At 32.2% G+C, this 127,942-nt stretch overlaps 6 protein-coding genes and 2 pseudogenes across 11 annotated transcripts; 4 read left to right on the top strand and 4 right to left on the bottom strand.

Annotated features, from left to right (window-relative positions):
• Window positions 1-8,328: 8,328 nt before the first annotated feature.
• SEC22 (Synaptobrevin family protein) lies at window positions 8,329-13,476 on the top strand. 2 transcript variants are annotated; one of them, XM_020376606.3, is made up of 6 exons: window positions 8,329-8,482; window positions 9,133-9,370; window positions 11,177-11,337; window positions 11,426-11,572; window positions 12,063-12,139; window positions 13,047-13,476. In XM_020376606.3, exons 2-6 carry the CDS (start codon window positions 9,183-9,185, stop codon window positions 13,128-13,130), a joined length of 657 nt encoding a protein of 218 aa, XP_020232195.1. In that variant the 5' UTR covers window positions 8,329-8,482; window positions 9,133-9,182; the 3' UTR covers window positions 13,131-13,476. The 2 variants fall into 2 exon arrangements, with proteins under 2 accessions (XP_020232195.1, XP_020232196.1); XM_020376607.3 differs by having other exon boundaries at window positions 8,335-8,482; window positions 9,138-9,370.
• Window positions 13,477-28,454: 14,978 nt separating this feature from the next.
• On the top strand, window positions 28,455-31,748 carry LOC109812625 (uncharacterized). Its single transcript, XM_020376616.3, has 9 exons — window positions 28,455-28,685; window positions 28,766-28,863; window positions 29,178-29,292; window positions 29,376-29,434; window positions 29,833-29,884; window positions 30,211-30,322; window positions 30,637-30,735; window positions 30,826-30,953; window positions 31,067-31,748. Exons 1-9 carry the CDS (start codon window positions 28,510-28,512, stop codon window positions 31,644-31,646), a joined length of 1,419 nt encoding a protein of 472 aa, XP_020232205.1. The 5' UTR covers window positions 28,455-28,509; the 3' UTR covers window positions 31,647-31,748.
• Window positions 31,749-36,231: 4,483 nt separating this feature from the next.
• Window positions 36,232-44,484, bottom strand: LOC109812599 (nuclear receptor coactivator). 2 transcript variants are annotated; one of them, XM_020376592.3, is made up of 12 exons: window positions 44,205-44,484; window positions 43,307-43,385; window positions 43,160-43,224; window positions 42,952-43,035; window positions 41,726-41,806; window positions 41,179-41,340; window positions 40,985-41,083; window positions 39,533-40,893; window positions 39,057-39,277; window positions 38,832-38,977; window positions 38,150-38,188; window positions 36,232-38,063 (listed from the first exon to the last, which is right to left on the bottom strand). In XM_020376592.3, exons 1-12 carry the CDS (start codon window positions 44,304-44,306, stop codon window positions 36,594-36,596), a joined length of 3,909 nt encoding a protein of 1,302 aa, XP_020232181.1. In that variant the 5' UTR covers window positions 44,307-44,484; the 3' UTR covers window positions 36,232-36,593. The 2 variants fall into 2 exon arrangements, with proteins under 2 accessions (XP_020232181.1, XP_020232182.1); XM_020376593.3 differs by having other exon boundaries at window positions 38,832-38,959.
• Window positions 44,485-46,876: 2,392 nt separating this feature from the next.
• Window positions 46,877-49,405, top strand: LOC109812622 (protein FLUORESCENT IN BLUE LIGHT, chloroplastic). 2 transcript variants are annotated; one of them, XM_083074825.1, is made up of 5 exons: window positions 46,877-47,041; window positions 47,170-47,279; window positions 47,606-47,768; window positions 48,488-48,811; window positions 48,912-49,049. In XM_083074825.1, the coding sequence occupies exons 1-5, from the start codon at window positions 46,948-46,950 to the stop codon at window positions 48,917-48,919; spliced, it is 699 nt and encodes a 232-aa protein (XP_082930951.1). In that variant the 5' UTR covers window positions 46,877-46,947; the 3' UTR covers window positions 48,920-49,049. The 2 variants fall into 2 exon arrangements, with proteins under 2 accessions (XP_082930951.1, XP_020232201.1); XM_020376612.3 differs by having other exon boundaries at window positions 46,878-47,041; window positions 48,959-49,405.
• Window positions 49,406-50,107: 702 nt separating this feature from the next.
• On the bottom strand, window positions 50,108-54,651 carry LOC109812614 (oligouridylate-binding protein 1B-like; annotated as a pseudogene). Its single transcript, XR_014433840.1, has 12 exons — window positions 54,492-54,651; window positions 53,275-54,288; window positions 53,059-53,136; window positions 52,875-52,951; window positions 52,740-52,801; window positions 52,522-52,616; window positions 52,241-52,316; window positions 52,122-52,152; window positions 51,699-51,818; window positions 51,374-51,460; window positions 50,833-51,007; window positions 50,108-50,708 (listed from the first exon to the last, which is right to left on the bottom strand). The product of XR_014433840.1 is annotated as an oligouridylate-binding protein 1B-like (transcript).
• Window positions 54,652-55,971: 1,320 nt separating this feature from the next.
• Window positions 55,972-58,939, top strand: LOC109812605 (protein FLUORESCENT IN BLUE LIGHT, chloroplastic-like; annotated as a pseudogene). The gene is made up of 6 exons (XR_014433783.1): window positions 55,972-56,042; window positions 56,465-56,559; window positions 56,690-56,799; window positions 57,127-57,278; window positions 57,913-58,246; window positions 58,392-58,939. The product of XR_014433783.1 is annotated as a protein FLUORESCENT IN BLUE LIGHT, chloroplastic-like (transcript).
• Window positions 58,940-59,531: 592 nt separating this feature from the next.
• LOC109812613 (oligouridylate-binding protein 1C) lies at window positions 59,532-64,160 on the bottom strand. The gene is made up of 12 exons (XM_020376603.3): window positions 63,910-64,160; window positions 62,925-62,986; window positions 62,483-62,585; window positions 62,302-62,378; window positions 62,167-62,228; window positions 61,956-62,043; window positions 61,672-61,747; window positions 61,551-61,581; window positions 61,154-61,273; window positions 60,828-60,913; window positions 60,272-60,448; window positions 59,532-60,147 (listed from the first exon to the last, which is right to left on the bottom strand). Exons 1-12 carry the CDS (start codon window positions 64,024-64,026, stop codon window positions 59,878-59,880), a joined length of 1,269 nt encoding a protein of 422 aa, XP_020232192.2. The 5' UTR covers window positions 64,027-64,160; the 3' UTR covers window positions 59,532-59,877.
• A 42,603-nt stretch (window positions 64,161-106,763) lies between these two features.
• Window positions 106,764-109,290, bottom strand: LOC109812615 (jasmonate ZIM domain-containing protein 1). The gene is made up of 5 exons (XM_020376605.2): window positions 108,944-109,290; window positions 108,523-108,640; window positions 107,832-108,082; window positions 107,678-107,735; window positions 106,764-107,160 (listed from the first exon to the last, which is right to left on the bottom strand). Exons 1-5 carry the CDS (start codon window positions 109,104-109,106, stop codon window positions 107,052-107,054), a joined length of 699 nt encoding a protein of 232 aa, XP_020232194.1. The 5' UTR covers window positions 109,107-109,290; the 3' UTR covers window positions 106,764-107,051.
• Window positions 109,291-127,942: the final 18,652 nt, after the last annotated feature.

Raw genomic sequence — 127,942 nt, 5'->3', positions numbered from 1 at the left:
TAATAATTATATTATTTTGTTTTATTTTTATAATTAATAATAATTATTTTCTATTTATTATTTTTATAATATTTTAATAAAATTTAGTATTTAGTGTAATTAATAATATATAAAAACTAATTAAATATAATTTCCAATTATCATATATTTAATACTAATTTGCTATAAAAAAATATTTGAAATAAAAAAATTATATACCATTTATATAAAAGAATATAAGAATTAAGTTAATAATAAAAATACATATCTTAACCTTTTAAGAGGAAAAAGAATTAAAAAAAATAGAGATGTGAGAAGAGAATAGGAAAAGAAAAAAAAAAAAAAAGAGTAAACATTACATTTGGGTCCCTAAAAGATAGCAGAGTGGTCGATAGGTCCCTAAAAGATTTTTTATGATATTTGGATCCCTAAATTTTAACTTTGTTATGAAATTTAATCATTCTATTACATTTATTTACTAACTCTTTGGTTTCATAATCAATCAATAGTTAATTGTCATGTTGGCACATATTATTCTCCTAGTTAACAAAGAAGACCATTACCACTAAGCTCTTCCTCAGTTATATCAGAGGGGTTAAGCAATTCATTAAACACAATAGAAGCACCCATATATATTCAATTAACTCATCCGTACTTGAAATCTTTCAAACGAACCACTCATTTTGCTAAATCTCAAATTTAAGGTTTACAATCCTAAACCTATAGTCATAACAAATGAAAAAATTAAGGATGATTGAGATAAAAAAAAAATCCAATTACAGAAAGTCCTACAAAACCCAACAACAATCATCCATTTTAACTAAAACACCAATGGGCAGAATATTTCAATATGACAAAGTGTTTATTGCTGATTGGAAAATATCAAAATCTTGTATTATGGTTCATATTATGATCCATATTAAGTGATTAGGAGATAGAAGAACCAACTCTAAGAGAGAGAAAAAAAAAATAAATGTCAACCTCACATTTAACTATCAACTGTTCAAAAAAACTAACAAAGTTAATAATTGAGTATAATCGAAAGACTAACTTACATAATAAGTTTAAAATTTAGGGACCTAAATGTCACAAAAAAATCTTTCAGAAACCTATCGGTCACCTCTACTATCTTGTAGGAACCAAATTGGGTGTTTACTCATAATAAAAATGAAAAATAAAATAAAAGAGTATGGAACATACATGTTCTAACAAAGGAGATGAAAAAAATAAAAAATTTTAAGAACTTTAAGAATATCTTGGCTTGCAATCATATTTGGTTTTTACTTAGCATTGCCTTTATCAAATTAAAAGTTATGTGTGGGAAAAAAGTTAAAAATAATGAAAAAAAAAAAGTAGAAAGAATACCATGTTTAGCTAACTCTCAAATCCACAATTTTACTAAACTTTGTGACGTCAAAAACTACAAATAAAAATAAATGATTAGTTCAGATTCATAAAATAACGAGTGATGTGATATAGAGTGGCAAAAAATAATGTTATAGAAAATGTCACTTTCAATTTCTATGAAAAAAATAAAATAAAGAAACCATATAAATAATGAACATATAAATAAGAGATTGTGGAACCTAGATGTTTTGACAAAAAAGAGATGATGACATAAACTTTATACGAATTTTAAGAATTCATTAACTTGAGTCACATTTGATTTTCATCTAACATTAACTCCAATAAGTTATCAAATTTCAAATTATGTATGAAAAAAATTAAACACAATGAAAAGAAAAGAAATTAGAAAGAATATCATGTTAACCATCTTAACTTCTTACTCTTCATAACAATCAAAACAAAACGTCAAAAATTGATTTCACAATAGAAAAACATTATTTCTCTCACTTGCTAAATGGGTTTTCAAATCCCAAATTATATGAGAAAACAAAATTAGGAATATAGTGAGAGAAAAAAAAAAGTAGACTACCTCGTAGTACTCATATGTCAATTCTTTCAATTTCTTGATTCTGTTTATGTTTGTTATTGAAAATCACAATCATAGAGTCTTAGATGCTCATGTAGAGGTGGGTTGGATAAAATATTTAATATTGGAGAGTTGTAAATAGAAGACAAAATTATAGTGAAATTGAAATGTTTGTGACATTGAAAATTGTGATTGCATAACTTCTCTGGAATTCTCATATAAAGGTGGCTTTTACATACTATAAATAGGCACATAGTAATTTTAGCTTTGATAGAGAAATTGTAACTAGTGAAAATTTAGAGTAATAGAAAGAGAATTTAGGTTTAACTCAATTCTATAAAATCGACTTATAAAATAATGATTACTCCTTACTTATATACATTATTATGTCATTTTTTTATGATTGATATGATATCTTCAACATGAAGGATTTGGGGGATGGATATGAAAGGATGGGTAAATGGTGAGGGAAGGGACAATGGAGGTGATGAAAGGAGCTGTCATTGTAATGATGATAAAAAGGCTATGAATCTGTTTGTTGGGCACGCGAGAGGAACAACATGAAAAAAAAAAAGTTAATTTAGATATTTAAGATTTATGACTATGAAAATATATATATATATATATATATATATATATATATATATATATATATATATAAAAGAATAAAAAAGATATTATAGAATGACACATAATATTTTTAGTTATATAATAATATTTAAAATTGATGTGTTTATGTAATATAAAGTAACTTGAATTTTTTATTATAAATTATAAATAAAATATAGATAGATTTATTTTAAACCGTAGTGAATGCATTCTCACAAAACCAATCAAGAAAAATGAACTCACAAAAAATTGACACAAATTAATATGCTAAAGATTAAAAGGACACGTATAGTCCTATATTGATTAGTTTTTAAAACTAATAATTAGTTATCACAAATAGAAATTCATTGAGACATTCAATCAAACATCTGAATTACATTTGTTAACAAAGCAATGTAATCGCTGTCAATCATGGTCTGCATCAATTTAGAGCACGTCAACCTAAAGAGGGATAAAAAAAAATGGAGCACGGTTGAGACAAAAGTTTAACATTTTTACTTCTCAAATTGTCTTGCTTTTCAAACCAAACATCAGATTCGGTGTGCCTTCATTGCCCACCACCATTTCTCCAAACCAAATTTGATTAATGATTTTAAGATCTGTAGCTATTTTTATTAAAAAAAAAATGTTTAAACACAACATCTAACACACAAGATAAACAAGGAACTAACGAGTCTCGTAGGTTGTGAAACTATGACAAGATTCAAGTAACAAAGGGCAAAAACAGATAGGAGTTGTTGATTCAAATTTGATTAATGACTTTAAGATTTATAGCTATTTTTTATTGACAAGATAGAAGTTGTTTTTTTAGAAGGAAAAAAGTTTAATAAATACATAAAAAAATAGAAAATTACTTATTTTATAAAAATTATATTATATATTATATATTTTTTCATCAAAAACACATCACTATCTTGGAAGGAGGACGATTGGAAACAACTATTACTATCACCATGAACCAAGGCACCTTGCTCCACTTTCCATGTTGTCAAAGTTTTTCTCCTCATCGAGAGAAGGAGTGATTATAATGTGAGATGTATACGATGTGAACGACATGAGAAAACAAATGGTTGGTTTTGATTTTTTATTTTTTATTTTTATAAGTATATATCATGTATATCTTTCATGAAATTTTTTTTTTATAAGAAAAATAGAATTAACAAGAGTACAAAGGGTACTCTAACTTATATACACATAGTATTTTACAAAAATAAATTAAGAAAGTTAATTCAATCAACGTCAACCCAAAAGCTCACAAAAAGAACGACTTACTTAACTAATATCCAACAAACTTCTCGTATCCCAGAAAGCTAACCGTCAATGTGCAATGTTAAGAAAGGCAAACACCAGGAGAATTAGACCAAGAAAAGAAATTATACTTGAAAGAAGGGAATCTGGTCCTTAACCATCTCCATGAGCGTAATTGTACCATATTTAGCATTTCAGAAACAGGAATTATTTTAGAGCTGAATATGAGATCATTTCTTGCCAGCTAGATGGTCCAAATAATAGATAATCAGATAAGAATCCAACAATTTTGATACTTCGCAGAACTAATGAGCCCATAAAATTGTTCCAAGTTTTGCACACAACAATTATGCATAACAAAATTTAATCCTAACCAATTGAAGCACACCATCCAGAGCTAAAAAGAGACCTCACACTCAAAAAATAAGTGAGAAGTAGTTTCTTCCTTATTCCTACACAAACCACATTCCAACTGTGTTGCTTGCAGAATACCTCTTCTAAACAAATTATCTTTAGTTGTGATTCTATTCAAAATAACCCTTAAAGCTAAAGCTGAAACTTTTGTTGGAGCAATGCTAGTCCATATCCACCGAAATATGACATTAGATGCAAATATTAAGTCATTCCTCAAGACCTTATAAGCCGAGCTAACTGTATACACCCTTTCTGGTGCAGCTATCCAGGACCATTTATCTTCATCAGAAATAATGAATTTCGTACCATTGATAAAATTAACAAGAGTATTCAGGAGTTGCTGCTCCTATACTAATAATCTTCTTCTCCAGCTCCACTTCCATTTAGCCACACCCCCCTCCCATTCAGACATTTCAACAATAGAAGCATTTTTATTAATTGTTATTTGATATAATCAACTAAACCTATGAGCTAGAATTCCATGACCCACCCATTTATCCAACCAAAATTTAGTGTCTATCCCGTTTCCAATGACTTTACAACAATTACTGGACATCCACTCATTACTCACCAAATCCTCTTCTTCAATTCTATTTAAATCCATCCACCACCTTGAACCTTTGCACCACTCCCATTTGTCAAATGTGAAGCGATGCCGTATAATGATCTAATAACTCTCACCCAAAGACTATTTTTCTCCACTAACATTCTCCAATGCCATTTTCCCAAAAGTGCTAAATTAAAGGCCGACAAATCTTTAATCCCTAACCCACCATGGATTTTGTCTCTACACACAACATCCTAAGCTACCCAATTTATTTTTCTGTTATCTTGATCCACACCCCATAAAAAGGATTTAAACAAAGACTCAATGGAAGAGATGATACCTTTGGGAGCCTTGAAGAAGGAAAGAAAATATATCGGGATGGAGTGTAAGACGAACTTTAGGAGAGCAATTCTACCACCAAAGGATAGAGTTGTACACTTCCATCGAGAGAGACGTTTTTTAACCTTTTCAATGACTAGATGCCAAGTAGAAATCATCCTATAATTTACCCCAATAGGTAACCCAAGGTAGGAGAAAGGAATGGAACCTACCCAACAATGTAAAATAGAAGCCATTATTTGCAACCATTGTGACTCTACGTTATACCCCATGAGTGGGCTTTTGGAAAAGTTAACCTTCAGCCCTGATGCAAGTTCAAACAACCTTAAAATTGATTTGATGGTCCATATATTTGAATAAGAAGCATGCCCCATAATGAGAGTATCATTAGCATATTGCAAAATATCAACCGGTACTTTATCCTTACCCACTAAACACCCTTTGAACCTTTCTAACTGGCTGGCTTTATTGAACAACATGAATAGGCCTTCTGCTACAATCAAAAACAAGAAAGGAGCCAATGGATCTCCTTGACGCAACCCCTTTGATACACTGAATTCTTCTGTTGGGCTACCATTTACTAATACAGACATTCTAGATGTTTTTAGGCATTCCGCAATCCAGGTACACCATATAGTAGGAAATCCCATTTTACACATCACAAATTGTAGACAGGACCAACTCACAGAGTCGTAGGCCTTTTCGAAATCAACCTTGAACATTATACATTTACTCTTCTTCCTTTTGACTTCCTCCACCGCCTCATTAGCCACCAGAACGCTATCCAAAATTTGTCTTCCTTTAATAAATGTTGATTGACAATCATATATAACACTGGAAATTACCATCCGCAGTCTATTAGCAAGAATTTTGGACAAAACTTTATAAAGGCAACCAATAAGAGAGATTGGTCTAAACTCCTCAATACGTTCAGGACAATCTTTCTTCGGAACCAGGATAATGAATGAACTATTTAATCCTCTTACTAACTTGCCATTGGAATGGAAATCATTACTAAACAACATAAAATCATCCTGTAGCATATCCCAAAAGTCCTTAATAAAGTGGAAGTTAATGCCATCTGGCCCTGGACTCTTATTACTTTCACAATCCCAGACTGCCCCTTTAACTTCTTGCAATGTGAAAGGCTTAATTAACACATCAACCTGATCTGAATTTAATCTTTTAAACACCAACCCATTTAACACTGGGCGATGCCACTGAGATTCTAAAAACTATTTATCAAAATGTTCTTTTACATATTGTTTAATAAGGGCAGGTTCTGAAATTCTGCAACCCCTAAAATTTAAGCATCTGATTTCATTTAACTTCAATCTTTTGTTAATGCACCGGTGAAAGTACTTGGTGTTTGCATCCCGTTCTTGAAGCCACTTCAGCCTTGACTTTTGGAACAAGAGAGTATCCTTCTTTTGCATTAGCATTTGCCACTATGCCATATATTCCTTCCTTTGTACCACTTTAGAGGGTGATAAGCCAGACTCTTCATCTTTAATATCACATTGTTTTATCCCATCTTTAACTTTCAAAATCTTTAGATTTAGATCACCGAACACTTTCTTATTCCAGATTTTAAGCTTACTCCTTATTGTCTTCAACTTTTCCTTTAGAATAAAGCCCCCCAACCTGCAACTTTTATATTCACTCACTCTTTTCTAACAAAATCTGCATAACTAGGCTCATGACGCCAGCTGTTCAGGAATCTAAAAGGCTTAGGGCCCCAATTAACATCCTCCGATTTTAACACTATTGCACAATGGTCTGAGACTACTTTGTTTAATGCCCATAAACATGCATTGCTCCACTGATCAAGCCAACCAGTTGTTACCAAGCACCGGTCTAACCGACTTTTACATAAACCATCAGGCCTATACCATGTAAACTTTCTCCCAAGCAAAGGCATATCTATTAGAGACAAATTATCAATAAAATCGACAAAGCATTCAATCTCCTCTCTTAGAATAACCGATGTTCCTTTTCTCTCATCTGCATGCTTGATAGAGTTAAAGTCACCAATAAAAAATCACTTCCCATCTCCTCTAGATTGCTTAAAGTTTTGCAACTTACCCCAAAGATGTTTCTTCAGCTCATAAGAGCATGAAGCGTAAACATTTACAACCCAACAATCTACATTTTCCTCACCCCACTGTCCAAACACAACAATAAAGTTAGAATCAACAATAGTTATCTGAACTTTGAACATAGAAGATCTCCACATTGTTAAGAGTCCACCAGACCTCCCCACAGAATAGTTGAATGCTCAATCAAAATTATTATCATCCCACAGAGAGCCACACAATTTTTTGTCAATCTCCTACATTTTAGTTTCCTGGACACACAACACCTCTGGCTTCTCTGATTTGATTAGATTAGCCAATTCCACCTTTTTCAATCTCCCCCCAATCCCCCATATTTATAGATAGTATTCGCATAAAAATAGACCACACTAACACCTCCACCTACTAGACACGCCTCTGATAATTACCCCCTAATCTCCCCCTCCACACCCCCTCCTTGGTTAAAAAATGCTCCCTGTCACGCTCTTCCATAACAGCTAGTTTTTGCACTATTTCTGTTTCATTATCAAAATGCTCCATCCTCAACTCCCTACCCAAACCCCAAATTTTATGTGCAACCTCTTGTGAGCTAAAGACAATCAAATGCGAAGACAAACAATTAGATACAGGTTGAGAAATTGCCAACCTTGCAGATCGTTGAAATATAATATGTTCAGGTCAGAAAAAAAAATACTGTAAAGGATAAAATTTTCTATTTAAAATTTAAAAATATAGTTGAACTCGAGATTTTTAATTAAGTTAAGACCAAATATGTCAATTAATTTTCATGCTGAAGATAATGAACTAAAAAGGAGTGGCACATTTAGAAAGACACATTACTTAAATTATATATAAAATATAAAAAATGCATTTGTAAAAGTTTCTGTGTAGCAAAAAGACATAAAATAATAATAATAAAAAGGAGAATTGAGTAATAAGTTAATAGACATGATAACAAAAAGGTAAAATAGCATCGTAAAAGCTATTGTAAAATATATTATATGAATAATAAAATAAAAAAATTCTTTAAAAAATAATTATAAAAAAAAATAGTACAAATAACTCATCATATTTGGAGAAATAAATAGTAATTAACTTGTATTTAAAAAATAAATAGTGATTGTAAAAAAGATTTCTAAAATATAGTTAAGACAATTTTATTGATTTATATTGAAAGTTAGAAGTGAATGCATTTATATTGTGTTTTCCTTTTGATTTAAAACGACGTGGCACTTGCCCAAATTTCTAAATTCTAACACCCCATTCTCCTTCATTTCAATTCTCTGTTCGGCTGGACTTTGCTGCGGCAGCTCCGGCCACCCTCTCATCGCCATTCAGGTTTCCTCCCTTCGCCCAAATTTCGTTATTCTTTTCTTTTTCGGAAATTGAAAAGCAAAAGAAACCTAATGCTTTTGTTCCTTGCTTTGTGCCTTGGACCAAATTAGATGATTTAAGCGCGCAAGATCTGCTTCACGTATAATTAGGTTTTCTTGCCGTTGATTTCTCAGATCTAGTTTGTAAATCCTAATTGCAATAACGATGTATTGGCTAGCTAAATTGGCGTTGTGAGCTGCTACATCGCTACCAATTTCGTTTAGTTTAGGTAGCGGTCACCTCTCATTGTTGCGTCAAATGCGTTTCTTCAATTTTTTGAGACGGTTGCTTTATGTTATTTTTTGTTTAATTTTTGCAATTCCAAGGATATCTCTAGAACTGTGAATTTCTATCCCCCCCAAAATTGAATTGTTTAAATTTGGGCGGATTTGATTGCTTATGTTGACGGATCAAACTGGGTTAAAAGCTGTGGTATCATGATTTTGTGGATTTTAGGTGCTAGTGTATGAATGAGGGTTTTATTCGTTGATTATTAATTATAATTAGTGGCGTATTTAGTATTAAATTGTTGAATGAAGGGAAGGAAAATAATGTTTGTATTTTATCCTGCTCGAATCTGACTAACTTTGATTTGTTCCTGTCTCTTGGTTTAGTTTAGTTGAAAAGTTTTATAGTTCGAGTGGAAGATTGTGAACTAAGAAAGATGGTAAAGTTGACTATGATTGCTCGTGTTACTGATGGTCTTCCACTAGCTGAAGGACTGGATGATGGTCGTGATCTTAAAGATGCGGAATTTTACAAACAGCAAGTCAAGGCTTTGTTTAAGAATCTCTCGAGAGGACATTATGAAGCATCAAGGATGTCTGTTGAAACTGGCCCTTATGTTTTTCAGTATCCTTGGACTTGTAATTATTGCATAATATATTTGTGGTAGTTGAATAAGAATTGCTTGATTATCCCACTTATTGTGCTATTACATTGTACTATGCATGAAATATGTGATTGTTATCTAGGTACTCAATCGCATGCTATAGCACCACTATTGTAACATTGCGGCTATGGGCTCTCCACTGAACCCTGTTGGGTTGCAGTGTACTTTTGTGCCTGGAAAGGTGAACCATGGCTGTTATCTCAGCCATTGAAACCACTAATATGGCTCAGAGATGAACACCGCCCCCCTCCAACTATTTCCCCCTCCTTTTGATCCTCAAACAATGAAGTTTGGTGCTGGCCCTATTTATTTCACTTGACCCTATTTTCCCACTGACTACTTTCAAAGGCTAAATGATGCCAGTCCCACACACTGGAATCCTACATTGTTTTCTAGTCTCTCGCTGTTCACATCCTTTGGAGTGTGTTTTGTTCATGTCAAAGAGGGGTCTATCTTTTGCTTTTTATATTGATGTATTCTTTCTTTCACTGTTGCATTTAGATAGGTAAGTAACCTCTCCTTATATCTCTTATTATTTTATATTACTTGATTCTTGCTGTTACTAACTACTATGTTTGCCTTAAAATTATGAATTTAAATTATTAATTATGAATATGTCTTTAATATTTGCTTTTGTTAAAGCATTTGTATACATGTAGTATAAATCATTTATTTATATATGGAAATTTCATAATAGTGATCATTCCACTGCCAGCTACTCTGCTATAGCAGTTCTGAGGTCAGGGCTCTACGCTGCTATCCGGAGTTGATAACTATGAGTGTAATAATCTATGTTATTAAAATTGCGAGTTAAATTGTAAGATTGTTATGATCCTATGAGTTGAGGGGTCCCTGGCGTGCTGAATGCCTGAATCATTCAGGGGATTGTCGACAAGCCTGATCAAGGTGGGATTGCAATCTTCATTGTGAACTTGTGGGATCATCAATCCCCAGCAAGGCAAAGCGGACCCAGATTTATTTGTTGGATCCCTTTGGCACAGTTTTAAAACTTCCTAATTCCTTTTTGACCCACTCTTGTACTCTCCCATTCTCACACAGCTGGTTCTGCCCTCTGTCTCTTCTCTGCCTTCTCTCATTCTCAAGTCTCTTCTGTGTTGGATTTTTATATATTCAATATTCTGCCTTCTCTCACTCTCGGTCTCTGCTCTCTTCCTTCTTGTCTTTATAATTATAGACCAATATATTGTATTTGGGTCTTATGACTTATTATGATTATGAATTTAATATTGGTAATAATAGTCATGAACAATAATAATTATGAGTATTGATATAATATCAAACAGTACGTGATTGATGGTTAACTATTAACATTGTGGATATGTCCACAGTTTGATGTTATTTTATGTGGTGCTATCTTCCAGTTAATAGGTGTCTCATCATCAGACTCAAGATGCTCAACTGCATATTACTTGGTTATTCACATGCTTACTTTTATTGTTATCTTTGGGATTTGGACATTAGAAGAAACTAAGGTCTGTTTTATTGGGTACAAATCTCCCTTCTTTTGTTGAATTACAATTTGGATGCTGCTTTTATATATTGTATGCCTCTTGCATGTGAAAATTGGGACACTATCTTGTTGATCTACAACCTTGCTTCCTTAGCAAGTTCATTAGTTACTTGTCTTCAACTGTTTTTGGGATCTATTATATTTAATGTTAGTTACATATATTTCAAAAAAGAAAATTGCATTATCTTTATTTGGAAGAGTTTCATAGCCTAAAGTGACCTTGACAGAGCCTTAGTTATATTATAGAAGGACGGGTCTGTTACTTGACAATGTGTGATCGAGCTTATCCTAAGAAATTAGCCTTTCAATATCTTGAAGAGCTTAGGAACGAGTTTGAGCGTGTTAATGGATCTCAGATTGAAACTGCTGCTAGACCCTATGCCTTCATTAAGTTTGGTAGATATCACTTCCTATACTGTCATATACCTTTTATAGCATTATTTTCTTTTTCCACTGGCACTAATCTAGTTTTTTCTTTTAAAAGATACATTTATACAGAAGACAAAGAAACTTTACCAGGATACCCATACTCAGCGCAATATTGCCAAATTGAATGATGAACTCTATGAAGTTCACCAGATAATGACTCGAAATGTGCAGGAAGTTCTTGGTGTCGGTGAACAGTTGGACCGTAAGATATTTCTTGTATTCTCTGAATTTTAGTTTTATCACTTTGTCTGCTGATTGCTTGGAATACAACACCTAATTTTGTTGTAAAATTAAAGGCTAGAGATGTATTTTCCCTCTTTATAATTCGGGAAAAGCTGTTGTAATAGAAAAGCAATCAAAGTGTGCTCAGTTAATGTTCAATAGAAGGAACATAAGATGATTTCAAATAAGGTATTAGTTTTTTCTTGGCAACATTAACTTCAAATGCTTGTGATCTCCCGCATCTAGTTTCTTAACCTGGACATGAGGTTCTTTCAAAGATTTTTCTCAGAAACTTACGCTCAACTTTCATAGTTACACACTTCCACCTCCATTATTCTGATAGATGATCTTTTTTTATTTCCACTTCTAATGCAGCTCCATTTTTGTTTGTATGTTTTGGCATATTTGATGGTTTTACTTGTGAAGTATAAATTTATGTTCTACATTTGATTTCAAATTCTAATTTGCAGAGGTCAGCCAAATGTCCAGTCGCTTATCATCAGAATCTCGCATATATGCTGATAAGGCTAGAGATTTAAATCGGCAGGTTAGTCATTTGCAGTTTTCCTACATCATGCACATGATATCTAATTTTTTTTTTTCCATTTGTGCAATATATCCTTTTTTCTATTTGGATGATGACACGTTAATTTGGTTGACAACGGAAATATCATGCTGCAATTGTAAATTGCTTTGTGCTAGGAATTGCTTCTATAATTTAGATAGAAGAAGCATGCAATGTGTGGATTTTGTCTTAGAGCTATTAGAATTGATGTGTTTTCATTGACTTTTACCTGTATATAGTGACAGATTTGAAACATGACACTTTACTTTTTGGTTATAAATCTTTCCATTGACTGAAATATAAAGATGAAACACTGTTCTATGTACTGGGGCTTCTTCTTCTTTTTTTCTTTTTTCTTTTTTTAATGTTCTACACTTGTATTAAACTTTGAAATCTAAGTTTTATGTTAATTTGTAGCATTTGGTTGTCAAATAGAATTATAACGAGATGGTTTATCACTAAATGACATATAATGGATCAGTTGCTGGTCTTTTTATTTGTAAACTTCATGAACAGGTGCAGACTGCCAATGCCTGCATAAATTGTGTAGGTTAATATAACGATTAACGAATTTCTCTGGGGTTTCCAAATGCAAGTTAGAGATATTCTTATATCACTATTACTCTGGTTAAGTTTTTTTATCATGTACTAATTTAATAAATGTAGACGAAACCCTATAATATGTTTAGCATTTCTCTGAAATTCTGATGATATTTTGCAGTGTGTGCGTATTCTTTAATGCAAAATGTTAGCCTTATAGTATCGTTAAATGATAAATTGATGCTAATGTTAGGAACTGTTGATTTTCTTTGAAGCTTCTGGCATATATTTGGATTCTGGTTATATTCAGCATTGGATAAATAATTTGAAAATCAAATATTTGCTGTAGGCTCTGATTCGGAAGTGGGCCCCTGTTGCTATTGTTTTTGGAGTTGTCTTCGTACTTTTCTGGATCAAAAATAAACTATGGTGATCTAGCTCATTGTCTGACATTTAAAACCTGGATTACGTTTGCTGTGGCTTCTTGCTTTCCTCACATGATTATCCAGATTTTCACAGATTGGTGGAAACCCTATATGCATGAGATGATACCGACCTTTTTCTGGACAACTTTGGTTTAGAAAAAAAGACTATCCTCTGTTACATCTAAGCATGGCTGGATCAGCCTTTCTGGAACAGGAACCTTTAACATTTGTAGTAAGGAGCCGAAATATGAGAATACTTGATCCCCATGGGGATGCGTATAGCATTTCTTATTTCTAGTTCTCAATTATTTTCAGGATTATTGCGTTAATGAATTAAATATATTACCTCTTCAATTTTATTGTTTCCATTTGAGCCGCTGAATTAGAATTGCGTTATATATCGCTGGTATAATGATAATTAGTAGTGTGGAATACTTGTTGTAAAACTGGGAAACCTTATCTCATTTTGTTTTTACATTTCCCTGATACTTATCAGTATAATAGAATATTCAGATCTGGATTCTTAGTGTTTTGTTGCATTTAGAATAAGGTAAGTTTATCAATATTTTTTTAACTTTGTCGATGCAGCACTGTGGTTTTAATGATGTATTGGGAGATTATTGCTGAATCAAAGCAATCATCATTACAGATATACTTAGAAGGTGGGGTAAAAGGAAACGGAAAAAACATTCGGTCTTTAAGGATGTATGTTTCTGTACCGATATTGGTAATGGTAATGAACAGTTGCACTATCCTGGTTACGTGGCAGACATGTCAATTGCATACATTCCGTCGATGGGTAGTGCCAATCGAAGGAACAAAACAAGAATGCTTTCCACTAGTTTTCATTCTTTAGAAGGGGCATTACGGCATTTAAATATCGAAGGGTTCATGCTCCTGGAGTTTTAGTTCTAGTCACAGCAATCTTTTTTTAGATAGATTATATCTACTTTGGTATCAAAATTCACAATGTCAAGGGATAAATGGTGATAAGAATACAAAACATTGTCACGTCATGCTGAAGGAAGAAAGTTCTCATGCTAAGAAATTCTAAAGGTGATTGAGTCGAACACAAAAACCTCCTTCAGAACATGTTAGATGAAGATGAACAAGGCCGGTATCAAACTTCCTTCTCCTTTCCTTCAATTGACGGTTCAGTGCTTTATGACTCGGCGACATGTAAGTGTATAACGCAAAGCATATTTGGGTTAAGCTTCAGTTCGTGATGATTAAATCCTAGCAGCAGTCCTCTGAACGAAAGCATATTTGGGTTCTAAAGGGAACTAATTCGAGAGGATCCAAAATGACTTGGGAACTTAAATTAGTCAAATAACTTTGTTTTGCATCTTAATTGTGATTCTGATTACGCCAAACACATGACAAGGGACATGGTCTGTCACTTGTTTACGGTATGTTGTAGTCAAACAATGTACTTCAATTTCATAACCTCAATGTCATTAAAAAATCATCTTCCTTCACGCCTTTACGACACATTTGGTATTTATTTATGCTGAGGATATCCTCCACCGACCGATGGAAACTAATTACTTCAAGGTTAAATTACTGAATAATTACGAATTTTATTATTGTATATAATATTTGCTCAGGTATCTGTTAAATGAATGTTCTCGAATTTTTTATTATTCGTGAGTATCCTTGAGTACTCATATACATATTTGATAATATAAATTAAAAATAAGGTATAACAAAACTAAAACAAATTATTTTAAAAACATTTATTATACTAAAATTAAATTAGAGTAGCTTACATTATATGTAATTAAAAGTATTTAGGTAATAATATGAGTACCTTATCGTTATCATCGCCTTGTTAATAAGCACGTAAAAAATAAATCTACTTTACATATGAATAATATGAATATTTGTTAAACTATTTGAATATGAATATGAATATGGTAGCGAGGAGATTAGTCACTGCTATCGGCGGTGGATACTCCAGGGACGAACAAAAAAAAACTATTTGAATATGTTGGAAAGAGTTACAAGAGAAAAATAAGAGTTAATGGGTTAAAAAATACCTTTTCTCATGGTAATATATATATATATATATATATATATATATATATATATATATATATAGGGGAATGCTAATGTACTCCCACCTATTTTTTAGTGGGAGTATGTTAGCAACCTACACCAATTTTTTAGGACAAAAAACCACTCATTTATTTTGATTTGGTTAATTCGTACAAAGGATATTATAGTAATTTAATTTAATTTTAAATAAAAATAAAATATTTTCTCTTTCTTATTAATTTCATTCTCTAAATCATTTATTTTTTCTATTAATTAATTTTTACTTGTTCAGAGAGAGAGGAGTGAGACATCATGAGAAATGAGAGAGAAATGAGTTAAAGAAAGAATTTAATAGGAGAGAGATAAATAAGTTAGAGAAAGAATTTATAGGAGAGAGATAAATAAGTTAGAGAAAGAATTTAATAAGAAAGAGAAATGAGTTGGAGAAGAAATTTAATAAGAGAGATAAATGAATTGGAGAATGAAATTAATAAGAGAAAGAAAATATTTTTATTTTCATTTAAAATTAAATTAAATTACTATAATATCATTTATACGAATTAACCAAATTAAAATAAATGAGTGGTTTGTTTGTCCTAAAAAATTGGTGTAGGTTGCTAACATACTCCCACTAAAAAATAGGTGGGAGTACGTTAGCATTCCCCATATATATATATATATATATATATATATATATATATATATAGAGAGAGAGAGAGAGAGAGAGAGAGAGAGGAGGGATCATTTTACTCAAGTAAGTTTGTAGACTTGTTCCGTTTAATAACTCATGTTCTACATCAAATTTCAACAATCCAACCTTCCAATTTAAAGTTCTTAATGGATCAAATCTGTAAATTTTTAGAAAATTTAAAAATCATTCGTCAATTTAAATTAATGAAATGAAGTATTAAATGATTTTTAAATTTTCTAAAAATTTGCAGCATTAAGAACTTTAAATTGAACGGTTGGATCGTTGAAATTTGATATAGAACATGAGTTATTGAACGGAGTAAGTTTAGGTAGACTTACTCCTGGAGTAAAATGATCCCTCCTCATATATATATATATATATATATATATATATATATATATATATATATATATATATATATATATATATATATATATATATATATATGGTTGTATGTGTGTGTCTGTGTGTCTATGTGTATGTGTGAGAGAGAGAGAGAGAATGGATCCGTTTACTCCAGGAGTAAGTCTACCTAGATTTGTTCCGTTCAATAACTCATATTCTACATCAAATTTCAACGATCCAACCGTTGAATTTAAAGTTCTTAATGCATAGATTAAGTCTCCAAATTTTTAAAAAATTTCAAAATTATTTAATACTTCACTTCATTAATTCAAATTGACGGATAATCATAAATTCATTTTATACATTGATTTGAATTAATGAAACAAAGTATCAAATGATTTTCAAATTTTTTTAAAATTTACAGCTTTGATCTGTACATTAAGAACTTTAAATTCAACGGTTGGATCGTTAAAATTTGATGTAGAACATGAGTTATTGAACGGAGTAAGTCTAGCATTCATACCATATGTACTCCCTCTTGAAAATTGGTTGTGTCTTTTGAGGTGATTCTAAAGAATTTGTAGATAAAGTATTTAGCTCCTTGAGTGTTTAGAAGGTCTTAGTTTCTCTAATGAAGGTTCAAGATTAGGTTTTGGTCTGTAAGTTGTGTGGGTAAGGTCTATGAGGACTTTGGTTGCGGGAAAAAGTAAGTAAGTGATTTTTGAAAAGGAAAATGGAATGTAGGACGAGGAGAAGACAATAAAGAGTATGGATCTCTCAAGGCCTAGAAGAATGATTTAGTTGATCACTACTACTCATAGTTTCCCTTTGATATTCATGGTGAAGCCTTTTCCAACCAAAGTCAAAGTAACTAAAGATTTTCCACCAAGATTAACACCTATTTCACCTATTGATATCTCACAGTATACTAAATCTCATTATTATTACCTCATACATGTAGGTATTGATGGTGCTCTATTTCTCCTTGCCAACAACTAAGAGGAGACTCCTTCGATCATTCAGATCCCTAGGAACATCTCTAGGCAATAATTACAAGGACGTAATCTTAACATAATGACTATGGCTTCTCGAAAGGACTTCTCAACCATGACTATGGGCCAAATTAATCAAATGACTCTAGAGGCTAGATAAGCTTTGCAAACAACATCAATATGTTTCTAATATCATGAATTAGAAATCTAAAAACAACAAAGCCTATAAAAAGTTCTATTTAGAGATCAAATTCAAGGATAAAACTTGTTCTTGCTCAACACAAAAAAAAAAAGTTATACAAGTTTTCTAAAGGAAAAATAAGAAAGGCTTTCAGGTCTCTTGAATATGGTTTTTACAATCCTATCTACAGGCCTTTTGAAAGTCACTTTTGACAACTATATTGGCTTTTTATGTTCATGCAACTTTGCCTGATTAGTCACCCATTCTAAATGAATGAATTCTTATAATTGTTGCTTAAAGATATTCTTAGGAATTTGAATGATCAAATGAGTCTCCTCTTGGTTGTTGGATAGGAAAAATAGAGCACCATCATTATTGGTAGGTAATGAGAGATTGAGTAAACCAAGGTCCATAATTAGGTTTTGAACTATTAGATTTGTGAGGAGAAGAATTGGCTTCATCATTAGAAGAATCATAGAATGATTCATTCCCCACCTCTAAACCATCTAGGATCATCGAGACCATTTAGGAGATAAAATCTTTGACTCATTCTTTAAAAATTCTTGTCAAATTCTTTTCTTTTTTATAGAACAACATCTCAATTCAAAGAATTATTACGTTAATTTTTTTTGTCAATAAAGCCACTGCTTACATGAATACAGGGGCACAAAAAACCATGATGAGTCCAAATATTCTCCCAAAAATATTTTGGAAAAAAGAAGTAGCTTATTTTGTTGTAGTTGATGGGAAATGTTCCAGATAGATCTGATTACAAAAGCCCCTGTTGGAATTATATTCTTTCTAAAATGCATTGTTTGGTCAAAAGTAATTGGGAGAAAATTGCCAACTAAGGATATCTTGATTGGCATGGATGTTTACATTGTTGCAAACAAACTTCAACTACATCCCATTAAGATAAAAATCAAAAGAGAATTCAAACCCTTCATTAAAGTAATGAGATTGTTCTCCTTAATTGAGTCTCCTTCTGAGTTTGTTGAAATAAAAAGTAATATAGTCTTTATGTGTGTTAATAGTCATGAAGAATTCTCTCATGTAAATACTTTATGGAAGAATGAAGATTTCTTCATTCAACTCATTTTCAAACTTAATGAAGATGTCAATCCTATGAAGGTCGCTTATCTAGGAATGACTCCTTTAGATATTCAATTAGCCAAACAAGAATGTAGTGAATTGCTTAGACAAGGTCTCATTAAACCCACAAAATCAATTTGGGCTTGTTAAGCTTTCTATGTTGAAAAGAGATCAAAATAGCTTTGGGGAAAAAAAGGTGGTTATTGATTATAAACCTCTTAATCATTTTCTAAAAGATGATAAGTTCCGTATTTGTAAGGATTCATCTTTGTCTGTCTTCCTCAAAAAGGCAAATATTTTCACAAATTTTGATCTCAAGTCTAGATTTTGGTAATTGGGTATTGATCCAGCTGATAGACATAAAATTTCCTTATACATTCCCAATGCATAGTATCAATGGAAGGTATTACCTTTTGGCCTCAAGGTAGCTCCTTCATTGTTTCTAAAGGTGATGACCAAAATCTTTAAACCTATATCCTAGAAAATGTTCTCATCTATATAGATGATATTTTGTTATTCTCTAAGGATATGGATTCTCACGAGTACCTTTTGAATCAATTCTTTGAAATAGCATATCAATATGGTATCATGTTGTGCGTGAAGAAATTTCATCTAGCACAATTTGTGATTTATTTTCTTGGAATGCATTTTTCCTAAGGAACTTACCTCATCCTTACATAGTTGAAGAACTTCTCAATTTCTCGAATCAATCCTTAACAATAAAGAAGATTAAAATTTTTTGGGGGATTCTCAATTATATTCAAGACTTCACTCCTCAAGAAACCAAATATATCAATCAATTATCAAAGCTCTTGAAAAATAATCCTCCACCATAGGGATCAGAACAAACTCGAGTTGTCTAAGAGTTAAAAAAGATTGCACAAACTTCTCCAGCACTAAAAATTCTAGGAATGGGAACAGGAATCCTTCAAACTAATGCAAGTGATCATTTATGGGAAGTTGTTCTTATTGAAGAAATCAACAATAAAATTTTTTATTGTAGACATGCCAGTGGACAATTCAGAGAAGCTAAAAAGCATTCCCACACTACCTTCAAGGAGGCTTTGGTTGTTAAAAATGAAATTAAAAAGTTCAATTTTCATTTAAGAGGATACAATTTAAGCTTCAAATGGATAATTTATCTTTTTCAAAGATCTTCGAATTCAAAAAAAGTGCCTCTTGATCTTCAAATTATCTGATTAAAAGATTGGTTCTCCATGTATGTCTTCTCTATTAAACATATTAAAGGAAATTAAAATGTCACTCCTGATTTTCTCTCAAAGCCTTGAAGAATGATTTACTTGATCACTAATACTTATAGTTTCCTTTTGATATTCATGGTGAAGTCTTTATCAACCAAAGCCAAAGTAACTAAAAATTTCCCACTAGGATTAACACCTAGTTCACCTACTAATATCCTACATGAAGTTAGACGGAAAACACATAGAAAGGGGGGTTGAATATGTGTTTTTTGTGAACAATGGAATTTCAAAAACTTTTTGCAAGAAGACTTTCTTTCGTCCTATAAAATGATGTTGGTGAATATTAGATACGGACTACCTAGGATAGGTTTAACATGTCTGGAAATTTCATCGTCTGCTCAGAGAAAACATTTCTGAAGAGAAAAACCATTCTATTGAATGATGTTAAACACATGTGGTTTTCGTCTAAATATAGTTTTAATACACGATAGACATTGGATGAAGTTTTCAATATTTAAAACCAACCGAATAAAGTGCGTCTAAATCATTTAAAATTTCAGAGCGCGTTTTTATACTGGTTCACTCAAATTGAGCTACTTCTAGTCTCCTTCAATTGAAGGGTTCCACTAAATATTCAATAAAGTACAAAAGTATTTTCGACCACTTCTGACCCGTTGACTTCACTCATCAACGCTAGTATCTTCTTATCAGCCTCTTCAGGCTAGTATTGAGTATTATGGACCATCCAGGTCAGAATCACTCCTGGTCCAAGTATTCTTGACCTCCCCAAGCCTTGAGTATTCTAGACCATCCCGATCACGGCCACTCCTGGTCACGAGTATTCTCAACCACTCCTGGTTGGCTAGCTTCACTCACCAGCTCTAGTATTCTTAAATCACTTCTGATTCTTCAAGTATTCTCGACTACTCCTGGCCCGCCAGCTTCACTCACCATCGCTAGTATATTTTTATCAGCCACTTCTGGCTAGCAGTGAGTATTATGGACCACCCAGGTTAGAACCACTCCTGGTCCAAGTATTCTCAACCACTCCAAGCCCACCAGCTTCACTCGCCAGCGCTAGTATATTCTTATCAGCCACTTCTGGCTCGCAGTGAGTATTCTTTGACTAGCCTCTCTAGGCTTTACAAGTATTATTTTCCTAGCCTCTTCAGGCTTTACAAGTGATAGACGTATAATCAGGTTTGAGTGTTTGGGTTACTCTCACAGAGAGGATACATATATGATCTACACTCTCTAAGGTTTCACTATCTTAGTCCTATAGAGATTATGAGTGTGTGGGTTACTCTTTGCAAAGAGGATACATAAGATTACAACACTCACTAAGGGCATTTCCAATGGAAGCAACTCATTTGAGTTGCTTCATGCATTAAAAAATGAAAAAAGTGGTCCCTAGTATGCCATGTCAACATTAAGCAACTCAAACACAAATTTACTCCAATGATAAGAAACTTTAAGAAATTCAATTTTTAGAATTTTTTTTCTAATCATTTATGAACTAAATTTAAATTTTTATTAAAAAGGATAATTGCACTACAATGAAAGAAAATAAATTACGAAAAAAATACACAATAAGTAGATATTAAAAATAAAATAAAGCAATAGTAAATACATAAACATTATACGAAATTAATTTTCATGATTATTATTTTTGAAACGTTCCCAAATATGTTCAATAAAATATGCTTAAAATCTAGTAAGGAACGGTTGCTTGAGGAAGTATCTCTCTCTCTTCTTCAAGCAACTCAATGTTGCCACGTCAAAGTTCTCCAATGGCAAGAAACCGAGGCCTGAGTTGCTTCATAGGACAAGAGTATTCTCGACCTCTCTAGGCTCACCAGCTTTACTCATCAGCACTAGTATATTCTTATCAACCACTTCTGGCTCATAGTGAGTATTCTTTGACTAGCCTCTCCAGGCTTTACAAGTATTCTTTTCCTAGCCTCTTCAGGCTTTACAAGTGATAGACGTATAATCAGGTTTGAGTATTTGGGTTACTCTCACAGAGAGGATACATATATGATCTACACTCTCTAAGGTTTCACTACCTTAGTCCTATAGAGATTTTGAGTGTGTGGGTTACTCTTTACAAAGAGGATACATAAGATTACAACACTCACTAAGGTCTCCTTCCTAAGATACGCTTGGAACACCTTAGACTGCAGAGATGAATACAATGATACATTATAGATTTGACTATGAAGAATCGATCTCTGATTTCTCTATTTTTCTTTTGGGCTTGATATTACTTTTGGTGCTTAATGTTAAAAGCTCAAGGCAATGCCTATAGTCATTCTTTCGTTGCTTCTTACCAACCTCTTTCGGTTTGAGGTTATTGCATACTTATAGGCTTATAAAATTTGTTCGTTGCATTTGTCTGTTGAAGTTGATATAGTCGTTCATGATTAGTTTGATCTTTTCATTTAATGCACTTGATCTTGCATTAAATGTTGCTTCCTATTTATGAACAATGTGTATATTGTTCTGAATCTGCAGATTCTGACTTTCACAAAAACCTAGGGATTAGCTGTAGAGACGTTATCTTTATCAGAAAAGTAGGTGTCTTTTTTCTGACACACTCAGGATTTGACGTTTTGTAATTACTTTTCTTCTTCTTTTTCATCGTTTGATAGTCTTGTAAGTCCTTTTATGGGTATAGACGATGTTTTGATTTGTCCTTTGAGACTTGATTCTTCATATGTTTTTATGGAAATCTTTGTCTACGTCTAGTAGTCCACGTGCGTCTCAAGCCTTGACTTCCTTATGAGCATTAGTCATTAATGCTTTGACTTCCTTTGGTTTGGTTAATTTGGATATGAACAGACTTTCATTTTCATCCGAAATGCTTATCAGTCTGTACTGTTCTTCGTCTGATTATTCAGTTGACTTTCTTTTTAATCTTTGACCAACCTTCGTTTGAGTATTTATGTTTCGCTTTAGGTTGTGCTTGACGCGCTTTTGTCTTGTTCTTGATTTGGCTTGTTGGATGCTTATGTTGGCCTTTCGTCTATCGTCTTGTATCGTCTGATGCATATGCTTGTTCTTCTTTCTTCTGAGTCTTTTTGAAACACTAACACACTTGTTAGAGATAACATGTATTATATTTGTCTCACTCAAAACTTTGTTGGGAGTTTCTTCTTCTGACTTAACACTACAATATGCTAAATCTCATTGTTATCACTTCACACATGAAGCTATGAGGTACAAGCATACTCCAGCTGCAATATTTAATCTTGAAACTCCTTTTGGGGCAATCTTTGAGCTATTTTGTTAACCAATTATGGTCCAAAAATGAAACCTATTTTTGGGGGAAACTTTGAAAATTATCCTCTACATAAGAATTATAAACTTCAACTTGTCGTATATCTCTATGAAATTAACAACTATCATCCTGAACTACCAAATGTTAATCAAGCAAGTTCATCTCAAAGACCCAATGATTGTTATCCCAACAACAGGATAATTCCTTCTAGCTTTTCTCAAAAGGCCAGGTTTTTTAAGCCTACATTAGAATTCTATGTTCCAAATGAAGAATTCCAAAATGTTGAAGATCTGAAAAATGATTACAATGCAGAGTTAATGGAAGAGATAATACATAAAACTAGATATCTTTATCATCATCTTATGTATGAAAGTTTGACTTGGTCAAAAGTAAGACAATACATCAATTCACTTTCTGCTAGATTAGACTAAAATGACAGATGTAGCATGTGGGAATCTCAAGAATTAAAGATGTCACTATGGTGTATAGATAAGGTTAGGTAGAAGTTTTCTTCATATCACCATTATCACGTGTTATAAATAAGGTGCCATAGAAAGTTATGTATCATGTAAAGATAAGACAATATAAGGACAAAGTTAGACAATGTAATGTCAAAGTTAGCTAATGTGATGTGATATCAAAGTTAGGAAAAGTTAGACAGTGTGATGTAACATATTTTGACTATAGTGGATTTCTTCTTCTAGAAATGGAGGATTATATGAAGGATGAAAGTAGACTTTGTTGAATGAAAAAATGTTTCCTTCACAAATGAATTTCTTTTAATCTTCTTATTCTTTCTAAAAACATAAAGTATATTGTTGATATTATTAGTCCCACACATAAATGCAAGTATGTTATACACTTGTCTTTTATAGGGATCTTGTGTTTTATAAAACTTTTGATCTATGATCCAATTTAACGATTCTCTTATTTTATGAAAAATATGCATATAATGCTCGTAGTAAGACATAGTAATGCCATGGAGGGCTCAAATTTGTCTCTAGATGGTGTTGAGTATGGAGGAGTAGTAAGAGAGGTTCTTAAAAAAACATGAAAGACTCTAACTCTAAAAACCAACCTTCTCAGCCTATCCTTTTAAACTCATCCCTTTCTTTTCCCAAAATCATTTCTAAAATACTTTCATCAAAAATCGAAAACCTCATAGAAAACTCATATGTTCTTGAGGATGCTCAAATCTCAAAAACATTTACTCTTTTGCTTAGTCCTTATAATATTTTCAGAAGACAAATATCTACTCTCAGATCTATCTTTAGAATCATCTTTACTAGAAGACCTAATGTTAAAGAATATGTCTAGTCTTTTAAAATGGATCAATATTCTTTGGTTGTCACCTCTAAAGAACAATATGTTAATATTGAGATTCGTCGAGAACTTATTACAATTTGACAACATGAAGGCTACACTCACCTTCATTATGAAGCAATTAGACTGATTATTTTCTCTTCCTGGAAGAGGACTACCTACCTCAGCTCGAGTCTCTCTTTTAAACTCTAGCTACCTCCACTATGAGAACGTCGTTATTGGGACTATCTTAACTACACTACATGCTGGAAGTGTAGTCCTAACCTTCTTTTCTAACTATAATGTTTGTCTAAAAAATCTCACTGTTCCACAAAGACTAAAATTTCGAGTCCAAGTCATTGGAGTGGACCAAATAGTTGATTCCTTGTTAGTCATTTTTCATCACTAGATAATTTAGAGACTACAAGACCATACCATAAATAATCATTGACTAGAAAATTGAGGATGAATCGTTACTAGAGGCTTCATCAAGTCTCTTGAAGATGGTTTTTGCACTTCCATCTACAAACCTTCTAAAATCCTTTTTTGAAGATTGTATTGACTTTTTGTGTTCATGTAGTTTTTCATAATTAGTCACCCATTCTAAATGAATAATTTTTTATAATTGTTGCCTAAATATGTTCCTAGGGATCTGAATGATTGAAGAAGTCTCCTCTTGGATGTTGGCTAGGACAAATAGAAGACCATCATTGCTAGTAGGTAATGAGATTGACGGCATGGTCCTATAGTCTATAGATTATCTAGTGATAAAGAATGACTAACAAGGTATCAATTATTTGGTCCACTATAGTGATTTATACTTGAACCTTCAGTCTCTTGGAATAGTGGGATCTTTGAAACTAACATTATAGTTAGGAAAGATACTTAGGGCTACACTTCCAACATGTAATGTAGTTAGGATAGTCCCAATAACAATGTTCTCATAGTCGAGGTAGCTAGAGTCTAAAAGAGAGACTCGGGTCGAGGTAGGTAGACCTTTTCTTCCATGAAGAGAAATAATCAATCTAATTGCTCCACAATGAAGGTGAATCTAGCCTTCATGTTGTCATTGTCTGATATGTTCTCGAGGAATCTCTATATTTACATATTGTTTTTTAGAGGTGGCAAGCAAAGAACATTGATCCATTCTAGAAGATCGGATACCAAACTTATGAAGGATGATTCCTACAATTTTATTGAAGAATTTTTCTATAGAATGACTAGTACATTGAAATAATGGTACCATAATTTAGGAGTTATGCAATAAGATCAACATCATAGCATGAATACAATAGCAGTTGTTATTGGAGCTCTTGTTCTTTAAAGGTGGCAACCAGAGAACATTTACCTATTCTAGAAGATTGGACATATTCTTTAACATAAGATATTCTGGTACATATGAGTTTGGAGATAAATTTGAGAGTAAATCTTTGTCTTCTAAAAATATTATAGGGACTCAGCAAAGGAGTAAATGTTTCTAGGATTTGAGTATCTTCCAAATCATAGTATTTTATAACATTTTTTATTTTTGATGAAAGTGTTTTGAAAATATTTTTGGGAAGAGAAAATGGTGAGTTTAAAAGGATAGGTTGAGAAGGTTATATGCCAAACTTATGAAGGATGTTGGTTCCTACAAAGTTATTAAATAATTTTGTTGTAGAATTACTGGTACTTTGAAAGAATGGTACCATAATTTAGGAATTGCGTGACAAGATCAATTTCATAGCTTGAATACAAGAGTATCCCCATATATTGTTGAATTTGCTTTATTGTTAGAGATTGATTCAAGAAATCAAGAATTTATTCTGCTATGTAAAGTTGAAGTTTTGTGAGAATCCATATCCTTGGAGATTAACAAAATATCATTTATGTATATGAGAACATTTTCTAGGATAGGTGGTGACATGACAAAAAGTTTTACCTAACCTTATCTATACACCATAATGACATCTTTAACATGTTAAACTATCATTTTAGTCTGATTTGGTTGAAAGTGAAAAGATGTATTGTCGTACTTTTGATTAAGTCAAACTTCTATACACAAGATGATGATAAGGATATATAGTCTTATGCATTATCGCTTCCATTAACTCTACATTGTAATCATCTGTCAGATCTCTAACTTTCTGGAATTTTCATTTGGAACATAAATTTTTTATGTGGACTTAAAAAATTTGTCTCTTGAGAAAAGTTGGAAGGAACTATCCTATTGTTGGGATAATAGTCATTGGGTCTTTGAGACAAACTTTCCTGATTAGAATCAGGTGATTTAGGATGATAGTTGTTAATTTCATAGAGATGTCTGGCAAGTTGAAGTTTACAACTCTTATATAGAGAATAATTTCCAAAGTTTCCCTAAAAATACACTTCATTTATGTAAAGGCCATCTTTGAGAGACCTAATGAAGCCTCTAACAACAATTCATTCTAAATTTTCCAATCAATGATGATTCTTCCATTTATAGAGGAAGGAATGATTCCTATTTATGTTGTTCACCCTAGTGGAAGAATTATTTACTTTGATAAGGTGAATGGTCACTTCATATAGGATGTAGATCCTAATATGTGCGATCCTGGTTATGAGTACTGACAACATTCATGAGGTACCAGCAACAAAGAGGATGATTAATGGAAAGGAAGATCATGTAAGCCACCTCCTCCTCCCAGAAATATTCTCAAAACACTTTCATCAAAAATTAAAAACCTTATAGAATACTCGTATGTGGTGATCTTGGTAATTGGATCAATCTTTCTATCAAGAGAAGGAAACTCTTGATCATATGATATTCCAGTAATCATCATGCAAGGAATTGTTTGACTAATTGGTGAATTTATTATCGCATTACACCTATTATACTTTAAAAACTCTTTAGGACATTTATTTCTTTGAAACATTATATTTAACAAATATTATTCTTTAGAACATTTAGACATTTGTTTGATTACATTTCAATATTTTTACAAATATTTTTAAAATTTAAAATAATTGAAATAAAAAAAATGAGTTGAAACTAAAGTTATAAATAAAATAAAATTTTAATTACATCTAATTTAATTACTTTTTTATTTTAAATTATTTAAAATATTGTTTATAAATTTTCAATATTATAAGATTAGTAAAATTTATTTTTATTTATAATATAATCATAAAATAATTGAATTCTTTTATAATTTTAAATATCCAACTTAAAATTTTAAATAATTCTAATATGATTTAAATTTTTAAATAAGAAATATTAATATGTGCATGTGGACATGCGCAACGAGAATTAATCACCAATATTGAATACAAAATAAATAAATTATGAATTTCAATAGGCCTTTTAAAAGAAAAAATTAAAATTTAAATATGTTTTTAGTTCCTATAAAATTAACAAGTTTTGATTTTAGTACTTGTAAAATTTTTCTTTTTCTTCATCCTTATAAAATTAAAATTATTATTTTTAATCCCTATTTTTATGTGATCATTTTCTAACTACTTTATTTATTAAAAATCATTACTAATATTATATCGATATTTAACATTTTTAAAAAAATTTATAGATCCATAAAATAAATATTATTTATCTATCTTAAAATGAACATTAAGGATTAAAAATAATTTGTTTAGATTTTAGAGAGATAAAAATCAAAGAAAAATATTTTACAAGGATCAAAATCAAAATTTAATTATTTTACAAAGAGCAAAAAAAAAGTATTTATAAATTTTAAAAGGATGAAAAATAAAATAAAATAAAAATAAAAAGACCAAATAAAATCATCAATTTTATAAGAACTTAAAAACATATTTAAGTCAAAAAATTAATTATATTTTAACTTAATTATTATTCTTTTGGCAGTAATAAAAACTTAATTATTCTTTACTAGCAGAAAAAAAGTATTCCGTACTTACATTATATTAAAAAATATATATAAAATAAATAAATAAATAAAATAAAAAATAGAAACTAAAAGTAGTTATTAAAAGTAATATCTTTTATATATTAATATAAAAATATAGATTCATTAATTTTAAATTCTTAAATTTAAATAAAAAATATTTTTTTCTAATTTTTTTAAATAAAAAATATAATAATAAAAAAAGTAAAAATCAATGTAATTACCAAAAAGTATCTCATATATTAGTATAGATAAATATAAATTATATTATTATTAATCTTAATCTGACTACAATATATTTATTTCACCAAATTTTAAAACCCTATTTTGCAACGGTTACTCGCTCCATTTTTATATTGCCGAAACTCTGCAGAGTTCCATTCATCAATGGCGACCAAAGATTCGGCTCTGGAGTTGCACGAAATCACCACTGATTCTGAAGGATCCGACGCGGATCCCGAATGGGGCGATTCCGATTATGAAGACCCCGATTTCGACGTGCACGAAGAAACCCAAATCAACTTCTCTAACTTTTCACTTAAGCACAACCCAAAAACAGCGCGGTAATCTCCTTATTCTATTCCACCCCATTATTTAAAATCCCATTTTTAAGCCTTACTTTGTCGAAATTTGGTTCTTGCAGCGTTGTCGAAGATAAGGGTCTTGGTGAGGAGGTGTTGGAAGCGACTTCATCTGTTCGTGATGGAGAGAATTTTGATAAAGTTCAAAAACTAATCGAAGGTGAATCTTCTTTTTCTCTTTGGGTTTTAGTGACTGATGGAATCTTTAGCTACTCTTTGCTTCAATTAGATACAATAACACCCTTTTTTTAACAAGCTTTTTCTTAGACCAATTTTTGTGTTGTTCGCTCGTATTGGTCTTATCAGGTTCGAACAGAAACGCTTCTAGTGGAAGATACCTATGGTTCTTAAGAAAAACACTTTGTGATGTTACTTAAATGTGATGACAGAACATGATGTGTGATTTTGGTTGTGTTATGTGTGTTTAAGCTTTTCTATTAAACATGTTTATCTTTCATTTGTTTTGGTTGGCAGCGGGACTGGTGGAGAAATTGAAAGTGGATGAATGCAAGTTGTATTTGAGGAAGAATGGTCTGAGGCTAACTGGGAACAAGGAAACGCTAATACAACGCATAAAGGAGCATTTAGAGTAATTGATATTTTGCGTGCAAGTGCAACTGGTAGCTTTTCAAAGAAAATTGTATGGTTTTTCTGATTCTTTGTGATTTTCAGGATTTTACATGGAGGGGAGAAAAAGTATCCACCTTCTAGTTTTGTGCTTAATTGTAAAGGTTAGTACTAGTGATTTTTCAAAATATGTTGATTTAAATGTAGCATTTCTAAAAATTATAAAATTACTTGTTCAGGTTAACATAACATGTAAACTGCCCCCTTGAGTTCCTCACTTCCTCTTAAGTTTGAGAGAAATGTCTTGATAATTCTAACCACGGGAATATTGAGGGTCCGATATCACTCTCCCATTAGTTTTTTCTAAACAATTTTATTTTAGTTAAATTTTTAATTGAGTACTTTTTCTTTGAAATCTATTAAGCATTCACCAGTATCCCCACTAGTAAAAATATCAAATAAATATTTGTTTTTACAATTCCTGCAGTTTGCTCAAACTCTGTTGGTCTTTAATTTTTATCATCTAAGGCTTGAGAACTTGAACATTATTTGCCCTATGCAGGTGATGCATGCACCGGTGATGTTGTTTTGTTTGAGCAAAATGTCTATGAAATGTAAGCTGCTCTTTTTACCTTTTTCTATCTCAATGCATCATAAGTGGAAGACATCTGTGATTTTTTAAACTGATTTTTTTTAAAGCAAATATATATATATATATATATATATATATATATATATATATATATATATATATATTGTGTTTGTGTATATGTGAAGCTTGACATACACAGCATTGTTATGCTTACTGGTGTATATGCCACTGGATATATTATCTAGTGGATGACTAACTTCCAAAGGAGAGATTAATGATGTTGGTGAAGTTCATTGCTAAATTACACCCATCTTCTTCCAGTTTCCTCATCAGTATTTTTTTTCTCAGGTTCAACATCGCATCCAGGAGTGCCAGTGGTCCACCTTGTGGCAAAAGGATTGTTGCAGGCCGCATAGTGAAAGAAAGCTATGGTGCTGCTAAGCAACAGCATACGTTTACGGTGAGAATTTTTTTTAGATAATTCTCTTAGATGGATATTGGATACTGACCTTATGGTATTGTATAAGAAATTAATTAATGCCTTAAATACATTTGCAAAGTAAAAGTAGGCTACTATTGTACAAGAAGGGTACCGGTCACTTGTCTCCATTTCTTGAAAGAAATTTTGTTATATGATATATCCCAATAAAGATGCACATTTTCTCTCTTGGATAAGAGTATACTTTATTAAGCCACTAGCAAATAGATTATCTTTGAATCATTATTTAGTTCTTCCGCCAACAAAACGCTTCTACGTATCCTGTTCTTATACAGATTGAAGTACTCTGGAGCAAAGGAGAAAAGCCTCTCCCTCCCCTTCACCCCTTACTGATTAAAGGTCGAAACCTTTACAGGTTGAAGACAATGAGACAGGTTCCTCATTTGGAAGCATTTCTCCTTCTGATGTCAATGAGTTATTCCATATTATTTAATGAATATTATGCACCGTGTCTTTAATTTTAGAAATGGGAGGATGAAGTAAAAAGGCAGAAAATATTGATGGAAAAACACTCAAGGGGATCTTTTGCAAGGGCAGATAGAGAAGCGAGGATACAAGAAAAGGAGAAGAGGAAAAAAGTTAGAGAAAATAGGTACTTGATTTCATATCATATTTAAAGTATCCTGTCTTCTTAACACTGCAAGTAGTAGTAACTATTTATATATACAAAATAATTTCATGTACTTATGCATTCTTCATGTTCAGGGTCTCCAAAAAGGATTCAGCAAGGAACCAATGTCAAGAAACAAATGTACCCACTAATCTAGAAAAGTCAGAATTTCCATCTCGAAATTCTGGTTTATCTGCCCACATTGGGAAAGAAACATTGGCTAATAAACCTCTAGTTATACCCGGACAATGTGTTGATTCTAAAACTATGGCTATGGGAATGGGATCTGACCAATTGGAAACTAGATCATTTCCTGTTCACCACATACATAATCAGCAACCTTGGAATCCCACAACTGGTTGTAGGAGTACTTTTAATACTGATCATATGAGGGGAGCTTCACTTGGTGCAAACTACAACTATGCTAACCTCCATTTCAGAGAAATACCTATTAATATCGAGAAAAACTACCCTTTCATTGCTGGGGCAACTGGATTTACAGGGTGGAATCATCAAAGGGTGCCTTTGGCAAATGCAAACTACTCTCACCCGATGATGCCCAACAGAGAAAGCCATAAGCAAACCCAGCTGTGTAGACATTATTCCCGTGGGAGGTGCTATTTTGGGGACACCTGCAAATTCTTGCATGATTTGAGAGACACGGGGAATGTGTGACAAATTTGTTGTGGCATGATTCCATTTATGTTGAGGAATTAAAAAATGCTTTACTTTTTTAATTGAAAAATAGATCGATTTGTCTGCTATACAAGATTAAAAGATTTTGTGGCGTTTTCTCTAAGTCCCTTCTTTGTAATTGCCAATGTGTTGCAAATTCTTACGTGTTTCCCTCTAAGATCAAATGGTTGTGTAGAATCTACAACCTTGCAATCATATCAATTCAACATCCTGAGTTTTGTTAGGATATAAATAGGGTCCTAAATAGTTATAATAACAAGAGAAATCAGTTTATAAAATACACATATTATATTGGTTAAAAGTTTTATAGGTAATGATTAAAAACAAAATCATGAGAGTTTAGGTTCAAAATATCAATGTTGATATTTGTGTAAATAATCAACAAAAATAACAAAATATATAATTATTCTATTGATAAATATATTTCTCTTAGACAAATATCATTATATAACCTTAATAGTGGTATAAGAGATAGATTTTGTTGAATGAGAAATTAATTTTTTTTGAGGAAAGGATTGTTAGATCATAAATAAGATGTTACATTATTAGAATAAGATGATAAATAAAAGTTTATAAAACACACACTTCACTAGTTAGAGACCTTTCGAGTGATAAATAAAAATAAAATTATAAGATTTAGTTTCAAAGTGGACAATATCTAACTAATGTTGAGTTGTGTGTGTAAATAATCGTAGAAACAAGATATAATAATTCTTCTCTTGGTAAATATATCTCTCTTAAACAAATACTTTAACATAATTGTAGCAACCTCCTCGCTTGAGAATTTAAAGGCATTTATCTCTTGATAGTAATTTTTTTTTTCACTTCAATCTTGTTACTATTCAGTACTAGTATTAGAAGAAAAAATATATAAATGAAGTGTTGTCTATTGTTCTAATCTTCAAGTACATCAGAACATATAGATGGTGATGATTTTGTAGTAAGGAAATATCAAAGAAAAAGGTTTTTTCTTTTAATCCGTAGAAATTATTATGATGACAACACATTTAATTTTTAGATTTGTATATATTATTCCGATTTCCACCACTAGATCAACCCTAGTTGTTAGAGATGAGTATTTAATTGTGATAATCTTGGAACAAAGAAGAAATGACAAAGAAAATGTGTTAGTCTTCAAAGTGTATGTAAAGTATCGACTTTTAAGTTCAATTTGGGTCAATCAAATTCTATAGAAATTATATGTAATAGAATGTCCTAATGAACCTCTTTTAGGATAAATATATTCTTCTCAAACAAATATTATAATATAACTCTAACAACTTCCGCATCTGAGACTTTAAAGGCATTTATCTCTTGATGGTATTTTTTTTCACTTCAATCTTGTTACTATTCACTAGTAGTATTAGAATATATATATATATATATATATATAGTTAATCACCTATACACTAGCAGTGTAAAGTTTTTTTACACTGGCAACTAATTATATCTTTTAATTATGCCATGTCACTATAAACACATTTACTTTTAACAGTGACATGGCACAATTAAAAGATATAATTGGTTGTCAGTGTAAAAAAACTTTACACTAGCAGTGTATAGGTGAACTCATATATATATATATATATATATATATATATATATATATATATATATATATATATATATATATATATATATATATATATATATATATATATATATATATAGTGTTATCTATTGTTCTAATTTTCACATATATCATGACATTTAGATGGTAATGGTTTTGTAGTTATGAAATATCAAAGAGAAAATTTTTTTCTTTTAATCTGTAGATATTATTATGACAACATGTTCAAATTTAAGACCTTGTATATACTATTTCGATATTCACCATTAGATCAACCTTAGTAATTAGAGATGAGTATTTAATAGTGATGGTCTTGCAACAAAGAAGAAATGACGAAGAAAATATGCAAGTCTTCAAAGTGCATGCAAAACATCAACCTTTAAGTTCAAATTGGCTCAATCAAATTCTATAGAAATTAGAGGTAATAGAATGTGCTAATAAACCTCTTTTAGGATGTATTGGTGTTCATTTGGATAGGTTGCACACCCGCAATTTGTTAAAGGTAGTTTATAAAATAATGATTTTCTTAGTTTTCTTTGCATATGGGTGTTAGGATACAAACAAGTCTTGCATCAATAAAAATAAGAGAAAAAATAATAACTTATAAAACACAAACATACTTCAATAATTAAGAGACCTTTCGAGTGATGACCAAAAGTAAAATCATGAGAGTTTAAACACAAAGTGAATAATATCTCATCATTTTGGAGTTGCATATGTGTGAGAGTTTAAACTCAAAGCAGACAATATCTCATCATTGTGGAGTATGATTGTGAAATAACATTATAAAAATAACACTTATAAAATATTCTCTCAAACAAATAACATAAAATAACCCATCAACGGAAAGGATGAAAGTGGTTTTTTGATGCAACAAAATAACATTGTTTTGCTTTTCCTTATATTTTTATGTATTTGTTTGTTATTTTCATGTTCCACTTATCGATCTTTTTATGTTTTTGACAATGAAGATACAATCCTTCAAATAGACATATTTCATGATTTTTTTTGAGAAAATTTATATTTCATGTATTTTTGGTGAAGAGACATCTTTTTGTAGGTAGCAAATAGATAGATCAAATAATTTTTTAAGCAAATCATAATGAATCAGATAAATTAATCCATTAATCAATTTAAATCCACTAAAAATACACATAAAAATTCAACTAATCTAATCTATTTAAAGAAAAAAAATCCATTTAATTCATCCATTAACAATCTTTTCATTAATAGATATTCAATTCATCCATAAAAGCAATGTAATAAAATTAAATAATTTTTTTTATTTTTGAAGTATTTTATTTTTGTCTCATATCTTTATAAGTCATTACATTCTTATATAATCTTTTAAAATTTACAAAAAACAATTATGCCAAAATAGTCTTTAAAATTCTCAATCCAATAAACATATCATATTGTAATTCAATGGATTTTGAAAAAGTAGTGAATCAATCACCAATCCTCCATAGAATGAAATAGGTGAATTAAGTCTGATCCATTAATTATTTTTTTTATAATGGATAAATTTGATAGATTTACTTGTAAATAGATTGAATAAATGATAGATAAATGAATTCATTTGTCACCCCTATCTTTTGATAAAATGATACAACCTTTAAAATGTGCTTCTTTTTATAAAAGAGATATATACTTGCATAAAAAAAGTACAATCTTTTGTAGTAGCATCTTTTCATGAACAAAAATGTTTAAAAAAATTTCACAACATATTATAATATGAAATTCTCTCACAAATATATCGAAAAAATGGTTAAGTTAATAGTTATTACACTACCATTTTTAACAACCAAGCATTCGTTGGAATAAATAAACATACATTTTATAAAAAAAATTATTTATTATGAGAGCTTCTTTATAAATTTGATTTTGAATTTTACTTTAAATTTAAAGGGTTTATTTTATTCTAATAAACTTTTTTCATAAAATTTGTTGAAATAAGTGCAACTTATCATATTTTCTTTACTTATTATGAAGTTTATATGTAAAAAAAACGTGAAAAGTGTTGGTTTATGAGTGTTATTAAGTGAAAATTATTAATTCATTAGAGTCTCATTCTCTATTTTGTAAAATTTATATGAAATCCAATAAATAACAACTAGTATTTAAAAATGTTTGTTTGTCCTTTTTGCAAGTCGAGAGAAAGACGGGAAATGGATGAGGGTATATTTGAAAAGAAAAATTCTATAACCTCCGAAAACGTATTTCCGAATCTTTAAAAAATTAATTTAAATTATAAAATATTAAATTAAATAATTATTTAATAATAAAATTATTAAAAAATATTAATATTTTAAATTTTCGGCATCGGATACTTTTTCGGAGGCTGAAGCACTCCTCATTTAAAAAACTGAACTAATCACTAGCTATGAAGCAGTGCACTATATCAAAAAGATTAGTTTTTTTTTTTTTTTTAAAACGATCATTTATTGAAAATGCCTAATAACTCTTACAAAAGTATAGGATGTTAAAAGAAGAACATTACAACAGTTTCTCACTATCCATGGATTATGTTGATTATGCACTTCTATTGAATCCCCGATACTGAATATTTGTAATTCATCATAATGTTTTATTAATATACTAGTTTCTCACCAGACGGTTGAGGGATTAGTTCTTTTGTTTCATGCAACTGGAAATGGAAATTTTTGGTGTAAATGCACACCATGTTATTTTATACTCAATGTTTCTAAATAAATCTATCCTGGACATTGTGGCTGTGAATAATTGATTATCATCATCCCTGCAAACAAAAATAAATAATCTAAACTCTAACTTTTCATTAACAAACAACGATTATGTTAGTTTCGAATAGCATGCAAGCTAGCAATATTGCCATTGATATATATCCATCAGTCTCCAGTTAAGGCTTGCTTAACTAATAATCATTCAATGGACAATAAAAATTATAACAGGTGGGCAAAGCTATGAATCAACTTGTATGTATAAAACAAAAGAAACAATCGAAAGATGCACAAATACCTGAGAACGAGACTTTTTTCTTTTTTACTTCTAAAAGTCACCTAAGTAACTACAGTACAGAATAAATACAAAGGGTAATCTAAGTCTACATATCCGAAAAACATCACTGATGTGTTGTTCAATGAGTGCAAAGGAAAACAGGAAACTATTTACAACTAAGACAATGCATGTGATGCCCCCAGAGTTACAAAGCAGCGGCATATTTATTCAATATGCTTTATGTTTTATTATAAGTAAATAATTACTATTTTCTGGCATTTTTTAATGCTCAAATATTCAACATTATTTGCTCACTTCAACAGAATTTCAGCAACTTAGGTGGCAGGGGCATTGATTTGAACATTCTAGACTTCGTAAATTCATTGTGCATTACTGACAGAGTTGCTCTTGTTAACACCTTGCATGTCCATAGGGGAGTTTGTTATACTACTAACAGAGCCAAGGGTCTGAGAGCTCAACTGTGGACTGGCTGGACAAGCTTCAGGATTCCCAGCACTCATGGCATGAATTGCACCTGAGCTCATTTGCGGACTCATTGGAGTTCGTTGACTCATTTGCTGAGGGCTTGCTTGCTGCTGAGTTTGTTGGTTCAATGGCGGAACTCCCATTGATGGTGATCCTACCTGTGGGGGAGAAACAACTGCCTGCAATTGTGAAGTCGTTTCTTGTTGCTGCTGCTGCTGCTGTAATTGCTGCTGCAACTGCTGCTGAAATTGCAACTGCTGTTGGTGTTGCTGCTGTTGTTGTGGTTGTTGATGTTGCTGCTGCTGCTGCTGATTCATATAAAGATTCATCCCTGCCATCAGCTTTGGTGGGCCCATAGGTCCGATTGGTCGCTGCAGTGTATTCATATTAGCATTCATATTAGCCCTACCCAACATTGAAAGACTAGCAGTGCCAGGGTGCATTTGTCTGCCCCCGGAGATGCCAGCTATGTTAGACTGAGGGGACCCTAACATGCTTCCACGATTCTGCTGCACCAATCTAAGCTTTGATAAAATGTCAGCATTTGAATTTATTGTTCCGGACCTTAATTGTTGGCTTATAGAATTAGTAATATTTGAAGCCTGGCTAAGATTCATTGGGTTCTGACTCATATTTCCCATCCCAGCAATAGATGTCATTGGTGCTGAGATTCCAGTTCCCCCCATTCCCCTTGCAGCTCCCATTCCCATGGGTGCAAGCCCAACTATGCTATTTCTCAAGTTACCCATTCCAACAGCTGTTCCAAGTCCCATCATCATTTTCCTTTGCAATTGTGGCTGGTGTTGCTGGTGTTGCTGCTGCTGCTGTTGTTGTAACATCTGGAGCTGGAGAGCTGAAGGCTTGTTGAGCATGTGATTACCCAATGGCATGTTGGAGTTCTGTCCAACTGGATTTAAGTGTGAAAGCTGATTTGACGCAAGCATCATTGAAGATCTTTGGAACTGGGAATTCTGCTGTTGAATGAGAGTGTGTTGATTTTGTTGCAGCTGTTGTTGTTGCTGTTGTTGTTGCTGCACTGCTTGTTGCGAGTCCAGTTGCTGTGGTCTTGAAGCCATTGAGACACCGGAGAGAAGTCCTTGGGACATCTGTAAGGCTTGGGGGTTTCCAGGTGGCAACATCCTTGGGTTTGTAACAAGATTCTGAGATAGGTTTAAAGATGAATTACTGCTAGTAGCTGGTTTTGCAACTTCATTAGATGACTGACCAGGAACGGGCTCTCCATATTGTTGTGTTTCAACTACAGCGTTATTAGGTGCAGTAGATTGATTACCCAATGGAAGGTTCACCCGGTTCGGTTTAAGTTGGATCCGGTCATCTTCCTTCATGTATCCTTCATGAGCCATCTACAATACACAGACCAAACTATTCAAAAAACAAATTGACAAGGATACATTCTGTATATTGTTCCATCTCGGATAGAGAAACATACCAGTGAACAGAACTGTTGCGCAAGCAAATCTGCAGAATGCTGATCCACAAAAGCTCACATAAATCAGAGCAATAAAGTTGCAGAAACTCTCTTATATTAATATTACATGGCAGGCAGAAAAGTCAAATGTTTGATTTACTATAACTTTGATAATACATTAGCTTCCAAGTTCTAATAGCATTTCATGGTCGACAATGACCAATGAACCATCAAGTTAATGCCATGAAATTCACAAATTATCCGCACAAAAACTATCTTCCAAAATAACGATGGGAGAATACAATATGACTTGGGATAAAGAGGAGGCAAGATAAACAAGACAATTAGACATGTGTGCTGAGGAATTAATATATGACAATAACATTATGGCTATATCATAAATGGAAAGAGATGAAAGGAATAGTAGCAATGAGAGAAAATGGGAACACGTAATGGATTTAGCCAAAGGGCCTCAAAGCCATATAGCCCATAAGGTTTGACAAGGTGATGAAAGAGAAACTAGGATAAATATAGATAGGAAATGAATATTTGAAAGGCTTCACAGAGGATAACATAGCAAAAAAGGGAATAATAAATTAAATAATTTAAGCGGCAGAATGCATTTAAGTATTAAACTAACTTCAGATGTATATCCTTGATATCTTTGTATATAACAAAAAAAAAAGTCCACAATGAAACTTACAGTATTAGGTAATGTGAGGAGATGATCCTCTGCAGCCACGTAATCAACATCTTCAATGTCCCCAAAATGCATAGCCACAGTACCATCAGCTTTCTCAAACATTATCATCCTAATTCGCAACCTGGGAACTAGAGAAACAACATTTCCTGTATAAAAAAATGGAATGACAGTCAAAGAAGATTAAGAACTATATATTTCCAAGAACGAGAGAAAAATTGCACAAACCTTGAACTACACGCTCAGGCAAACAAAAAGTTAAGATTCTCATTTTGCACATGTTCATACTCCCACCTACAAGTGACTTTGACAAAGAAATTGACTCCTCTATCAATCCCTCATTATTAGTTGCATTGGCAATAAGCGCTGTTAAATGCTGTGGTGAATATGTATTCTGCTTCTTAATGTGATAATCATCCCCCTTGTTCTTCTTAAAGTTAAGTTGATGCCTGATATAAGTCCAAAATATGTGAGAACAGGAAACACATGACACTACCATTTTAATTCGAAAAGCATGAGAACTAGTTAAAATAAATCACAGATTATCAGAAAAAAGTAAAGTAAGATGATAGATTTAAGCTAATCGAAGCCACACCAAAACAGAATATTTTAATTTATTTATTTATAAAAAATTTGTCGAATATCAAAAATATTGGATTATAAAAAAAACATTGAGATGCAGTTTTAAAATTTAAACAGAATACCTCATTGTCACCATTTCAATTTTTGAGAACCTTTCAAGCATATTTTGAACACCTTGATCAACCAAACCTGAGGTCACTACAGAGGGACTATTTGCATTCAATGGGACACTGGTTGTACCAACACTAGCAGGAGAACCAACTCCATTCATTGCTGGGGTCTTAGGAAGGGAATTAGATCTCCGTTTTGCAGCTAGTTGTGCCTGCTGTTGTCTTTGTGTAGAATCGTTAGATGGAGTTCCAACAGTAGCAGGAATTGAGACCATTGCTGTCTTGTCTTTTTGTGAAACCCCAGGCACAGATGGTCCAAAACTTGGTACCACTGCACCATTGGAAAATTCACCAGATTTTGAAGATAATGGGGAGTGAGGTAATGCCCCGGTGGATAAGCGAGGACTCTGTACTGATTTTCTTTTCTGAAGCTGGTCCTCTTTTTTTGTTTCTCTCTCTATAAGTTGACCCAGATTATTCCAGGTTGCCTGAGGGAAATTAGGTCTCATGAATGCATGTTGCGAATATCGTTGCTGAAGCCGTAATTGTTGTGGGTCTAAATTGTTTGTGTCCATTTCCATCTCACTTTTGCTGCGGTTTATCTCAGCACCATCTAGTTTTTCCATTTCAAACTGTTCTTCCTTGGCAACCAGCTTCATGCCATGCTGACTAGAAGCAAAGGGAACTGCCCCCATCTCTGGATTCTGCCCCCCTTCAAAAACCTGTTGAGGAAACTTCTGAATGCTGCCACTTGCATACTGAATACCCCTGGCCATTGCTTGTTGTTGCAATAGTGTATTTTGCCAATTCATATCTGATCCTTGAATAGTTTCAACATGTGAACCTATTTGCTGATGCTGCAGTGCATCAACACCAGTGGAAGCAGGCCTTATTCTTTTTGCAATATTAGATAAAGGTGATGCTTGTCCGTCTTGATTATCCCTTTTTCCATGAAACGAAGCACTTGAGTTTGCATTATCAGCATATGCAATCATGACATCTTGTGCAGCAGCAGGAGCCCCTGACGAGTTAATAGAAGAAATTGGTCCCTGCTCCTGCAAACTTCTTGGAGTTCCAACTGACATTCCATATCTTGATTGATGTCCCATCATAGGAATGTTAGGGATGGAAGAATCAGGTATTAAATTCTTAGGTCTCAAGGCCATGGCAACGTTTGGACTAAGATTTTGCACAGACGGATTTTCATGGGTCTGCTGCACAATAGCATTGGATGCAGTGTTTCCTGAATCACCTAACCTGCTAATTAAGCTTTCTTGCACTCTATCTATGCAGACTTTCTTCCCATGAATTTTATTGGTAGAAGTAACAGCAAACTCTGGCATATGCCTTAATCGCTTTCTTGGCAAATTGAGCTGCAACATGAAGCTCAACATCATTAAGATTCACAAAACATACAACTATTGTTCATAAAGGGTAAAAAAATAGCCTGTTTAAACTTTAAACCTTCGTTGGAATTGGACTTTCACACAGCCGATCTAACTTTGGAGTAGGGTCTAGATGAAGTTTTGGTTGTAACACTTTCAGTATCTTTGATTCGACTTCCTATTATCAATGTGAACATAGCTAACTGAGATCAGTTACCAAATAATAATAAAATTATAGGATTTGGTCACTCATGAATGATAGATCATACTCACCATTAGATCACCATATGTCCAAGACTTATCAGTAATTGATGGGATGTCCTTTACAATATTTTCCAATGACATTTTAAGGCATACTTTATTAACATTAGGAGAACTTTCAGCAGACACAACACTACCCCCTTTTTCAGAAGAGCATCTTCGATAATCACGCACCTGGAGTTAACAGGATCGATATAAAGCTCAGTCTTATAAACAGTATGCATCATTAAAAGTTGATATTAAATAGCAAAAACAATTTGGAAAATGCTAAGAAGCAACTTGGTAAGAAGAAAAAAATATAGTGCATAATGGCACATGAAAAACTCTCTACAATAAATAGAAAGAAAAGAAAAAGAGGAGATATCAATATGAAAGAGCCCTCTGACACAGACTATTAATCATTCACTGGTATTTCTCTATGAGCAGTGAACATTGCAAACCAATTAACCAAAGCACAGAAGAAAGTTTGTGTAACCTTAACAAATTTTCATAAAAAATAAATTGAAATCTAAAATGTTAACTTTAAAAGCAAAGCAATCAAAAAAATATAAAGGCTCACCTCACATATAAGCGCTCCATCAACATACTTGGCAGGTATATCATCCAGAATATCCCCAGGCAAGTGACCTGACTCAATGGCCTGCAAATACATTACAAAATAAAAGTACACGTGAAGATTAGTAAATCAAATTTTTAACATAAACATACAAACTTTAATGAAAACAAAATTAAGAACAAGTAATTTGTTGAATAAGCCACAGAAATGAAGCTACCCATGGAAAGGGATCAGTCAAAAGCAAATTTCTGATCAGTTGTTAATAATGCACAATAGCAATGCCACAATGCTGACACAGTGTGGAGCAGTAGAAGGCCGTTACAAAGACGCCATCATGTGGTATTTTTGTTGTTGGGGCCAAATAGTGGCCCAAATTTCAGTTTTGTTGTGCAAGTTTGATGGGTGCCAAACACCCAATTTTGCTCCTACTCCAGTAATGTTGAGGCTTTTGAGAGTTAAAAAGACATTTAGCCTACCCATAAAGAAAAACCCAACCCCCCCCCCCCCCCTCTCTCCATTTCAACAGCAACTCCTTAGTTCTCTCTCTCTTCTCAACAAAGCACATCTTCTCTGTGCCAACCCTTACCAGCAACCACTACATCTCCAGCTATTTTCCAGCTACTGCAAGACCGGGGCAGCCTTATCTTATCAACAGAACAGGCCACATCTCTCAGTTGATATGACCACCCACCTTCATTTCTGTTACTGTTTTCAGCTACATTTCCTTCACTTTTGTTGTTATTTACTTGTATGTTTTGCTTACTATCTGTGACTTTCTTTATTAAAAATTATGAATATGTTGAGAATTGACTATTTTTTATGTAATTGTGTATATAGTATAGATTATACATGTATAAGAAAATTTTGAAATAGCCATCATTCCTCTCTGTGCTATCCCGCTATAGTGTTTTGGGGATTAACCACTATCAAGATTGGTAACATTTCCAATTTTCAGGTACAGAGGAGTAAAGGTGAAAACAATCAAACAAATATCAAATGCTGAAGCATTAAATTCAAATTATGAAACTCAATTATGCTGGTCTTCAAAAGTTGATTGAATCAAGCCAAAAACCTTGAAAATCTAGCATGATAATTTTGATACATGCATGCGGTAATGTTTACTATACATAAATAGAAAGTGCTCAATGTCTCAGTCAATGATTGTAAGCCTTAGAATATAAAAGCTAAAACTAAAAGAACAAGAAATTGTGGAATTTCAAGAGTATTACCAAGAAAAGACTTTCAGATGACCTATCATATGGATGTAACAACTTGGGAAAATCTTGATATTTTGACTGATTAGCTACCTCATTCTGAAAATTCAAAAAGTAGTTAACCTCATAAGAATACATATAAAAGGCCAAGCTCCAAGAGTCTGCCATACTTTTGGTAATTCCTTCAACTATAGCAAGATATTTATTGTATATTTAAACAAACCTCGGAGGGTTTTCCAATAGAATAACCCTCTGCAAACAGGTTCAACGTGAAAGAAGCTTCCCTCTCTGTCAAAACAAGTAAGCACCACAATAGTCAGGATTCATACAAAAGTTAAGTGAGCAATATAAATTTATTTTGACGTCTGACCTGCTAATGAAAGAGTTTCAGATGAAACATATGACCGGGGCAACTGAGCAATGTTTTCACCAGCCTCAACAAGATCGTTCTGTATAAAAAGGATACTTAATGAGATCAAGAAAGCAACATAAAACCAAAATATTTAACATTTTCCACTGTTTGCATTGATTCTTCGATTGAACTTAATGTGCTAATAAAATGCAGAAAACCGAAAGCTTTTAGTTCTTTCATATTCTTAGCCTAATTCCCTTCTAAGATCCCATCCCCAAAAAAATGGAAATCACAAATAACAGAGACATTTATTAGTTGTATGCTTGTGTGGCATTTGCCAATCTAACCAACTGAAGCAATTTATTTAGTTTTCTACTTGAAACCGTGATATTCACATCAGCAAAAAGTAAAAGACTTCAATTCTCTTATTAAACAATGATTTTCACGTCCAAACTCCTCCTCACAAGTTCCCTAGCGCAAATAGCATCTCTTCATTACTTTGGTTTGTCATAATCTGTGAAACGGAAAACAACAACGGCTAAAAACTTCCATAAGCTTTAATAATAAATACCAACAATTAAAATTCGGCACAAATCACTATTTTTCTATTATTTTCATTAATTTGCCCAAATTTTTGTTGGAATTATTGACTCGGAACTCGAGAATCCAAGGACTCAGTTGGGTTATACACATTAAATGTGAACACCTCTCTCAACAAGAATTTGAACCGTGTTTCGCCACAGGGAATTATCTTTAGGTCAGAACAACCCCAAATAAGAAAAAAAAAAAAAAAAAAAAAAACATGTGGAAGAGGAAAAAACACAAACTTGTGAAATAATCCAAAGACCCATAATTGAATTTGCGATTTTTGATGCAAATATTGAACCGAATTGTGGTTGCGCGTTGGTGATCTTACCTGGGGTTCTGACGAGGTGTCATCGTGAGGTTGGGGCGGAAGGGGAATCGACTTGGGGCGAAACCTAGAGCCGGTTTTGGACACCTTGAAGGACACCCCCATGAATTATGTGGGGATAAGAAAAGGAAAAACCCTAGAAATTAAGCGATAGGAGATGGAAGTGTTGAGTTAAAAGGTTTGAACTCGACACATATAGAAAGAGAGGATCAGTGTGATGTTCCTTCGATTTCTGCTGCGTTGCGTTAGTTTGGACTCTGTCGAAGGGAAACACTTTTCCACTTTTCTCCTCCTTCTTTTTATTTTACCTCACTTCTAAAAGATAAAGTAAAATTATAAAAATTAAAAGATTTAAATTTATTTTTAATTTATTTTTTTTTCTTATTTTCCATCTTTTTAAAATTTATAAACACTATTTTATCATTATAAAATGATTAAATTTTAATTTTAATTTATATAAAATATTTTTTTTAATTTTTATCTCTCTAAAATCTAATTCAACTATTTTTAATTTCTAATAGTTATTTTAAGATAAATAAATAATATTTATCTTAAAGATTTATAATTTTTTTAGAGGTGTTAAATATTAATATGATAAAATAATGATTATAAGTAATATTTAAGATGATTATTTAACTTTTTAATAAATAAATGTAATTAAAAAATAATCACATAAAAATAAAGATTATAAACAATAATTTTAATTTTATAAAGATGAAAAATAAAAGAAAAATTTTACAAGGATTAAAATTAAAATTTATTAATTTTATAGGAATTAAAAATATATTTAAGTCAAGTTAAAAAATATATTTACCTAATTCTTTTAAGCACGTTATTTTTCTAAGTGAATTTGATTGAACCACTTTTAATAAAATATTTACTCCCATAATATATTTTTTTATACAAAAGACTCGATTCTAAAATTCTATTATAGAAGATTAAGCTCAGTATTATAAAGTATTTTAGTTTGTAGAATATGTATATCACTAAAATTTATAATAAATAAATATTTTTAATGTATTATATTATAATTACAATTTATTATAAATATATTAATATACTCTTAAATATAAATTATAATTTAGATTTATAATAAATAATTTTATTTGAAAACAAATTTATATATTAAAATTTAATTTAATAATTAAGATCGATTAACGATAAAAAGAATAGGTTAAAAAAAAAATTAAAATATTTTTGTTGAAGAAAAGAGTCACGATATTATTGAATAAGGAGTGCTTCTAACATGAAGTTCTTTGATACATGTCTCAACCATGAAGTAGAAAATTTATCGATAATAGTAAGTTTTCTATCTTGTTTATATTTGCAAAATAGTCCTTATATTATATGCAGAGGCGAGGTGGCGGCGGAAGCACGGTGGTAGCGGAAGTGCCATCTCCTTTCACGGTGGTGGCAGGGGAGGCGTGACCTCCTTCGCGTGGTGGTAGCAGAGGCGCGGGCTCCTTCGGGTGGTGGCAGCGAAAGCGCAGCCTCGTTTGCGCGCTGCAGCAAAATCGCAGGCTCCTTCAAGCGGTGGCTTCGTTATCACGGTGACAGTGGAGGTGTCGTTTCCTTTCACAGTGGTGGCAGGGCGATGTTCAACTCTCTCAGGGCCTCTCCTTCGCCTTCTCCGCCGTCAACTACATTCACTATGACCAAAACCTTGCCACCTCCAAATTCGGCCTTCCCCACCCCTGGCTCGCCCTAGATAGCCTCACTGTCGCACTCGCCGCCGTCATCTTCCTCGTCCTCACCACCGGTGTCGTCTTCACTCCTCTCTACAACATCGCCACTAGCCTCCTCTTCAGCCTCCCCATGCCCATCCAGCCCATGAATTCCATCACTGCCATCACCATCGCCATCTCCGCCTCCCCACCCCTCACCATCCCCCAAATCTCTACCACAGGCCTCTCCTTCGTCGTCGTCGTCCTCCTCCTCCTCGACGTCACTGGCCTCATGTCTCTTCTCTACCACTACCTCTCCCTCCCCGTCGTTCGCGGCGTTCAACTCTCTCAGGACTTCTCCTTCGCCTTCTTTACCGTCAACTACATCTGCTACTATCAAAACCTCGCTACCTCCAAATTCGGCCCTCCCCACCCCTGACTCGCCCTCGACGACCTGGCCGTCGCACTTGCCACTATCATCTTGCTCGTCCTCACCACCAGCCGACGACCACCCCCCACCCTCACCACCACAAGAAAACCAAAACAGCAACCCTCTCAAATTCTATATTTTTACACAAGGACTAATCTGCAAAATACAAAAATAAATATTTTCAAGTTACCGGTTACAAATCTAAACCGTTGATTATTATAATATTAAATCTAATGAAAAAAAATAATGTTTCATTCATGTACCACATTTTTTTGCTACTTTATATTAGAATTTTCCTTGAATAAGAACTCAAATAATCATTATATTAATGTATTTTTTGTTCTTCACGTATAGTACCAAATGATCATTATATTAATGAATTTTCCTTGAATAAGAACTCAAATAATCATCATATATATATATATAGTAGTTTGAATTTATTTGAGTAAAATTTGAAAAGATAAGCTTATGAAAACATTTTAATGTTATTATGTGTAATTTCAATTTCAATAATGGTTAGAAAAAGGTAAAAAGTCCACCTTGGACGCACATAGTATTATAGTATTAGTAAGGTGTAATTCAGCGCACAAGACACGGATTGTTATCCCAACGTTTATCCTTTCACTTTCAGCTCAGCAAAACAAACTGAGCAATGGCGGTTCTGATCCGCTGCTCTTGCTTCCTCGCACGCCCTCGCTTCTCACAACCTCAATTCTACGCCAACAACCCCAAACCCCTACTCCCAGGTCAGTTTTCTTTCACCCCTCTTCAAATGCATGTCAAAATCCTAACTTTCATCATGTTTGAGCTTTGAAAACAGTGTTTTTGTGTCTGTGAAATCTGTGACAAAATTTAATTTTTTCTAATGAATCAGGAAAACTAGCTTGTCTTTCTCTGAAACCGGACAAGGGTGTTCCACTCTTTAAGGATACGTTTGATAGGTCTTCTGAAATTTCAAGTTTGCTGCACTGCTCAAAGTGTAAGGTATGATGGTGAGTCACGGCATTCTTTCCGCTGTGCGCTTTGGTCTATGTACTTGTTAGTTTTTACTGTGAATGTGTATATTAATTGTCAAATATGGAAGTTTTTAAAATAATTGTGTTGTTAAATGTGGAAAAATTATGATCTCTTGTTTGGAAAAATTCACAACAGTGGATACTGTTTTGTGCACTAAATTTTTCTTCTTTTTTTTTTGTCACTTCTGTATGTTGGGATAATGCTTCTGACTCTACATTTTCTTAAGTTTTAGTTGCTATTCTCTTTTGACATCTTTCTCTTGAATTTCTGATTGAAATTGTTTGCCTTGTCAGGAAGATATGCACCAAAGGTTCCCGTCACTGATATTTCTAGCTAGCAATATTTTGATGTTCTCTATGCCTAATACAGCTTTGGCTGAAACGTGTGAAGCTGATAACTCTGTTTTCAATATGCCTGTACTGCTGGCAGTAGCTCTCATTGGAGCCACTGTAGGAGGTAAGTAAGTGCGAGATTCCTTGTACATACTAAGTTTCCAAGGGCTTGGATAATAGAACTTCATTTTGTCACAAGATATTTTTAGGCAAATGATAGCATAGTTGTTGTTACATATTACAAGATATTCCTTCTTTTATTCGTTGCCTAATTGTTAATATGATAAAGGACTAGCATATTGATATTACTGAAAGATGTTTTTGCAAAACTAGAAATCTTTAAATACATCAGTTTTTTTTAGCATAAGCTACAAGAAACTTACTTAGAGGTAAAGAGATTTAGCCATGTGAAGCATGAATACCTCTTGAAAGCTCATTGTGTGTACCTGTTGTCTTCAAGGTTTTTCGTATATTATAAAACACGGGACTTTTTATTTATCACAAAGGGAACACTGATCATATATGCAGAAACATTTTTTAATCAAAAAAAAGAAGAAAGAAGGGGGAGGCGTTAGAAACCAAAGGAGTAGGGATCCTCCTTAAAGAAGAAAAGACAGGAAAGAAGTTAAGGGGAAAATAATTTATTTCTGAGTGACAGAAATGAGTTGCTAGAAACTTCAGAGAAAATAAAAGTGAAAAAAAAATAAAGGCAGCTAATCTCCTCGAATATCACAAGTTTTAATAACTTGTGCTTCTACTAGTGTGTAGTAGAGGTGTTTCCTATGTACTCTTATAGATAAGTGATATACTTTCATTTTCCTGAATTCATTGATCGTATGACAGGGTTGCTTGCTCGGCAAAGAAGAAACGAATTACAGCGGGTAAACGAGCAATTAATCCAAATCAACACAGCTTTAAGGAAGCAAGCAAAAATTGAGTCGTATGCCCCTAGCTTGAGTTATGCTCCCATTGGTAGTGGTAGGATACCTGATAATGAAATTATTGTTGACCCAAAGAAGCAGGAGCTAATTGCTAAATTGAAAAATGGGAAGAACTTTCTAAGGAATCAACAGCCAGATAAAGCATTCACAGAGTTTAAGAATGCACTTGAGCTTGCCCAAAATATGACGGATTCTATTGAAGAGAAAAAAGCTGCTAGAGGTCTAGGTTTGTCGTCTGTCCTATTTTTCTTATTTATCTATGTTTTCTGATCGGCTCTCACAGAATTACTTTGTTCTTTTTGCATGTGTGTGTTAAATGAGTGAAGGGTTTTAGAAGTTTCTCCAATTGAAATATTGGTGCATGATATTACAGGAGCCTCACTGCAAAGACAGGGGAAGTACCGAGAAGCTATTAAATATCATTTGATGGTGCTGGCCATCTCAGAAAGAGAAGGAGAGGACTCAGGGAATACAGAAGCTTTTGGGGCAATTGCTGATTGCTACACTGAGCTTGGAGAGCTTGAGAAAGCAGGGCAATTCTATGACAAGTATATTGCAAGATTGGAAAAGGATTAATTGTGACATGTTTAACATTTCTTCAAACAAATAACCAATGTTGGACTACTAGACTTTCCTCATTGCTTGTTACCATCGGATTTTTCACCTTCTCATGTGGAACTTCAGATCATTCAGTTCCTATTAATTTTTTGGCTGCAAATGCTTAAATTGAATTTTAGAGGCTACACAGAAATCATGTTTCAAGATTGTGAATATCAGTCCATGAGGTAGTCAGTAATGGTGACATTTATGTTTATCGTCATCCACAATTCTATTATGCTTTACTTATACACTAGTATATTTAACCCGTGCTACGCAGCGCCATTACCAAAGCATTAAAAAATTACCATCTCTTAATTACTTCATATTTTGCTTTAACTTCTGTTAGAATTTTTTTTAACTATAGTATATTCAAGAAATTTTTTAATTTTCAATTCATTTAATATATTTTTATTTTTATTTCTTAACAGAACTTTATTTTTTTAAAAATATTTATCAATTAAAAATAATTTTATTTTACAATACAAATTATGACAGTTTAAAATATAATTTATATGATTAAATTATTTATTTATAATAAATTATAATTAAAATATAGCACATGAATAATTATCATATATATATATATATATATATATGTGTGTGTGTGTGTGTGTGTGTGTTACATGTTAAAAGACTAATTTCTATACTAAATATGAAAATAGTTTGTTTCTGATAAAATGATTGATTTCCAGCTGTTCGTTCTCCAATACTAACATCTGCACGATCAATTTTACTAGTTGATTAGTCAGCCGTTTGTCGAAAACTGTAAATTTAAATATCGATCAATTCATAATTGTTTTTCAGGTAAATCGAACGCGAGGTCTACGCCCGATTACAAAGCTACAATCAACCAAGAATTTATACGCAAATCATATCACCCACCTTCCTACCTCTACCTATCAGATTGATTTGAACATTGAAATGTTAAAAGCCTCTATAGACAGGATGATATTGATGACAACCATCGCATAGTAACACCAAATGGGTGACAAGGAAGAAAAGTCAGACAAGGACATACAATCCCTCTTACAATCATAAACGCTCATCCCTACTAACTAGAAAACCGCATACATGATACAAACCCATACAAATTATCTAATAGGTGTAACTACCACACCCACACCACCGTGGAGTAAAAAATTAGAAGAAAAAGCTCCCTAGAGTTTAATAGGAATCAACGTGCACAAGGCAGGATATATAGATAGCATTTAAACCACCCCCACATCAAGAGAACCGCAGAGTATGTTACTGGTAGTACATCATTTGCTGTGCAGCTGCAACATTCTGGAACCCACCATCGTATATTGCCTGGCTGGTTCCAATGGCTGCCTGTTTAAGAGGATGTTGCCCTTGAGGATGCATCAAGGCATGGACACCACCCATATTGCTCATTGCCAGCAGTCGTTCATACGCCAAAAGATCTGTTGCAGACAGACCAGGTCACCAGGCAGAGATGCAGCAGCAGGCAGGGGAAGGGGATTTGATGCAGTTCCTGGCGGAGTGGGCTTGCTCCACCAAGACCACTGTAATTTAAGTAATAATAACAATGGTCAGAATTGAAGTGCAACAAATATTCCAGATGTGTTTGGATGTGGTATTTACAGAAAGCAACTAGTAACGGCATCAGAAGTTCAGTGAAATACACACCTTAATTTGTTTTCCAGAGAAGAGATTGGGCATTCCCCATCTGAATAGCAAGAGCTGCCTCAGCATGAGTACTGTAACTGACGAAACCAAACCCTTTATCACACTGGACACAAACCTCCTCTATCACTCCAGTCCTAACAGCATGGAAGTGGCGATGGTGATCAAGTTGTGTTGCCTGTGGAATCACCAAGGGTCATAATGATTAAAATAGCAACAGAAATTGCTGCAGAATTCAAACATACAGCTTACATGTATATATATATACATTTTGTTAAAACAGAATTTTTTAAAAGCTAAAATATTCTTAAATCTCTAACCTAATAATGCCAAACGTGAGGAAGAGAATAACTAAAAACGTTAATAGAGGTAATGTAAAGTTTCAGCAATGCAAATATCGACAGTGGACTTAATAAATATAGCTTTTGTTGCATAAATCATAACAAGCTTGCACACTTTTCAACTAAATAGCGGTTGGTGAAATGGTATTTTGATAAATATATATATATATACACACATATATATAATAAAGGAAGTTTCTTGCCTCTGAAGCAAGGTTACCCACATAAACAGTAAGTATACTGAGGATTGTTCTCAGGAGCATCACTGTTACATGTCTCTTTACCGTCTTCTGTACAAGTAGGATAAAACACATTGGTCAATTCCTGGTATTATATTAGTTCACTGGGAAAACAGAATACTTCACAAACACTAAGTTTTACAAGTACAACCATCTATAAAATCTTTCTAGGACTTCAAAAGGCTGCAGAAAAATATCAGAATCCACCCTAAAACCAAGAATTAGAAGCTAAACATAAATTGCTTAAATTCAACCATCTCTCATTGTTTCATGAACTACAGTTACTCACCAGATGAGCCATTCGTTAGTTCCACCAAACTTTTTGCATCTGAGCTTTGCTTCTCTTCATTACCACCAGCACCTTTTGTTGCCCAGTTACAACGTATTTGTCTACTTCCAAGCCACTTACCTGATAATCATGCAAGACACACAGGTGGGCAAAAGAACATGCAACTCAAATATGCAATTACAAGGTGCATATACCATAAGATGTAGTTCTAAAAGGTCTACAAGAAAATTCTCTATTTTGAATTTAAAATACTAAAACATAAAATGTCAACACCAATTCCTACAAAAGAACTGAATGCACAATTCCTTGCTGTAACATTACTTTTGCTTCAAGTGATATTATACTAAGAAAAATCATTGGAAATTCATCCAAATTTAAAGTGGTTTAAATCTAAGGCTGCTAAGCCAATAACAATATTATTACCAGTCAAATCATTTCTAGCGTTTTGTGCATCCTACAAAAATTCAAGAAAAATACAAGTCAAAAGACCATCATAAAGAGCCTCATTATACCAAAAATCAAGACTCAAACCAAAATCAGACCTGCTGATTACGAAATGAAACAAATCCAAATCCCCTTGAACGCCCAGTCTTCTGATCCCACATAACCCTTGCATCTCCAGAGCAACCATAAAAATAAAATTGATGAGCCATGCTAACCAACTTAATTGTATAGAACACATTAACACAATGTACAACTATCATTTGACATGTGAGGTAGTACAAAGAATCTTTTTCTATTTGAATGAATAGAAATTGGTTCAAGTTAAAATACAGAAAGTGAATGACAGTTCTACTATGAAATCACAAGAGTAAAAACTTACGAACAAGTGGGGTAGACAGAAAAGCAAGCAAACAGCATAGCATCTGTAACCTCAGGACTTAGATCACCAACAAATATGTTGTATGTTGTAATGACCTGCAAATTAAAAGAAACATGGTATATAAATGAATGTTATCTTAGTCAAAAGTTCCCAAAGGATCAGAGTTGGTTCAAACATACATAAATATCAACTTATTTAACTAAGAAATCTGAACCAACCTGATGTATCCTCCCTTTGACCACTAGCATATGCCCAATTCACTTTGATAGGTTGGCCAAATCTGCAAAGCATTGAATTAAAATTTGAATGCAAATTGAAATCAGTTTAACACAAATATAAAGTTCAACACTTACAGATGCCTCCCATTGAGAGATAGTATGGCAAGAGCAGCATATCTGCGATCAAAGTAATGAATAAATCCATTGGATGACTGCACAACAGAGGCATCAGATGTCCAATGAAAAGCTTCAGTTTCAGATGGTCTTGAAAATTTAAATTAACAAAATAGACAACGACATGACTAGATTAAAAATATACCTTCTCCTTTCTGATAAGTTTACATCCTTCAACTGGGCCAGTACCCGCAAAAACTTCTTGCAAAAACCTTGCTCAACCCTATGAAAAAGCTGAATATTACTCAACAAAGACACAAACTAAGATATATAATTCAACCCTTCCTCCATTGTCTGATATAAGCACTTCACATAGTGCAACAATTGTACAGGTACTATAATCAGATAACAATAAGTATACCTTGATCTTTGTCACAACATATTAAAATGTTGATGCCATTCTTTTCTTAACCTGTAAAGTTTTCTCAATTATCTTGGAGCTGTTCTCCCACCTGTACTTAATTTTTCCATTAACAAGGAATTCAGACCAAAAAGCTTTCACCTCAATGCAAAAGGAAAATCAATTACCTTTAAAGCATCATATTGAACAACAAAAAAAGACAATATAGACCGGTTATATATAAGATGAAATTCAAAAGTCAAAACTAGAAAGTGCTACATGAAAATCCAAAACTAAGAAAGCCCTATGACACATTTAGAAGTCCAGCCATTTCTGATAATATTGACAATTTATTGGGGAGATATCACCATCGGGTGTACAAGCATTAATCCTTGGACAAACCCCACAAGGAATAGAAGCCATGGCACCAACTTTGACCTCACCACCAGTCTTCTTAGCCAATCTATAACAAACTTCACCAACAGGCACAGAAGCAAAATCCCCAAAGCCGGTACTATTCACCTCCTGCACCTTGTTCTCCATAACCAAAACCTTCAAAATCTGTTCCACCTGCCCTGCACTGACTCCACCAGGGAAAATCTCACTCCCAACCTTCCTAATCCAGTCAAGGATCCCCTCGCGTGTGGCGACTTTCTGGCGAAGAATGAGCTTCATACAAACATCAGACAGGGCTTCGATTAACTGCGTGTCAAGTTTGCCCTCAGTGTACCACTCCCCACCAGTGATCTCCTTGGAGGGTTCAAATTCCACTGCCATGAGCACCTTCTTGGACTTGTTTTGGATGTTGACGACCTCCTTGATGAGGGTCTTGGTGAGAAGCATCTTGATGGATTTCTTCATGAGGCTATCGGGGATGTTGGTTTCTCGCTTTATGTCTCCCTGCCATATCCCCATCTCCTTCCTACCCCTAATGATGTTGTACACAACGCGCTCCTCGTTGCTCAGTGTTGCAGATAGCGACGAAGCCAAGTCCTGGCGCTTGCGTTTCCCAGCCAACACGCTCATTCTTCCTCCCTTGAAGCAATTTAATTAATCAGTGTCAGTGTCACCTAATGCTAAGTCTGAACAACAACATCGTACGTACAACAATCGAATGTGAATGTGTGATTGTGTTTTTTGAACCGAAACCCTCGAGTATGAAGGGAATAAAACCTAACTAGGAAAACGAAACAATTGTTGTGTTGTAACTTGTGAGAGGAAGCGACAGAAAAAAATACCTGTGGTGTTTTGTGAGTACCAAATGCAGTTCACTCTACTCTGCGACGAGCACAACAGAGACCTTGTAATCGATTGCGGGTTTCGCCGTTCCTGCCGTGGGACGACACACTTTGGTGGCGAGTTCAAAATGCGCCTGCTCTACCTCTACGCAAGTTTACTCCATGATTATATAAATAAATATAATTGTAGTTTCTCTAATTAATTTATTTGCTCAATTTTTCCCATTTCAAATTTCAAATTCTCATTTTTTTTTTCTAATAAATTTTACTGATTGAATAGGTTAGATTATTCTAAATATTTTTTTTACTCTAAATTCCAAGACAATTTTTAATTAAAACGGAAAAAAGAAAAAAAGATCTTCCAGCCCTAAAATTACATCTTTTAATTTCAAATTTATCACAAGTCTCCAAATTATTTAGACAAAATAAATGATTAGGTAGTTTTAAATAGAAGAAAAAATACTATCAAAATTATAACGTCAAGTCAAAAAAAATAATGATTAGTTAGTTGAGTCTAGTTTTGAGAATTAAAATACTAGTTCTCACTTAGTAAAGAAATTATTAATTTTTTTTGACAAATAAGAGCAATTGCATAAATATTTATCGATTATATAGGTAATAAATTTTTATTTAAAAATTTAATCAATCAATTTTAATGAGAATTTTTTATTTAAATTAGATTTTTTCTTTAATAAGACTTTTTTAACATTTTAAAAAAAATGTTAATTGGTGTCATTAGTCTATTAGTTAAAGAATAAAAGAAAAAAAATAGCTGTTAAAAAGTGTATATACACATTCTTGTATAAATTTATTGTAGTTTTTAATAATAAAAAAATATTTATTAATTTTTTAATTGATTAACAAGACCAATATCTCACATTTAAGATCTTATTAATAAATTGAGTTTGTATGACATCAGAATAATCTAAAGATATACTTGATATTTTAATTTTGAAATTGATTATCTTTTTCAGAAACAAATAACATTTTAGTTAATTTTATTGATACCAAATGACATTTATCATTATATATATATATAGGAAATATTTATTTACTTTAAGAGTAAATCTAAATTTAAATCTTAAATCTAAACTTATTTTTTTAATAACTTATGTTTTATATCAATTTTAATTATCCCATCATTGAATTTAAATTTTTTAATATATAAATTAAATTTATAAATTTTTATAAAAATTAAAAATCATTTAATATTCCACTTCATTGTTATATAAATTAGTTTGAATTTGTGTAAAATTTGGAACGATAAGATTATGAAAACATTTTAATGTTATTATGTGTAATTTCAATTTGAATAATGGCTTTATAGAAACGGAAGCCAATAGGATAGAAAAAGGTAAAAAGTCCACCTTGGACGCACATAGTATTATAGTATTAGTAAGGTGTAACTCAGCGCACAAGACACGGATTGTTATCCCAACGTTTATCCTTTCACTTTCAGCTCAGCAAAACAAACTGAGCAATGGCGGTTCTGATCCGCTGCTCTTGCTTCCTCGCACGCCCTCGCTTCTCACAACTAGGCATGGCAACGGGGCGGGCGGGGGCGGGTTTTACGTTCCCCGCCCCCATCCCCGCAAATTTAAACTGCCCCCGCCCCCGCCCCCGATACCCGCCGGGAATAAAATCTGGATCCCCATCCCCGCCCCTGGCAGGGTTCGGGTTTCCCCGCCCCCGCTCCTATTTTCTTCTTTTTTTTTTTTAAATAAATATAAACAATTTTTTAAAAAAATAAAAGAAAAGTAAAATAATATAATTTTTTACATATAAATATTTATAATTTTGGTTTATATATATATAAAAATAATTTTTTAATTATATTATTAAGCGGGACGGAGACGGGGCCGGGTATAGGGCCGGGAGCGGGGTGGGTATTAACATCCCCGCCCCCGCCCCCGATTTTATCAATCGGGGAAAACCCGAACCCGATAAACACGGGTTTTCCTCATCTAAATCAGGGCGGGTTCGGGCAGATACCCACGTGGCAGATTAGATTGGCATGCCTACTCACAACCTCAATTCTACGCCAACAACCCCAAACCCCTACTCCCAGGTCAGTTTTATTGCACCCCTCTTCAAATGCATTTCAAAATCCTAACTTTCATCATGTTTGAGCTTTGAAAACACACTGTTTTTGGGTCTGTGAAATCTGTGACAAAATTTAATTTTTTCTGATGAATCAGGAAAACTAGCTTGTCTTTCTCTGAAACCGGACAAGGGTGTTCCACTCTTTAAGGATACGTTTGATGGGTCTTCTGAAATTTCAAGTTTGCTGCATTGCTCAAAGTGTAAGGTATGATGGTGAGTCACGGCATTCTTTCCGCTGTGCGCTTTGGTCTATGTACTTGTTAGTTTTTACTGTGAATGTGTACATTAATTGTCAAATATGGAAGTTTTTGAAATAATTGTGTTGTTAAATGTTTAAGATTTATGATCTCTTGTTTGGAAAAATCTACAACAGTGGATACTGTTTTGTGCACTAAATTTTTCTTCTTCTTTTTTTTGTCACTTCTGTATATTGGGATAATGCTTCTGACTCTACATTTTCTTAAGTTTTAGTTTCTATTCTCTTTTGACATCTTTCCCTTGAACTTCTGATTGAAATTGTTTGCCTTCTCAGGAAGATATGCACCAAAGGTTCCCGTCACTGATATTTGTGGCTAGCAACATTTTGATGTTCTCCATGCCTAATACAGCTTTGGCTGAAACGTGTGAAACTGATAACTCTGTTTTCAATATGCCTGTACTGCTGGAAGTAGCTCTCATTGGAGCATATTTTTATGCAAATGATAGCATATTTGTTGTTACATATTACAAGATATTCCTTCTTTTATTTGTTGCCTTAGTTCATATGTTATATGATAAAGGACTGGTATATTAATACTGCTGAAAGATAATTTTGCACAACTAGAAATCTTAAAATACATCAGTTTTTTTTAGGATAAGCTACATGAAACTTAGAGGTAAAGAGATTTAACCATGTGTGAAGCATGAATACCTCTTGAAAGCTCATTGTGTGTACCTGTTGTCTTCAAGGTTTCTCGTATATTATAAAATACGGGACCTTTTATTTATCACAAAGGGACACTGATCATATATGCAGAAACATTTTTAATCAAAAAAAGAAGAAAGAAGAGGGAGACGTTAGAAAGCAAAGGAGTAAGGATCCTCCTTAAAGAAGAAAAAACAGGAAAGAAGTTAAGGGGAAAATAATTTATTTCTGAGTGACAGAAATATGTGTTGGTAGAAACTTTAGAGAAAATAAAAGTGAAAAAAAATAAAGGCAGCTAATGTCCTCGAATATCACAAGTTTTAATAACTTATGCTTCTACTAGAGTGTAGTAGAGGTGTTTCCTATGTACTCTTATAGATAAGTGATATACTTTCATTTTCCTGAATTCATTGATCGTATGACAGGGTTGCTTGCTCGGGAAAGAAGAAACGAATTACAGCAAGTAAACGAGCAATTAATCCAAATCAACACAGCTTTAAGGAAGCAGGCAAAAATTGAGTTGTTGCCCCTAGCTTGAGTTATGCTCCCACTGGTAGTGGTAGGATACCTGATAATGAAATTATTGTTGACCCAAAGAAGCAGTAGCTAATTGCTAACTTGAAAAATGGGAAGAACTTTCTAAGGAATCAACAGCCAGATAAAGCATTCACAGAGTTTAAGAATGCACTTGAGCTTGCCCAAAATATGAAGGATCCTATTGAAGAGAAAAAAGCTGCTAGAGGTCTAGGTTTGTCGTCTGTCCTACTTTGCTTATTTATCTATGTTTTCTGATCGGCTCTAACAGAATTACTTTGTGTTCTTTTTGTGTGTGTTAAATGAGTGAAGGGTTTTAGAAGTTTCTCCAATTGAAATATTGGTGCATGATATTACAGGAGCTTCACTGCAAAGACAGGGGAAGTACCGAGATGCGATTAAATATCATTTGATGGTGCTGGCCATCTCAGAAAGAGAAGGAGAGGACTCGGAATACAGAAGCTTTTGGGGCAATTGCTGATTGCTACACGGAGCTTGGAGAGCTTGAGAAAGCAGGGCAATTCTATGACAAGTATATTGCAAGATTGGAAAAGGATTAATTGTGACATGTTTAACATTTCTTGAAACAAATAACCAGTGTTGGACTACTAGACTTTCCTCATTGCTTCTTACCTTCGGATTTTTCACGCTCTCATGTGGAACTTCAGATCATTCAGCTCCTATTAATTTTTTGGCTGCAAATGCTTAAATTGAATTTTAGAGGCTACACCAAAATATGTTTCAAGATTGTGAAATATTAGTCCTTGAGGTAGTCAGTAAGGGTGATATTTATGTTTATCAGCATCCACATTTCTATTATGCTTTACTTATACACTAGTATAGTTTACCCGTGCTACGCAGCGCCATTACCAAAGCATTAAAAAATTACCATCTCTTAATTACTTCATATTTTGCTTTAACTTCTCCAGTTAAATTTTTTTTAGCGATGGTATTTTCAAGAAAGTTTTTAATTTACTATTCATTTAATATATTCTTATTTTTATTTCTGAACTGAACTTTATTTGTTAAAAAACATTTATCAATTAAAAATAATTTTATTTTACGATATAAATTATATGATTAAATTTTTATTTATTATAAAATATAATTAAAATACAACACATGGATAATTATCATATATATATATATATATATATATATATATATATATATATATATGCATGCGTGTGTGTGTTACAAATGTTAAAATACTAATTTCTATACTAACAAAATAAAAATAGTTTGTTTCTGATAGAAATAAAATAACTGATTTCCTGCTGTTCGTTCTCCAATAACATCTGCACGATCAATTTTACTAGTTGATTAGTCAGCCGTTTCTCGAGTAGTGTAAATTAAAATACCGATCAATTCATAATTTTTTTTCAGGTAAATCGAACGCGGGGTCTACGCCCGACTACAAGAGCTACAATCAACCAAGAATTTATACGCAAACCATATCACCCACCTTCCTACCTCTACCGACCAGATTGATTTGAACATTGAAATGCTAATAGCCTCTATAGACAGGATGATATTGATGACAACCATCGCATAGTAACACCCAAATGGGTGACAAGGAAGAAAAATGTCAGGACAAGGACATACAATCCCTCTTACAATCATAAACACTCATCCCTACTAACTAGAAAACCGCATACATGATACAAACCCATACAAATGTTCGCTCATAATTATCTAATAGGTGTAACTACCACACCCACACCACCGTGGAGTAAAAAAGTAGAAGAAAAAGCTCCCTAGAGTTTAATAGGAATCAATGTGCACAAGGCAGGATATATAGATAGCATTTAAACCACCTCGACATCAAGAGAATCGCAGAGTATGTTACTGGTAGTACATCATTTGCTGTGCAGCTGCAACATTCTGGAACCCACCATCGTATATTGCCTGGCTGGCTCCAATGGCTGCCTGTTTAAGAGGATGTTGCCCTTGAGGATGCATCAAGGCATGGACACCACCCATCTTGCTCATTGCCAGCTGTCGTTCATATGCCAAAAGATCTGTTGCAGACAGACCAGGCAGAGATGCAGCAGCAGGCGGGGGAAGGGGATTTGATGCAGTTCCTGGTGGAGTGGGCTTGCTCCCCCAAGAGCACTGTAATTTAAGTAGTAATAACAGTGCTCAGAATTGAAGTGCAACAAATATTCCAGATGTGTTTGGATGTGGTATTTACAGAAAGCAACTAGTAACGGCATCAGAAGTTCAGTGAAATACACACCTTAATTTGTTTTCCACAGAGAAGCGATTGGGCATTCCCCATCTGAATAGCAAGAGCTGCTTCAGCATGAGTACTGTACCTGACAAAACCAAACCCTTTATCACGCTGGACATGGACCTCCTCTATCACTCCAGCCCCAAGAGCATGGAAGTGGCGATGGAGATCAAGTTGTGTTGCCTGTGGAATCACCAAGGGTCATAATGATTAAAATAGAAAACAGAAATTCTGCAGAATTCAAGCGCATACAGCTTACATGTATATTATACACATTTTGTTAAAACAGAATTTTTTAAAAGCTAAAATATTCTTAAATCTCTAACCTAATAGTGCCAAACTTGAAGAAGAGAATAACTAAAAACTTTAATAGAGGTAATGTAAAGTTTCAGCACTGCAAATATCGACAGTGGACTTAATAAATATAGCTTTTGTTTCATAACAAGCTTGCACACTTTTCAACTAAAAAGCAGTTGGTGAATTGGTATTGTGATAAATATTATATATATATATATATATATATATATATATATATATATATATAATAAAGGAAGTTTCTTACCTCTGAAGCAAGATTACCCACATAAACAGTAGTATACTGAGGATTGTTCTCTGGAGCATCACTGTTACATGCCTCTTTACCGTCTTCTGTACAAGTTGGATAAAACACATTGTTCAATTCCTGGTATTATTTTAGTTCACTGGGAAAACAGAATACTTCACAAACACAATAAGTTTTACAAGTACAATCATCTACAAAATCTTTCTAGGACTTCAAAAGGTTGCAGAAGAATATCAGCATCCACCCTAAAACCAACAATTAGAAGCTAAACATAAATTGTTTAAATTCAACCATCTCTCATTGTTTCATGAACTACAGTTACTCACCAGATGAGCCATTTGTTAGTTCCACCACACTTTTTGCATCTGAGCTTTGCTTCTCTTCATTGCCACCAGCACCTTTTGTTGCCCAGTTACAACGTATTTGTCTACTTCCAAGCCACTTACCTGATAATCATACAAGAAACACAGGTGGGCAAAAGAACATGCAACTGAAGTATGCAATTACTAGATGCATATACCATAAGATGTAGTTCTAAAAAGTCTACAAGAAAATTCTCTATTTTGAATTTAAAATACCAAAACATAAAATGTAGACACCAATTCCTTGCTGTGACATTACTTTTGCTTCAAGTGATATTATACCAAGAAAAATCTTTGTAAATTCATCCAAATTTAAAGTGGTTTAAATCTAAGGCTGCTAAACCAATAACAAAATTATTACCAGTCAAATCATTTATAGCGCTTTGTGCATCCTACAAAAATTCAAGAAAAATATAAGTCAAAATACCATCATAAAGAGCCTCATTATACCAAAAATCAAGACTTAAAAACCAAAATCAGACCTGTTGATTACGAAATGAAACAAATCCAAATCCCCTTGAACGCCCAGTCTTCTGATCCCACATAACCCTTGCATCTCTAGAGCCACCATAAAAATAAAATTGATGAGCAATGCTAAGTAACCAACTCAATTGTATAGAACACATTAACACAATGTACAACTATCATCTGACATGTGAGGCAGTACAAATAATCTTTTCTATTTGGATGAATAGAAATTGGTTCAAGTTAAAATACAGAAAGTGAATGACAGTTCTACTATGAAATCACAAGAGTAAAAACTTACGAACAAGTGGGGTAGACAGAAAAGCATGCAAACAGCGTAGCATCTGTAACCTCAGGACTCAGATCACCAACAAATATGTTGTAATGACCTGCAAATTAAAAGAAACATGGTATATAAATGAATGTTATCTTAGTCAAAAGTTCCCAAAGGATCAGAGTTGATTCAAACATACATAAATATCAACTTATTTAACTCAGAAATCTGAACCAACCTGATGTATCCTCCCTTTGACCACTAGCATATGCCCAATTCACTTTGATAGGTTGGCCAAATCTGCAAAGCATTGAATTAAAATTTGAATGCAAATTGAAATCAGTTTAACACAATTATAAAGTGCAACACTTACAGATGCCTCCCATTGAGAGATAATATGGCAAGAGCAGCAGATCTGCGATCAAAGTAATGAATAAATCCATAGGATGACTGCAAAACAGAGGCATCAGATGTCAAATAAAAAGCTTCAGTTTCAGATAGTCTTGAAAATTTAAATTAACAAAATAGACGACATAACTAAATTAAAAATATACCTTCTCCTTTCTGATAAGTTTACATCCTTCAACTGGGCCAGTACCCGCAAAAACTTCTTGCAAAAGTGGCTCAGTTACCTGTGTATGGATGTTCCCCACATACCTGCATTTTCTCAAAGATAAAAATACTACAATTTAAAACAAACAGAGAAGAAAAAATTAGGGAACAGGTCATTAATTTAAGTCACAAAAGCAAAAAGTAACATACTGGTAGCTTTTGCTTTTAAGCATGAAAAAAGCATTTACTTGGATAAAATACAAAAGACCAACAACTCATGCATTTAACACCAAACATTATTCGAAAGGGAGTAAATAAAAGATTAATTTAACAGCACCGAAGTTTGTTTGCATCACAATGACAGTCATAAAACAAACAAAAAAAATGAGATAAAACAAAAGTGATAAAGGTAAAAAAAAAAAAAATGTCTAGACAAACACTCACACACTGCGGCAAGTACTTGGATCAAAACCGGGAGGCAGATTTCCACTTGGAATTGGTTCAATCTGCAAAATGAAAAAGTGAAAAAGAAAAGAAAGGAAAGGAAAAAGAGGGCAAATCAAGATAGAAAATTTGTATTGTATCTACCAATACAGAAGTATGAAAACATTTACTGGGGTGAATGGGAAGGAAGAAAGCATGTAGCCCAACCGATATCAAACAAAAAAAAACGCATACATGAGTAAACGAAAATGTTTTCACTGCTACCAAAACCTTCCAGAATACATAGGAAAATACAAATTACTACCATAGCCGTAAGAAAAACGGGGGAAAAAAATCCATCAAGACTTGAGCTGATTTGGCACTACATCAAACACACTGAAGAGAGTAACTCCTAAATGAAGCTGAACAATGATTAATTTTAGTTAGATTATTCAGATTCCTTTCCCAATCCAACCTCCAAGAACCTAACTGTTGATGACGTGGTAAACTTGCCCACCTCAACGCTCCCACACCACCAACACATCATAGAAGAAACGGCAGCACAAAAGAAGGAAAAGAAACGTAGTTCGCAATAATCATATGCCATTTCAAAATGCTCGAGAGAGTCACTACCCAGTGATCCAAGGCTCGGTTCTCAGTTACTCCTACAAAATGCCCCTGCCCTATATGAACTAACAGCATTCATCCATTCACACAGATGAAATAACTTGAACATAATTCGAGAGCCAGTGCCCATCCACCACCGAAAGAAAACGAAACAAGACAAACTCCGACACAGACAGATATCAAGAAATAAATTAACAATTAAAAAAAATAAAAGAAAACGAAAACTCTCTCTCTCTCTGAAAAGGAAAATAGTAATTAAGTCTGCAACAAAAACCCTAGACATTGCAATGAATGGCGAAAAGGAAAAAAGGTGGAGTGGGAGATGGAAAAGATGATAAGATGAAAGCAATGATCGTAAATGGAGAGAGTGGGGCCCAACCTGAGGAGGAGCAAGGAGGCCAGGGTGGTAGAGAGACTGCTGCTGAAGAAGAGCTTGCTGCATCAGAGCTTGCTGTTGTTGTTGCTGTTGCTGCTGCTTCAGCCTGTGATTCTGCATTTTCCTCTTTGATTTTCTCTTCGGAGGGGATTTTCCGGTATCGGTGGAGATTAGGGTTCAAAGGGTCCCAAACTATGTCTATGGCCCCTCTCAGAGCACAGGCCTCAGAAAAACCAGAGGACTCTACTCGATTCCCCTCCACCACTATTTATATTACCTTTTCAACTGTTTCCAAAATAATAATTTTTCTCGCTGCTTGTCTTCTACTCTCTCCCCTCACTAATTTTTTTATTTTTTCCTTTTTCTTTACACTTGTTAAACTTCTTAAATATAATCAGATAATTTTTTGTGAGGGATTAATCATTTACGACGTTTATAGATATTTCATATTTCTATTCTTTTTCCGTAATTTATATGTAATAAAGTATTCGTTAATTTTATTAATAATTAATTTTATTAAAAATATTTATTAATTACTTTTAGGGAAAATTCTCTTGTCAATCACTTTTTCCTCTTCATAGCTGAAACATTTTCTTTTTGTTTGATTATATTATTGATATTGAATGATCGATCATATTTAATGAATGACTAATCATATTTAATAAATTTTTTCCCTAAATCATGTTTTTTACTCACAACATTAGAATCAGGATTTTATTTAAGAAGTCCAAGTTTTTGGTTCGTCCCTGGAGTATCCACCACCGACATGAGTGACTAAAGTCCAAGTTTGATTTCACTCATATTAGTTAATGGTAACCCATAAAATATGATTTGAACCCTAATCCTTAATTTTAAGGATAATTCTTAATTATTATTAGTTTGATTGAAAATTAGTTTGTCTCGTTACAAATGAGAGATTTTACGCATATTAAACAAAAAAGGTACATTTTTGTTACTTTCAAGCAACTTTTTTCATGCCATAAATCAAATACACTATTTATACTTCAATACTAATAGATATAAAAAAAATCCAAAAATCTTTAATAACTTTTTGTGAGTATTTTTTATTATTTTAGCATTAAATATTTATAAATATATTAATTATCTTTATTTTTCTTTGACTTTTTAGCATTGTTTTATCTCACTTCTATGACTTTCTCATTTTTACAATTATCTTTATTTTCATTCACAACTTATATAATAACTACTTGTTCTATTATTTATATATATATATATATATATATATTATATATATATAATATTAAAAACACGAAGTGTTTCTTTTTCTCTAATAAGACACAAAACATATTTGAAAATCAATTTGAAAAATCTCCATGAACAGTTCACTCATTCATAAGTATCAAATGGAAAAAGAAAAAAATTGACCATTTACTGAATGATCGTTTGACAAATTTAAATTGCTTCTAAATATACTAAGCGACATTGATATAAGATTTTTTTTACTTTCCCAAAAATCTTAAGTTGAAAAAGTTAATTTCTTATGTTTGATTTACTAGTTGTAAAATAATATTATTGCAAAACATTATTTCCTAAAAATGGTTTTTATATATATTTCACGCAAAATTATTCTCATAGGATGGTGAAAATCTAACATTCTCAAGTTTAATAGAAAATTTTATCCAAATAAAATATTATTACATTTATTTTCTTATTTAATATAGTAATTAATTTTCAAGTAATATATATAAATATAATATGTTTAACAACATTTATAATCAACCAAACACATTTTAATATTCTTACAAATCTTGATTCTCGAAATTTATAATTTTCAAAAAAAATCATGATTTTTAATTATGAAAAAGTTATTTTACCAAACATCTCCTAAAAAAGTGTTTTTTCAGTCACCATTTTTGCCCATTATATTGTGGAAAGGCCAAAGTATGATATGGACCTTGGTAGCTCAAATGGAAGCTAAATATGGGCCTCAAAATTTCAATAATGGCCTACAATGACAAGAGGCTGGATCCTTAATTTGAGACCAATTAGAAAGTGCTTAAGACCGCGGAGCATGTTGTTCTATTATATTTATGTTGGACTCAAAACTCAATTGGTCCATTCATCCAAGGTTCATGATATATACACCTCCTTTTTTCTATAAGTACACCTCCATTTAAAAAAAATAATTAAAATTTTAAAATATTCTTAATTTTTTGTTTTAAATTTTTTAATTTTACATCCACAAAATTTAATTTAGTATTTTTTTTTTCACATATCTTTCCTCTTTTTTCCAATTTTTACATGCACCCCCTTATTTTTCCTACACCCTACTTATTTTGGTAGCATGTGAAAATTGAAAGAAAAAAAAAAGTATGTGAATAAGAAGAAAAAAGTAGCAAATTGAAAGTTAAAAGTGTAAAATTAAATATTTTAAAAAATTATAATATTTTATAATTTTTTTTAAAAGAAGGAGGTGTACTTATAAAAAAAGAAGGTATATATATCATTAGCCTTCATCCAAATCCGGAAATCCCTACTCCATCCCATCGGTGGAAAAAAGGATGAAGAGTAAATAAATCAAAATGAGAAATCTATTACTATTAGTAAAATAATGTTTAACTAGCACAATTGTTAAGATCTCATAAAAAAAATTTCTCGTCAAAATCGTTTTTTTTTATTAAAATTTCATGCTCTCATTCCAAGGTGTAAACTACACCTTTACTCTGTTGCACTACTCAAATCAAATTAAATATTTTTTTATTAAAAAAACTATTTATACTTTTAGCACTTGTGTCTTTCCATTTCAATCTTAATATTTTATTTCTACCGTTAATGTTTGTTGTGGATTGATTAATCATAACTTGATATTTGATTTATTAGATATTGAAAAATATCTTTTGTAATCTAGAACCGAAACAAAATACCTAATAAAATTTATATCCAAGGATAGAACATGACTCATTAGTTATTTTAAACTCTTATTATTAATGCATGTTTGTTTATTAAGTATTCAAGGGATTGATGCTTAATAAGGGAGCTTAAGCTCTTTTCTTTAAGGAATTAAGGTTTAAGTAAACTAGTAGATTGACATTAACATTAAATGCGAAAGAGAATTTGCGTGATTAAATATATAAGAGTAAGGTTCGGTGAAGTCTAATCCCAACATTAGCATAGCATATCATTTCTAGTCTAAATCGCTTTCTAAGTGTTTGATAAAATGCCAAACAAAACTTTATTTTTCTTTTACATAGTTTTTATTTCTTTTTCCAACCAAAATCAATTTATGGAATATTCTTTTGTTTAATTTAGTTTCTAATTATATTTATTGCCTCATATTACACAAATCCTTTAAGGAAATGATAAATTACTTACAATTGGCTACTTGTACGACTAATCCGCTTGCCAAATCACTTAACATTTAGTCTTAGTAGTTATTTGTATTTGTAAAATCTCTATTTTATTATATTTCCTTCTTGAGAGTTTTGTTCAAATAATCAGTTATGCCTAGCTTAAATTTATATATTATCTTCTCTTTTCCTTAACAAAGTTAGGGATAAAATTTGTGAACCCTTTTACAAAGTGTCAAAGAGAAGAGATTTATTATTATTGTTCTGAGATTCTTATTATTAAATTATTTGTTGTTATTAAATTATTCAAGGTAAAAAGATGTCACATTTAGCGTATTATCCGACTAGTGTGTTGTGTGCTTATCATGTTATCTGTGTACTCTGAATTGTTTAATGTGGGTTTAATGTTGTTGACTAAATTGTATACTTTTTTTTGGTGAAACAAAAGAGTATGGCCGAGAGAGATGATCAGGTACTAGCTAAATGCCTTGCAGGCGATAACTTATGCTTTGGGAAACATTAATGTTGTTGGGACCATTAGTTGAGATGCATGACGATGCATTATGATACTATATTGTTGTGTTGCAATGTTGTTTAAGTTATTGTGTAATTAAATAGTAGTGTTGTGAGTTGTTGTGTTGAAAAGTTGTATCATTGATACATTAAGTTGTATATATATATATGTGTGTGTGTGCATATACGAGTGTATGTATATATGTATATGATCATGATGTAATCCCATTGAGAGGCCTTTATGTTTCTAGTTGTTTATTTCCTACACATATATATTATTGCACGTATATTTAGAAACTATTACATGTTAATTCTTGGTAATTATATTTATGTTTTTCTCTGCTTCCACTCTCGACTAGGGGATATCTATCATGATTTAGTCAAAGCATTACAATCAGTCGTGGTTACCTCACATTCCCATTAGAGGCTCTCTATCATAACACCATCAAGGTCTAGGTAGATGAGCATAGAGACTTTCCTGTATAGATTTACACCACATCATCAAAGAAAATATGCAATGCATGGACTTTATACACAAAATAACATCACATAAAATCTAATGCAATGACCATCTCAATAACTTTGTCAAACCGCAACCCTAGACTTCTCCAATATATACCAAGCCTTATGTAGATTTCATTATTGACAAACTGCAACTTGGACTTCCTCACAATATACATGCCCTCCTTGGATTTCATCATTGCCAAACCGCAGCTTGGACTTCTTCACAATATACTAAACTCTGCTTAGATTTTATCATTGTCAAATTGTAACCTAAACTTACACATCTCATCATATTATCACCAATATATCGTCATTATAACATCATCATCACTCATCATTCACCAATGTTTCAAATATTGCACACATCATTCTCAAGTCAAATATCAATATTTCACATCACATCAAGCACAACCATCTCATATCACATATAAGCACAAAGTCTCAAGCATAACATCTTAAAAACAAAACTTCACACATTCATCACTCATCACTCATCACTCACCCAAAATTATCCCCCCTCACATTTCCTATTTCTTAACTATTGGTATTAATATTTCAAATCATTATCAATATTAAACACTCAAAGGATAAAACAAGTCATCATTACAACTCACAAACTATCTCTTATCTTAACCTTCTATGATATTGGGTGGTCTAAACGCGATATATAGATTTATACCTATTTTATCAAGTTGATCTTAAATTTATTATAAATCTAAGTAAATTATTTACAACTTTTATGTTGATCTCAAGTGTTGCTTTTACCATCTATTATTTTTTAAAATTACAAAACTACAATATTTAAGCTTAAATTTGATAGCTTGACGTTTTCTATCTAATTTGATCATAACTTGAGTTATAGACCTTCTTTTAAGGTAATTACAATGTCATTGGAAAGATAATATTCAAAGCTACAATTTTTATAAATACCACAAAACTTAATTGGGTCATTTAAGGGTTTTTGCAAAGAGTTAATCACCTATACACTGCCAGTGTAAAAAAACTTTACACTGACAGTGTATAGGTGATTAACTCTTTTGCAAAAGGCTTACAAGTTATAAATGTTACTTTTCGTGCGCAAAATATAAGGCTCATTTTGTGATTCACATAACTTGATCATTTATTAACATTTTATGTGATTATTGAGTATAAACTATATCTCCAAATGTTTACTTTCTAACCCAATAAATGAAACTCTATTTGGTTACTCACACAGAGAGAAATTACCTAAATACTAAGTCATATTCATACGAAAATTTTCAAAATCTATCAAACCACACCAAAACTTCCAAATCATACATACAACTTCACCACTCAATATACAAAGTAGTATAACTCATCATCTGAACACGTGCAAGAGAAATAAATCCCAAACAATTTAGTCACATCATAACAAGTACAATCATTAATCCTATAGAGCCTTAAGGATAATATCACTACCCATACCCCTCTAGGTTTACCTTTTCAAGTGTGTTAAGGGTTCAAAACATATGCATAAGGATGACCTACCTCTTTTTTTTTATTTTTATTATTATGCCTTTGGGTTAGGCTAAAGAATCCAACACAAGACTCTGCTCTTAACCCATATATTTTTTCTTTTATTTATTTAAAAAGAATATTTTAATTATATTACCAACTCAATTAATTAAATTAAGTGTAGAATATAATTCTTTTATTAAAACACTTATTTTATTTAATTTCTAGAAATTAGTATGTTACAATATCTCTTATAGATTACATTATGTCACTACTAGAATTTCTCTTATTACATGCAACTTTTTCTACGATTTTTTATGAAAAATTTGCAGGAAATGTTGTTCCTACAACTTTTTCAGCAAAATTTTATCTGCAGATAATACCTTCGTGGATAATATATTTTTGCGCATTTTAAAATTCGCAGAAAAATTTTCCTGCGAAAAAAATTCGCGGGAAAGTTTCCTGCAAATTTTTTCGCCAGAAAATTTGCAAGAATATATATTTTTTATGAAAAAAATAAAGAAATAATTATAAATTCTATCAATAATTCTCCAACTTTCAAATGCTCACAATGAGTTCATCCGAAATATTTGTTTTCATGCCTCCAACACGTGATACATAATCTTTTAAATTCTATGATTGTAGATTATAAGTCTAACACTCAACCATACAAATCAACTTGTAAGGTAAGTATTGCAACCAACTTGTATACTCTTTAATTTTTTTATTTTCAACCGATGTGGGACTTGAAGTTTTTTTTAAATATTAAACTTATAAATTTAAATATTTTTTTTATTTTTCCTGCGGATTAAAATTTGCAAGAAAATCTGCAGGAAAAGTTACCTGCAAAATTTTTCTACCATTTAGTAAACATTATTTGCAAATTTATTTTTGCAAGAAAATCTACAATAAATAAAATAAAATTCTTACAATATTTTTTGCAAATTTTTACCATGGAAAAAAATTTCTATAATCATTAAAATTGTAGCAAAATTTGTAAAAAATATCTGTAAATTATTTTTTGCAAATAAAGTCGCAAAAAATTTCTGCGAATATTTTTTGCAAGAAAATTTGTAAAAAATTTCTACAAATATTTTTTTGCAAGAAAATTTTTAAGAAAATGACACTTTTCTAATAATGTGTAAATAATAAATTATTATTTTATAGTTGTGTAATTAAAATAACTTTTCATAGTTGTGTAATTAATATATGAAATTAAAAATTTTTAAAATTTGAAAAAAAAAACTTCTAAAAATGATATTGCGTAAAATAACTTTTCATGCTCTATACGTAAAAGTTTATTAATAATATATAAATTTTTATTTATATGATAATAATAAGTATATATAATTTACTACTTGAATGAAAATTATAATATATATAATTTAAATAAATCAATAATTATATAATTTTAAAATATTATATATTATATTTAATTTCAATTATTCAACTATTAGATTAAAAGTTTTTAATGCATATGTAACTTAAATAAATAATGGTGTATGTCAAATTTAATTATCTAATTGTTAAATTAAAAATTTTTAATATATAAATCAAGTCTATAATTTTAAAATATTTGAAAACTATTTAATAAAATATATTTTATTTATTAATTTAAATTGACAAATAATCATAAAAATATTTTATATATTTATTTAAATCTATATAAAGAAATTAATTTAATAGTTAAATCATTGAAATTCAACATATATCATAAATTATTAAGTTAAATAACCTTAAAATAAGTTATTTTTAAAATAATTTGATCTCTTTTCATATTATATATATTATATATAAATTTTTAAAAATAACAAATTAAAAAAAGACAAATTATATAATTATAAGATATAAAAAACTAAAATTATTCAATTAAAATTTAGAAAATTAAAATTATACAACTGTGATATTTAAAAAATTAAAATTATTTAATTAAAATGTTAAAGATCAAAATCACTTAACTACAAAATTTGAAGAATAAAAATATAATTAACCCAATTTATACAGTGATTCATATATATATAAAAAAAAAAAAAAAATCATTCACCAAAAGCAAAAGCACATTTTTTTTTAATGAAAATCTGCTTTTGTATTTAATGTGACTTGCACGAAAAAAGTTTCGGTGTTTATGCAAAGATGTAGCGCTTTCCTCCAACCAAGCCCCACCACCATTCCACACACACTGCCCAAGAAGAGTCTATCATTAAAATAGGAGTATTGCACTGATACACATAAGTCAAGTCAAACTAAACGTTTAAAATGCGAGCTTGGTTTCAACAAAATATCTTAAATTTAACCCTTTTACTTCAATAAATTATTAGGTTTGAAATTTGGGTTGGGTTAGGTGTTAGTTAGGAAATGTAGAGTTTTTGGGTTTAATTTTCCATTTATACTTACTAGTGGGGTTAGATACTCCTAGCTTCTCTTTATTTTTTTATAAAAAAATAATAATTTTGGAAATAATTAGTTAATTATTTAAAAACAATAAACAATTTGAGACTAAAAAAATATTAGGATAAAAATAGTGATTTAAATTTTTAATTAAAATAAAACAATACAAAATAGTTCATATAAAAATAAAGATTAAAACGATTACTAAACAAAGTTTCCCTTTATATAATGGCATAAAGATATATATTACTTTTCCATCTCTAAGTTTAAAACTCTTAAATTTTCACTTATTTAAGATAAAATCGAGTAAGATAAGAAGTTAACAAAATTTTAAAAAATCTTTTCATTAAAAAAATAAAGTTCCAAAAAAAAACTTTTAAGGACTCGTGTTTAATATATGAATTTGTTTTTTTACTAAACACCATAACTTTTGAATTTGATAAAATCATTGACAATAGCTAAATTCTATTTAAGAGTGTTTAATACAATCATGAATAATTTAAAGCTCTTTTCGTCCTAAAATAAGTATTTTTTATGCTATTTTATATAGATCAATAAAATTTGATAAATAAATTAAAGAGAATAATAATTTTATAAAACTAATTTTATGATTAATTTTCTTTGCTAGAAATTATGCACTACAAAACTTTTTTTTTGCATAATAATATTAGGAATATAAATGAAATAATATAATTAATATTGCATTTAAAGACTATCATAGCATTTATTTTGAAACTTATTTTTTCTTCTAGTGTGACACTTATTATGAGATAAAAAAATATTTAAAATCAAGACTCGTGATTAAGTTAAAAATAATTTCTCACCAGTAGAATTATGCCACTAATAGTAGAAAGTTTGATTACTTAACATTAAATTTGTCAACAAATAATAAATATTTATCATGGGTATTTTATACAATTATCATCAGTAAACTTAGTTAAGAATTGAAACATAGTCATTTATTATGGTCTTGGTATTATGTATGAGATATGATACAACTATGTTATTTTTGAGTCAAATTCAATGAATGAGTTGTTGCTTGTCAAACAAAGGGTGTTTTTATTTCACCTGCATTATACGAGTTTTAAATTATGATTGAGTTATATTGTGTGACTTGATGATTATGAATGATAGATGAATGTATAGTAATCATTATTATTAATGTATGAAAAAATGATTATAAGGTGAGACGTTAATGATGTAATAAATATGTCTGTTTCTACCTTTATACCTTATATATGTTGTGTATGGATAAACATATTATCATTCCTTGTGTTTGTATATTTGTGTTTTGGCTAAAAGTCACTTGTAGGACTAGAACAGATACAAGAGGATATTTTTGATGGGTTAGAACATGTATAAGAGGATGTGTTTGATGAAAGAGAGATCTAAAGAAGGATTTTGCTCTTATTAGTATGACATCGGGGTAGAGTTTAGTTTTAATAGTCATTTTTATTTAAATAATCTCTACTTTATCATATTTCTTTGTTGAGATTTTTGTTCAAATAGGTAGTTTTGCCTGACTTTAATTTATACATTTTCTTCTATTTTTTCTTCCTTTAATAAAGTTAAAGATAAAAGTTTTGTGAACCATTTTACAAAGTGTCAAAGAGAATAAATTATTTTTATTATTTTTTATAACATTCTTATTATTAAATTATTTGTTTTGTTAACTAGATTATTCGGGATAGAAAGGTGTCACATAATACATTTTTTTGGAAAACATTCTGTTGATTGTTTTTGTCTCACAACTTTTAAAATATTATTTCTCATACAATTATTATTATTTATTTAGTTTTATTATTTTTCTGTAAATTATTTTCAAACATCTCACATCCTTTAAATAATTACTCAAAACAGCTCACCCATTCTAATTGTTAACTACTTACACACATACTTAACTTATTTTTATTGTTCATTTTATTTTTTACATAAAATACATGAAAGCATGAAACGCCTTTTTTACTATAGTTATAAAGACAATATATATAACGATTCAACATGTCACTATATTTTATAACTCAACATCTAGGTAAAAAAAATGAATAATTAAATCAACTATGTAATACCCTCTACCTCACATGCATACGTACAATAACATAAAATAATGGTTTCAAAAGATACTTCATTCATTAACTAAAACCATGGGTAAAATGTACCACATTCAAATTCAACATTCAAAACTAAAACCAAATAAACTATTACTATAAGTTTAAAACAATTCGCAAAAACATTTTTAAATAAAATAAACCCAAAATTCCTAATTCAAATAAAATAGAAAAATAATTCTTATACTAGTAGTATTGATGTCACATCCTATCAGAGCAGTCCCATTAAAAGCTAAATTCCTCCAAAATCAAAGTCACATGTATAAATAAATCCAAACAAAAAAAAAGGAAATAAGAGAGTCAGAACACATCTCACTTTGACTATTGGTGTAGGAAATGGTTGGATAGCCACACAAATACAAAAATACATATCATAATCATACAATCCATGTATCATTAATTAACAATAGTAAATTAATATCCATTTATTCACATTCTAACACTCCACACATCATCACATCACAGTTTAATGTACAAAATATGTTATGTTCATGCAAGGATAAAACTATCCTAACTATATGCATGTGACGCCAATAAATCACTTTATCACCACCCGAAAGTTGAGTAGTCTAGGAGTACATGTCGGGTCAAGCCATCACAACACTTTCACTAGAGGAAAATACACAAGTAGAGCATCAAGATAACTATGTTGGCCAAGTTTCATCTCATTCACACCATATGGCAGGTGATATGAACCCAGAGGGATGGATTCGTTTTACGGATCTATCTAGGTTAGAAAGCTCATAATTAAGAAATTAAAAAAAATAAATATGGATTGAGGTAAGAAATGGAAGAACAACGCCACAATCCCTAAAGATTGATAAGTTGAGGAAGATTCGCCACTTTGAATTAGAAAATTCAAGGATAAGAATTAAAAGTAGTTCCTAAGAACCTAGAGAGAGAAAATCCTCTCAATTGGAAAAATATCCAAACTCTGAATAATTCATTCTCTTCCCAAGCATTTGAAGCATTTGATGTTTCTAGTTCCAGTGGGAAAAGCAGATGCATTTGGCTTTGTTGGTGATTTCCCTTGTGGAGGAGTCACTGTTGAACTAGATAAATTTCCTCCTTCCTTCTTAAATCTATCCCTCAAGTTTGGATTATAAGAACTGGAAGAATTCTTCCTTGCTATACCTTTCCTCTTGAGCTGTTGTTCAACCTGTACAGCCTTGTGCAACAAATCTTCCATCTCCACATATTCCTGCAATTCCACAACATCCCTAATATCAATGTTCAGGCCATTCAGAAAACGAACCATTGTTGCTTCATTTTCTTCCTCTATACAGGCTCTCATCAATGCTATCTCCATCTCCTTATAGTATTCTTCAACAGTCATGCTACCTTGAGTTAATTTTTGAAGTTTTAAACGCAAAGTTCTACTATAACTGGTTGGCACGTATCTCTTCCTCGTGACTCTGCTCATTTCAGCCCATGTATCTATTTCCTGTTCCTCATCTCTTTGCATTTCCTTTTGATATTTGTTCCACCAAATAGGGCATAGTCTGAGAATTCAGCTGCTGCCAATTTGACCTTTTGTGCTTCAGTATAGTCATTGCATGAAAACACATGTTCAATCTTCATCTCCCACTCTAGATAGGCATCTGGATCACTCCTACCTTTGAATGGGGGAACATTCAACTTCACTCCTTCAAGTCTGTTTTGTCTAGGACCTCCATTACCGCCTCTACCTCTCCTATTTCTGTTAGGACCTCCGACATCTTGATTTAGTTGATTTTCAATTCCTTCAATCCTCTCATAGAGCTCTTGATTATTTTGTGTCATCAATCTTTGCATTTGTGCAGTCATAGCTTCAAGTAACAATCTTTGAGCTCCTTCTAAATAAGGACCACCATCACCTGCTCCTGCCATAGTTCAACTAAAAAAAATAGAAAACAAAAGAATGTGAAGTAATAGGACCTTACCACTCTTCTAACGTGTTTGCACTCAAAGATGTACCACTCGTGTTTATTCTCAACTTGGCTTTTTATTTGTAAATATTCACTCTTGCCTTTTTCCGCTCATTCTCTGACTTAAGGTTCTTACAAGAATCAAATAATCTATAATTTAAGAATCACCTTCAAGGATAGCAATCATAAGGAATAAAACAGAATTGTAGTACCCATAAAGGACAACTAGCAAAGAACAAGGAAGACACTTGACACTTAGGAATTTTATCAAACAGGTAATGTGCACGAAATTTAAGGAAGAACAACTGTTATATATTTATATATATATATATATATATATATATATATATATTTTTTTTTTTTTGCTGCAGATTTTTTTTTTCTTTTGCTGCAAATTTTTTTTTTGTTGCAGATTTTTTTTTCTTTTGCTACAGATTTTTTTTTATAGCAGAATTTATGTTTCAAAATGAAAGATAATCACCGAAACAAATATGTGTATACACAATAACAAGAAGGAATGAAACAGGAAAAAAAATTAAAATCGAAATTTGAACGGTACCGTGAACAGTACCGATGAACAGTCGCGTGAAACAGTATTGTGAACAGTACAATGAACAGTGTGCGTGAACAGTGTGCGTGAATAGTCCCCCAGAACCTGGCTCTGGTACCAAATGATATGAACCCAGAGGGATGGATTCGTTTTACGGATCTATCTAGGTTGGAAAGCTCATAATTAAGAAATTACAAGAAAAAAATATGGATTGAGGTAAGAAATGGAAGAACAACGACACAATCCCTAAAGATTGATAAGTTGAGGAAGATTCGCCACTTTGAATTAGAAAATTCAAGGATAAGAATCAAAAGTAGTTCTTAAGAACCTAGAGAGAGAAAATCCTCTCAATTGGAAAAATATCCAAACTCTGAATAATTCATTCTCTTCCCCAAACTTTTACAAATGGTTCCTATTTATAAACTTAGATGGGCAAGATGACATAAATTCCCACTAACACTTACTATTGACTCTTCACTAGCCCACTAACTAAGCAATAAATTTCCACTAGCATTTATTTCCCCTTAGCAACCTAAAAGGCAAGGAAACTCATCATATTTATTTAATAAAATAAAATAAAACGAAAATTACATTAAAAATAAGATAATTGACTTATTTAATTATTCAGCCCCAAACTACTTAAATTCCAGCTCATTAATCCTTTTTCTTTATCATATGACTTTGAGCTTGTTAATCTTCAATTTTACCCTGCTGGATTCACATTATACCCTCCTTCTTTGAGAAGATTCGTCCCGAATCTTAAGGCTTTATTTATTTTCTAATTTATTTAATTCACTAACTACTGCCGAAACGCAAATGCTTCCTCCTGGGTCGAAGACATCTCGCTTGTATCCATCTCTAGCTTCACCTGTTGGTAAGTTATTAATCATCAACGAAGCAAATAAAATCTCTTCAAACTCATAACTACAAACGTACTCAATGAATAGGAACTGAATCCCATTCAAGTGGTAACTTTGGAAAACAGTAACTTCAAACAACAAATCAACTCTAATTTCCAAGTGGAGGGTCTCTTGAATTTTATTCTGAAACATGGGCTGGATGTATAAAGGTGCATTAGGAATGGTGTTGACATGCTTCTTGAAACAAGAAAACTTGTCCTCTTGTTCCTGTAAATTTGACACATCAAAAGAAGAAAATGTAACGTTAGAGTTGTCATCTTCCTCTTTATGTTTCTCACCTTCTACTCTCATCTTCTCTTCTCTTTCTTTTTCTATCTTTATTTTCAATTTCAGTTGATCCTCATGTACAGCGTCGGATGATAGACATATCAACTTAATCCTTCGTCCACCATGCACAAAAGAAATAGAAGGTCCTTCAGGATTTATAATTTTATTGTACATCCATGGCCTCCCTAATAACATATGGCATGTCTCCATGGGGGCAATATCACAAAGAACTTCATCTTCATATTTTCCAATAGAGAATTTAATCATTGCTTGTCCATTTGTAGTGGGCAGACATAATTTCTCAACCGCCCTGCTGCTCACGACATTTTTGAAATTGAATTCATCAACTGCAACCAAGAACAGAGATTCGTCAACCAAACATCTTGTATAGTAAATTTCCATTTCCATTCCAAACCCAGAGCCGAAGCTCTGATTCCAAATGATATGAACCAAGAGGGATGGATTCGTTTTACGGATCTATCTAGGTTGGAAAGCTCATAATTAAGAAATTAAAAGAAAAAAAATATAGATTGAGGTAAGAAATGGAAGAACAACGCCACAATCCCTAAAGATTGATAAGTTGAGGAAGATTCGCCACTTTGAATTAGAAAATTCAAGGATAAGAATCAAAAGTAGTTCTTAAGAACCTAGAGAGAGAAAATCCTCTCAATTGGAAAAATATCCAAACTCTGAATAATTCATTCTCTTCCCCAAACTTTTACAAATGGTTCCTATTTATAAACTTAGATGGGCAAGATGACATAAATTCCCACTAACACTTAATATTGACTCTTCACTAGCCCACTAAATAAGCAATAAATTTCCACTAGCATTTATTTCCCCTTAGCAACCTAAAAGGCAAGGAAACCCATCATATTTATTTAATAAAATAAAATAAAACGAAAATTACATTAAAAATAAGATAATTGACTTATTTAATTATTCAGGCCCAAACTACTTAAATTTCAGCCCATTAATCATTTTTCTTTATCATATGACTTTGAGCTTGTTAATCTTCAATTTTACCTTGCTGGATTCACATTAGCAGGACTAGGACTCCCAAACCTAGTTATACTCAAAGTCATGGAATCACCAAGCTTTTACACAAGTGAGACCTCCTTGACAATGTATTTCATATTGTACCCATCACACAAAAAACACATTTATGCAAATGATAAATGTCACACATAGACTCTAATGCGCAATCAAAAAATCTTATTCACATCACACATATTTCACATCACACATTTCACTTAGGCTTGCTCACTTGTTTCATTTACACACATCACATGTTTGATAATTCATGAGTTTCGCAACATCTTAATCATTCAATGCCCCTCATACATTCTCAATTCTTATTCTTAGGCACACCATATACTATTCATTCACATACATTTCATAGGTAACTCACTCTCACATTCAACTAATCATGTAATTCATTAATCAATGCCACTTAAATCAAAAACAAAATTTTAAATATGACAATTACAGGTACAAGACAACCCCAACATGGGGTGCCCTACACTCGATGCGAACAAGGTCACAAGCCTATGGAAGGGTCATGCTTGACATGATTCTTACTACGCCTGGCAAGATCACAATAATGAGTCCCCTAGAGCTGCCACGCTTGGTGTGACTAAACTCACGCCCAACATCATCGAAGCCATGAGCATTTCGGACTTTCATGCTCGATGAGCCCAATATAGCACCCAACACAGTATCAATAAGGTCACATTCTGCATAATTCACGTTTTATTCACTACAAGTTTGGGTTCCACAACTATTACAAATTCATGTAATTAAGGTATATCTATAATCTAATTAGTTTGTTCTTTTATAAGTAATTACTACATATAATTATTTCTCCAATAATTTGTTTTGTATTTTGTTCTTAGGATTTCTCTTTAAGGAACTCACAAGCACTCACAGATTCACAAATAGGGGCAAATTCATATATCAAGAGCACAATTTCAGTACAATAACATGTTTAGGAATCAAAGAGGAATTATCTACACATACATATACACATTACAATCAAAAACAAGAATTGGGTTTTACCCTTTACGTATACCAACATACACAAACAATAGGATTGAAAGTCATTCCCGCTACCCAACAAATAACCCAAACCTCAGAGCGAGATTCTCATTTTTCCCTTACCTCTATGGATTCCAAACTCCATATGTGGATCCATGAGACCATCTCTGGTTCTCCCTCCTCAATGAGAAGTAAGAAGATGAAAACCCTTAAAAGTATAGCTTTTACTTCATAATGATTTTCTCCAACTTTATACATCTTTTTAATGATCCAACTATTGTAAACATGTAATAATGTCATACAAACCAACTACCCAAAAATTAGTCTAATCCAATGTTGAAGGAAACTCAGGTTGCAATTCTAAAATCGCTACATGTTGGATAGACAAATTCAATAATCAATTTTTTATATTCTCTTCTCTTTTATTTTGTTGTTGTTCTCTTTCAATGACATTGACAAGTCACTCTCTCCTTTTTAGAGCACAAGGATGCATGTTAATTATGAGAGGCAATCTTAAACTGATAATCTATAAATAAAGAACACAAAATCCTAACCCTCACATAATCTATCGCTAAAAGCCCATTAATTCACCGTTGGTAACTCCCCCTTGAAAATATTCTTTTTATCACTAACTTTTGTTATAAAAAGAATCCCAATTAATTAATTCAAAATTTTATATATAAATACATATGATAATATCTTTTCAAATAAATAATTTGTATATATATATTTTCTTTCAAATGCATAAGATAATATCTCTTTGAATAATATAATTTCAAGATCTTTATTTTCCTTCAAATACATAAGATAACATCTATTCAAATAATATAATTTCAAAATCTTTATTTTTCTTATCTTAAAACATTCATAGCTATAAAACCTCTAAAATAATCAAAGTCATAATATCTAATCAAAACATGTTAAAACAAATAATATATATATATATATATATATCTAATAATTAATATAACAAATAATTTCACAAATCTTTCTTTAACTAATAAAATTACTCATAATTATTTAAAATGCTTTTAATATAATTATAAAACGTATTTAATTAATTAAAATATTCTTTTAATAACTTTAGAAAATTTAGGCTGTTACAAATTACACTAGGGTTATGATAGAATAGTGCCTAGACATTCATGCAACATATATATGTATAAGGTGCAAAATTCATAAAACTATTCCTACCGATTTAACTTGAAATATGAAGCTCCTTATGAGATTACAATAAAACCATGTACATATATGTAAATACACCTCTAGTATAAGATACTGATAACATAGTCCCTAATTTTGGTCAATCATCTACTTTATACAAGTAGTAGAATCCAATAAAAGAATGTTATCTCCAACATGAACCTCGAGCAACTAGTATTCCAATCTAGTATTGCCTTGTTATCACAATAATATGATCATCATAGTCCAACAATAAGGAAAATGTAAGGGTAAGCTTAAAATCAAGAAACAACATATATTATAGAAGCAAATAAGCTAACTATATAAAACAACTCCATCAACAAAACACAACAATAGCCTAAGCTTAACTTTGACAACATAATTCATCACAGTTCTTTAACTTAACAACTTTCAACATGTTAACCTAACTTATAAACAACACAATTTGTCAACAACTTAGCCATATAACAATTAAAAAACATATCAATTTATAACACAATACAACTTAACAACATATCAACTTAAACAACACTACAACTCAAGCTTCGTCACACATTTCAACTAAGAGATTTCTTACAACAAGGTAAGTAGTCTAAGTGACTTGACTATATGATCTTTTAGGGCTTGCTAGACTAACAATATATTTGGATATCAATCCATAACACAACTTGATTTTTCGGATTTAACCACTTAGACTAGGAAAGCATAGTATTCCTGTCAGGACTAGAATAAATTAGGTGTGAGTCTACCACGACCTTAACATGCATAACTAAACCTAAATTGAATTAGCTCACTGACTACCCTTTAAATATGATGCACCTTTCTAATACTTAGTTAGGAATTTTGACCCCCGACTATGTACCTTACTTGATTGGTCACTTTTAAACCAATATGACTCGACCTGGCTCTCATACATTATCAACTAAAGACTTAGAAGAGACTTAACACTCTACTTCAAGGGACAACTATACTTGAGAATGGGTTTTTCAACAATTTGACTCTCAAAGCACCATAACTCACATCCCACACAATGCGATATTTCATATTTTAAAATAACACATTTTCTCTGTCTTAAGTCAACAACACAACACAACTACATGCATCAAACATTCATAAAACAACTTCTTTTAATAATATACAACTTATCATCATACAACTCTACTTCATACAACTTCAACTAATAATCAAATTTGAACTTTATCAACTTAAAACATCATCGTATATAATCATAGATCAATACATAATGAACTAGAATAAATGATCATCATGCATCATGTAAACAACTATCCTACTCAACATATTTTCATCACTTAATCAACTAAAATCACAAGTTTTTCTTCAACATAACCATGCTTAACGTCATTTACCCAACTCCTGGCGCCAATGAAACAAAAAGCCTCTAGCTCTGATCTCACACCTAGTGCCAAACCACCTATGCCTGATGAGAATAAGATAGAGAGTCCCTATGTACATCAAGCTCGACGTTATAAAACTCACGCTTGACATTATTCAAGCAGAGAACCTCTACCTGATCCACGCTCAACACCACAAAACCTACTTCCAATGTTGTCTAGGCAGAGAGTCATTGACTTGATCACACCCGACACGACATAACTTGCACTCGACGTCACCAATTTAGAGAGCTCCTCGAGCAATCATGCCTAGTGCCTCTCATTCAATGCCCAATGTAACCAAGTAAAGGAGCTCTTAACTAACTCATGCCTAACACTACCAATCGTGCGCCCAATGCCAATGAAGTAGAGAATCCTTGACCTGCATCATGCTTGGCGCCATGAATTTGTGCCTGATAAGATGGGAATTTCTGCACTTGGTAAAATCACAAATTTGGCTCAAACAGGCATCAAATTCAGTTTAAACCAACATTCCACCACCAATATCACATATGTGCACCTCAAATAACTCCATTCCAGTATAAAAATAAACATGCAACTGTAGATTTCATAAACCATCCAATTCTTATCCCAAATGCCTCCAAGTATAGCAAAACTCAATACAAGTCATCTTTACTCTTGATTCAATAAAAAAAACACCAATTAATGAATCCAAATAGAAATTGATCATTACAATTCAATAAGCATCAATCAACAAACTTCTCTTACCTTGAATCACTCAAAAAGCAAGAAAAAGGAAGGAAGAATGAAGGTTCTTGGGATCACTATATGACTAACTCAACCTCAGATTCTCAACTTCCAAGCTTGAATCCTCCAATCTACCATTGCTACACAGCTAAGGAAGGACTTAAAAACTCTTGGAAATTAGAAGGAGAAAAGAGTTGCTCTGATTCCTGAGTCTATCTTTCTAACATCTCTCTAAATTTCTTAAGAAAGTAACTTATAAAGCTCAAGTCTTAAAAAAATCTTATATATTTTTCCTTAAACTCGATCAATATAGCCTCAACTTAAAATAACCATTAAACAACTAAACTCATTAAAATAACTAAATTCTTAAAATTTTAAAACAACTAAATATCAATTCATATAATCATTTAATTAATATAATTAATTAAACAATCATAAAACTCATAGTGTTATAATATTTCATTTTTGTGTATATATTTATTTTAACGTTTTTATCCCTTAATAATACATTTATTAGTTAAAGGGTAAAATTTGAAAACTGTTCATCAATTTTTCTTTTAAAACAAAGTAATAGTTTAATTTTTTTTTCTCCTCTTTCCATTTTTAATTTTTATGTGCACAATTTTTTTAAATAACAGTTTCGTTTTTTTTTTACTCTTTTTTTTTTATGTACATAGTGTCTCATTTTCTTTAATGTTTATGATAAAAGTAGTAAATATATTGTTCATTTGTTCATAATTTCATTAAAGTTTTAAATCAAACAAAATACCACCACGACTCCACGAGATATTGTCCTGATTCTTGTGTGCCTTAGTTTCCAATTTTTAAAACATATGCCTCGTTCTTTAATGTTTTTAAAATTTGTGAATCATCATCTCTACTATTTTTCTTATTATTAAATATTGATAGAATGTTCCCTCAAAAAAAAAATATTGATAGAATGTGTCATGTGATTAACATGTGATTACATATGATCTTAAAATAAATCAAACCAAACTAACCCACTTGTCTCGTGTTTGTCCTAACTAATACAGTAGCCAAACCAAATCACTGTATATTTACATCACCATAATGTCCATTTTAGACCATTTGATCAAACATCTTCTAGCGACCTCCGAAAGATCTTTATGGCCAAACTTGCAATCATCATAACACTTTTTTTTTCTTCCACAATTACCACATGACATTTTCTTCTACATTTCAATCACCCATTTGACTCATTCACAACCCAAGCCAAACTTCGTACCCAGCAACACTATACAGTGCTTCAAATTGATATGGTGCCTGCTACTCCCAGTCCCCGCCAAACATGTACATACATGATGATATTAGAAACTATATGGTTCAACGAATTTTATTTTATTTTTTATATGTAGGGCAAAGACTAACGATGGTGTTTGTTTCCGTGATGAATTTCCTTGTAAAACTAAATACTATAATGTTTGATAAAAATTGAAAGTTTTTAATTTCAAAATTTTAAGATATTATTTAAATTTATAATAATACTTTTATTTTTAATTTCAATTTTTAAAAATATTATTTAGAGTTATAATAATATTTTTATCTTCAGTATATTTTTTAGAATTTAAAATATTTTACTTATTCTAAAAAATTTTCCTCTTTTAAGATTAAAATAACGTTAGATGAATAAATAAAAATTCTTGAAATAAAAAGTTATATGAATTTTAGAAAGAGTCGCTATCCTAAATAAGAGAGGAAGTTATATGAAGAGAGTTTATCATCTTTCATCATAAAATTTATAAGAAAAAATTTATTAAATTTTGTCATAAAACTTATAAAGATAGTTACGTTTTTCAAGTTTCAATCTAGAAAACTAGTAAGAAAAAATTATTAAATTTCATTAGAAAACTTGTAGAAATAATTTTCTTCAAGCATATAAAATATATTTTGAAATAATTATAAAATATCAAATCACGTTAAATAAATTTGCATGATTTTTCTATTTATCATCGTGTCACATTTTTTTTTTTTGTATTAAGTCATCCTTGTGCATAAAGAGAAGAAGGTGGTTGCAATCTCAGGTAGCTTTGCATTCATTATGTAACTATTTGTTTGAATGAACACCAGTAAAATTAGTTTTTAACTGATGTAATTTATATTTGAATAATTTTATTAAAAAGTATGTTATTAGTAAAATTTATTATAATTATTTTAAATCCAACGCAATTTTTTAATCTAAAATCACATTAACAGGTATTTAAACGGTATGTTGAAAAATTCTAAGTGTGTGGTTTTAACGGTAAAGGTTGATTCACGCCTTAAGCAAGGTCAAAGTTTCGAATCCTGCATTGTGTATGTAGCTGTGTTAAATCTTGGAGTCAGCTATACTCCACGGACGAAAAAAAAAACGGTATATTAAAAAATTAATGTTTCACATGCACTAAATAGGCATTTTTTTTATAATCATAATTCACACACTATTTTAAAATTAATAGCCAAAAATTAATTGAAGTATGACTTTCACACAAGCATGCTAAATAGACACTTGTAATATGCATTAAATAGACATTTGCTTTATTAAAGGCAATGTTTGCAAATCACGATTTAGTTTGATTTGATTTTTGCCTACAAAGTTATTCGAACTAAACAAAAAAATTAGTATAGCTCGATTTGCATGTATTGTCACTACAAGAAATGTTATATATAGTGACATACAAAAAGTGTCACTATAGGTATAATATATGTAGGTATATGTCTATTTGACATATAGTTACACACAATTTTAGTGTTGATTTTAAATGAAATTTAACAATATATTTTGTGTGTCACTATAGCCTATACCCACATTTTTTAATAATATACCAACATATATTGTAGTTATTGTGTGGGTAAAAGTAATTTTTAGTGACATATATAGTGTCACTATAAGGTATGTGTCAATATATGGCAATTTTGTTTTTAGTGTGTAAAATTCGAATCAAACCAAATTTGTCCTATGAGATTTGATTTAGTTTGATTTTTTTAGTTTTTAAAATTTATTATTTAAAAATCAAATAAAAATATGTAATATTGTATTATTTGTTTAAGACTTATACGTCAAAAATAAAATTAAAAGTATATAAGTATTGAAATTTTTTTGTCACTTAATATATTTAGTATTAATTTTTATTTTATTATTTTTGTGAAAATATTTTGTTAATACATAACTTTTTATCATATATACGGTTTGTCACTTAAAGTAAAATTACTTTTGAACATTATAAATAATTCTAATTTTCATTCTAAAATCTAATTTAATAACTTATAATTTTATAATAAAAAAATCATTTTAAATCAAATAATTTATATATTATAATGCACATTTGAAAAAAAAAATCACCTTCTAATAACTTACAATTTAGTAGTTTACAGTTTTATAAAACATCTTTTTATGTTATGTGTCAATTTTGTATTATTGTTTGGGGAAAAAAATTACATATAAAGTGTGGTACAGTTTGACTGGGTTGTTTCACATTTTAATCTAAAAATCAATCTATGTAGTTTAAGAAAACAAAGAATCCAACAAAACCATCGGTTTACGATTTTCTATTGATTTTCGATTTTTTGAGTTGATTTACGATTTTTCATCTGAATTAGTTCAGTTTTGAGCACTTTTAAGCATAGTTTTAAAAACTGGACCGATCATCGAACCAGTTAAGGTACTAGGTCAGTAGATCAAAGGTTGAACCGGTGGATCATTAGTTGAACCACATGACTCGATTTTTATTTATTTTTATTAAAAAATATTCATATTAAATATATTTTATACTTATAAATTTTAATAAATTCATATCTTATTTTAAATTTCAATTTTTCTATCTTATTTAAAATTATTTTTATTTTGTAAAAAAATACATAAAAAATTACATGTTAAACTGCATATTAATACAAATTAAAAATATAAATAATATGTACATATATAATATGCTTGCAATTGATATCACAAAATAATATATGTAATATCTACATAGATATTATATTATTAAATATATAATTTAAAATTAATAATATATTATTAAAGTTATTTAAGTTGTATATATTAGAAACAAATACATTAGAACAAATAGTCATTATTATATTTAATAAGACTCTTTGCTCTTCCATTAAGAGATTCAATTTTCATTATTATTTTTTGTGGTTTATGGTTCATTAAAAAAATAAAAAAATAAAAAAATAAAAATAAAAAAGTGGTTGAACCGATTTGACCCACCGGTTCACCGGTTGGACCGGAAAATTGACCGGTTCAATCCGATTTAAAACGGGTCGACTGCATAACCGATCTAACTTAATATTCGGACTGGCTGGACCATTGGTTCCTGGTCCAACCGGTCCGACCGGGCGGTTCGATCCGGGTTTTAAATCACTGCTTCTAAGTCCAAACATAAACCAACACACATGGTCTAAATTAAACTTCAAGCATTAATTTTAATTTTTGAAGGTATACATTTAAAAAAATTACAATAATATATGCTTGTTATAAAAAGAAAAAAAATAAATTAAAATAAATTCCATTTTAGAAATATTGTAATGACCCACTAGAATTCCTACACTTAACGACTTACTTACTTGCTACAGAATAAAATAACATCTATCCACCTAGGAGTAATATATATAAATAATACCCAAATATATGCACAATAATATACACCTGTACAAATTTAAAACAACTCAAAGGATATAATAACTATACAAGTATCTAAATATGTACATAATCTAATACTGAAATAATAACCTTAAGTTGTCAGTCAAGAAACACAACTAAACCAACTACAACATGGCCTCACAAAACTCCACCTCCTGCCTATTTAGGTCATGCTTCCATATAAATATAATTGTCGCAATCTAATTATAAAGAAGCATGCAAGGGTAAACTAGTATTCAAAAGAATAATCATGTAGCTAGTATAAAAGTAAAGTACAATTATACATTAACTACATCATGAAAACCAAACAACAATACACCTCATGGCTTACAACATAGCAATATATCGACAACACCACAACAACACATCATATGCATAACACCTCAATTATGTGTCATCACACATTTACTTACAAAGATCTCCTACAACAAATGTGAGCAGTTTAAGTGACTTGATTCTATCGAATCACCATGATCTTTTTACACCTACTAGATCAACAACTAATTTGGATACCAATACATAATAGCATGGTTTTGTAGATTTTGTTACTTAAACTAGGAAGTTTAATATTCCTGTCAAGGTATAACAACTTAAGTGTGAGCCTCCTATGAAATTAGTCCCTTGATTACCCTCCAAATAATATACCCTTCTAATACTTAATTAGGGATTTTGGCCTTTGACCTTGTACCTTACTCGGTTGATCACTTTATACACGTATATCTTGACCTTGCCCATATACGTATCAATATTGGTCACTTGTAATCATTATAGCTCGTCCTGACCTCTATATTGCGGTAACTTATAGCTAGTATGCTTTGATCTTGCCTATATGTACTACATCAACTAAAGTCCTAGAGGAGACTTAACCATCCACTTCAAAAGTCAATTACTTAAAGAAAGTTTTCAACAACTAAGCTTGTAGAGCACCACACCAATATTCTCATAATAGGATATCCAACTTTCAAAACACCTTATCCTTTAGTCCTAAATCAATCAAAACAACACACTTTGATGCCTTAATACCTCAAGCATTATTAGCAACATTGCCTCAACAATTCAACAATTAATTGTTTATATACATTGTCTGAGATCAAATAGAACTAATAACATCATTCAACAACATTCAACTATCAACAATTTAATCATCAATATATATTCTATCAGATTAATGTATAAAGAACTAACATGATATATCAACATACAACATGTAATTGATTCAATTAACCTACACATGTTCACCAATTCATCAGTAAAACAACACATTTTCATAAGGCAACCCATGCCTGACACTATTCTCCCCACACCTAGTGTCATTGAGGCAAAGAGCTTTCATGCTCGCCCACGCCTAACGCCACTCAATTTGCTGTTGTCTAAGAAGAGAGTTTGTGTCTTGATCAAGTCTGACACCTCTCAAATAGGGGCTCGATATCATCAAGTTAGAGACATTTCTTTCTCATCACGCCCGGTGCCATTCAAATTAACCATGTCCAATGTGACCAAGTTAGAGATGTTTCTCTTTTCTCATGCCTAACGCTGCCAATCTTGTGCCTAGCATGATCAGAGTAGAGAACTCTTGATTTGAGCCATGCTTAGTACCATGAAGGTGTTCTTGACGCGTTGATGATTTCTGTACTTGAAAAAATTACGAAAATTACACTATACACCTGAAAACAGGACAATTCAAGCATGCATTGTACCAAAACATATCTATACTTCACTAACAACTCATATCCAACCAAAACTTCAACATGCAACACTTAATTTGCTCAAAACTATAAAATTCATCCTGAACATGCCTCACAAGCAACAAACTCCAACTCTAATCATTCAGTCCAAGTCAACCAGCATAGTAACATTTTTATATGAAATCAATCAACATGCAATTCAAACAATCCAACTAGAATCAAAGTCATAACTTCCTTTACCTTAGAACTGAAGTGAAATGGGCAAGAAAAAGAAGAATAGGAATTAGCTCCCTACAACCTCATACGAATGCACCAACATTTCGAATCTTCAACCCAATTGGTCGGGATCTCTACTCAACTACTCCAAAAGTTCTGAGGAAAGAATTAGGGTTCATCGTAAAATTAAAAGGAAACTAGGTCACTTATGGTTCTAGAGCTCCTCTCACAAATTTATCTCTCTAAGGTTCCTTAAAAAATGAACTTATGAAACTCAAATCTTAAAATAAATCTAATATACCTTTTCACTATGGTCAAATTAAACCTCTACCCAAGAAAGCTTCCTAAACACTTAAAACTTATGATTATTCCTAAATTCTCAGAGTTTTCAACAACAAATTATCACAACCCAATTATTGATAAAAAAATTAACAATAACTAATGAAAACATTCAGTAATACAAATATTATTTGTTAGGAATTTTTACTAAACAATATCACAAAATTGTGAATGAGTACTTATTTAAGAAGAGAAAATGATATAAAAATAATAATAATAATAGACAAATATAAATAATTTTATATCATTTATTTTTATATTAGACACACTAATCCAAAATATAATAATTCACCTAATTATCGTGATCTCAAATACACTACGTTTGGATAAGTTTTAAATAGAGAAGGAAATGAGAAGAGAAAATAATGAGATGGAATTTAAAATTTTTACTATTTATTTGTTTGAATAAATATGTAAAAAAATATTTTTTTCTTTTTTGTGAGTTTGACATATAAAATAATTTTTTACTCGGTTAAAACCCTATTTTGGTCCCTTATAATCTTTTTTTGTTTTAATTTAGTCTCTCATTAATTTTTGGTCTCAATTTGGTCCCAAATTAATTAATTGGTTTCAATTTAGTCCTAAATTAATTAATTAGTTTCAATGTGGGACTTTCCGTCCAAATTGCTTTAACGGTATTAACTTTTGGCCACGTGGACGCCACGTAGATGCATACGTGGCATCCACGTGGATGAGAATTTTTTTGAAAACACCTGGACTTAGAACGTCCCATTCTGAAACTGGAACGGGCCGTTCTGGGTGCACTTTTGGTGTGTTAATTTTGCATCCGGAACGGCCCGTTCCAAGTGCAAAATTAACATACCCAAAATGCACCAGAACGGCCCGTTCCAGTTTCAGAACGGGCCGTTCCGGTTTTATTTTATTTTTTTATATATAAAATATTAGTAATTTTATAAAATATATTATTAATTATATTTTAATTATGTTATTATATCCAATAAAATAAATATATTAATATTTTTTTTTATATTTTATTTTATTATGTTTATCTTATTAATTTTTATCATTTTATTCTTTTAATCTTAAATAAGTTGCAAAAAATTATAAAGTGATATTCCTTTTATCTTATTAATTATTATATTTTTTAATAAAATTAATTAAGAATATTGGTTTAATTGCATTTTTTATCCTTCAAGTATTACAATTGTGCAGTTTTGTGATCTCCAAGATTTTAATTGCATAATTTTAGTCCTTAAAGAATTGCAATTGCGCAATTTTGGTCTTTCAATTTTTAATTGAACAATTTTAGTCCCTCAAATATCATAATAGTATGATTTTTGTTTCTCCCATTAAAAATTAATAATTTTAATATATATATATATATAATGTTTTAAAATTAAATAATTATTTATCTATTCAAATTAACGTATATTATAATTTTCGATATTATATCAATAATATTATTAATATAACTTGTTATATATTAATATACTTTTACAAAAATATAAGTATATTAATTAGAAATATATATCTGATCTTATATATTTATATTTTTGTAAAAGTATATTAATATATATTAAGTTATATTTATCAAATTATTAGTTTATTTATAAAAAGGGTAAAAATATTATTGATATTAATTTATCAGTAATATTAAAATACTAATAATATATAAATTTTATTTATTTAGTAATAGTAAATATATATCATTTGATACATTAAAAAAAATAATATACGTTAATTTAAATAAACAAATAATTATATATATTTTTAAAACATTATATATATATATATATATTAAAATTTTAAAATTATTAAATTTTTAATGAGAAAGACTAAAATTCCACAATTATGATATTTGAGAGATTAAAATTGTTCAATTAAAAATTGTGAGACTAAAATTACACAATTATAATATTTTAAGGACTGAAATTACTCAATTAAAACCTTAGAGATCAAAATTGCATAATTATAATATCAAAAACACAATTAAGTAAAGAATATTTTATTCACAGTTCTGGAACGGGCCGTTTTGAAAGCAGAACGTCCCGTTCTGATTTCAGAATGGCCCGCTGGTGGTGTTTTAATTTTGCAACCAGAACGGCCCGTTCCGGTTTCAGAACGGGCTGTTCTGGGTCCAGGTGTTTTCAAAAAAATTCTCATCCACGTGGATGCCACGTATGCATCTACGTGGCGTCCACGTGGCCAAAAGTTAACACCGTTAAAGCAATTTGGACGGAAAGTCCCACATTGAAACCAATTAATTAATTTAGGACTAAATTGAAACCAATTAATTAATGTGGGACCAAATTGAGACAAAAAATTAATGAGGGACTAAATTGAAACAAAAAAGATTATAAAGGACCAAAATAAGGTTTAACCTTTTTTACTCTAAATTACTGCAATACTGGAGGGAGATGTTCTTTACATGGTTTTAACCCTTTGAAAAAATTAAATATTTTGTATAACATAAAGAATTAGAAAAAAAAAATATATTTTTAGAGAAAAATTATTTAATAAAAATTTAAACCTTTTTAGTTAAATTTATTTATTTTAATTTGTATAACTTATTTTTAAATACATTTTTTTTCATCTACTTTATTGGGCATCTAAATATGTACTTGAGTTTTACTTATTTAAATAACACGTTTATTTAAATTTTTTCCTATTACTATTATAGTACTTTACATTAGTTATAATCAGAAGTCCATGGAACAAAAAATAACATTACTTCTAATCAAAGACACCGCTAAAGATAAAAGCATGAATTACGGTCCAACGCGGAGAGTTGTTGTTGTTTCTTTCCCAAAAGTTAATATAAGATTCATTTTTAATTTTGTATTTGTACGAAAGCAAGTTGAACTTTTACCATGTATAATTATAATTTGATTCTTATCACCGAACCAGTTACAAATTACAATTATAAAATAACAACACATAAGAATTTAATGTAAATGGATAATATACCTGTCTGAAGGGCACACTAAGTCTTCTTGTAGTTCGAAGGCCGAACGAGACTCCCGATCCAATAATCCGATACGCTGAAGAGGGGGTTGGTACCTGCAAAAGGCACTCCAACGCTCAAGTCAGGACAAGCTCGAATCTCTAGGATAATTAATGAACAGTGACGTTACCTTTTGTCCTGAGCTATTTATACTGTCATTTATGGGCCCGGACCCCATGGGCCTCGCAGCATACTTACCGTATTAGGTAATACACCCTAATCAACTAATTAATCCCTAATTACTTGATTAAAGGTAATAAGTGACGATAGGCCGATCCAGGTGGCCGATTGGCATTCGGCTGCCTGATTCTGCCATTCAATGGCCGACAGGGTGGTGGCCGACCTCCCTACCCGTACACTGCCCCCCAGCCTTGAAGAAAGATGGAGCTTTCTTTAAGGGTAAAATGGAGATAGTGGCCCTGGTAAGGTGAACGGTTGCACAATTGTAACCGTTGGATCGTGTGGATCGAACGGTTACACAAATTCAAAAGTTGCATTTTCCCGCCCATTTGATGAGCCTATAAATAGGCGAGTGGTAGGGTCATTCGCACGTATTGCTCCAACCGAATTGGGGTAGCCGAAGATCTCCGAAGCCGATCTGACCAGGAACTGTTCTGCAAACAAATTGGTAAGCTTTTATAATCATGGTTGATAGTTCTACAAGCTCTTCGGCCGACAGCTCTCGGTCGTCGTCATCCGAGGGGACATCGTCCAGTGAGTCAAGTCATCGAAGTACCGTTCGGCTGCTGATTGATGCCGATGGACCGAATGAGGGCACTTCTTCTTCGAGGGAAACCTCTACTAGCGGGAGTGAAGAGGTTCAGGAAAAGACGAAGAGTGTCTCGAATCGGCAACGATACGGTCCCTCTGATGTGCCCGGTTACGAGTGGGTCAATGGGGAGGTAACTTCCTACTATTCATGTTACCGGGACATAACTATGATTACAAACCTGCTGGATTATACCAAATGTTTAAATTTTAACGCGAAGGAGGAGCCGTATCCGATTGGAGTTCGGTCTTGCCGAAATAACGCCTTCCCGAACCCAGACATTGTTTGCTTAGATCAAAGTGGCACAAAAATGGAGTCATTTTATATGTACGACTGCCTCGTTCGGGACCTGAAGGTAAAACTGTCGTTTGATGAGTTTACCATGGGGGTGCTAAAGGTGTTGAACGTTGCTCCTACTCAATTGCATCCGAATAGCTGGGCGCAATTGCAAGGTTTTAAGCACTTGTGTAAGTGTATCCATATCAAGCCTTCTCCACTCCTTTTTCTATATTTTTACTCTTCCCGACCTACTATACTGGCGAAGTGGCTTTCATTGAGCCGAGTGGGCGATCGGTTACTGTTGGACAGTTTTACCTCGTCATATAAGAATTTTAAGGCGGGATTTTTCCGAGTGACTATCAGGCCGAATGGACGGCGCTTCTTCTTTGGGGAAGATGATAAAAGTCTGTTCCCGTTGTACTGGACTCGCGCCCCTCGGCCTTACGACGTAGTGCCGAAGAAGATGCTGACGGCCGAAGAGCGGAATGACCTGAAGTTGTTACTTCGTCTTCCTCGGCGCTTGCCGACTAGATCTTTAATTAACTTGGTTGAATCTTCACGTTGGTGGAATGACCTGATAGGTATGTTATCTGTCCTATTTCGACTGTCAATTAAATTCCTATTGATGTTTACCTAACCCTTTTTGCAGGAATCATGGTTACCAGCGGCGCCGATGAGCTGAACATTCGCAACTTGCTTGCCGCTTGGGCGAAGCAAGTCAGACAAGCCGGGGGTGTAGGCACTTCAGAAGTTGCACGCACCCCCCGACCAGATAATGATGACCGAGCGCCTCCTTCTCCCGAACGCAAAAAGAAGAAGGGAAGAAAGGGAAAAGAGACCAGTCGGGAACGTCCGAAAAGGAAAGGCGCTGAGGAAAATCCAGAACGCGCTAAGAAGGCCAAGTCAGTGCCCGAGGCATCACCCAATCGGACTGTGATTGTGGTGCCACCTCAGCTAATGTCTCGTGCCTTTCTTGGTGATGATATGTCGGCCGAGGTGTTGATTCGGCCTGACATTGTGTCTCCTTTCGGGCAGGAGTTCTTGGCTAGCCTGGATGCAAGAGCCAAGTGGAGACTCTACTGCGAGGTGCAAACTCGCTCGTTGGCCCTAGCCCATCACCTAGCCATGGAACCCATCGGTGAGGTGGTGCATTTGAAACAAAGTTTAGATGAGGCCGAGAGGACTGCCGCCGAAGCTATCGCGGTGAATGAAGAAGTGACAGCTGTAGACCCCTAAAATTGTCCGGGTCGGAAATAAGACTCGAAGACTCTCAAAGATCAAAGGAAAGTCAGCCAGAAGGACTCCCAGAAGACCATAAGATGACTATCTGTAGGTTTAGAGGTCTTAGAGTACCTAAAAATAAGGAAGTGGGAGGTTTGGAGCTCAATACGGCCTCCTTAGAGTTCAGTACGGCCGTACTGCACATTTTGTACTACAATACGGCCGTACTGAAACCAATACGGCCGTATTGAAGCTTCTGTATTTCAATACGGCCGTACTGAATTCAATACGGCCGTATTGAAGTACAAAAACTCAATACGGGCCGTATTGAACCCAGGGGCCGTACTGCGCCTCATCCCTATAAATAGGACGTCATTTGGACGTCATTCCACACTTTTTCACACTTCTTGGACTCTCTCCTTGAGTATTCTGGGGTTTTTGAGCAGTGTTCTGCCCTAGAAATCTCTCCGAGAGCCGATCCGACGAAGTTCTTGAGTTCTGAGCATTTAGCTTGAGAATTCGAACTAGTCGAAGGGAAATCTTTTTGATTTCCATAGTAAAGATTAATTTTTAGGGAAGGAGCGAGCGAGCGTGTAGTGGGAGGGAGCGCCAAAAAGCCTCCTAACATCTGTTTAGATATATAAAAGCACGCTTCAAGAGGTTTTCCTTAAAATCCCTTCTTTTATTGCTTTCTGATTGTCGCATATTTAATTTTGTCATCATGTAGATATTTAATTTATAATCGTTTATAATAAATAGGGGTAATTTAGTAATTTTGCACTGTTATTTATGAAATAATCCGTCATAGGGAACCCGAAAGGGGCGTTGTGGGGTGCTAACACCTTCCCCGCACGTAACCGACTCCCTTACCCGACTCTGGTTGTAATGACCAAGGTTGATTTATGAAATCAATTGCCTTATCCCTTTTTCCAATGTTTTGAGTAAAACATTGGTGGCGACTCCAAGAACCCTACCTTTTGCGAAAACCACTAATCCATGGAGGGTCCCGCTTGGGGTTAACATGGATTGGTGAACCATTTTAATAAAATTGTTAGTTCGACAAGGTCTCAGTTTGAGAATAAGTCGTTCTAATAATCCACCACTTTTCAAAACATTAAAAAGAGTCCGACCATCGTCGCGAATGCCAAGGTCCGTTTCGGCGGGTGGCGACAGATGGCGACAGATGCCAAGGTCCAAAAATCGGGAGCTGTCGGCCGAATTGGATTCTGTTCGGCGTGACAATGATACTCTTCGTCTGAACCTTCAAAAAGCAGCTAATGAGGAGCGACGCCGACTGGAGGAGGCTCATGCCGAGTACAACCGCCTAAAGGAGTAGGCGAAAGAGAAGATTGTTGCTCAACATGAAGCCGGGTTTAAACACGCTGTTCGGCAAGCTAAACACTTCGGCCGCTTTGAAGAGGGTTTCGAGTTTGATATGACCCAAGATTTTTATCAAGGGTCATTGATTTCTTTTGCTGATATGCCTGAAGGGGCAAATCCCGATGGGGAAGAGCCAGAGGATGCCCCCCAGGCAGAAGGTGCCGAAACCTCTTCCGAGGAAAACACCATGGATGAGGGAAACCCGGAACCTGAGAATGAGACTGAAGGAAACCCCGAATCCGCCATTCAAGCCGCTGCAGCCGGAACTCCGGAAGAATAGTTTAGTGTTTGATAGGTCTTTATGTAATTTTAAACTTTTGTTTAAACAAGTGTAGACCGAGGGCCGATAGAGCCTCCTTTTTTAGAATATAATGATATTGTCTAGTTTGGATTTGTGTCTTTAATATGTCTTCTTCATTCGAAGTACTTGTCAAATTTGCGCGTAAGACTCAAGTAATAAGTAGCCGAATCGGTATTATTGTTTGTAAAAATCAAAGGAAACACTTGTATGCTGGAGCAAGATCGAGTGAAGGTCAATCGGTCCTACCTTGATTTGCTGGCAAGACCGGGTGGAGGTCACTCGGAATTGCTTGTCTCATTAGCAAAACCGAGTGGGGTCACTTGGAATTGCCTTGCTTCGTGAGCAAGACCGAGTGGAGGTCACTCGGAATTCCTTGTCTTGCTAGCAAAACCGAGTGGAGTCACTCGGAATTGCTTGTCTTGCTAGCAAAATCGAGTGGAGGTCACTCGGAATTCCTTGTCTTGCTAGCAAAACCGAGTGGAGTCACGCGGAATTGCCTTGCTTCTTGAGCAAGACCGAGTGGAGGTCACTCAGAATTCCTTGTCTTGCTAGCAAAACCGAGTGGAGTCACTCGGAATTGCTTGTCTTGCTAGCAAAACCGAGTGGAGGTCACTCGGAATTGCTTGTCTTGCTAGCAAAACCGAGTGGAGGTCACTCGGAATTGCTTGTCTTGCTAGCAAAACCGAGTGGAGTCACTCGGAATTGCTTGTCTTGCTAGCAAAACCGAGTGGAGTCACTCGGAATTGCTTGTCTTGCTAGCAAAACCGAGTGGAGGTCACTCGGAATTGCTTGTCTTGCTAGCAAAACCGAGTGGAGGTCACTCGGAATTGCTTGTCTTGCTAGCAAAACCGAGTGGAAGTCACTCGGAATTGCTTGTCATGCTGGCAAAACCGAGTGGAGTCCCTCGGAATTGCCTTGTTTCTTGAGCAAGACCGAGTGGAGGTCACTCGGAATTACGCTACTTATGAGCAAAACCGAGAGAGTCACTCGGAATTGCCTTGCTTTTTGAGCGAAACTGAGTGGATTAATTCGAACTTGGGTGGCTTCTTGAGCAAGACTGAGTGGAATCAATCGGAATTCCGTGATTTTGAGGCACATCCTTGGCCGAGTTGATCAACTCGGGAGGGAAGCCTTTTACGTGATTTTCCGAGTCACATCCTTGGCCGAGTTGATCAACTCGGGAGGGAAGCTTTTTGCGTGATTTTGAGGCACATCCTTGGCCGAGTTGATCAACTCGGGAGGGAAGCCTTTTGCGTGATTTTGAGGCACATCCTTGGCCGAGTTGGTCAACTCGGGAGGGAAGCCTTTTGCGTGATTTTCCGAGGCACATCCTTGGCCGAGTTGATCAACTCGGGAGGGAAGCCTTTTGCGTGATTTTGAGGCATATCCTTGGCCGAGTTGGTCAACTCGGGAGGGAAGCCTTTTGCGTGATTTTCCGAGGCACATCCTTGGCCGAGTTGATCAACTCGGGAGGGAAGCCTTTTGCGTGATTTTGAGGCACATCCTTGGCCGAGTTGGTCAACTCGGAAGGGAAGCCTTTTACGTGATTTTCCGAGGCACATCCTTGGCCGAGTCGATCAACTCGGGAGGGAAGCCTTTTACGTGATTTTCCGAGGCACATCCTTGGCCGAGTTGATCAACTCGGGAGGGAAGCCTTTTACGTGATTTTCCGAGGCACATCCTTGGCCGAGTTGATCAACTCGGGAGGGAAGCCTTTTGCGCGAATTTCCGAGAGGGCAAAAACAAACAATGAGATAAAGCGTACTTTATTGATGTGTGCCTCGTTAAAAACCTTGTCGGCCAAAACCCCTTTTCACTTTTTTACAAGGGGAGAAAAGACCGATCAAGGAAAAGAGTGCAACTTGGAATTACATTATGATCAGATTACAACGATTAGCTGTAGTATGTCTTCAAGTGAGATGAATTCCATGTTCTGGGGATGATCTTGCCAGAAAGCTCTTCAAGTTTGTAGGCACCGTTATCAAGGCTATGTCGGATCCGAAACGGGCCATCCCAATTTGCTGCCAACTTGCCTTCCCGTGGATTACGTCTTGCCGGTCCTAGAACTCTCCAGACTAAGTCTCCCTCCTTGAAGCTTCGCTTGGTGAGATTGGAATTAAATCTACGAGCCATTCGTTGCTTGCAAGCTTCGGCTATGATCTGAGCTTTGGTTCGTACTTCGTCAATCATATCGACTTCGGCTCGGAGCGATGCTTCATTGGTTGTCTCATCAAAATGTTGTCGCCGAAAGGAAGGTTCCCCGACTTCAACAGGGATCATGGCATCGGTGCCATATGTTAGCCTAAAAGGTGTTTCTTGAGTTGTGGATTGAGGCGTGCACCGATAGGCCCACAGGACTTCTAACAATTCTTCGGCCCAAGCTCCCTTAGCGTCCCCCAGTCGTTTCTTTAATTCAGTAAGTATCACCTTATTAGCTGCTTCGGCTTGTCCATTGGACTACGGATGTTCGACCGATGTAAATCTGTGTTGAATGCCAAGATCTTGGATAAATCGATTGAGTTTCTGGTCTGTGAATTGCAAACCATTGTCAGTTATGAGAGCATGAGGAATGCCGAAACGAGTAATGATGTTCTTCCACGAGAACTTCTGAACATTAGCGGCTGTGATGTTGGCGAGTGGTTCGGCCTCGACCCATTTCGTGAAATAATCCACAGCAACCAATAAAAACTTGCATTGGCCTTTAGCTATCGGGAATGGTCCGTGTATATCCATTCCCCATATTGCAAACGGCCATGGCGAGCTTATGCTGTGCAATTCTTCGGCCGAGGCATGGATAAGATTGCCATGTTTTTGGCATGAAAGACAACGCTTGACGAACTGCATGCAATCACTTTTGAGGGTTGGCCAGTAAAAACCTGCTCTAAGCACTTTCATAGCTAGCGTCCTCCCTCCCGAATGAGATCCACATATGCCCTCGTGAACTTCTCTCAAGACATAATCCGCCTGTGCCGTATTGATGCATTTCAAAAGAGGCACCGAGAAACCCCTGCGATACAATTGTCCCCCAACAACTGAATACCTGGCCGCCTGAGCTCGGAGTTTTTTGGCAGCTGCCTGGTCAGATGGTTCTTTGCCAAGCTCCAGGTAGTCTATTATTTCCGTTGTCCAAGTGTGCGTAGGCTCTTCACTCGTCATACATTCGATCGGTGTTACACTTGGAGTGGCCAGATTAAGGTGAAGTGTGGTTTGTAGCTGACCGGGCTTCCGATTACTACTTGCCAACCGAGCTAACTGATCGGCCCTCTCGTTATGTTCTCTCGGCGTGTGTTTCACTTGGACATCCTCAAAAGTGTTGCGCATTCTGTGAAACAAGTGGTAATATTTCAGCAGGCCTGAATCTTTCACTTGGAAATTGTCGTTCACTTGTTCTGATACGACTTTCGAGTCGGTCCAACATATCAATCGTGTAGCCCCGATTTCTTGTGCGAGTCTCAATCCTGCCAATAGTGCCTCGTATTCGGCCTGGTTATTTGACGCTTTAAACGCGAATCGTAGAGACTGTTCCAGGGTTACTCCTGTCGGTCCCTCAAGAATTATACCTGCGCCACTGCCTTGACTGTTTGACGAGCCATCCACGTGTATGGTCCACACGTCATTCTCGAAACGGCCTTTCGGTTGCAATTCATTAACAAAATCAGCCAAGTATTGAGACTTGACCAGACCTCGTGGTTCAAAGCTGATATCAAACTCTGATAGCTCAACAGACCACGCCATCATCCGTCCTGCTAGTTCTGGCTTTCGCAACACCTTGGCTATCGGGCAATCTGTTCGGATAATGACACGATGGCTCTGAAAATATTGCCTGAGGCGCCGAGCGGTATGAATGAGCCCAAGCGCCATCTTCTCCAGAAGCTGATATCTGGTCTCGGCCTCCTGTAACATACGGCTGACGAAGTAGATAGGTTGTTGCTCCACCTTTTCCTGAATCAAAACGGCGCTGATTGCGTCGTTTGATACGCACAAATACACCACCATTGGTATCGCGGGATCGGGCTTGGAAAGAATAGGTGGCGAGCCGAGGCGCTCCTTCAAAGTCTTGAAAGCCTCCTCACAATTCTCAGACCATTCGAACTTCTTGATCTTCTTCAACAATCCTACAATGGGTTTGGCTGCTTCGGCCAAACAGGGGATGAATCTTGATAGCGCAGTAAGGCGTCCTGCTAACTTCTGGACTTCCTTAAGGTTTTTGGGACTTACCATGTTGACGATTGCCATGCATTTATCAGGGTTGGCTTCTATACCCCTTGCCGACAACATAAACCCGAGGAATTTTCCACTTGATACCCCAAACACACACTTTTCAGGGTTCAAACGCATGTCATACCGGCGCAATTGTTGAAATACTTCAGCAAGATCAACTACATGGCGGGCGATGTCGTGGGATTTAACAACCATGTCGTCAACATACACCTCCATGCTTCGACCGATTTGGTGCCGGAAGACTTTGTTCATTAATCTCTGATAAGTTGCACCTGCATTTTTTAACCCGAAGGGCATAACCTGATAGCAATAATTGGCCGAATCAGTTATGAAAGCTGTTTTTTCTTCGTCACGGGGATGCATGGGGATTTGATTGTATCCCGAATAAGCATCGAGAAAGGTGAGGATTCTGTGTCCGGAGGCACCGTCAACTAACCGATCTATGTTCGGGAGTGGGTAAGCATCCTTGGGACATGCTTTATTGAGATTAGTGTAATCAGTACACATTCTCCATTTTCCGTTCGGCTTTTTCACCATTACCACGTTTGCTAACCAAGTGGTGTAGTGAACTTCCCGAATGAATCTCGCTGCTAGTAACTTGGACACCTCTGCCTCTACTGCTTGCTTCCGTTCGGTTCCCATTTTCCTTTTACGCTGGGCAACCGGTCTCGCTTCGGCACAAATTGATAATTTATGACACATGATATTGGGATCTATGTCGGGCATGTCGGAAGGTGTCCATGCAAAAAGATCTTTGTTTTTCATTATCGCCCGGCGCAAGATAGAACAGTCTTCTTCAGATGTGTCGGCACCGATGTATGTGACTTGAGCCGAATTCAAGCCGATCTGTAGCTCTCTTTTTGATTCTACCGGCTCTACGCGTTCTTCATCATTCATTCTTGGATCAAGATCCCAAACTGGTTCTTCAACTGATGCCGAAGAGTTGACGACATGAACCCTTTTGGACTTTGATTTTCTTTCGATGGGAGCTACTTGCAAGCTAGCAAAATAACATTCCCGAGCAGCTTTTTGGTCGGCGTGGATGGTGATGATTTTCCCCTTATCAAAAGGGAACTTCATTGCTAGGTGCGGAGTTGACACAACAGCGCCTAGCATATTCAACGATGGTCGTCCCAAGAGGATGTTGTAAGATGTGTGAGCGTCTACAACGATGTATTTTATCTGAATTTCCCTGCTTTCCTGTTCGTCAACACAAAAACGAGTGAAAAACTTAATATACCCTTTGGTGTTCACCCTCTCCCCTGCAAAACCGACCAAAGGGTCGTCATATGGGACCAACTCTCTTTCAGAAATACCCAACTGCTTAAAGGTATTCCAATACAAAATATCTGCCGAACTGCCTTGATCCACCAGCGTTTTCTTTACTATACAGTTGTGGATTTCGACGCTAATCACCATTGGATCATCTTGCTCAGGATCGATGCCTTGAAAATCAGCATCAGTGAAAGTTATTGTTGGTAATCGTCGGGGAGATTGCCTATCCACATTATTGACCGAACGAATAGCTCTAAGGTGTCTCTTTCGGGCAGAAGATGTCGAGCCGCCACCCGCAAATCCACCTGCGATTGTGTTTATGACCCTCCGACGTGAAGGTGCCGGATCATCTCTCTTTTCTTGCGACCTACTTCGCTCGCGCCGAGGTCTATCAGACCGATCCTACGCATGCCGATCGTTGTGTCGATACTGGGACGAGGAGCGGGGACGATATGAAGCTGGCCGATCCACAAAATTGTGCAACTTGCCTTGCTTGACCAAATCTTCAATTTTATCTTTTAAGGCGGCGCACTCTTCCGTTGAGTGTCCGCGATTTCGGTGATACCTACAGGTTTTGCTGGTTTCGGCGTGTGGCGGAGTGGAAGCTCTCTTTGGAACCGCCAACACTTCTGCTGCCAAAGCCTGCTCCAGTATCGCTGCCCGGCTTGCATTAAGAGGGGTGTAATTGGAGTATTTGGGGCCTCGCACAGGCCGGTCCCGAAGAGCTATTTCTTTGCCTCGCCCCCTGTATGTCTGTTCGATTGGCTTCTCGGGTTTGGCCGGCTGGTCAGCCCGAGCTTGACTTCGAAATTCGGCCAACTCCTCCATTTGCATATATTTATCCGCTCTTCTGCGCAGATCATTCATATCTGAAGGAGGCTTCTTGCACAGGCTATTGACGAATGGCCCTGGTTTTAAAGCCGTCGTCAGGTGATGAAGTGCTACCGCCGGGTTAAGATCTCGGATTTCCAAGGCTGCCTTGTTGAACCGATCCATGAACGTCCGCAGCGATTCTTTCTTATCTTGCCGAAGGCTAACCAACGACAGAGATGTCAGGCTATGAGGACGGCTAGTTGCGAACTGAACTGTGAATTGAGATGACAGAGTATTGAATGAGTCGATCGAGTTAGGGGGTAGCCGAGTGAACCAGCTCAACGCCCTACCCTTAAGGGATGTGGGGAAAATGCGACACAATGCAGCATCATCCGTAGTACTCAGGGTTACCTGCGTAAGAAAAACATCAAGGTGTTCATCAGGATTAGTGGTACCATCATATTTATCAATGGGTAAAGATTTCCAATTGTCCAGAAGAGAGAGTTGCATTATGGAGGGGGTGAAAGGGTGTCGGTGTGAGCCGATGGTTGTCAAGTCTGCAGGCCGACCGACAATGGGTAAGGCCGAGGGGTGCTTTTCAGGTGCTACTGCCGAGGCACAAGGGACCGATGTATGGATCGTATGGGACTGGTGCGACCCTTGGGTTTGCGTATTGGTGACCTGAGTAGGTTTCCATGAGGTGTCTTGATTCCTTAGTGCCTCATTCTCAGCTTTCAAGGCCGAAAGCTCCTTAGCGTCTTTTTCTCGCTGTTGTTTCATAGCCTCCATCTCTTGTTTCAATAGACGGACGGTTTCAGAAAGGTTGGTTTCATCCACCACCTCGACATGTTCTTCTTCGTGTTGCTGATCTACCGTGTTCGTCCTCCTTGTTATCGCCATTGTTTTGCTCGATTAATCTTCTAAGATCGTCTCGGTTCGGCCCCACGGTGGGCGCCAAATGTACCTGTCTGAAGGGCACACTAAGTCTTCTTGTAGTTCGAAGGCCGAACGAGACTCCCGATCCAATAATCCGATACGCTGAAGAGGGGGTTGGTACCTGCAAAAGGCACTCCAACGCTCAAGTCAGGACAAGCTCGAATCTCTAGGATAATTAATGAACAGTGACGTTACCTTTTGTCCTGAGCTATTTATACTGTCATTTATGGGCCCGGACCCCATGGGCCTCGCAGCATACTTACCGTATTAGGTAATACACCCTAATCAACTAATTAATCCCTAATTACTTGATTAAAGGTAATAAGTGACGATAGGCCGATCCAGGTGGCCGATTGGCATTCGGCTGCCTGATTCTGCCATTCAATGGCCGACAGGGTGGTGGCCGACCTCCCTACCCGTACAGATAATAATAATAATAGTAATTTCATTTGCATATATAGTATAATAATAATAATAATAAATATTCAAAGTATTTTCTAGATTTTATAATAACTTTAAGCTGTTTTGGGAATATTGCATTAAGAAGAGAAATGAAGATGACGTAGAAAAGAATTATACATGTGAATATGTTCATAGTTTTATTGGAAGTGGCATCGGTTTTGCAACTTTTAATTTTGAAAATTATGAATAGTTTAAATTAGCAAACTTGAGGACCAGAAAGGAAAAGGGATAGTAGTGCTCTTTGCCATTCCACAATCGCGACAAAACAACAACTTGCATCCACATTTCATAGTCGGTGGATCCTCATTTTTCACGTTGCATTATTGTTTCACGTAATCTATTTATTATTCGAGTTAAATCATCCATACATTATTAGTGTAAAATTTTTTACACGGTAACCAATTATATTTTTTAATTATTTTATTTTATTTTTAATTTATTAAATAAGCAAATAACATGACACTATTAAAAGATGAGTTAATAATCTATATACTACTAATATAAAGTTTTTTTATACTGAAAAACCAATTATATTTTTTAATTGTGTCATGTCACTGTTAAAAGTAAATATGTTTACAGTGATATAGCACAATTAAAAGATATAATTGATTGTCAGTATAAAAAAATTTATATTGATAGATTAACTCTTAAAAGATATGATTGGTTGTGATTGTGATATTGTATATGTGATTAATTCTTATTATTATGCTATATTTGAGTTCTTCCACGCAATTTCATTCGCTCAATACTTCATTCTCCTTCTTTATTCATTTTTCTTATATATTCACTAATTTGGCTTCTAGTGGTTTCATGTTAAGCGTGGAATTTAGGTTGACTTATTATAATTATTAACTTTGTGAAATAAGTTGTATATTTGAATATATTAAATGAACATGATTTTAATTTTATCTATTCTGTTTATATTATCTAAAATAATCAGTTTTTATAATAAAAATCGAAGGATATGACGTTATTTATAGTGGGTAATTTTATATTTAAATTAAGTAATTATCGGGAAGAAATGAGAAAATTAATTTAAAACAATATATTAATTATAACAAAATCCTGAGTTGAAAGCATACATTCACCCGGGGTGAATTGAGATGGAGGAACGTGATAAATAGAAAGAAAAACATAGATAGAGAAAATAATAACTACGATATATGATAGAAAATGCAAGAGAGATAAGGAGAAATCATGAGATGAAAGTGATTTTATTTTTTTGACACCATGATGAAATTGGGTTGTTAAAGAGTAAGATTAGTTAAATAATAAATACAAATTATAATAAAATAAAATAAAAACATGTGACACATGCTTAATTAATGACATATCTAATTTGTCTGCGAACAAATTTTATTGAAATGTTTTGAAATTATATACTTCATTCTTATACTTTTTCAAAATTATTCCCACACATAGCATTGTCTATTCAAAAAATTTAACTTACAATAAATAACATGAGATAAATTTAACTGAAGCTTCCATGTTGGAGATACAATTACGCTGCACGAAACTATTTTATTAAAAAAATATATATCTTAACAAGTATTCACTTTTGTTTGTACTAAGATATAAGTTTATGAAATCATATTGCACCAAAATTAATTGAATAATTTATAACCCAAACACACTTTAACTAAAATCCAAAATAACAATTACATGAATATATTTGAAATTTTTTATCCTATTCATCAAGTACATAAATTAAAATAACATTAAATGTATCATCTTAAATACTTATGATTATCTAGAAAATAAATATTAAACAAGTTCATATTTTAATATAATAAATACTTTATTTTTAATAAAATATGTTTATATTCCCATTGACTAATTTATTCAGGTGCATATAAAATAGAAAATTCAATATAATTTTAAAATAGAGTGGAATATACAAACCCGTGAGCAATGAATTGTACTTATAATTTTCCCCATATTATGAAACCCAAATAATAATTTTAAAAAAAATTTGAATCCAATTATTGCAAGGCTTATATTGAAATTACCAGAAAAAGTGTTGAAACTTGAAATCAAGTCTTTCACCCGTACGACACCAACCAAACAAGAATTAAGCATATGAACAAGGAGCAGTTGTTAAAAGGAGTTGTATTCACCAAAAATGATCAAATTAATGCACACAAGTACTTGAAATTTTCTGAAACTAATCAATCTCAGTAATAAAACTAATTTATCTCTCTGGTTTGGTCCCCAGCAAGGGACCTAATTGATAAAATGATAATAATACATACATACAAATATTATATATATGATAAATACGTATGAAGGCCACAGCAATATTCAAAAGGCCCACAATCATATAGTTAGGAGCTTTTGGCTAGCCAGAGGCTGTATACCCTAAATTCATGACGAGCTAAACCACTACAAGTTAAGGTCAAAGTGTTTGGAACACTGATCTTCAGGTTCACCCCCTGAACTGCTTCCCTCTGCCTTGTGGTTGTTGATTTGGTAAGGCCCTCTAGCATTAACCCTGCAACAATTCAACATTCAACTAATTAATTACCTTTAAGCAACCAAAATATCACCAAATGAATAAAGGGTCATGTTAATTAGTGTCACAATATTATACTAACCAGTTCACCAATCACAGTTTTTATTGAAAAATAATGGTCAAAATATATTAGAGTAAATTAGACAGACACCTCTCAAAGATTTGTGAAATTACACAAACACTCGGTACTTTTTCTACCCTTACAATAATTTTTCTTAAGTGTTTGGAAAACATTACACTAGTACCTCTTAGAGGTTACATCAACTCCTTTAAAACATTATAAAATGACAGCATAAGGAAAGTAACTGTAAACGTTAAAAAGATAAATTCATGAAACCTCAGGAATGTCAATGAAGTGTACTCAACACATTAATATTTTACAACAAAAACATACTAATTTTACTTCTTTAACAAACATCCTCCTCCTTGAGGCACAGATTAGCATTTTCCATAAATAAATTTAACAAGTAGAAAGCACTCAAAACAGATCCCTTACCTTTCTTTTCTTTTCTCAAGAAATTTAAGAAGTGAAGCTCTCCTTGGATACCTCATATCTGTTTTGACAAAAGAAGTTGCAACCAAGAATTAGCATATGAAAACTTGCACACACATAATTGAGAGAAATGTTTCCTATTTAGTTTCCAATTTACCTGAACCAACCCCTTGGTTTCCTGGCTTAGGGGTTTCTGAAGAAGGGCTTTTTTGAGGCACATCGGGCACAGCCAATTTTTCAGTGGTAACTGGATCACTAGGGAGACTTTCTTCGGTTCCGGAGCTGTCCGAGGCTAACTTGGTGGCCATCTCCATGACCTCGGTTGCCTTCTCCGGCGGAAAAGCATCAAATACCAACATTTTTCCAGCATAGAATATTGTCAATTGGGGAGATTCAGGTCCCGGTGAACTACAGGAAAAGAATAAAAATAAGAACATCATGAATACATGAACCTAATCAAATTTGGGAGGTGAAGTATAAAAGATGTAACATCCACACCCACATGCCCATAAACCAAACAGATCTAGGTACATATGCTGATAAAGGGTTCCAAAACCTCAAGTTCTTTTTATAAAGCAAATTATTCTGTATGACAAAGATCGTCATCAACTAGAGACGATTTAGATCCGCACAAACGCTAGTTTAATTTTTCTTGCATATCCTTCAAAATAGAAGGGTATCACCATTCCCAGCCTATACATATGATGGAAGAATGAGTCATTTTAATTTTTGAACATTCCCTAAACTAATCCCAAGAAAATAACAAAAAGAAAACACTTTTTGCTACCTTTTTTATTATGGCTTAGAATTCAGAACAATTAAAGAAAAAAAAAAAAAAAGTAACACACCTAGACTTCTTAATGCAGGGATTTTCCACAAGCTGGGGGAGAGAATCCATGGCAGAAGCGTTTAGTCTCAAAGCCCCATCTGAGTTTTGCATGCTGCCTAACAAATCCTTGGTACAAGCTGGAATATCCAAATCCAAACCAAACAAACAATACCCCCATCAGAAATTCTCGTCACAAGCTATACAATTTCATAGACACTTCAGTTATGCAATCATTTAAGCCAAACAATTTCCCAGTACCATACCAAACCATCAATTGTGTGACACACGGCATACCCACAACAAAAATTAGATGGGGAACACATCACACAATAAAAAAATTGGTGGCCAAGGAAAATAACAATATTATAAAAATAGCAATAAAATAAGATTCCATAAGGAGAAATTAAAATAGAAAAAATATTAAAAAAATTGAACTTTACCTCTAGGTTCAATTTTGGCACCCATTCCAAGAGTGGAATCAGCAGAAGCACGTTTCTCTTTCAAGAACTGGCTCAAGAGGCTGCAAGTCTGAGAAAAAGTGGATTTTTCCGGTGCCTTGCCGGACCTGCGGGCTTCCGACGGCGTGTTGGGGAGGCTTGACATTTTTTGAGAGCACCCCACAAAGAATTTCTGAGAGGAAAATCTGTGTAATTGGATATTTGTTTATAAATGATCTCTTTGATGGTGGGAATGGTGAACCCTGTTTGGAATGGGAGAATATGGGGAAGCTTAGCAGTTTTCCAAGCATGTTCCTTGAATCTGCTATGGTCTGAGAAAGAGGTGAGAGACCATGTGGTCTTTATCTTCCTAATTATTATTATTTTTTTAATTTTAAAATTTCAGTCGTGATAATATGTTATTTTTTGTTTGAAGCACGTGTTTTTTGTGGGGGAAAAACACAAAGCCAGCGGATTTGTTCAAATTCTTAACTCCTATACTTCAATTTGGATAGCAAAAAGTCCATCCTTAGATAGAGAGTGAAAAAGGTAGTGTGAGACTGTCTGATTTTTTATTTTTTACTTTTATGAACTAAATTATATTTTTAATTTTTATTTTAGATTTATTTTAATTTTTCATTTGTTAAAATGTTATTTTGGTTCTATCTCTAATATTTGAATCAATTTTTATTCTTTTAAAATGATAACAATTTTTAATATTGTAATAAAATTTTGAATCAAATTTTGAATAACTCAAAATGTAAAATTTATAATATTATATTTAATAATATAAAAATTATAAAATTTAATTAAAGTTTGAATCTAAACATGTTATTAATATAGTGAAAATTGTGTGAAAAATATGTCCTACAAATAGGCATGGCAACGGGGCGGGGCGAGGGCGGGTTCTCGCCCTTGCCCCCGATACCCGCCGGGGATAAAATGTAGGTCATCATCCCCGCCCCCAGCAGGGTTCGGGTTTCCCTGTCCCGCCCCTGCTCTAATTTTTTTTTCTTCTTTTTTTTTTTTTCTTTTAAATAAATATTAACAATTTTAAAAAAATAAAAGAAAAAAAAAATAATATAAATTTTTACATATAAATATTTTTAATTTTGGTTTATATATATATATATATATAAATAATTTTTTAATTATATTATTAAGCGGGGGCGGGGGCGGGTATGGGGGGGAGGCAGGGTGGGTATTAACATCCCCGTCCCCGCCCCCGCCCCCAATTTTATCAATCGGGGAAAACTCGAACCCGATAAACACGGGTTTTCCCCGTCCAAATCGGGGCGGGTTCGGGCAGGTACCCACGGGGACGGGTTAGATTGTCATGCCTACCTACAAATAACTAGAAAATAGTATTTTTTTTTTTAAACAAATAATTATCTTTCAGACTTATTTTTATGCAACTTTTACCATATTTGTAATATTTTTTATTTAAAATTTAATAACATTCAATAATTTTTATATAAGTGAATCTAATGGGACAAATTTCAAGTCTTAAATGAATAAAAAAATGACCAAAAATTATGTCTCAATATTAAAAATAATCATTGTTTCAAAAAGATCAAATTGGTCCAAATTTAAGTGATAAATAACTAAAATGAACATTTTAAAAGATAAAAGATCAAAATGAATCTAACAAATAAGATAAAAGACCAAAAGTATAATTTAGTCATTTTTAACTTCTTTTTCCTTAAATATATAGTTTCCAAAATGGAAGTAACTATTGTAAAATGAAGAAGATGGAAGTAATATTAATTGCTAATAAAATGGTTAAATTATTAAGATTTTTTTTAAAAGATCTTTAGTTGAACTAACTTCTTTGGATTAAGTTCTTCAAAGAAGGTAATCACTGTGTTGGTAGATTGGTAACATATAGTTTAGCTCATAAGAGTGCTTTTGTTTGGTGGGACACTTTGTCATCTTCTATTCAATCCGAGTTTTGTTGCGATACAAATAAGGTCCATATCGATAAAATAAGAGAATAAATAACAACTTATAAAGCACACACATACTTCAATGATTGAGAAACCTTTTGGGTAGTAACCAAAAGTAAAATCGTGAAGATTTAGGTCCAAAGCAGACAATATTTCATTATTGTGGAGTTGTATGTGAAATAATCTTATAAAAATAACAAAGTTATAACCCTCGGCAAAAATAACGCCAACAAGTTTTTCCATAGCCGTTGTGGTCTTCCTTCTTTTCGATTTTGTTAATTTTCTCTCGAGTTTTGGTCTGGTCCCCCATGTACTTTGTATTTATTTTATTTTATATATTTGGATTGCTGCAAATGAATGGTAGGCTTTGAGGTATCAACATTGTTGGAATGTCTCTGTCCTATAATGATGTTGTGCATGGCTAACTTTATATATATATATATATATATATATATATATATATATATATATATATATATATATATATATATATATATATATATATGAGGAGGGTTCAAACGACACTGGTGTAACTTTTACTAAGTGTTACACCGCTCAAAAACTTTATATTAAATGTGAATTTTAAAAATCCAATCGTTAGATTGAAAATTCATTACTATTAGATCATATATATCAAATTTTGTTAAAATTGAACAACAACTTGAAGGTAATCAAAGTGTTCATATTTTAGTTATCAAATCATCTTATATTAATATAAAAAATTGATATATATGATCAAATAGTAATGAACTTTCAATCTAACGGTTGGATTTTCAAAATTCACATTTAATATAAAGTTATTGAGCGGTGTAACACTTAGTAAAAGTTACACTGGTGTCGTTTGAACCCTCCTCTCGGTGTCGTTTGAATTAAGAGAGAGGAGGGTTCAAACGACACCGAGAGGAGGGTTCAAACGACACTGGTGTAACTTTTACTAAGTGTTACACCGCTCAATAACTTTATATTAAATGTGAATTTTGTAAACTCAACCGTTAGATTGAAAATTCATATCACTTTATATGTGTATATTAAATTTTATTAAAATTAAACAACAACTTGAGGGTAATCAAAGTGTTCATATTTTAGTTATCAAATCATCTTGGATTAATATAAAATTTTGTATATATAATCTAAGAGTAAAGAATTTTCAATTTAACGGTTGAATTTACAAAATTCACATTTAATATAAAGTTATTGAGCGGTGTAACACTTAGTAAAAGTTACACCGATGTCGTTTGAACCCTCCTCATATATATATATATATATATATATATAATGTATTTTTTTAGTTTAAGGAGTTATTTAAAAAATATACAATTTAAATAGCTTAAATATTTTTGTAATTTTTAATTAATTATTTTTAATAATTTACATGATAAATTTTTATCATTAATAGCTTTTGGTGCACAAGAAAGAAAAGAGAGTTATATTTAAAGACTATTCGGTAATAAACATGAAGTATAGATGAAGTGAGAAGAAGCAAGGGGATTCCATAAAAAATAAAATAAAATAAAATAAAATAATACTAATACACTAATAATAATAATAATAATAATTTCATTGTATTTTACGAAGAATTGGTGTGAAAAAATGTCACTTTATATTTGAGCAGGTAAAATGAGTTAAATTTGTTAAGCTAGCACAAACCTGTTCAATTAATTATAGGATTTAGATTCTAAATTTTAAGCTCGAATAAAATGTAGGTCTTTGTAGCATGATCGCATAAAACTAATGTCAAATGAGTTTGGACCAAATTAGTTGGATTAAGTCATAAAGTACTTGCATCATTATTTAATTCTCCTAGATGACTATATAAAAGTTTAATAATTAAAAGACATAAATTAAATAAAATTATAATATTTATAAATTTATACCAAAATAGTTATATACACACTTTAACTACAAACTTTACAAAATGATAGATAAATTAACATATTATATATAAGTGTTTTTTATATTAAAAATAATTATAACAATTATTAGATTATCAAATTTTAAAATTTTGAATATAATAATAGAATAAATTAATTATTTATATTATATTTATGCATTAAAATAAAATGTTGATAAAAATAATTATCACAACAATTATTTAGTTTTAATTTTAGAGGAAAAATAAAAATTGACAAAAAAAAGTTTTAAAAAGTCTAATCTTAAAAGTTTACCGTGCACGTATGGTCGAACTTAGAAGTAAAAGAGATTTTATAGATAATTTTGTTCAGAGATTTTTTTTTTGTTTTCATTATTTGTCAACTTTAAATATTGGGATGCATTAAATTATGTATTAAATGTTTTCCTGATCTAACAAGATATTAAGATAATATAATTTTAAGCATGTGACTAAATTTATTTAAGCCAGTGAGTATCTGAAAAAAAAAGGATTAAAATAATTTTATGTAGAATAAAAAGTTACCTAAATTTAGAAACTAAAAACTATTGACTTAAATACTTTTGTTCTTAGCAATATACACTTTGTTATATTATTCTAGTTTTTGCAATATATACGATTTTTTTTATATTATAAAATGAGGATAATTAATTTTTAGCTTTTATCATTTTTTTCCAAAGGTATTAATGTAAAATAAACAAAATATTATAGAGACTAATATATATATATATATATATATATAAATAAAGAGAGAGAAAAATATAATAACAACTGATATGAGCATGAGATGACTAACTACAAAAAGATATGAAAATGTTTTTAAGATTACTTGTGAAAATTTTTTAGGGTTGTTCTCACTTCCATCAAAATACCAAATCATTACTTGTAAAAGCAGTGATTTGAGTTGTCATATCAACAGGGTTTAGACTTATCATTGGGATTAGACTTATCAATCTTCTCTCAACCATTCAAATAACCAAACATACATATTCCATTCATATATCAATATTACCATCATCAATTCAATCAAACTTAATTAATTCCTTAATGAGATGAGATTTCAATCTTCTTTCCTAAATTTCAATCCCCTTTCCTAAATTTCAATCCCTCAAATATTTAGAAAAGAAGTTGAGTTAAACTCTGATGATTAAACAACTAACATATTTAACTTTATTACTAAACATCAAATTCAAATATGATTTATTCTAGATGGAGATTCAAAGAGTATTTTTTAATAAAACTTCAAATCAAAGATCAAGTTATAGGTGATCAATCCATAACAAACATAAAGAACAAGAATAAATCATTGATATTGATATATAAAGAGGAATATATATATATATATATATATATATATATATATATATATATATATATCAAAATACATAAGTGTTAAATGATTACATCTAATCCCAACTAAGTGTGATTTAACTATCCATTTTTGTGTTAGCCTTTAAGGACAAGATAACAGATGGAAGAAAGAAGAAATCCATAGTAGTTGAATCGTAATATCTTTCGTGCCCAATCAAAGGAAAGAGAAAGAGTCCAACAGGAGGAGGGTGTAAAAATTACTATTGCCTTTTTTTTTGTATGATATGTTTCTGGCCCAAAATAAAATAGGAATTGCATGTTTGGTTTAAGCCAGAAAAATCTCACTTAAGTGAGATTTTTCTCAGATGCAAATGTTGCTCATCCCTAAGCCAAATTGCCTTTTTTACTTAAGCCAAATTGCCTTTTTTCTTCATTCACATGTCTTCATCTTTATGTATTCTCTTTCTCTTTTCATTCCAATTGATATTTTTCCTTTTTACTTTCTTTTTCTTTCAATCTTGCATAAAAAATAATAATTATATTATAATAATTAATATTTACAAAACTATAAAATACCTATTATAAATTACTTAGATAATAATTTAGTAACTTTGGGACAAGTTTTAATCCTAAGTGAAAGATAATCTTACATTAAATGCTTTATTTCATATACTAAAGTAAGTAAAATTGACACTTGACAAGGGTCAAAGCTGGTAGTTCGACTATGTCTTTACACCAAGAAAGTTGAAGGAAATTAAAGACAAAATTAGTGACTAAAAATTTGTAGTTATATTTTGGCTAAGCAAGAGAGTCCTTTGGCTAAGTAAATTTTCATTTATGTTTCTATAATAGTTTTGATTTTGCTAAGTGAAGCTCTTTAACTGAGTGGATTTCACTCTCTATCTTAGATTTGGCTGAGTAAACTAGTTTAGCTGGTCAAGATTGATGCTTCATTTAAGGAACCTATTTGGTAATTGAAATCCATCCGTAAAGCTAGTTATGATTTGAATTTTTTTGCACACTAAAAGTTTTTGTTTGTAACAATGCAACATGGCCCTATCACCTACTAATAACGAAAAATACAACTCCTACTTAAGGTTTACATAGTTACAGATTCTGGAAAACATCGTAATAAACCATATGCATATATATATATATATATACAAAATAATATTTTACAGAAGTAACTGAAAAGTTAAACATGTACATATGTATATATAGTAATCCAAAACTATACTATATGACCCTAGGTGTTGGTCAAACAGCTACAACAAAATAAAAAAAAAGCGTAGCCAAGGGCTATAATGCCAACAACATGACTCACCAAAGCTCTCCCTTATCTCTAGTTAACCCTGTCTTACTCCCACATAAACATGATCATCGTAGTCAACCACTAGAAAATATGCAATAGTAAGCTAGATTTCAAAAGATTCAACATAAAACAAGTATAGATAAAATACATTATACTACCAACACCAAAATGTAAACCACCCAACATGCACCCATGGTTCACAACATACAATACTCAATTTGGCATCAACAAGTTTGAAAGGTAAACAACTCTTGCAATTCAAACTTACACCAAAACCGTGTTATTCAACAATATAATCACCAAATGAACAAAAAACACATTACACCACATCATATGCATACACCTCAACTAATGTATCATCACACAGTCGCCTATGGATATCTCCTACATCACCTAAGTAGTCTAAGTGACTTGACCCTACTGAACTAATCTGGTTGTTTTCAGGCTTTACATGCCTGCTAGATTGACAACTAAATTGGGACACCAATCTCTACACATGATTTCATAGATGTCGTCACTTAAACTATAAAAGTTCAATACCACCATCAGGTATAACATAACTTAGGTGTGGGCTTATTATGACATTGAGATGCATTAACTAAGTCCCCTATGGATTACAGCCCAACTAACTAATACTATACACATTTTCAATAATTAGTTAAGGGTTGTTGTCCTCGACTTTATATCTTACTCCAACATTGATTAGAGATCTAGAAGAGATCACCAATCCACTCCAAGAGTTTAACACCTACTCAAGGAGGATTTTTCAACAATTAGCCTCTTAGAGCACCGTACTAATATCCTCATAATAGGATATTCAACTTTTAAAAACATTCTCTCCTCTAATTCTAAGTTAATCAACATGCCTAAATGCTTATAACACTCAACATCAGCACCTCGATGGTTCAACAAATCATTTCTAAATACCCGTAACATTTCTAACATCACACCTCAACAACATACATCTATATGCATTACCTCATGTCAATGTATATAAAACTATCGACATAAATCAATTTATGGCATGACAATGCATCTCAACAATCAAACCATACAATAATTTATATATGTTATCCCTAATCAACATATATCGAACAATTATCACCAATCAACATACAACATGTAATAAATTCACCTAACATATTCGTGTTCACCATTTAATTAATCAAATAATAAGATATCATCAAAAACTCATGCCCAATGCCATACACCCAACGCTAGGCGCCATCGAGACAGACCTTTTTGCCTTACCCATGTTTGATGCCATACAACGTTTGCCCAACGTGGATTAGGTGGAGACCCCCCAGATCATCGCGCTTGAGGTGATAAGGTCCCACGCCCAACCCCAATCCAACTCGAGATGATTCTCTCTCCTCACATCTAAGGCCACTCCTTTGGCGCCCAACGCTAATATAGGCAAAACCAATTCCCTCACCTCATGTCTGACACCATTCAAACTACGCTCGACATGACCAAGTTAGAGGCTATTCTCTCTCCCCACACCTAACGTACCAATAGTTCTCCTAGCATGACCAAGTTAAAGGCTATTCTCTCTCTTTACACCTGATGCTACCAATCCTACTCCTAACGTGAACAAGACAAAGACCTATGATTTGAGGCAGTCCCGAAACCATGAAGGTGTGCTTGATTCAACGATGAGTTCTGCACTTGCAGACTCATGAATTTGGCTCAAACCACCTGAAAATCAGAAAATTACCAACATGCATTGCCACCACTTGTACATATACATTCTCAACAAAACATTTCCAACCTCAGAATCAACATGCAACTCTAGAGTCACTCAACTGATCAACAAGGATTGTCTATGTCGTTAGGGAGTCTAGAAAGAAGAAAAAGAAGAAGAATCAACACTCCAAAGCTTATTTCTTTATTATCTTCCCATGATTCTAAAGAACTGAACTTATGAGACTCAATTCTTAATAAAAGCCTTACATATTGGACTTCTAGCCAAAGAAACCGTCTAAAATACCGTAAGATTCTTTAAAAGCTCTTTAATTTCCAGAGTCTTTCAACCAAACTTCAAAACAACTAAACATATAATTATTATTAAAAGACAATAATTAATAAAAATTTACTGTGTTATATTGTGTGTTTTAAGTCTTTTAAAATGTATAATGTAAAAGATAGATGAAGAGAGATGAAAAATAATGGAAACCAAAGAAAGTTAATTTTTTAAAAGTGTTCTGAAAAAAATGTGGAAGTGTGAGAATTTTTGTAGGAACCATAACTTAAAACTTTGGCACTAAAACAAATAGAATGGAAATATAGTACAAGGTACATATCTTTCTATATTTGATTACCACTTCCTTCAAAAATATTTGTTAACCGATTACGTGGTGACTCCCCCACCTTTCCAATAATAACATCAAATCCATTAATCCTCCTCCCGCCAAATTTTAGTTGATCGATTATCCTACGAACCCCACCCACCTAGCGTAACACCCCTCACCCATACCTCTCAAACCTAAATTGAAAAAAATAAAATAATAACTATATGATTCAAATATATTATTTAATAGTATATTTTAATCTTAGTCTTTATAATATATTTTTTTTTCTAAAATTTATAAACATTATTTTTATACTTGTGAAATGAATAAATTTTTGTTTTGATCTAAATAATATATATATATATATATATATATTATTTTTCATTTCTCTAAAATTAAACTACTTATTTTCAGTTCATAACAATCAATTGATGATAGATTAATAACATATATTTAAGGATTTACAATTTTTTAAAAGGTATCACATAAAAAATACTTAACATTTGTGAGTAATACCTTATATAGTTACTTAACATTTTAATTAAAAAATACTTAAAACAATCACATAAAAAAAATAAAGAATAAAAATAATACTTATAATTTGAGGGATGAATTTTTTTACAAAGATAAAAATCAAAACTTACTAATTTTATAAAAATTTAAAACATATTTAAGTCTAAATATAATTATGCAATAATAGCAATAAATTACTATTATAATTATATTATAATTTTAATATAATAAAAGTAATTAAATAATAATCATTTTAATTTTAAATAATAAAAATATGACTTAATACATCATTTGATATATAAATATTTTGAAAATTATCTCTAAATTAAAATAAATTGCAATTAAATTCATTTTATATATTTTTACAATTTAATTCATGGGTTTAAAAATATGTTTACAATTCTTGAAATTTCATATATATTAATTATATTCTCATACTTGAAAAACCATACCAGATTATTATTTCATGTCACCATTTATATATATAAAGTTTTAATCCTTATCTATACATTTTATTATAATATTCTTAATCATAGAAATTTTAAAATAATAAAAAATTAGATTATTATATCACAAATATGTTTATAAAGGATTAAATGGTGTTAATGTGATAAATGACGTAACTAGTATTACAATGTAAAAGCGTCACATGTAAAAATAAAAAAAAATATATAATTTTTTTTAATATAGTATTAGATCCTTTCACCCTAACATTTCAATAGCAATATTTAAGCATTGAAGCTAATAATTTCTTATAATATATAAATTATATATATATATATATATATATATATATATATATATATATTAATGGAACCAAAATTATAAACATGTATTATTTCAAATAAAAAAATTATATATATTAGTAGTATTAATAATGTCATTGAAAATTAATACTAATAATATTATTAGTATATTAATAGAATATCAATATTGAGTATTTAATTTTCATAAGTTATTCAGTAAATTTTATATTTATATCATGTATTTTTAATTAACCTGCATCTAATATATTTACGTGATATATAATATATTTATATTATCATAAATGTTTATTAATATATACTAATTTATATTTATTAAATTATTATTATATTTCATTATACTAACAATATTATTAATATTGATTTATAAATAATATTATTAATATACATTTATATATATATAACTTGGATAGGTAAAAATTATATAATTTTAAATATTATAAATATACTATGATATAATATATTAAAAATACTATTAGTATTAATTTATGGGCCTGTTTATTTAGTTTTATTTTAAAATATTTTTAATGCAATAAATATTTTTTATTTTTGATGTGTTTTTATAAGTTTTTTCGAGAATAAAAAAAATAAATTTGTATTTATTTAAAAAAATAACACATTCTATTTGTTCTTAAGATAATACTTTTTTTAAACAAAAATATTTGTTATCGAATCCCTTTTTTATTTTTATTTTAAACAAATTAGCCTATAATTAATAATAATAATAATAATAATATGCGCATATATAAAATATAATATAAATTTTTTATTAAGTGATAAGTATGTCTATAATTTTGATTCTAGTTGAAATATATATTATATTATATTCTTTTGGTTACACTATGTTATATTATTTATTTATTAAATAAACTAATTAACTGATTAGTTAAGTGTTCTCTTTAGAAGAAGAAAAAAAAAGATTTAAAATAATTTTTAAATACTTTAATAAAATATTTCTTATTTTTATATGTCATGTTATCATATCATTTATTACTGTGACAGTGAAAAAAAAACGCATTTAAATCTATTAATAATTTAAATATTTGTTTTGAAAGTCTTGTATTGCCAGAGATATTTGTCACGTGTAAGATAGGTTTAAATTTAACTATTCCTATAATTCTTTATAGAATTTAAAGCTGATATCGACAACAATATCACATGGCTATAAATGTACAAGCGCATTATATAATATATTTTCTTTTTCATTAATAATACTATTATATAAAATTCTATTAATAATTTACATCTTATTAGATTTTTGAATCAGATACGCGATGACATTTATTTAAATTGGAGTTTAGTACGAGTAGTTTATAAGCTAAATATTTATAATAGATAATAAATTATATATAAAAATAAATATTATATTTGAATATATAAATTATATTTAAAATTTATATTAATATATTTTTAAACAAATTATACTTTAAATTTTAGATAAATAATTGTATTATGATAACATATTATTTATATTATTTATAATTTATTTTAAAAATATTATAAAAATAATAAATAAATATAATAAATAAAAAAGAATATCCTAAAATTGTTTTAATCAAAAAAGAATTTTTAATAACTTTCTGGTCCAAACATTTCATATATAAGAGTTGATAAAAAAATAAAAAATAAAATAAGACAGTTATGTTTACAGGCTGTCACAATATTTTAAATTTTACTAATGTTAGGTCACAACACGAGTGGTGTTGCGTGCCGACAATCAGAAACGCGTGTGTGGGATCCACATAAGCGGGTGAATCACGTTTCCTCGAGACTCGTGTCGTGACTCCTTAGTCCTTAGGAAACGAGCACGTGATAAGCAATGTTACAATTCCTTTTTACGGCAATTTTAATATGTACGCAAAATACATTTTACAAACTCATATATATCTTCTCAAATCTCAATAATTAATATTCTTTTTCCAATATCTTCTAATGGACCGCTTCCTCATTTTTCTCCCAAATACTTTTCGTAACTTAAGAAATGTATATTTTTTCCGCGTTTTTTGACCTCACTAAATTAAAAAAAATAAAAAATACATGAAATAAATTAAAAAAAAATTATTTATTGAAATAGGTGATTTTGGACACATAAGCAGACATGTGCATAGAAAACATATGGAAGGTAGGCATTTTTTAGAAAAAGCCTCCCCCAGGCACCTTATGTTACTGATTTTGGAGACGCCAACTGTTGCAGATGTTACACGTATATGTTGCAATGCGCCTCTCCCCCAGACGCTATATATTTTATAAATTCGTATATAAGTCATTTATAAGAGTATTCGGTCAAATAAAAATATATTAATATTTTTATATTTTTTAATTTTTTAAATAATACCTGTGTTCAAAAATAAAGTTTCTTATTTCAATACTAAATATATTACAAGAAATTAATCTTTTACATTTTCAATAAAAATATATTCTAAAAAATCGCACAGAGACTGTGTAGTAGTTCAAAAATTAAAGTTACCACGTTGTTCGATAATTACTTAATTTTAAAATTATTTAAAAAAATTAATTACTTTTGATCACAATTTAAATTATTATCATAAATTTAAAATATAATTTACATTATAAAAATATTTACTTTTACAACTTAGTTATAATATAATTTATATATTTAAAAATATTTATTTATTATAAATTTTAGTTTTATAAAAAAAAATTATTATATTTCTTACACAAGCTATAAATTATTTATATATATATATATATATATATATATATATAATTTTAGAATTGTACTGGGCAATTATATCGCATAAATTCAAAAACTCGTTGTCCTAACTTATGTTGATAAGTGTTCGGTTACCTTCAAAAGAACTTAAAATGCTTGATCATTACAATTTACAAGTCATTAAACTGTTAAGAGAATTAAAAAAAATATCATTATTTCACTTCAATGTGTAGTAACATATTTTTATTAGTATAAATATATGATTCCTTTCCAATTGAAAAGGAGAAAAAGATTATTATATGCTTGTTATACACTTCGTCCGATTACTCTAGACGTACTTATCCTCAGCAAGAATAAACCATTATTTTTGTCTCTGGAAATAATAAATATTATTATATTAGTCTTTAAAATTTTAAAGTATCAAACAAATATCCAGAATATCATATAAGTCTTTGAACTTAATTAACTTATTATTATTTTAGTACTTGAATATATATTTCCATTGTTCATCAATATATGGAAGTAGATATCGTATTAATATTTTTAGGAGCTAATTGACACTTATCAATGAATTATTATGTATTTTATTAATTAATTTTTAAATACAAAATGTATGAAGAATAGATGGCGCCTCCCCCACCCGCTCTTTCATTTCAAACGTGTTACGTGGCAATATACAAATAGAAGGCGCAAATAGAAGGCGTCTGGGAGGAGACTCTTTCTAGAAAACGCCTGCCCCCACATCATCAACAGAAGGCGCCTGGGGGAGGCTTTTTCTGAAAAACGCCCACACCCCACGTGTTTTCTATGCCACGTACTATTTCAATAAATAGTTTTTTTATTTATTTATTTCATGTATTTTTTATTTTTTTTAATTTAGTGGGGTCAAAAAGCCATTTTTTCCGTGTTTCTGCATATTCTTGTAGGTTTCGTTAGGAGTTTCTAATTATAATCGATAGGGGTGAGCAACGGGTAGGTTTGGTCGGGTTCGGGTGAAAAATGTTTAACCCGTTATAAATTGACTTTGAAAAAATGTGATTCATATCCAATCAACTGAGCTTTCGATTTGAGGTGGTTTGGGTTGGATTCGGATTTGAGCGGGTGGGTATAATCGGGTTTGAATTTTTTTGTAGACCAATTTATCTTAACAAAGATGAAGCTTAAAACGATAAAAAATATTTTTAAAATAGTGTATAAAAATATAATAAAGGTAACAATAGATGGTGTAGTAAATTCGTAGTTGAAATATTTACAAACTAAATAAGAAAAAATAAAAGATAACAAAATTCATAGTTGTTACATGCAAAAGAAATCTAAAGTTAGATTACAAAACCCATACGAAATCACAGTCGCACGAGTTGTACTCAAAATGGAGATAAGAAGTTGGAAAAGAAAGACAAAGAAAGAAGAAAAAAATAACTCTAGAAATGGACTAGTGTATTGAGAAGTTGAATGAAGAAGGAGAAGACAAAATAAATATCTAAGTTATGAGAAAAAGGAAAAAAATAAGTTACAAATTGATGATTATATTAGACTTGAAATAAAGATTTTTAAGTTTGGACCATTGTTGTTTAGTTATACAAAAGTAATAAAAATTTAAACTTATCTCATTTTCGGTTGAGTTTGGTTTTTAGCGGGTTTAAAAATTCAAAATCGAATCCACCCAATATAACCCATATAAAATCAAAATTTTAACCCGATTTACCCATAAGACCCGCCCGAACCCACCCAAAAGCAATATTTTTTATCGAGTTTTTCGGGTCTCGGTTTAATGCTCACCCATAATAATCGATATGATTTACATTAAAAAATTTAATTTAATTAGAGAAAAAAATTAAACAATTCACCTTGTAAAATTAATTTGATTACTTGTTATAGAGTAAATAAGTGTAGCTCAATTCAATTTTTTTTAAAAAACGGTTGATATATGAGTAAAAGTGGATATTCACATTATACAAGCTGATCTAATTTTTAAAAGTTTGATTTATATTTTTTAAAAATTACACTGGCCTACTTTATAAAAAATGAAAATTTATCGGTTTAATTTAAATTTTTTAAAAATTCAATATATGTACACCCATAAATCTTGATAAGACATTATAATACGTGTTTTCATACTTATGATCGAGAAAAAATATTATATTCACTTATATATTTATATAGGTAATAATTTTAATTTTCATTTTTGTATCCGTTGTGTACCTACGTACTCATATTTGCATCCGCTACCCGCACTTATGTGTAAACTAATAAATCAATTAAAATATTAATTTAAAACTATTATAATTAAATTAAAAACTCACTCTTAAATTAGCTAAACAAAACTTCTAATCATTTAAACATAAATTACAACTTATAATCAAACAACATGAAAAATAAAAAATTATAAAATATAAATTCTAATCATTTAACATTATCATTAATAGGAGTAAAAACAAATATATTAGATCAGACTTTGACTATAACGACCTGTTATGATCCTTACACTCGATGACATATCTACTAATAGTAGCATAATTATTAACTTAGGGTTATATACCTACATATACAATAATATGTACTATATGTCTTGCATTAAAGGTTAAAAAAAACTATATAGATATACATAATATAAGTACAATATTGTACTAAAAGTAAATTATATAACCTAAGTTGTTGATCAAACAACTCCTATACATAGTGCTACACAAGAATAACACCAAAAAGACTTCACTCCATCATTTTCTAAATGGTCTCCACTACACGACACCTCAACCTATCCCTACTTTATTCTCATACCAAGTATGATCATCACCGTTCAAACCACACATGAAAACATGTAAGGGTAAGCTGGAGTTTAAAACATCAACATATACAACATGACTTTACAAAACAACTCATATTTTTCAACATCAATATCTCAACACATTCAACTCTATAAACTTTACAACTACATCTACTATAACACAAGGTCAACTTAACCAACTCAACATTAATAACTCAGTTTTTAACACATCAACATACTTCATCACAAATCAACACTGCATATGAACAACACAATTAAATCAACACATCATATGCATAATACATGCGTCGTCACGCATTTCAACTAAGAGATCTCCTATAACATAAAGTGATCTTTTTGCCTTACTAGATCAATAACAAATTGGATATCAATCCACAACATAACAACTTGGTTTCTTGGATGTAGCCACTTAAACAAAGGAGTCTAATATTACTGTCAGGGTAGAATAGTTGGGTATAAGCCTACCACGACATTAGCTAGCTTAACTAAGCCTTCAATGGGATTAGTCCATTAACTATCCTCCAAATACTACGCTCTTCCCATACTTTATTAAGAATTAAGTTCTCAACTTCTTACTTTACTCGATTGGTCACTTATAATCAATATAGCTTAACTTGGCCCATATATTATGATTGATTTATACATATGTGTCTCAATCTTACCCACACACAATACCAACTAAGTTGTAAAAGAGATTCAACACAATTATCCACTCCAAGAGTCAATTTCTCAATAAGGGTTTTCAACAAATTTGGGCTCTTGGAGCACCACAACACAATATTAACACAATGAAATATGCAATTTTTAAAACCTCTCCTATAGTCATAGGTTGGTCATCACAACTCAACAACATCATGCCTAAATACCTAAAACATTCTCAACATTTATCATCTCAACAACACAACAATGTCATCCATATAACAATTTCAACACCATAACATAACCACATAACCTACAACCCATCTTAACTTTCAACTAACAACTAACAACACAATCATCACATAACATCATCCATGCAACTTATTCATCCTCATTTAGTCATCAAAAAACTCAATCAACAAGTATTCAACAATTCATCAAATTAAATAACATGTTTTCCTTCAACAATTAGTGCTTGATGCTACACACCCAGCTCCCAACGCCATCCAAGCAGGGAACTCTATACCTCGCCTAAGCTCAACACTACACAACCCACGCCCAACGTGGATAAGGCAAAGCCCCTAAGACCTCGCGCCTGGTGTAGCAAAATGTCACGCCCAACCTCATTTTAGGCAGAGTCTTTACCTCACTCATGCCCAATGTTACCATATTGGCACCTAGTGTCATCCATATAGAGAGCACTGATATGGCCATTTTGGGCACCCATTAACCTTGGGTCTGATATTACCAAGTTAGAGACTCCCAATGCTCTCATGCTCAATGCCATTTGAACCACACCCTACAACATTTCAACTCGAGACAAGTCTCTCTTCTCACAGCCAGTGCCACTGATCATGTGTCTAACGTGATTGAGACAGAGAGCCTCATGTTGGAGTGACTCCCAACGTAAAAAAGGTGCGTTTGGCGTGACGAGCAATTTACACTTGTATAAATCATGAATTTTGCCAAATCCACCATAAAATCAACCCAAACCACACATGCAACACAAAATAATAATCCTACTCAACACAAACAACTCAAATCTAGCTCAAAAATCAACATGCAACAACAATTCGTAGCAAATGATCACATTCTTCCTTATATGAACCCAAAACCCCAATTCTCAATACAACCCACTCTAATTTAATCAATCTCATTCAGAATTCTTAACGGAATTCACGCTACATACAACTCATGCATCACTACACAACTCACCTACTCAATCAAAAATCAATAAATCCAACTTCTTTGACCTTGAAGGAGAAAGGAACCAAGGTAAGATAAGAGAAACGAAACCCCACACTAGATCAACGATTTGATTCAAGGCATCCATTACCCGAATCACAACAAAAATCCTAAGATCAGTTGAAGAGAAGAATAGTCTTGTTAAAAGGGAAGTTTCACGGGAGATAGAGCCTACGAACTAGAGTTTATCTTTCTATAATTTCGTCTCTTTGAATTTATAATAAATGGGGTTTATGAGATTCTATTCAAAATAGAAATTTTATATACTTTTTCCGACTAAGTAGATCTCTGTCGGAAGAAACTTTCAATAATACTAAAACTCCTAAAAAATTATCGGATCTTAAAATTCTTCAACTTAGAGCAATGATTTAACTTAACAACATAAAAATGACTTAAAATAATTATCATATAATTTATAGTGTTACATCGACAAAACAAAATATAACTTATCTTATTTATTTGTTATAAATAAATTTTTTAATCAATTATATATAAATAAATATGTTGGGCTGCCAGATGGATATTATACTACCGGTACCCAACTCCCCATTCACTTCGAATTTTGCGGAAAAATTTTCGACCCACACCCACTCCTCTTTTAAGTGTATTTTTTTCTCATGGATATCTATGGGGTGTGAATACAATTTTTTTCATCCCAACAAGTGTTAGTAATAGTAATATTATTCAGAGAGTTAATAAATATGCTTAGTATAAAAGTAAAAAAAAAAAGAGTGAAATAATTTAGTTTATAGTTAGATAATTCAATGCAGGTATGATTTATTTTTGACTAAAACACTAATTTGGTCCCTTATATTAATTGTTTGTTTCAATTTAGTCCCATTTTAATTTTTGGTTTCAATTTGGTCCCAAACTAATTAATTGGTTTCAATTTGGTCCCTTAAAAATTAATTGGTTTCAATTTAGGACTTCCGTCCAAATTATTTAAACGGAGTTAACTTTTGCCCACGTGGATGCCACGTAGATACATACGTGGATACCATGTGGATGCCACGTGGATAATTTTTTTTTTTAAAATACCTGGACCCAGAACGGCCCGTTCTGAAACCGGAACGGGCCGTTCTGGTTTCTTTTTTGGTGTATTAATTTTGCATTCAGAACGGCCCGTTCCGAATGCAAAATTAACACACAAAAAGTGAAACCAGAACGCCCCGTTCCGGTTTCAGAACGGGCCGTTCCGGTTTTAAGTTTTTTTTTAAAAAATATAAATATTAATAATTTTACAAAATATATATTATTAATTATATTTTAATTATGTTGTTATATCTAATAAAATAAATATTTTAATAAAAATAAGTAATTTTAAAATTTTTACCATAAAAAATATTTTTCAAAATTATTATATTTTTTAATAAAATTAATAAAGAATATCATAACAATACGATTTTAGTTTCTCCTATTAAAAATTAATAATTTTAATATATATATTAATTTATTAGTAATATTAAAATATTAATAATATATAAATTTTATTTATTTAGTAATAATAAATATATATCATTTGATACATTACAAAAAATTATAATATATGTTAATTTGAATAGATAAATAATTATTTAATTTTAAAACATTATATATATATTAAAATTATTAATTTTTAATGGGAGAAACAAAAA

This window comes from Cajanus cajan, chromosome 5 (assembly GCF_000230855.2).
Source record: "Cajanus cajan strain Asha chromosome 5, NIPB_CcT2T_4, whole genome shotgun sequence".
NCBI classification, from domain to species: domain Eukaryota; kingdom Viridiplantae; phylum Streptophyta; class Magnoliopsida; order Fabales; family Fabaceae; genus Cajanus; species Cajanus cajan.
This window is presented reverse-complemented; position numbering and strand designations above follow the sequence as displayed.

Bases quoted from the DNA above. Each gene is read 5' to 3' on its own strand.
- LOC109812599 (XM_020376592.3), bottom strand. From the start codon at position 44,306: ATGGGGGTGTCCTTCAAGGTGTCCAAAACCGGCTCTAGGTTTCGCCCC. The intron at 41,084-41,178 runs GTGAGTATGATC...CATTGATAATAG, and splicing joins GGACATATGGTGATCTAATG to GAAGTCGAATCAAAGATACT. The intron at 38,978-39,056 runs GTTTGTGCAATT...TTTTTTATACAG, and splicing joins GCCTGAGCGTGTAGTTCAAG to GAAATGTTGTTTCTCTAGTT.
- LOC109812615 (XM_020376605.2), bottom strand. From the start codon at position 109,106: ATGTCAAGCCTCCCCAACACGCCGTCGGAAGCCCGCAGGTCCGGCAAG. The intron at 108,083-108,522 runs GTGTGTTACTTT...CTTTTCCTGTAG, and splicing joins CCCTGCATTAAGAAGTCTAG to TTCACCGGGACCTGAATCTC. The intron at 107,161-107,677 runs GTAAGGGATCTG...GAATTGTTGCAG, and splicing joins CTTGAGAAAAGAAAAGAAAG to GGTTAATGCTAGAGGGCCTT.
- LOC109812625 (XM_020376616.3), top strand. From the start codon at position 28,510: ATGGCGACCAAAGATTCGGCTCTGGAGTTGCACGAAATCACCACTGAT. The intron at 28,686-28,765 runs GTAATCTCCTTA...TGGTTCTTGCAG, and splicing joins CACAACCCAAAAACAGCGCG to CGTTGTCGAAGATAAGGGTC. The intron at 28,864-29,177 runs GTGAATCTTCTT...TTTGGTTGGCAG, and splicing joins AGTTCAAAAACTAATCGAAG to CGGGACTGGTGGAGAAATTG.
- LOC109812622 (XM_020376612.3), top strand. From the start codon at position 46,948: ATGGCGGTTCTGATCCGCTGCTCTTGCTTCCTCGCACGCCCTCGCTTC. The intron at 47,280-47,605 runs GTATGATGGTGA...TTGCCTTGTCAG, and splicing joins TGCACTGCTCAAAGTGTAAG to GAAGATATGCACCAAAGGTT. The intron at 48,812-48,958 runs GTTTGTCGTCTG...ATGATATTACAG, and splicing joins AAAAGCTGCTAGAGGTCTAG to GAGCCTCACTGCAAAGACAG.
- SEC22 (XM_020376606.3), top strand. From the start codon at position 9,183: ATGGTAAAGTTGACTATGATTGCTCGTGTTACTGATGGTCTTCCACTA. The intron at 11,338-11,425 runs GTAGATATCACT...TTCTTTTAAAAG, and splicing joins CTATGCCTTCATTAAGTTTG to ATACATTTATACAGAAGACA. The intron at 12,140-13,046 runs GTTAGTCATTTG...TATTTGCTGTAG, and splicing joins CTAGAGATTTAAATCGGCAG to GCTCTGATTCGGAAGTGGGC.
- LOC109812613 (XM_020376603.3), bottom strand. From the start codon at position 64,026: ATGCAGAATCACAGGCTGAAGCAGCAGCAACAGCAACAACAACAGCAA. The intron at 62,586-62,924 runs GTGAGTGTTTGT...GAGAAAATGCAG, and splicing joins CCAAGTACTTGCCGCAGTGT to GTATGTGGGGAACATCCATA. The intron at 60,449-60,827 runs GTAAGAAACTTC...GTGATTCCACAG, and splicing joins TGGGTAATCTTGCTTCAGAG to GCAACACAACTTGATCTCCA.